Source organism: Grampus griseus, assembly GCF_964374135.1.
Source record: "Grampus griseus genome assembly, chromosome: 4".
Taxonomy (NCBI): Eukaryota; Metazoa; Chordata; class Mammalia; order Artiodactyla; family Delphinidae; genus Grampus; species Grampus griseus.
The window spans coordinates 111,768,936-111,913,114 of NC_138997.1; the positions used below are offsets into that span (position 1 = coordinate 111,768,936).

A 144,179-nucleotide genomic window follows, 5' to 3' on the forward strand; every position below is an offset into this window, starting at 1 on the left:
CCCCTAAAAAAGGTCAGCTTGCAAGATACTGTGGAGGCCACATTGCCCAACCAAACCTATCCTCAGTTAAGCACTGGTGATGCTTTGAACATGCTGGGTGCATAAGAAAGAAGCCACAATGGGGCTTACACCATGGTGAATTTCTAAACTTGACCAGTTTTACCTGAAGGCAGCAATGCCTCAAATACCACTCACTCTCTCTAAAAGTAGATGGAGAACATAACTGGATTCTCCCTGCCTCCCCGCCCTGCTTGATGGTAGAATATACTGCAGTAGCTAGTGTCTTGGTGGGACATTTTCCCAAGTAAGTTTTTAAGTATATTGGTCATGGGTTCCAGACAACTAATTTGGATTGGTTTAACATTTTCAGCAAAGCAAAAACAAAGATTTTCTCCATCCATCTTCCTTCACTCAGATTCCAAGCATCTTTGCTATGGTTTTGACAACACCATGTCCTAGATGTGTTAATAGCACATTGCCTCAGACACCTGCTCTGTGAAGTAGAGATAGGCTTATTTTCTAAATGTGGTGACAGTTTTTACTTAATCTTGTGCATCCTAAAGATTTATTGGATTTCGTTAGAAGTGAAAGTCTCTTATTCCAGTGAGACACTGTCCAGGCCATAGCTGTTGAAGGAGTCCCACTTCACCCAGGCATCAAGAACTTCTCTGGCACTCATAGACTTAGAGAATGAACATATGGTTACCAGCAGGGAAGTGTAGCGGGGAGGGATAGATTAGGAGTTTGGGATTGCCATGTATACACTGCTATATTTACAATAGATAACCAACAAGGACCTACTTAAAAAAAATTTTTTTTAATTAAAAAGTGAATTAATTTACAGTGGAAAAAAATAAAGAACTCATCTGGTTGAGACAGCAGAATATGGAATGAGGGAGAAATACTTTAGCTAGTAACTGGAGAATTTTGATTTGCTTTGACTCCTTATTCGAAACAGGAAGATAGCAAGTGTATAGTATCATGTCATCTGCAAACAGTGACAGTTTCACTTCTTCTTTTACAATTTGGATTCCTTTTATTTCTTTTTCTTTTCTGAATGCCATATGTAGGACGTCCAAAACTATGTTGAATAAAAGTGGTGACAATGAACATCCTTGCATTGTTCCTGATCTTAGAGGGAATGCTTTCAGCTTTTCACCATTGAGAATGATGTTAGCTATGGGTTTGTCATCTATGGCCTTTATTATATTGAGGTAAGGTCCGCAATGGCCACTTTCTGGAAAGTTTTTATATAAATGAGTGTTGAATTTTGTCAAAAGCTTTTTCTGAATCTATTGAGATGATCATATGGTTTTTTTTTTTTTAACATCTTTATTGGAGTATAATTGCTTTACAAGGATGTGTTAGTTTCTGCTTTATAACAAAGTGAATCAGCCATATGCATACATATATCTCCATATCCCCTCCCTCTTGTGTCTCCCTCCCACACTCCCTATCCCACCCTGCTAGGAGGTCACAAAGCACAGGGCTGATCTCCCTGTGCTATGCGGCTGCTTCCCACTAGCTATCTATTTTACATTTGGTAGTATATATATGTGAGTGTCACTCTCTCACTTCGTCCCAGCTTACCCTTCCACCTCCCTGTGTCCTCAAATCTGTTTTCTACGTCTGCATCTTTATTCCTGTCCTGCCCCTATGTTCTTCAGAACATTTTTTTTTTCAATTCCATATATATGTGTTAGCATATGGTATTTGTTTTTCTCTTTCTGACTTACTTCACTCTGTATGACAGTCTCTAGGTCCATCCACCTCACTACAAACAACTCAATTTCGTTTCTTTTTATGGCTGAGTAATATTCCATTGTATATATGTGCCACATCTTCTTTATCCATTCATCTGTCGATGGACACTTAGGTTGCTTCCATGGCCTGGCTATTGTAAATAGTGCTGCAGTGAACATTGTAGTATATGACTCTTTTTGAATTATGGTATTCTCAGGGTATATGCCCAGTAATGGGATTGCTGGGTCATATGGTAGTGCTATTTTTAGTTATTTAAGGAACCTCCATACTGTTCTTCATAGTGGCGGTATCGATGTACATTCCCAATAACAGTGCAAGAGGGTTTCCTTTTCTATACACCCTCTCCAGCATTTTTGGTTGTAGATTTTTTGATGATGGCCATTCTGACTAGTGTGAGGTGATACCTCATTGTAGTTTTGATTTGCATTTCTCTAATGATTAGCGCTGTTGAGCATGCTTTCATGTGTTTGTTGGCAATCTGTATATCTTCTTTGGAGAAATGTCTAATTAGGTCTTCTGCCCATATTTGGATTGGGTTGTTTGTTTTTTTATATTGAGCTGCATGAGTTGCTTGTATATTTAGGAGATTAATCCTTTGTCCGTTGCTTCATTTGCAAGTATTTTCTCCCATTCTGAGGGTTGTCTTTTTGTCTAGTTTATGGTTTCCTTTGCTGTGCAAAAGCTTTTAAGTTTCATTAGGTCCCATTTGTTTATTTTTGTTTTTATTTCCATTTCTCTAGGAGGTGGGTCAAAAAGGATCTTGCTGTGATTTGTGTCATAGAGTGTTCTGCCTATGTTTTCCTCTAAGAGTTTTATAGTGTCTGCCCTTGCATTTAGGACTTTAATCCATTTTAAATTAATTTTTGTGTATGGTGTTAGGAAGTGTTCTGATTTCATTCTTTTACATGTAGCTGTCCAGTTTTCCCAGCACCACTTATTGAAGAGGCTGTCTTTTCTCCATTGTGTATTCTTGCATCTTTTATCAATGATAAGAAGACCATATGTGCAGGGGTTTATCTCTGGGTTTTCTATCCTTTTCCATTGATCTATATTTCTCTTTTTGTGCCAGTACCATACTGCCTTGATTAATGTAGCTTTGTAATATAGTCTGAAGTCAGGGAGCCTGATTCCTCCAGCTCCGTTTTTCTTTCTCAACATTGCTTTGGCTATTCAGGGTCTTTTGTGTTTCCATACAAATTATGAAATTTGTTGCTCTAGTTATGTGAAAAATGCCAGTGGTAGTTTGATAGGGATTGCATTGAATCTGTAGATTGCTTTGGGTAGTATAGCCATTTTCACAATGTTGATTCTTCCAGTCCAACAACATGGTATATCTCTCCATCTGTTTGTATCATCTTTAATTTCTTTCATCAGTGTCTTACAGTTTTCTGCATACATGTCTTTTGTCTCCTTAGGTAGGTTTATTCCTAGGTATTTTATTCTTTTTGTTGCAGTAGTAAATGGGAGTGATTCCTTAATTTCTCTTTTTCATCATTAGTGTGTAGGAATGCAAGAGTTTCTGTGCATTAATTTTGTTTCTTGCTACTTTACCAAATTCATAGATTAGGTCTAGTAGTTTTCTGGTAGCATCTTTAGGATTCTCTATGTATAGTATCATGTCATCTGCAAACAGTGACAGCTTTACTTCTTCTTTTCCGATTTGGATTCCTTTTATTTCTTTTACTTCTCTGACTGCTGTGGCTAAAACTTGCAAAACTATATTGAATAATAGTGGCGAGAGTGGGCACCCTTGTCTTGTTCCTGATCTTAGTGGAAATGGTTTCAGTTTTTCACCATTGAGAAAGATTTTGGCTGTGGGTTTGTCATATATGGCCTTTATTATGTTGAGGAAAGTTCCCTCTATGCCTACTTTCTGCAGGGGTTTTATCATAAATGGGTATTGAATTTTGTCAAAAGCTTTTTTGCATCTACTGAGATTATGTATCGTTTATATCCTTCAGTTTCTTAATATGGTGTATCACCTTGATTGATTTGAATATATTGAAGAACCATTGCATTCCTTGGATAAACCCCACTTGATCATTGTGTATGATCCTTGTAATGTGCTTTTGGATTCTGTTTGCTAGTATTTTGTTGAGGGTTTTTGCATCTATGTTCATCAGTGATATTGGCCTGTAGTTTTCTTATTTTGTGACATCTTTGTCTGGTTTTGGTATCAGGGTGATGGTCACCTCATAGATGTGTTTGGGAGTGTTCCTCCCTCTGCTATATTTTGGAAGAGTTTGAGAAGGATATGTGTTAGCTCTTCTAAATGTTTATAGAATTTGCCTATGAGGCCATCTGGTCCTGGGCTTTTTTTGTTGGAAGATTTTTAATCACAGTTTCAATTTCAGTGCTTGTGAGTGGTCTGTTTATATTTTCTATTTTTTCCTGGTTCATTCTCGGAAGGTTGTGCTTTTCTAAGAATTTGTCCACTTCTTCCAGGTTGTTCATTTTACTGCCGATAGTTGCTTGTAGTAATCGCTCATGATCCTTTGTATTTCTGCAGTGTCAGTTATTACTTCTCCTTTTTCATTTCTAATTCTGTTGATTTGTGTCATCTCCCTTTTTTTCTTGATGAGTCTGGCTAATGTTTATCAATTTTGTTTATCTTCTCAAAGAACCAGCTTTTAGTTTTATCGATCTTTGCTCTCATTTCCTCCATGTCTTTTTCATTTATTTCTGATCTGACTTTAGGATTTCTTTCCTTCTACTAACTTTGGGGGGTTTTTTGTTCTTCCTCTAATTGCTTTAGGTTTAAGGTTAGGTTGTTTATTTGAGATGTTTCTTGATTTCCTTGAGGTAGAATTGTATTACTATAAACTTCCCTCTTAGAACTGCTTTTGCTACAACCCATAGGTTTTGGATCGTCATGTTTTCATTGTCATTTGTCTAGGTAATTTTTGATTTCCTCTTTGATTTCTTCTGTGATCTTTTGGTTACTAAGTAGTGTATTGTTTAGCCTCTATGTGTTTGTATTTTTTGCAGTTGTTTTCCTGTAATTGATGTCTAGTCTCATAGCATTGTGGTTGGAAAGGATACTTGATACAATTTCAATTTTCTTAAATTTACCAACGCTTGATCTGTGACCCAAGATATCATCTATCCTGGAGAATGTCCCATGAGCGCTTGAGCAGAAAGTGTATTCTGTTGTTTTTGGATGGAATGTCCTATAAATATCAATTAAGTCCATCTTGTTTAATGTGCCATTTAAAGCTTGTGTTTCCTTATTTATTTTCATTTTGGGTGATCTGTCCAGTGGTGAAAGTGGGGTGTTAAAGTCCCCTACTATGATTGTGTTACTGTCAATTTCCCCTGTTATGGCTGTTAGCATTTGCCTTATGTGTTGTGGTTCTCCTATGTTGGGTGCATAAATATTTACACTTGTTATATCTTCTTCTTGGATTGATCCCTTGATCATTATGTAGTGTCCTTCTTTGTCTCTTATAATAGTCTTTATTGTAAAGTCTATTTTTTCTGACATGAAAATTGCTACTCCAGCTTTCTTTTGATTTCCATTTGCATGGAATATCTTTTTCCATCCCCTCAAATTCAGTCTATATGTGTCCCTAGGTCTGAAGTGGGTCTCTTGTAGACAGCATATATATAGGTCTTGTCTTTGTATCCATTCAGCCAGTCTGTGTCTTTTGGTTGGAGCATTTAATCTATTTACATTTAAGTTAATTATCGATATGTATGTTCCTATTACCATTTTCGTAATTGTTTTGGGTTTGTTATTGTAGGTGTTTTCCTCCTCTTGTGTTTCCTGCCTAGAGAAGTTCCTTTAGCATTTGTTGTAAAGCTGGTTTGGTGGTGCTGAATTCTCTTAGCCTTTGCTTATCTGTAAAGGTTTTAATTTCTCCATCAAATCTGAATGGGATCCTTGCTGGGTAGAGTAATCTTGGTTGTAGGTTTTTCCCTTTCACTTTAAATATGTCCTGCCATTCCCTTCTGGCTTGCAGAGTTTCTGCTGAAAGATCAGCTGTTAACCTTTTGGGGATTCCCTTGTATGTTATTTGTTGCTTTTCCCTTGGTGCTTTTAATATTTTTTCTTTGTATTTAATTTTTGATAGTTTGATTAATATGTGTCTTGGTGTGTTTCTCCTTGGATTTATCCTGTATGGGACTCTCTGCACTTCCTGGATTTGATTGACTATTTCCTTCCCCATGTTAGAGAAGTTTTCAACTATAATCTCTTCAAATATTTTCTCAGTCCCTTTCTTTTTCTCTTCTTCTTCTGGGACCCCTATAATTTGAATATTGGTGCATTTAATATTGTCCCAGAGGTCTCTGAGAATGTCCTCAGTACTTTTCATTCTTTTTTCTTTATTCTGCTCTGTGGTAGTTATTTCCACTATTTTATCTTCCAGGTCACTTATCCGTCCTTCTGCCTCAGTTAATCTGCTATTGATTCCTTCTAGAGAATTTTAAATTTCATTTATTGTGTCATTCATCATTGTTTGTTTGCTCCTTAGTTCTTCTAGGTCCTTGTTAAACGTTTCTTGTACTTTTCCATTCTACTTCCAAGATTTTGGATCATCTTTACTATCGTTACTCTGAGTTCTTTTTCAGGTAGACTGCCTATTTCCTCTTCATTTGTTTGATCTGGTGGGTTTTTACTTTGCTCCTTCACCTGCTGTGTATTTCTCTGTCTTCTCATTTTACTTAACTTACTGTGTTTGGGGTCTCCTTTTCGCTGGTTGCAGGCTCATAGTACCCATTGTTTTTGGTGTCTGCCCCCAGTGGGTAAGGTTGGTTCAGTGGGTTGTGTAGGCTTTCTGGTGGAGTGTACTGGTGCCTGGGTTCTGGTGGATGAAGCTGGATCTTGTCTTTCTGGTGGGCAGGACCACATCCAGTGGTGTGTTGTGGGGTGTCTGTGAACTTAGTATGATTTTCGGCAGCCTCTCTGCTAATGGGTGGGGTTGTGTTCTTGTCTTGCTAGTTGTTTGGCATTGGGTGTCCAGCACTGGAGCTTGCTGGCTGTTGAGTGAAGGTGGGTCTTGGCGTTGAGACGGTGATCTCTGGGATAGCTCTCGCCTATTGGTATTACGTGGGACCAGGAGGTCTCAGGTGGTCTGATGCCTGAACTCGGCTCTCCCACCTCAGAGGCTCAGGACTGACACCTGGATGGAGCACTAAGATCCTGTCAGCCACATGGCTCAGAAAAAAAGGAGGAAAGAAAGAAAGAAAGAAAGAAAAATAAATAAGGTTATTAAAATGCAAACTAAAATTATTAAAATAAAAAAAGTAAAAAGTAAAGAAAAGAGAGGAGAACAAGCAAACAAATCCACCAATGATAACAAGCACTAAAACTATACTAGGATAAACATATAAATCAGAAACTAGTCAGTTGCATACAGCAAACCCCAAGTCTACAGTTGCTCCCGAAGTCCACCGCCTCAATTTTGGGATGATTCATTGTCTATTCAGGTATTCCACAGATACAGGGTACATCAAGTTGATTGTGGAGATTTAATCCGCTGCTCCTGAGGCTGCACAGAGAAATTTCCCTTTCTCTTCTTTGTTCACAGCTCCTGGGGTTCAGCTTTGGATTTGGCCCTGTCTCGGTGCGTAGGTCGCCTGAGGGCATCTGTTCCCCACTCCGACAGGATGGGGTTAAAGCACAGGCTAATTAGGGAGTTCTGGCTCACTCAGGCCGGGGTGAGGGAGGGGTACGGAATGTGGGTTGAGCCTGTGGTGGCTGAGGTCCGCGTGACATTGCAACAGCCTGAGGCATGCTATGTGTCCTCCCAGGGAAGTTGTTCCTCGATCACAGGACACTGGCAGCGGCGGGCTGCACAGGCTCCCTGAGGGGTGTGGATAGTGACCTGTGCTTGCACACAGGCTTCTTGGTGGCTGCAGCAGTCTTAGCGTTTCATGCCTGTCTCTGCTGTCCGTGCTGATAGCTGCAGCTCACGCCCATCTCTGAAGCTTGTTTAGGTGGTATTCTGAATCTCCTCTCCTTGCGCACTCTGAAACAATGGTCTCTTGACTCTTAGGTAGTTCCAGACGTTTTCCTGGGCTCCCTCCCGGTTAGTTGTGGCGCACTGTCCCCCTTCAGGCTGTGTTCACGCCGCCAACCCTAGTCCTCTCCCTGGGATCTGACCTCTGAAGCCCAAGCCTCAGCTCCCAGCTCCCACCTGCCCCAGCGGGCTAGCAGACAAGCCTTTCAGGCTCTTGAGTGCTGGTCGGCACCGATCCTCTGTGCGGGGATCTCTCCGCTTTGCCCTCTGCACCCCTGTTGCTGCGCTCTCCTCCATGGCTCCAAACTCCCCCACCCCCGCCCACCCCCGTCTCCACCAGTGAAGGGGCTTCATAGTGTGTGGAAACTTTTCCTCCTTCACAACTCCCTCCCAGAGGTGCAGGTCCTGTCCCTATTCTTTTGTCTCTGTTTTTTCTTTTGCCCTACCCAGGTACGTGGGGAGTTTCTTGCCTTTTGAGAAGTCTGAGGTCTTCTGCCAATGTTCAGTAGGTGTTCTGTAGGAGTTGTTCCACATGTAGATGTATTTCTGATATATTTGTGGGGAGGAAGGTGATCTCCATGTCTTACTCTTCTGCCATCTTGAAGGTCAATCATATGGTTTTTATTCAGTTTGTTAATGTGGTGTATCACACTGGCTGATTTGCGGATGTTGAAGAATCCTTGCATCCCTGGGATGAATCCCAAGTGATCATGGTGAATGATCCTTTCAATGTGTTCTTGGATTCACTTTGGTAGCATTTTGTTGAGTATTTTTATGTCTTTGTTCATCAGTGATATTGACCTGTAATTTTCTTTTTTTTGTGATATCTTTGTCTGGTTTTGGTATAAGGGTGATGGTGGCCTCATAGGATGAGCTTAAGAGTGTTCCTTCTTCTGCAGTATTTTGGAAGAGTTTCAGAATTATAGGTGTTAACTCTTCTCTAAATGTTTGATAGAATTCACCTGTAAAGCCGTTTGGTCCTGGACTTTTGTTGGAAGTTTTTAAATCACAGTTTCAATGTCAGTACTTGTGAATGGTCTGTTCATATTTTCTATTTCTTCCTCGTTCTGTCTTGGAGGGTTGTACCTTTCTATGAATTTGTCCATTTCTTCTATGTTGTCCATTGAAGATAGCAAATATAGAATAATTTCTCTGGACTTCAACTTATTTTGTTTTTAACATGCAAGAAGATTTAAATTTTGTACTTTCATTTCTTCCAGGGATTTTTTAATGGAAGAGGATTTATATTCAAAAGTGTGGCATGTCTGTTTTGTCAGAATTTTATGATGGAAGTGCTTTTATACATTTTAATATTAGATATGCATGTGTTATGTAATCTCACTACAGAACCTCTGATTACTGTACTGGATAATATGATGGACATAATTTTGATGGCAGAAAGAGGAGGTTGTTGGGGTTTTTTGTTTGTTTGTTTGTTTTCAGTCCTGAGTGTAGTGTGATCCTAGGGTTGATTGAATAAGTGAACTATTTTCATCCATTTTACAATTTTCTAGGGATAAAATCTCAATTGCTTGCCACTGGTCCTGAGAGGATCCATAAGTAAGGAGTGTTGGCATTGGGGAAATGACCTCATCACGTACTACCCTAGTAGATAGCTTCTCAGATTTTGGTTAAAACTCATATCTTCACCATAGACAAAGGGTTATGTACAATTGATTAAGAATATAAAGATCTGGGGAATAATATGGGAAGAGGGTCTTCTTTTCTAATCCTTCATGTTAGTTTAATGTGGAGTGTATAATAATCTTTGTCTCAGCTCCATCCCTCACTCACTCCTTTCATGTGGTATGAATTATCCAGTTTTAGAGAATTTCAAATGAGATTATTGGATGAGAAATGCATAGTTCTGTCCTTTCTCTACCCTTCTTCTTTGGCACTAACTTCGAGAAGAAAGTGTATCATTCTGTTGTGCCCATCCAGATTGTAAGTTTTGCAGGGGCAGTTCCAACAGGTAGAACTGATGTTGTCTAGTATTGCCTGAGTAGGGGCACAGAATCTGTCTCTTTCTGGTGTCCTCTTGCCCACAGATACATGCCACACTTTCCAATATTAACTTTATCAGCCATAGGGTAATCTGTCATCTGCCTTTCTTTCTTAACCTTTTTCTCAAATGGTCTGAATTTGGGGAAGGAGAAAGGTGTAATGGATTGTTTCCCCTCCTCAAATCCTGAGGCTATGATAGGGTATTTTGTTTCTTGGCTAAAAAAGGAAATCAGGACAATTCGTCACTTCTAGAGCATCTCACTGAGCTCAGTGGAAAAGAAAAATATCACCGATATGATTCTTATAATCTAAAAATACACTGTAGCTTGGAAATATAAATGTTCTTGATTTGAAGAAATGGATAACTATTTAATAATATACTAAGTGACTAATTAGAATAATGTGGGGAATTATTTCACCAGTGCTTGAGATGTCTTCAACCATGACCTCTAGCTATGGGACTGTTTTAGCATCATTAAGCTGCCATAGCTGTACTCAGTCCGTTCCACTATGTCACAGAATGTTTATTTTCCACATTTCCAGCCCATTAACATCTCTAATACAACATGGACTCTTGCAACCACTCCTGGTCTCATAATTGGTGAATAATGTTTGTGAAACACTCCTGACATCTTTGTATTCAGGAAGCAGAGGAAAGACCTTCCTAGGAAGTAGATTTTAGTTCATGCAGGGCCAGTCTATAGCTATATAGGGATAAAGATATTTTGTATTTTGTTTGTGCCATAGAGGAATGAACCAATACCTAAGCATGTTGGCATCTCTATTGTGGGAAATTTTAACCTGGAGAGAAGATTATAGGAAATATGGTAGGTGACTTCAAGTGTTTTAAAGAGGTTTGTGGAGTTTGTGTTCTAAAATGTTCCAGAAGGCAAAGTAAGAATAAATGGGTGGTAAGCACAAGCTGGAATACTTTAGTTTAATGAAAAAAAGAACTTTCAACAAACAATTACAGCTGTCCTGCCATGAAATAAGCACCTTCAGTAATAGTAAAACTGCCTTGCATCAGCTCATGGTGATGTCATTCAAAAGATTTCAACTAAGACTGCAACATCAGACCCAGTCCACTTAAACTCAGAGAATCTATGATTCCATAAAAGTTTTTCCCATAAGCAAAACACAAGGAAGTTTGAATTCCATTTTTGGAGGAGAAAAATTTAATATATTTTATCTTATTATACATTTCCCCTAAATTACAAAGTCAATAGCTGCAAATATATTCTGCTACAGAGCTTTCTGTAAGAAATATCTCTATAAGAAAATACATCTCATTAACATTTCCTGTAAATAAATTACTTCAAATAATAATTTTTGAAGGGATGTACATAAGGAAAAAAATGCAGAAACCAGATTGCTATATAAGAAATGTTTGACTAAAATGTTCCATTTTCATGTTGCCAAGCTTATAGAAACCTGCTTGTTTACAGACTTTGGTTCTTGGATAGATTAGCTAATAAGTTTTAACGGACATGTGGGGAAAATGTAAATCTTAATCATACTTGTAAATGTATGTGGGAAGCTGAAATTCTTAATAGACATGCAGGCTCAGGTTGAGTTTCTACTGGGAGAACTTGAATGTGAGACTGCAACTGGGATTTAAGTAAAAGAAAATTAAGGAGTGACTTAAGGTCTATAAAAGAAAAGGTCAAAAGTAACAACTATAAGATAACTTTTTTGCTTTATGCTCTAGACATAATATTTAGAACTGAGTAAAGTAAAAAAGTAATAAAATGGATTCAAAGAATTTAGAACCTGTGGTTTCTATAGATTAGCAAAATGTCGATTTTACAAGTTATTCCATTTATACTTTTTTAATCTCAATGACTGCAGAAAACAGAAACTGTATCTTTGGCAAAGAAACAGCTGTTGCAGAGAGAGGCTGGTGCAGAAAAAATCAGATGGTGCCAGCCAGTTAGAAAGAAGCTTACCAAGGGCAATGGAAGCTTACTATATCCTACCTGCCTTGGAGTCCATTTAATGAGACCTCCTCATGTTAAGATTATTTTAGGACCTCAAAAATAGAAAATAAATATTTTGAGGACAAGTAGTTGTTAACTCACGCTGAACTCATCTGTGTAGTAAATATTGTGATAGCAAATCCCATGGAAAACTTCCATTTAGGTTGTGCAGCCTTGGACTTCAAATATGAAAAGTGAGTTTGTGCTTCAGACATACGATCTATGTGTTGCCAATACTTGACAACGTTTTCCCTATTTATTTCCTTGCTGTGCTTCAGTGCAGGACACATGTAGCTCTTTTATCAGCTTTACCCTACTGTACTGCAGAGTATGTAAAGAATAAATGTCCAATTCTATCAAAAATAGGAAATGCCAAAGTTTTACAAAATGTGATCTAGTAACTTTTATTTTGGGCATCTTAAAACTTTTACAATCTGAAAATTCTGCTCAGTGCTATTCACAAATAACGTGTATAATATGGAGAATAAAATGGGTAGGAATCACATACAATCAAGAGAGATGCAATTTAGATCCTTTAGAATCTGAATGGATTATTTTTGTCTTATTATACTGGTTCTTATTAATTATAAGTGAAATTAAAGTTTTGAAAAATGTAAATAAGCAGTGTGAGGAAAAACGAGTTTGTTTTTTTCTGAAGGACTAGACAAAAGACCTGTGATTATTTTGATATTATTTGGAAAATATCGACTGCTTTTTTTCTTATCATCTACGAAGGTCTTTAATTGAGTGGTAAGAAGTAGTGTTCCAGATTAAAAGGTGATTCTGTGTTGCAAATTAACTCTGCTCCACGCTTTCGTTTCCTATTTAACTCTTCTTTTCATGTTTTAGAGTCTATTGTATGCCAGGATATATGGGGAGTATTTTGTTGTTAAAGTATAACTTTAAAGAGAAATATGGCTTTTAGGTTATTTTTATAGGCAATCAATCACCAATGTGAAGGAACCTGATCCTCTAGCACAACCTAAACTGCTGGAAAGTCACATGGTATTCGTTAGTAATTTCACTGTTTTTTTTTTTTTTTGAGTCATAGCATTTTCACAAATGTATACATTATTTACATAAACAAGGTGCATGGTGGAAACACACTGATTGTACCACACTCGTCACCCTTTCTAATCTGCTCCATTTTCTTTCTCTTTCTGTGATCTATATTCTTATGACATTCCTCATTTTAGCCCTTCTGAAATCCAAATCCTGTTTTCCCCCATGCTGTACTGTATTAAATACACAGATTCACAGTCTGCTAGTGATGCTTTTCTTCCCTCAGAGGTGGTCATATTTTCTGGCACACGTGGAGTCTGGCTTTGGAGGAGTAGGTGGCATCTTTCCATACTTTACAAGAAAGGCCTTTTGCGCAGTCACACCGCTGGAAGATTTCCAGCCCGTGAGAGCCCTTCTTGCCTTGCTTGGTACAGACTTCTCCCTGATGGAGCACTGGTTTGCAGATTTTGGTCCAGAAGTGACGAGCACAGCAAAACCCTTCAATGCAGTCTGATGATCGTAGACAGGGGTCTCCTTCATGCCCTACGGAGATGATGACCAAAATATTTCACCATGACACTTTAGAAAAAAATCTTCTCCTTACTTTGGCATGGTGTGCTTTTAGATATTTCTCTGTTCTTTTTTTGTTTACTAGGTGAGTGAAAATAAGTAAACAGAATTGCTTTCAAATTAATTAATTTGGTATCTTCTTGGAAAGAGTAAACAACTCTGATTCAAGGAGAAGGCTGTAATTGTCTGGGACTCCTAGAGACCATGTATCGGTTAAAATCTAGCCAGGAACACAGAATCTCTGAGTATTCAAAAGAGAAGATATTTAATGCAGAGAACTGGTCACATAGGTAGTGAGTGGCAGGGCTAAGAAGTACCAGAGGATGGTAAAGCAACACAACAGGAAGCCACTACCACATTTAGTCTGGAGGATCCAAAGGAGCCGGTGGTATCTGAACGGGGCAAGGGTGGGAACTGGAATCCCAACAGGCCCACCTGGCAGGAGCTGAGGCCCCAACGAGGTACAGCTCTGCCAGAAACACTACCTGAGGCAGAGAGAATCTGTTGGCTTTTCCCTTCCTCTACCTCTCAGTCTCACCACAGGCAAACCCATGTGGTCGGAAGCCATCTGACGGGGAGCCCAGTAAATGAAGTCTATAAAAAGCTGAGATACAGAGTGGAGCAGAGCAAGGGCAGATAGCCCCAGGGTCAACCAAGAACCCATCATAAAAATGACGTAGGAGCACAAATCTGGGTATTTAATTCAGAAAAACAATCAAGTTAGCAAAGAACACGCACACATCACAGCTGCGTTGATGTGTAATCTTTATAAAAAAGTACTAGTCAACAAGATTCTTTGTAACCTGCCAGATTGTAAATACTTTAAACTTTTTAGGCCATGTGATCTGTGTCACAGCTCCTCATCCTGCTGTTGTATCATAAAAACCACCATAGATAAATATGCCTACGTGAATGGGCAAGTCTGTGTTACAATAAAACATTATTTACAAAAATGGCGGCAGGGGCTTCCCTGGTGGCGCAGTGGTTGAGAGTCCGCCTGCCGATGCAGGGGACGCAGGTTCGTGCCCCGGTCCAGGAGGATCCCGCATGCCGCGGAGCGGCTGGGCCCGTGAGCCATGGCCGCTGAGCCTGCGCGTCTGGAGCCTGTGCTCCGCAGCGGGAGAGGCCACAACAGTGAGAGGCCCACGTACCGAAAAAAAAAAAAAAATGGCGTAAGGACAGACTTGTCTCACAGGCCATAATGTGCCAAGCCTGTTCTAAAAGGTTAGCTGTCAGCCCAGATGTCACCAGTTCCACTGTGTGATGTGGATGCAACTCACTAGCTGAGTTGTATAAGATATATTATTGGCTGTCATCAGAAAATTCCACATATAATTAGATAAAAGCAATAAATTTGAAACTGTACTGTGACATAGATATCTGTCAGAATAAAGAAGGATACTCAGGTACTAACAAATGCATGTGAATTTGGTGGACTAGAAATAGGAGATGTGGATAAAGCACTTAGGCCTTCAGGGCGTGTAGACAAGGGATAATTGAAGAGGAATTGTCAGTCTCTTTGGCCCTATTGATTTGACCATTAGTATTCCAGGTTGGACTAATAGGTCAGATATTCTCTAGGATACTAGCTCGGCAGAAGGTGAAAATGTGGGGAAATGGTTTTGTGGTCAAGTAAGCCAGGGAAACACAATGTTTAAAAAAGTTAACCAGTTTTCCTCGTTGCTGGACTTCAGTATATCAATGTTAATTATAAAGTTCCAGAAATGGGGAGATACCTTATTCCAAAACTCTTGAACACAGGGCTCTTTCATTCACAGAACGTCTTGAAAGAATAGTGCTCCACAGAATACACTTACAAAAACTTCCTTTAAAAATATAGATATTTCAAAACAAAAAAAAATAGGTATTTCTGTTTTTCAAAATTTTACTATTAGTAACTGGGTTCAATAATTTCATACTTTTAAATTTTACTATTAGTGATTAGGCTTCCCAAATATTTTGACACAAGGAAGGGCATTTTATGGGCATATGTAATCTCAATTATTTTTGGTAAATTGGTTTATGCGCAGTATATTATCTGGTTGTTAAGTGAAATACAACTTTTGAATCTGCAAAGATGAGAAAAAGACTCTAAATCTTAGTGATTTAATCATATGGCAGCAAACATTTTCCCATTTATTTTTTGGAATGCTTTATGCTTGAATATGGAAGAGAAATGCTTGTATAAAAGATTTATTCTAAACATCCTGTAAAAAGGCTGTTTAGAAAATGGCATGGTTAATTAGGGTACTGAAATTCTTGCAATATGTATTTTCTAACAATTTAAGATCTCTAAGAAACCTCTAGCATCCTCAAAATTAAGAATTAAGAAATTCAGTTAAAATCTTGCTATTAAAGTAACTTCCCAAAATTTTTTTTCAAGTTGCACACAAAACCAATGGAATTAATTATCGATATTTTTCTTTTACTTCATTATAAAACAAGAAAAAGTAAACATAGAGCTACAGATATCCCTACCTTTTATATGTGACATCTTAGTGTGTGTTCTTCCTAGATTCTGCCATCCCAAGTCGTGGTTTGAGTAGTGACCGTGGTTTCCATCTCTGTGCCGAGTGCCGTCCAGAGCTGGGATGTGAGCAGTTAAGATGCTCTCAGTGACGGGGATACAGATGCCTGGAGATGGTCAGGTAATTAGTTAGACTTATTCAATTCTCTAAAATGTGATTCTTATCCAAGTATTCTCCTGATGTGAGGTATGAAGCCATTTATCTATCATCTGTCTATTCATTCATCTATTCATTTATTTATATATTTGTCCAGACTGAGAATTGAATAGTATGGTCCTGAGCCAGGATTTCTTGATTTGAATCTTGCCACCCTCAAGACCAAGTGACCTTGGGCAAAAATAAGGATGAAAACAGAATTCATTTCACTAAATGACTGTGAATACATGTGAAGTGCTTAGAATAGTGACATAGTAAAGTATTAAATTATTATTAGCTCTTAATACCTTATAATTGTCTAATCAGACATCTGATCAGAAAAAGATCAAGGTTCCTTTTTCAATCAACAGTATAATCCTTGTCTACACTGTAAACACCTCTAATGGTATGAGGTCTTCCCTTCACCTCTTCTTGTCCAGGGTACTTCCAATAGGACTATGCCCAGAGGTCAGGAATAAGTATAGGATTATGAGCCTGATTATGTTGTTTTGTATGAATAAGTGTATGTTTCTGATCACCTTCTGCAATTATTTAATGGTTTTACCATGTGTTGTTGGTGGTTCTTCATTTTATCGTTAATGCTGAATTGTCTGCTTCTAAGCTCATTGAGATTGGGTGAAGGCCAGGGAATAGACTCCTGTGTCTCCTTTTGGAGGAACCAATCACTCCGTCAGCATTTGTGCATGCCACGGGGTAGGGCCTTCAAAAGAAGACACCTTGGGCGCTTCCCTGGTGGCGCAGTGGTTGGGAGTCCACCTGCCGATGCAGGGGACACGGGTTCGTGCCCTGGTCTGGGAGGATCCCACGTGCCGTGGAGCGGCTGGGCCCGTGAGCCATGGCCGCTGAGCCTGCGCGTCCGGAGCCTGTGCTCCGCAGCGGGAGAGGCCATAGCAGTGAGAGGCCCGCGTACCAAAAAAAAAAAAAAAAAAAAAAAGAGGACACCTTGAGTATAAGAGTAAAAGTATGAAACTAGTATGGAAATGGAAAACAGATTCACAAGTGTATTGCTAAATCATAGCATGTTCCTTTCTTTGGTTCCTTTGCACATATTTGCTTAAGTGTTTAGTGGAATAGAACATCTAGCTATTTATATGCAACATTTCAATACGGCAAATCCTAGATCAGCATAGATTATAAATTATAGGAGATGGTCAGAGCCCAGGAAGACTAAGATTTGAGAGGGAATCCAGGTAATCTTATACATATCTAAACCCTGATCCCATTCCTGCCAATTTTGAAAGGCTCCTTACATTTCAGGAGTCTGACTAAGGAGAAGGCAGCCTAACTTGGTAGCCAGGCCTCCTACATGAAAGGAAAGAGGCCCTTCAACACTGAGCGAGACCTTTACCATTATTGCAGCGGGTGCCAGGACAACACATGCCATCTCTATGGCAGCGCTTCTTTTTCCTTCGACACACCATGCAGGCCGAAGATCCTTGGTGGGGACTGTGGCAGTATCTTCCAACTTCACATTCCTTATCACTGCTACAAGGGTAGGCCTGTCATGAAGTGGAACAACACCACCAAAAGCAAAGATTAGATCTTGTAACAAAATGTTACTGCACCAAATCATGATGGAAAGTAAATCACAACGTATCCCTCCTCAAAGGAAATATACCATTGTAATAATGTGCTCAGCAGAGATATTACATAGTAAGTTACTTAATTGAGGACTTTATAAATATTTACTGTTGATGGTGATGAAGATGAAGTTGGCACTATTCATATATTTTCATTGACACAAATTAGGGGTTAGGATTTAGACTTTATGTTGATTAGTAGAGCCCTAAAGAGTGACTCTGGGAGCTCAAAACCAGTTCTAAATGTTATATTGCCACTGATTTAAGGTGTAAATGAAACAGCCTAGCCACTCCATTTTTTATCCACTAAACTAGGATGAGGAGAAGGTTAAATAAAGCAACAAAGGGCTGTGGTAGCAGCTAAAACACATCTCCTGCCCAATTATGGAACAGATAGAGGAGCAAAGAGGGGAGATGCTTCTAAGAGTTTGAAGCAATGAACCTTTTGGCACAAAGAAATCAAGGAACAGCATCTTCATTCCAAACTCAGTGGTGAGCAGCAGCAGAGCTCTGAGTGGTCAGAGAGACGCTGAACTCCAATGACTGATACAACCTCATGTTCTCAGGAAACAAAACAGCAGGCTCTTAACACACAAAAACAGCCCTATGGTTTACTGTACCTTCAACTTATACAGAAAGGACTTCTGTTCCTACATTTCTCTACCAGGTTATATGTTCAGAAGGCTACTTAAGCAGTGTCATATATTATCTCAAAAACAAAAGAATATATATATATATATATAAACACACAATCCAGTTATATACTCCTTGTCTCTTGCAAGTTACTGGAACACTTAAAATGTCCCTGTTTTCAGAGACTGAGAGTTGAGAAACTGAAATATCACATCAAACTTACAGTACTCAAATTTTGAGGCATGTTGACAGGGAAAATTATTTGTAAGTCCTTTTTTTTTTTTTTTGTAGTTCATTTTTTTCCCTGCTTTTCAGAGTAATGCATTTTTTTAAAATTGAAAAAATATAAAAATAAAAAGCTATGTAGTTGTTTTTAAGCAAGCATAAATGATATGACTATAAAACTATGGGATAAAATTTTTGTGACACTAAAATAAGTAGTGTGGTTTGAGCGCTTTACTTTTGAAATGAGGCTTGATGACCTCACCCCTGCATGCATTGCTTATTCCTTCCCTCCTCTCTCGTTCTCTCTCACTCTATTCCATCGCCTTTTCTCCCTGTGCCCTTCTCCTGCGTACGTGTGTATGCATTCTGCCCCCTGTGTTTTCCATTTAGATCTGTTCATCTTAGAAAGAGGAAATAAATACGAAGTTGATATGTGACTCTGAAAACTTTACACTGTTGTTCTATGAAAAAAATACACTTTTAGCATCATAACAATTTTCTGTTTACCCTCAGAAGAGAATAGAAAAACCTCTAACTTCAAACTGAAAGTGCTTTTGAAAAATTGCACAGTGGCAATGTTTGACGCCCGCATTATAACTGGAGCCAGATAAAGCTATAAAATTAATTTGAATACTATTGTCCCATTCTATAACTCCATTGTTAGACTTAAGAGGGACTCTGAATGAGGTTGAATTCAGAGTATTAGGCCATTTTCAAGAGTCCAAGACGGATGAAAACAAAACAAATGTCACTTCCCGACTTGCTACACTCTTTCCCCCTGAGTGCTTTACTGCCTTCATATTTAAACCCATTAATTTTAACTGAAATACAATTCACATGTTTCTGATTCATTTACATTTATTTCACCAAATTGTTTTGCAAGAAACATCTGATGTCTCACAAGTTTCTTTTCCTTCCTCAAAAATAGGACATGTTCTTTCAATGGAAGTAAACATATGCCACCTAAAACATCATGTGCAATTCAACTCAAACAATGACTCTTCAAGGGATTCTGAATATAGAATAATACTTGATTCCATTCCTAAAAAATAGCCTGTATGGTAGAAAGCAAGTTGTTTGCTAAAAGTAGCAGCTCATTTAAGCAGAAAATTGTGGAAGGCACATCATAGTCTTCCCATTCTCAGTTGTGGGAAATGGAAAATATTGAAATGGGAAATACTTGAGATGGGAAATATTTGATGCTATTACAAAAAGTAATATGCACAATAGTACTTTGTGAATAGGATCACAGTAAAATTCTCACCAATTTTTAGAGGGAAGAGACAAAAAATATCAGGTAGTTTTATTATGTTCCAATAGATCTTTTAATTGGCTTGAAATATAAATGATATAGGCAGGAAAAGTATGCAGGACTTTTTTTTTAAATTGAAGGTTATTGTTAATGTGAACTTGTCCTTGGAATGGAATCCCAGAACATAATATTAAGAGGAGTGCTATGACAAAAAAAAAAAAAAATTTAATAATTGAAATGAAAGGTTATATTACACAGCTTCTAGTATGCTTATGGAACTCCGGGCTCCAAACAACAGCCTTTATATATGAATAAAATCAAGAATGGATGAGAAAAATTGACTGAAACAAGTTTAGGGAAAGCAAGTGATATTTCAGAAACATCTGAAATCAGTGTTCCCCCAGGATGGATCTAGTCAGCCATAAAGTTTCCCTTGGTGTAACCATTAGCAAGAAAATACAGAACAGGAGGAAATATGACTCTGACCCATTAATACCAATTCTCATGTTTTTAGCCTAATGCATTATTTTTTAGTAAAGAGTTTTCAACTCAAGTATGAGGTTCTGCAGCTTGCTACTGGGTTTTTCCTACATTAACCCTTTTAACATGTCTGGAAATGGTATCATATTAGGCGAGGGAGGGAGGGAGGGAGATTGGGAGAGAGAGACAGAAAGAAAAGCACATAGTTAAAGTAGTTATGGAGAATCCTGAAGAAGTGACCTGTGGCAATTAACAGACCACTGAAGGGAATTATATTCATTAATAAAAGTGTCATTAAGAAGCTTTCCCACGGAAAAATCCTTTCCCTTTACTTTGGCCTCCAAAGGTCCCATTTAATGATGATTTTTACATTTGAGTACCTTAGTCTTAAGTTTCCATTTAACAAAAATAATAATATGCTTCCCTGGTACTTATTTTATAAATGAATAAGACTGATTTTCTTAACCTGCTATGGAAATTATTAATAGCCAATTTTTATGGTTCTTCATTTACTTGAGTTTAGGAACAATGACAGTCTGTGTGGAAGACTGCAAATCAAGTGAAAGAATTAGGGAGAGACGTTATACATGCCCCTCCTGTACTAAAAGTTCCAAAACTGAATCAGAAATTTGGTTGCCTGAGCATCCAGGAATACTCGCCTTCATGCAGAATCATTCATGACTTAGCTTTAGTCACACTTAGGGGATAAATTCATTTGTGATATCTAATAATAGCAGATGATGGGCCATAAATTAAGAAAACATGAGAGCTGTCCATGATCAGGCCAACAAAACAGAGAAGTTTTTCCCAACCCCCTTTCTAGGCTAAAAATACAGTTGTTCCCATAAATAGCAGTGCTAGTTATCATTACCACCATGACACGGACTAAAATAAGAGTGAACATATTGGACACAGCTTGAAAATAAGTCTGTCAAAAGGGAGCATTCCTTTTTTAGTATAAAGGATATTTTTGCTAATCTAGAACATTTATTTATTACAGTTTTAACAATGAAGTGAAGAGAGGTTAAGTAACTTCTGCAGATAAATCACATGTGCTCAGCAGCAGAACACTTGGGGATCAGAGCCCTGCCCTGGCTTTTAGGCCTCCTTGTAAGGTGTCGTGACTGAGAGCATTTAATAATGACTATTGATGCACACATAGAAAAGGTGTTTGAGTGGTGACCTATGTGCTGAATTTAGAGATTAGGAAAATAAACTTGGCCACTTCTCTTTCTAGAAGCCTCCAAATACCAACAGCATGTCCTACTGCAGCTGTTGGAAAAAACAGAATACTGGCGGAAAACACAAGACTGTAAACAACATCTTCCATTCCATTTTTGTGACAACAGTTTTCTGTCCACTTAAACTCAGTGTAATCAGAGTTATAAGCAAAATCCCATCATGCAAATAATGATAATTAAATAATATTCTAATGAAAAAATAAAATGTTACTGCATCTTATTTAAACTAATTGAGCCTTTTTTTTTTCAATTATTCTTAAACCTGCAGGGAGAAAAGGCCTGTTAAATCAAGACTTAGATTTAGGGCTGAATTTATTCTTATTTTCCAATTACTGCCCATCCCTTAGAACACCCCAGTGCAACAGTGAAGTGATTATGAAATGAGAAAAAGTGTTTCAGGTATCTCAGCAGCACTGACTGACTATTCAGTAGACCTTTGGCCACAGCTAAAACCTTAGTTTAACTCCCAAGCTTTCAAAACAATGACATGTTCCTGTTTAATGATGGGGGGAATGAAGAGGAGAGAAACAACATAAAGTGTTCATGTCGGCTACCCACCCATTCGGATTCTTGCAAGACTGTCCTAGTTTTGTTGTTGTTGTTTTTAATTGGGACAATCCTTTGTCCCCTGTAAGCACTGTTTGTTTATAACAATCTCGGAAGTTTTCTGGAGGCAGAAAAACGTCATCAGCTGGGCAGGCAGAAGAAAGCCTGTAGGGGGACAACCCAGCTGTGGGAATGAAAAACATTTGAGGCAAGTGGACAGAGGGAGGTAGCAGCAAAGGGCTGGGGATTGGAACATGTCTGGGGTCTTAAACAGAGCACGGCAAAGGGTTGGCAATTACGTTTGGGAAACCAGATCACACTGGTGTCCTCTAGGTTCTTAAAGATTAATTTCCCTTGTCATGACATTCCACATGATAGATCTGTATTTCAGTGAGCATGCAAAATACGCTATCCTTTAAGGTGGTCATTTCAAACTCAAACCCTAACATTTCAACTGCAGGAGGTGCAGGGAAATATAACTCAATCTGGCTCATGTGCAGTTGTACACTTCTTGCCAAAGGCTATGCAATTTGATCTTTTCCTTTGTCCACAGTTACCTCTAGGGGATAGGGGTTTACTAGATGCATCTTTGAGGATTCCTGAACCTAAGGCCAGGAGAATTGAGCTATTTTTAATTTGAGAGGAAATTTTCAGATATTTCATGGTGTTCTGGATCTGTGCCATAGGTTCTTAGGGTGGCAGCTTGGGTATTCATTCAGTATTCAATAATTATTTATTCAGCTTTTATTTATTGAACACCAGCTATGATCCAGACACTAACAGCTATGTTCTGTGATCTACAAATGTTTTGCCTGCATTACCCCTAAACTAATTTTGAAAAACATGTATCATTGCATTTGACATGTAAAATGTTTCAGCATAAGTTTAAGTTTGTTTTATTAATACGATATATAACATTAAACATTTTATAAGGTGAAGTTCACAGTAATTTTTCATGATTCAGTAAAATATTGATCAATGCAGCCTGATCCTAAAATAAATCACAACATATTTACCAATAGATGAGATTCTTCCTTGAACAAGTTAGTCTTAGAAGACATTCAGTTAAATTTTAAAACGCACAAGTCATAACAACTATTTTGAATGTTCTATATCCAGAACTTTCCAACTGGGGCCAAGATTCACTTTTTAAAAATTAGTAATAAGAGAAGGATATTTAAAGTGATGAAAAGGAAAAACCTACAACCAAGAATATTCTATCCAGTAAGGCTCTCCTTCAGATTCAATGAAGAAATCAAAAGCTTTACAGATAAGCAAAAGCAAAGAGAATTCAGCACCACCAAACCAGCTTTACAACAAATGCTAAAGAAACCTCCCTAGGTGGGGGAAAAAAAAAAAAGAGGCCACAACTAGAAACAAGAAAATCACAAATGGGAAAGCTCACCAGTAAAGGCAAACATACAGTAAAAGTAGGAAATCATCCACATACAAGTATGATATCAAAACCAGCAACCATGAGAAGAGGAGAGCACAAATGCAGGAAATGGGAAATGGATTTGAAATTAAGAGACCAGCAACTTAAAACAACCTTGTATATATAGAGAGACTGCTATATCAAAACCTCATGGGAACTTCAAACCAAAAAACTACAACAGATACACACACAAAAAAGAACAAGCACTCCAAACACAACACTAGAGATAGTCATCGAATCACAAGAGAACAAAAGAGGAAGGGAAGAAAAAAGACCTACAAAGACAAATCCAAAACAATTTAAAAAATGGCAATAAGTACATACATATCGATCATTACCTTAAATGTAAATGGATTAAATGCTCCAACCAAAAAACGTAGACTGGCTGAATGGATACAAAAACAAGACCTGTATATATGCTGTCTACAAGAGACCCATTTCAGATCTAGGGACACATACAGACTGAAAGTGAGGGGATGGAAAAAGGTATTCCATGCAAATGGGAATCAAAAGAAATCTGGAGTAGCAATACTCATATCAGAAAAAATAGACTAAAATAAAGACTGTTACAAGGGACAAGGAAGGATACTACATAATGATCAAGGGATCAATCCAAGAAGAAGATAAGAGAAGGAAAGAAAGTGCCTTTGTACATTTAGGATGCCCTGATCAACCATTAAGAATATCTTTGTTAAAACCAATATTCCAAATTCTATTTTAGTTTTACATCCAAAAGTGGATTTTATACCTCTGGCTAATGCAATATATCAAGATTTGGAATGCGTGATGGTTTTTCTTTTTTTCCCACATAAAATAGCAAAAGACTTATTGTAAACACAGGCATATTCCAGACAATTATAAGAAAAAGAACCACGGAAGTTAAGGATCTGGAAATTGATTCCCTAAAACAATTCATGCTGTGCACACCGTGGAAAACCTTTGAATACCTTTTATACATATTCATTTCAAGGCTAAGTTTGTTAGACATTTGATTTTTGATATAAAAGTTCAAAATTGAGAGAATTTCTACTAATACTGCCTGGATTATAAATTAGGAATGATAGATTTCTGCCAGGGGTTCATTAACCTCCCCAATGTATTCAGAAAGCCTCATTTAAATCCTAAGAAACAATAATTCTGTGAAATAAAGGCAGGGTCCTCTCCAACTTTAGTTGCTTCACCCTGTTCTCTGTATGTCATTAAGCAGAAAAGAGATTCCAGGGAATTCTCTACTTTGAACATAGACCATATTCTCAACTGTAACATGTCCATTACTGCTGTTGATCAAGGGGTGAATGGGAAGAGGAACCCTTCCCATATGGTCTCAGCACCTAGAGAAATCTAAACAGTACATGGCTTTTTATTTTTGCTTGTTTTTGACCATTCTGCCCTCATTTGGAATATATAGGACAGAACACTTCTATCCCATATTCAAAAAGCATTTCTAGAATGCTTTGGCAGCAGTGGTTGGAGCCCTTTATACTCCGCATATAATTATGAAGCCCTTTATAATTCTGCAATTGGTTCAGTATAACTGTCCTAACCAAAACAGAGGAAGAAACTACACAATTTTACATTTTCTTTTAAATCCAGAATTGAATGTCTATAATACAGAATTTTCATTGTAGCCTTAAAATTTGTTTGACCTCATGACCTGCAGCAAGGTAACATGGTCGGTAGAAATTTGGAGTTATATTGCAATTTGAATTACACCTTCACAGTTAATTTGTTATACAGTTACTTAGCTGAGTCTCTGTTTCCTCCTTGATAAAATGGGTATAATACTACCTTCAGCAGCGTTTCCTTTACCTAATCTTAAAAATCTCATGAGGTGTCTTTAAAAACTACTTATTCACAGACTCCTCATAGAGACTAATTCTGTACGACTGGATGTGGTCCAGAAATCTATATTTTTTAATGAATACTGTCCTGGTGATTATATGATAAGGTAAGATAGGGAAACACTGCTTTATAGAATTGTTGCAAAGATTAAAGATGCTCTTATACATTTGTTATACAGACAGTGTCTGGTCTACATGAGATATGAACTCCGTCCGTAGTACCTCCCAGATAGATATGGGTCTAAGGGGGGAATTGGTTCCCTAACATCAATATGAGTCTAAGAGACTCACTGACAACAACTGTTTTCCAGGCAGGTTCATCTTCACTCCTAGTACTTAGCCACTGTGTTTAGGGGTGGGCTTGAGGATTTCTAAAACAAATAAAAAAGTAAAGTAACACATACCAAACACACTAGTGCACTTTGGGAGAAACACAGTGTAGACTCATAGCTGTCAACACACCCATTAGTGCTGGCTTGTTTCATATCCTCATGTGGTGTACACCTGTGTCGTGCTGGCAATGCACAGCTTTGCAGTTTTCTTTGCATCGTGTATCCTGTTGGTCTTTACAAAACAAGTACTCTTCCTCCCTGTGTGAACTATGATAAACAGATGATGTATGATTTTATTATTTTCTATCCTTTGTATAGCATGAAATTTTCCCTTCCAATGAAAAGCACATTGAAAATTCAAATACTGATGCACAGGTAGATATGAAAACTTAACATACTTTCTTATTGCTGTTTAGAAGACCTTCTTCATGATTATAGAGTAGGTCGATGTTGGTAAAGATTTCTGTGCCCAAACGTAAACACTTGTGAATTTGAAATGTTTCATGAGTTGGAGTAAGTTTTCACTTATAATATCTTGGGTTTAGAAATGAGAACATGAGAACTCCATGAAGATGTGTGTGTCGTGTGTGTGTGCGCGGGTGGAACACACCAACATGGAACCCACCGACACAGAGGCTCAACTGTACTAGGCCATTTCACCTAAGGGACTTGAGCATCCTTGAATTTTGGCAACAGTGGGGGTTCCTGGAACCAATTCCCTGTGGACACCGAGGGACAACTTTAATATTATGAAATTGAAAGTGAAATTTCTTATTACTTGCTAATTTTATGCCTCATGGTTTTCATATTAGGAAGGCTTGGAAGAACTTGGGTTTCCTGGAGAGAGGGCTTCTTGCAAGTGTATCAAGAATACAGATTGAAGTTTCATGATTAAAAATTCTCTTTTGTTTTATAAATGTCATCTTATTAGCAGAATAAGACCATCAAGGCAACATTCAAACGATACACACACACACACACACACACACACAAACAATCCATTGTTCCAACAGTTATTTAATTGAGCTAATGTTTATTGTTTTGGCTGATTTCATTTAGTATAAAATGTACAAACTTCATGCTTCTCTAATCTCATTCAATTCTCTTTTACTTCTTCTAAGAATTAGGCTAGACTAATAGACAAATGGCCTCTCACCATATTCTAATCTGATTTTTGAGGAAACAATTGATGGAAGCTGATAAAATTGAAAATATTGCTCTTTTATAGTTGGGAAGATGGAAAAAAGCACAGCAAAATATAGCCCTCAATATTCATTTGCAGTGAAAAAAACTCAATTTCTGTTTAAGAAAGAACTACTTTAAGTCCTGTGTAAATATTGCTTGAGAATATAAAATGTACCATTTAAATTTACAATCATAAATAAGAAAGCAGGCAGCACTTTATCCTCTAGGTGTGCTGGGAGGAGAAGCAAACATTTGAGATGAAGCGCGGTCCCAAAAGATCACCCAGAAGGTTGGAGCAAGAGGTTTACGCAATAGCAACAGCCACAGAGATTGAATCGAAACCTAAGAAACCTTTTGATTAAAAAAAGTAGGGCGAAGAGGTGGTTCACAGCTCTAACACAGAACTCTGCCTAAGTAACTCAATCTGTTTCTGCCTTTGCCATTTGGAGGAAAATAAACAGTAAGGCCATGAAGAGTCATGGACTAGAATCATTATATTACACACTCCTGAGATATAGAGGGACAAGAGGCAAGTTATATGTGCAACAGGATGAAGCACTTCAACTCCTGAACTTTGACTCCTTTTTGTTGTTGTTGTTCGGTACGTGGGCCTCTCACTGCTGTGGCCTCTCCCATTGTGGAGCACAGGCTCCGGATGCGCAGGCTCAGTGGCCATGGCTCACGGGCCCAGCCGCTCCACGGCATGTGGGATCTTCCCGGACCGGGGCACAAACCCGTGTCCCCTGCATCGGCAGGCGGACTCTCAACCACTGCACCACCAGGGAAGCCCCCAACTCCTGAACTTTGGATGAGTTACTAAGAGATAAGTTTGTGTAAGTTACTAAGCTTGTCTGTTAGTTACCAAGAGAAAGGAATAGATAGGAGTTATCTCATATAATCAGTTATTTTACCATCCTTACTCTTTCCCATTTTCCAGTTTGATTCCTTCCCTAGGTATTTTAAGCTGATATTTATATAACCTGTAAAATAGGTAGGGACCTATGCTACATGCCTTTGTTTCATTTTTATTTATTTGGAATGTTCAGTTGATAAGGCAGATCTCACATAGGAGTTCTTCATGCAAAGAGCACTCTGAGTACACCTATGTTGTCATTTCTGGGTTCCAAAGATCCGGACAATGTTTGAGAGAGTTTGAATCAGTCTCAGAGTCTCTAACATAATCATAGGTTTAAAGCATCCAGGGGAATTATTGCCTGACTTCCTGACAGATGAAATTACAATATCCAAGGCTACTCATTTATTTCAGGTATTCACAAGACGATTGGGTTGAAAAGTCCCAACTTGGAGAGTATTTTTATTTTTAGTGTCAGATAATAGCAATTATATGACCATATGTTGTTTATTAAAATAAAACATTCTTCCAAAAAATAGTCAATATCTTGATACACATGTGGTCTTACTTCTCAGCCTCCTGCCCCCATGAACAAATTTAAATTCTTATTGTGTAGAAGGAGGAAGGGACGGTCAGCACATAAGGACAAAGAAAATTTACTTCTAGTGAACAATATGGCATAGAGAAAGACATCACTCATTGGCTTATAATCTACTTCTATCAAAAAATTCTATTTAAGTGCTTTGCTAGAGGATTGGAAAGGAAGGAAATTAAGAGCCAGATGACAGATACGTTGGTTTGTGTGACCTTGGTATTCAAATCTCAGCCTCAGAAATGTGGTTCATTTAGGATGATATATTCAATGTGTTAATAATCTCAAAGAAAACACATAGAAGACATCGGTCCCCCACACGACCCACATCTCTGTATACCTGCTTGCTGTGGTGACCAGGACACTCTCAAAAGTGTAAGAGAGGTCAGATGATTTGTTACTAGATGAAAAAAATGAAATCATGTCTCAGGGCTTAAGTCACTTCATCCCATTGGTCCCTCCAGACCCTGTAAAGAGTATGCTCCTCTGTATTTCTGCTACTCCTTTTCTTGGCCCTTGTTCATTACTAAGGATCCCCAGATGTACTGGCATTGGACTCTTTTTAACACCTCTGTGTCTGGCCTCACATTCCAGCAGAATTTTCAGCAAATATGGGGCTTTAAAATGTGAGATGTGGGAGGGAGAGTAGGAAAGAGAAGTGGAGTGCAGCTAAGAAAGCAGGGATCACCCCAGGGATTGGGGTAGATATGTCCTGCCTCAACACAACTCAAGTGCTATTTTGGTCAAAAGGAAGTCTAGGCAAACAAATCAAACAAAATTCATCAGCCAAGTTGTTAATAAAGTTTTTAATACAACTTTACTAGAGTCAATCTGAAATCCTATACTTTTTTCAGTTTTTTTTTCCCTCACATCCAGCAGTAAAGTGTTTCTGGAACTATGTTTGGGATGCTATCTGAAATCTATCCCATTTGTTTTTGTTTGTTCTAACCAAAGAAGACAATTTTTTAGCAATAAAGATGAGCAGAAAATATTTTTGTTCTTAGCATGGCATATGACCCCTATCTACCCTCCCAGCCAGCACTGCATTATATATTCCAGTGATAGGTGCTGCTTGCACATCCCTTAGTTAGCCACACACCCTCACGTCTATGGATCTGCAAATATTTTTCCTCTGCCACAAATACCTTTCCTCCATTCACTTCATCATCAGAATAATTCCAACTCATTCAGAGATTATATCAAATAACTTCACTTTTTGGAAACCTTCTGGGCTAGCTCCTCACTCCTAGCTGATTTGGATGTCCAATTTAACCTGCATTCTGCTAACACCTCATGCTGTTTGTCCCATGATACAGATCATGTTCTGTTAAATTCTTCCTCTGCCTTCTTTATACTCTCTGATTATGGAAACCATCTTTCACGTCTATATTCTCCAATGGTCATGTGGAATAAGTTAGCATTCCACATTTTGTCCAGTAATGAATTAATGAATGAGATATTGTTGCAACAGTGGTTTGAAATTTGTACCATTGGTTTGATAAAAATGCTCATATAAGTACCCATCAGCAGATGGTAAAAAGAAAGAACTTGAAAATCAAGAGATGATTTTGTATATATTTTGAAATAGATTTTTAAAAATCATCTAAGTCCTACATAAATCATTTGTAACCTGTAACTGTTTAACTTAGGACGCCATATGTGTTTAAAAAAAGAAAGAAAATTGATTGATGAGTAATTTTCCAACCAGCAACTTGGCTGCAAATATTTCATGTTGAGCCTCAGATTCACATTTTCAAGTGCTATCATCAGCTCCTTTACATTACAGTCCTATAACTGATGATACTTTTCACATATAAATTATCTAAAGTGAAAAGCAGGCTCTTTATATCTAAGTGGTATTGATGGTCTCTGCCACAGCAATAATGCTGTCCTAGCAGCCATTCATAGTAATGACTCTGTATTTCGTCTCTTTCCTAATTGTCCTCAGGAAATTGTTTAAACCTCTTGGTGGGTGGGATCTATGTCACTGGGTGCTTCTGAGGAGCAGATGAACCTGTTGACATTCCACCCTAAATACTTCTTTCTAAATTTTCTTTGTCTTTGTCTCTCAATATTTTTCTTATTGGAGGTCATATCTGATAGTGTTCCTAGTTAACCTCCACCACTATGAGATATTTTTGTAGAGAAGCAAAAAGGTGAACAACTAATGATGGTTTCCTTTAAACATCCTAAAGGTATGTAGGTGGAATACTAAAGGGATTCAATTTCTTGATACACCTTAGTCACTGCAGTATAACAACCAGCACAAAACAACTAATGCTTTCCAAATGCTCACCCCATGGAATGCCACCACCAAAACATTTATTTAATGTCTAACTTGTTTATGATCTTAAACAAATTGAGTTAAACAAGGTTCTCACCATGTTAAATTAGTTAAATCTCATTGGCATGTCAATTTTTACCCCAAAATGTGGAAAGCATGTCTATGTTATGAACCAAATTCATTTCAAATCATGTCTACAATTCTTACACACACCTAACAACTCCCCTCATTATGCCCACACATCAGAATTTTGGGGACACCCATACGTTTTTCAGGCCCTGCTCCCAAGTTTAAGAACTTAGAGCTAATTTGCAAAGAACTTATTCAGCTTAAACTAGGTTCATATTTGGTATTTGTAGAAAGATTCTATGAGCCTATTGCATGCGCAAAAAGGAAAAAAATAAGAACTCTACCCTCTAGGTCAAATTTCCTAAGTGAAATGTTTGTTATATGTTTTGAGTCCAAGCAGAGATGTCACTGTGTGTTTGAAAAGGTTAAGTCTCTATAAGACTCCTGTACAGTTTAGCTGCACAGTCTAGAGACTAGAGTGATTGGATTCCCTTGTTCTGTAGGAAAAGGAAAGACACAGCCACACCTGGGCACAGCAAGTATCAGATAGGATGGATTACAGTCTGACTATAACATTTCCCGGGTTTAAATGAGATCACCAGAACTTTATTCACACAAACAAATCAAGTTGTTTCCACATTAACATTGGATGAAGTGATTTTTATTACAAAACCCAGCACTCGCCAGGCTCTTTTCTGAGGGTGGATCAAAAGCATAAGGATCTGGTCATGTACTGCTTTTCATCTCCTCTGCTTGAGCACAGCACTGACTAATACACACTGATCAAATTCTGCCTACGATTTTAAACAGGACGTTTTGGAAAAGCCAAGAACGAGCTCTTGAAATAATACTGTTTATCCCATAGTAACGAGAATTGGAGCTGTACTTTTATAAATGGTACACTGAAAGCTGTTTACAACTTGCAAATGATGATTCCAAGAAACATCAGGATGCCTTTCTTATACTTAGACATTAATAAATAACAGCAAATTTGCTAAAAAGTCCAGTCCTGCTTTTTGGGAACCTTCCAAAAAGAAATCACAGTTCTTTAAAACACAGTTTCATAGAATGAATCAGTTAAAAGAGTAATCAGCCAGTTACTGACTATATAATAATAATTATTATTAATATTTAACAGTAACTATGCATAGAGCTATTTGTCTTCAAAGAGGTGAATTTCTTAAGTATTAACAAATTAACTCTCTCTGTCACAACTGCCAACATGTGTTTGGAGAGCTCTACAGAGAAGTTCATTTAACATCTATACATCTTGTCCTCGTAATGTCTGCAGGAGGTCTTTCCATTGTTAGATAAACATGTTTGGATGTACAGAGATGGGGTAATAATACACACCCATGTCCTGCTGTCTGGCTGGTTCAATGCCAAGTTCTCAACAATACCCAATCACAGGCAAAAAATGTATTTCCAGTGATAGAGCAGGATGGTTTTCACTGAGGACAGACTTTGTCGAAAATAACACAAAAATTGGGAATTTGGGTGCATAACCTGGGCGTGGTGAGGATGAGTTCAGTACTCTCCACATAACCTCAGCCCAGCCGTAGATCCTTAAATTCACCATCTCACCAGCCAAAAAGACTCCTCCTGCTAACAGATGCCACAGTTGCTAGAGCTTCTCTACAAACTGCACGTATTTTCATGAGACCCTGAAAATAACAGGCTCCTGGAAACTACCGATATTTTGCAGATGTGCTTTTTACAAAATGATTTCACAATTTGCCTAAGCACTTTATCGATGTGTCACTTTACAGACAAATAAAGACCAAGCACTGGTCTTCATTACAGATTACAAATTTCAATTGTAATCACTTTTCCTTGATAATTTCCAAAATTGTAAACATTTAAGAATTCTACTTATTGGATATTTAATGATATTAAGGAATTATTGTTAACTCTAAGTTTTGATAATATTAATAGTATTGCAGTTATTTTTCTAAAGTTCTTTTCTCTTAAAGAAACAACTCCTCAACAAAATACTAGCAAACAAAATCCAACAATACATTGAAAGGATCGTACACCATGATCAAGTGGGGTTTATCCCAGGGATGCAAGGACTCTTTAATATCTGTAAACCAATCAGTGTGATACACCACATTAACAAACTGAAGAATAAAAACCATATGATCATCTCAATAGATGCAGAAAAAGCTTTTGACAAAATTCAACACCCATTTATGGTAAAAGCTCTCCAGAAAGTGGGCATAAGAGGGAACCTACCTCAACATAATAAAGGCCATATATGACAAATCCACAGATGACATCATTCTCAATGGTGAAAAGCTGAAAGCATTTCCTCTAAGATCAGGAATAAAACAAGGATATCCGCTCTTGCCACTTTTATCCAACATAGTTTTGGAAGTCCTAGCCATGGCAATCAGAGAAGAAAGAGAAATAAAAGGAATACAAATTGGAAAAGAAGAAGTAAAACTGTCACTGTTTGCAGATGGCTTGATACTATACATAGAAAATCCTAAAGATGCCACAGAAAACTACTAGAGCTAATCAATTAATTCAGTAAAGTTGCAGAATACAAATTAATACACAGAAATCTGTTGCATTTGTATACACTAACAATGAGAGATAAGAAAGAGAAATTAAGGAAACAGTCCCATTTACCATTGTATGAAAAAGAATAAAATACCTGGGCATAAACCTACTAAGGAGGCAAAAGACCTGTATTCTGAAAACTGTGAGATGATGAAAGAAATCGAAGATGCCACAAACAGATGCAAAGATATACCATGGTCTTGGATTGGAAGAATCAATATTGTCAAAATGACTAAACTACCCAAGGCAATCTACAGATTCAGTGCAATCCCTATCAAATTACCAATGGCATTTTTGACAGAACTAGAACAAAACATTTTAAAATTTGTATGGAAACATAAAAGACCCTGAGTAGCCAAAGCAATCCTGAGAAAGAAAAACAGAATGGAGGAATCAGACTCCCTGACTTCAGGCTATACTACAAAGCTACAGTCATCAAAGAAGTATGGCACTGGCACAGAAACAGAAATAAAGATCAATGGAACAGGATAGAAAGCCCAGAAATAAACCCACACACCTATGGTCAATTAATCTATGACAAAAGAGGCAAAAATATACAATGGAGAAAAGACAGTCTCTTCAATAAGTGGTGCTGGGAAAACTGGACAGTTACATGTAAAAGAATGAAATTAGAACATTCTCTAACACCATACACAAAAATAAACTCAAAATGGATTAAAGACCTAAATATGAGGCTGGACACTATAAAACTCTTAGCAGAAAACATAGGCAGAACACACTTTGACACAAATTGCAGCAATATCATTTTGGATCCACCTCCTAGAGTAGTGAAGAGGAAAACAAAAATTTTAAAAATGAGACCTAATTAAACTTAAAAGGTTTTACATGGCAAAGGAAACCATAAACAAAACAAAAAGACAACCCACAAAATGGAAGAAAATATTTGCAAACAAAGTGATAGACAAGGGATTAATCTCCAAAATATACTAACAGCTCATGCAGCTCTATATCAAAAAAGCAAACAACCCAAGCAAAAAATGGGGAGAAAACCTAAATAGACATTTCTCCAAAGAAGACATACAGATGGCCAAAAGGCACATGAAAAGATGCTCAACATCACTAATTATTAGAGAAATGCAAATCAAAACTACAGTGAGATATCACCTCATACCAGTCAGAATGGTCATCATCAAAAAGGCTACAAACAATAAATGCTGGAGAGAGTGTGGAGAAATGGGACCCCCCTACACTGTTGGTGGGAATGTAAATTGGTACAACCACTATGGAGAACAGTGTGGAGGTTCCTTAAAAAGCTAAAAATAGAACTACCATATGATCCAGCAATCCCACTCCTGGGTGTATATCCAAAGAAAACCATAATTCGAAAAGATACATGCACCCCAATGTTCATTGCAGCGGTATTTACAATAGCTAAGACATGGAAGCAAACTAAATGTCCATCGACAGAGGAATGGATAAAGAAGGTGGTACATATGTACAATGGAATATTACTCAGTCATAAAAAAGAATGAAATAATGCCATTTGCAGCAACATGGATGGACCTAGAGATTATCATACTGAGTGAAATAAGTCAGACAAAGACAAATATCATATGATATCACTTATATGTGGAATCTAAAAGAAAAATGATACAAATGAACTTATTTACAAAACAGAAATAGACTTAAAGACTTTGAAAACAAACTTATGGTTACCAAAGGGGAAACATGGGAGGAGGGTAAATTAGGAGGTTGGGATTAACATATACATCCTACTGTATATAAAATAGATAATCAACAAGGACCTACTATATAGCACAGGGAACTCTACTCAATATTCTATAATAACCTATATGGGAAAAGAATCTAAAATAGAATAGAGGGACTTCCCTGGTGGTCCAGTGGTTAAGACTTCACACTCCCAGTGCAGGGGGCTTGGGTTCGATCCCTGGTTAGGGAACTAGATCCCGCGTGTCGCAACTAAAAAGATTCCACATGCTGCAACAAAGACCCGGCAAAGCCAAATAAACACTTAAAAAAAAGAAAGAAAGAAAGAAATATGTGTATGTATAACTGAATCAGTTGTACACTTGAAACACAATATTGTAAATCAACTATACTCCAATATACAATAAAAATTAAAGTTTAAAAAAGAAACAACTGAAATACTTGTGGATGAAATAACATGCTATGTAAGATTTATTTTAAAATGCTCTGCAGAAAGTGAGGATGAGTTGTAGTATGTGGATGAAGCAAGGTTAGCCATGAGTTAAAAATTGTTTAATCTATGGGATGGGCACATGGGGGTTCACTCATACTATTCTCTCTACTTTCACGTATATATAAAAATTTCCGTGAAAAGAACACTAAAGAATTCCTGCAACGTAGGCAGAACTCTAAAACTAATCTTTAAGGAGCAGCCAACTACAAACGTAATCTGAAATCACTCGGTTCCACACAAAAAGCACAGGCAGCATCTTGACAACATGGAATCAATTTTTTTTCCTTCTCCTGATTCCATCCTCGCCTTGGAGAAGCTGAAAACGCCACCTCGGATAAGACTGCATCAGGCTGACAAGACCTCTGATAATGTGAGTAAATTTATGAGCTTCTGTAAACTGGATTATTCACAATCTACCATATGGTGGTAGCCATGACATCACTGGATTTATAAATTAGTGCTTCAGCCTCTGGTCCTCAAATTTCTGTAGTGAAATTGTCCCAGGAGCCCTACAGGAAAACATCCATTTCAAGCCACTGTCATACATTGACATTTACTAAAGTGCTACTAATGTAGGCATTTTAGGGGTGGTAAAGATGCATAAGACATGGTCACTGCCCTCAAGAGACTCATATAGGATAGAAACAAGCCATTGCTTTTGTGAGTAGTCAAAACTCAGGTAGTGGCAGTACACATACTCTCATCTTTTCAGGGAGCACACAGGAACTCCATTATCTTGGACTGAGCAAACAAAGGAGAAGAGAATTGATATCAGACTGAGTGAAAAGTTTCTAAGTACATTCGTGTACTTTCAGTTTTGGGATAACTTGGGTGCATGTATGACCTGGAGGTGTAGGACTGTATCTCTTGATACTAACCACATCAGCTGTGGCTGGTGTTCCCCTCTGCCTACCTCAAACTCACCCCTTGACAGTTGTTTGAAAGGTACTGTAAAAATAAAATGTTTTCTTTAAAATGCCACATTGTTTGGAAACACTTGCTAAATGTCTATCTGAATGACAGGGCTCTCTGTTTCTCAGGAAAAATAAAAGTACCTGAGGAAAGTTACTTTCTGAATAGCCTTCCTATAAGCCCACATCTGTATAGCACCTTCTGATTGGCAAAGAGCCTTCACGCACATTCTTGCATTCAGTTGGGAAGTGAGTTGAATAGGATTTTTTTTTAAATTTATTGATGTGAAATTCACATAACAAAATTAAACATTTTTTTTAAAGTAAGTCAGTGGCATTCAGTACATTCACAGTCTTGGGCCACCACTACCTCTATCTAATTCCAAAACATTTTCCTCACTCCAGAATACCCCTCCTCTGCCCACCGTACGGATTAAGCAGTGTGGGTGGGCATTATCAACTTCAGTTTCGTAGGTAAGGAAGCCTAATCAGAGACTGTTAAGTGGCCTGCAGTTAGTAAGTGCTAGAGCCTGAAACAGAACCCATGTTTTCTAACTCTAAATTCTTTACCAGACCAGTTCTCAAACTTTAGGCTGCATGGAATCACCTAGAGGTGACTGCATGGCTCCAGCCTCAAAGATTCTGGTTAAGTCTAGAGCGGAGCCTGAGAGATTGCATTTCTGATAAGCTCCCAAGTGATACTGATGTTGCAGGAGACCACACTTTGAGAACCATCATGCTAGACTGAGTTGCCTATTCGCCTATTTTCTAATTATAGGTTTTGCTAATTCAACCAAGGACCGTTGTATATTTAAACAAAGTAGGCTTATAGGAGGTGTCCACTTTCTCTACATCACAGGTTTATTGGCTGGATCAACATCAAAATGAAAATGTGTAGGTAAAAGCACTGTATCAGCTTTAAAATCATTATGTAAATTAGTCTTATTCCTGGCTGAAGATGAGTCCTTTTACGTAACTAGTTAAGCTCTTCCAGCATGTCTGAGGAAACTACTAAACTGTTTCAATTTGTACTTCCAAAATGCCAGAACTAGAGGTGTCTCCTATCTTGGGTCTGAAACACAGTGCCTGGCATGGTATAGTCATTAATGTTGAATGAATTAGTTTGCTTAAAATCAAAGGTAAGAGGGCTTCTTTTAGTATTACTTGAGGCACTTACTAGATATATAGCTTCAAGCAACCTATCTGATTGACATGATGGACACAGGTCAATCCTTACCCATAAAGTTTCCTGCCAGTGTCCTAGTCTGTGTACACCAAAAGGTCTTAGAAGCACTGATAAGGGCATCCACTCCTCTCCTGCATCTCTGCAGGAGTCGATGCCAGTGTTTTAGCATCAACCCCCAACCACTTTCTTTGCCTTACCCCATGTGTGTACATGTGTATAGATGACAACCGGCAATATAGCCAACATATATTCCAACATCTGCCTACCAGATCTGTGCACGCTCTCCCGGTCATTCTGCTTGGGGTTGAGTATGGACAAGCATTGTTGGGGAGTAAACGGTAGAGCTGACAATGTCTTGTTTCTAAAGTGCTGGGATCCTTTAATCTTCTTTCTTCCTTTGATGTCTGAGATTTCCTTCTTTATGCACTGACACTGGGACTAAATGAAACACCAGGAAACCATTTACCAGTAAAGGGTGTGTGTTACAAACACCTGCAGAGCCCATCATACCAAGTGACTTGAATTACACATTTCTAGAGCTTTGCTCTGTGTGTGGGGTGGCTATATGGACCCTTATTTTGGGTAAAACGATGACAGCTCTGGTCACATTTTTATGACTTCTATTTATTTTCTATCCATACATAAAATAAAGGCACAAACAATGGAGGAGGGGACCTTTTTGTCTGTGATGAATATAAAAGCAGTTGCTTGAAAACACATAGAATCTTTGTACAAAATGGCTTTTGGATTCAAACAAAAGAGATAATATTTTTGTGGTCCAAATAGCTAAGCACTGGGAGGTGGAATTCTGGGTTCAAGTCCTGACTCTTGCATATCAGCATGTAGACTTTGAACATATCACTTAACATCTGTGGGCTTCTGGTTTCCATCTACATAATGAAGGAAATCACCTTCAAAAAGCTTTGTTTTGGTTTTTGTTTTGAAAAAGCTATTTGTTGCAACTAATTAAAAAATTGCCTATTTTCCAGGGGCTACTTGTCATTAACCTGTTTCTTTAGCATTATGGAAATATGGTATTAACTCCTTTTGTTGTTTGTTTCCATCTAGTAGAACAAACTGGAGATCTAGACAAAACCTTTGATAAATATGAAATAGCATCAACCTCTCAACAGCCTGACACTACAAAAAATTCTAATAATAGCTAATATTTATTGAGTGTTTACTATGGACCATGGTCTGTGTTAAGTGCTTTACAAGCAATAACTTGGCCGTGAGCCTTCTGCACAGTGTAAAGCATGTCTTGAATTGCAAAACTTCATTTCCAAATTGGAATGTCAAAAAGGTCCCTGTAGGTAATATGTTTTGTGAAAATCAATATAGGTAGGGATGATCCTTTGGAGATCTTCAAAAAAATATTACAAATGCTATTCTATTTCTTTTTCACAGAAGTCCTCCCCATCTCAGTAAATGGCAAGTCTATAATGGCAGTTGTCAGGCCAAAACCTTGTTGCCATGCTGTATTCCTCTCTTTCACTCTTAACTTCATATCTATCACCAAATCCATTGAGCTCTATCCTTAAAGTGTTTTTGGAATCCAATCTCTTCTCACCATCTGCACTGCTCCACTCCACGCCACGCCTTCCATCTTTGCGCTGCCATCCCAGAATTCTCCTACACCATTTTATTCTCAACACAGCGGCCTTAGTGGGCCTGTTGAAATGGAAGATCAATCCTGTCAGTTGCTAACTAAAAACTGTCCACTGGCTTTGCGTCTCCACACAAAAGCCTGAACCCCTTCTGTTTGAGATGAACTGACCCTGTGCTTCTTTGTCACTACTCACCCCACTCCAGCCATGCTGATCTCCTTATATGATTCCTACACACCAGGCATCTTCAGACTTAGGACCCAGCACCAGCTCTTCTCTTTGCTGGAAGGCTCTTCCCTAGAGAGCCACCTGGCCCACTGTCTCCTCTCCTTCAAGTCTTCGCTTACTTTATTATTGAGGCCCCAGTGACATCTCGCTCTACTGCTCCCTCAGCTCTTTTACCACTTTATTTTTCTCTATTGCATTTCTCACCCTCTGACATGCTGCTTATTTTAATCATTTGCTTGTTTATTGTATCTCCCCTCACTGAAGTTTAAGCACCATGAGGGCAGGGATTTTTTATTTTGCTTTGTTTATGACTGTATCTCCAACATCAAGAACTGTGCCTGGCATATAATATGTGCTTAAAAATGAATGAATGAATGAATGGATATATTTTATAAACATAGTTTTGCACATCTAGCATTAATGGGGTCCTTTTCCCTCCTGCTGCTCTCTCTTTTAGGCTCTGTAGACTCTTATTTCTCTAATCTTTTTTCGTTTCTCTTGTAAAAAGTTTGGCCCACTACCTGAATATATTGTTTTCCTGAGTTTGACTAGTGAGAGTTTAGTTAGAAAGAGTAGTGTATCTTTCGTTCTCCCCATCTACTAGCAAATTGTCTTTTCCTAGCAAAATTCTCTTATTAAAAACAAAATCTCTAACTATGCTCATTCTCTCTTTCATTGGGAAGTTTCTTGAAAGAGTAGCTTACACATATAGTCTTCTCTTTCTGGCTGCTAATCTATTCCTTAATTCATCATTTAACCTGAGAGCTGACATTACCAATGTGCAGAAACTCATCATTCACCCCTGGTCATACTTCACCTTCTAAGAGCTCGATTCAAAGGGTTATCCTTGATCATGTCATTCTCTCTCTTTCCGAAGGAAATGATTGTCCTTTATGGACAATGATTTCCTCCTTAGCTTCTAGCACTCATCATCCTGGTTCTTCACCTTATCTTAAGTGGGTCCTCTTCATTCCCTCACCTTTCTAACACAGTAATTCTAAACAGCTCTGGTCTCAGATTTTTAAATATTTTTGTAGAATCTTTCACTCCAGAATTCTATCCACTTCTATGGCTGACTGTCTTCTATAGATAGCATTCTCAACAATGACATTTCCCATTCACTGCCTAACATCTTCTGGGTCTCCTCTGGCATCCTAAATGTTGCATATTTACATCTGCACTCACTAGGGTTCAATCAAAACCATTTCTTCCTCATGACTTTCCTATTTCTCTTTAAACGTCCTCTAAAAATGTGAAAATTTGGAGTGGTTCAAAAATTCGAAAGGAGACCAACAGAACCTTGTAACTAAGGGAGTAGAGGATGAGATTATAGAGGGAGGGAACGGAAGCAGTCTTCAGAGCATTCTTAATGATAAAGTTAAACCTGTTAAACTCTAACGTTTAATGTTTAATCACATGTGGAAAAACTTTAAAGGCTCTTGATTCTGAGTGGTGGAAGTCAGAGAATTATTCTTCTAAATTATTGGTGTTTTAAAATTTTCTCCAAAAATATGGCTCTTAAGAAAAAAATATGTCTATCATTTGGGAAAATATTTTTATTAAATAGAAAATAATGCAGTCAATAATTTGCTTATTTTTTTTTAAATGCCATTAAACAAAAATGCAGGTTTGGAAATAACTACATGTTTGGTGTGGTGTTGACTAAACAAGAAAACTAAATCTTAGATTTGGATGTGAGTGTTGCCTTTATTTAACTCAACATGAATCTTTTATTCAGCATTTCATCCAGCTTTGGCTCCATTGAGGGAATGATGACCTCAAGGGGCTGTCTATTCCATTTTGGAAACGAATTCCTAAACTGTTCTTCTCTACATCAATTAAAAGTCTAATTCCCTTTCCAATCCTATCCAGTTGTTCTGGTTCTGCCTATTAAATCTACTCAGAATAAGTTTTACACTCTTACTAGCCCAGTTTTATTTAACTGTGATTATCTTAAACCACAAGAAAGTCTCTGCTTAGCTTTGGCCAGTTTCCTTATAGGAAAGGAAGGGCCTATCTGTTTTTCAAATATTCTCATATCACCCAGTATGAGAGTAGGTATAGCAGAAATTTTTTTCACTATAGTAATTGAGAATTTAATTAACTTTCCAACTTAAGAGATGAAGGTGGAGAGCTATCACTATGACTCTGTTAACAACTTTTTGTAAATAATCAGACCCTGTGCCCTTCAAAATGAAGAGTAATATTGATGCCAAAATTCTTTATTTGTATTAACATTATGATTTATCAATGGGCCACATAAGTACTACTTCAGTGTCAATATGTATTCAGAGTTCATAAAAAACTACCTTCTCAAAAATAAGAATAGCCTCAAATCCTTTGAATAATAAATGATACTGTGTAATTCTGTGAATAGAAATGAGAAGTTAAAAACTATTGATCAACCACTTCTAGGAGAAATCCTGAGTATTTTCTCTCTCATCTTCAAACACTTTTCCAAGAATTCTCAAACGGTTTAACTGCACTAAGATTTCCACTTCTGTTAGGATTTATAGAGAGTTCAAAAAAACAGCCTGTTAGGCCATATTCTCCACAATTTAATCTTGACCTTTCATGTTTCCAACATGTCAATTTGCTTATAAGAATAACGCAGAACTTAAAACAAAATCTTCAGTTTATTTTTTCAGGATAACATCTTTTATCCATTTTTTAATCCCTGATATTTCTGTGTTTTGCAAGTTGCATCTAATTTCCTCCTTTAGCTTAGTTATTTCTTGGTATTCCTCCTAGGTAACTACTTTTATTTTAGGGTATTCCCACTTGTGTTTCAACTCCTTGTTCAAATTTTTCTGTAGACAACCAGCTGTTAAACTTAAGAACACCAGATGTTAGTGTAAGATTTGAGATGCTGTTACCAGGACAACCAGCACTGAGTGCTGGCCATCCCATCACTATGTTCACTGCTCCAAAGGGGGGATTGAGCTTCACCTTTCTCTATGGAAATAAAACAGACAAAAACACATTTGTAACACAAATTTAAAGAGGTGGCTAGATACCCTTCTGGTATAAACTCTGTTCATACCTTTCCAGTGGTTTTGCTCTATATAAAAAGAACAAAGTAACAAATGTTTAATAAAGAAAAAATGTGAGACAGAGAAGGCTTTAACCCATTACCACTTAGAGGATCAATTACATTTTGATGATTTTTCAAGGTTATAGATGAGTTGCCTCATTCAGTAGATAAAAGGGAAAACTTTGAGATTCCCCATCTTTCCTTCCTTTCCGTCAGAAGCTCAGAGGGTACTGAGATTTTTTTTGCCCTGTGTTCATGTGAGGCAGTCCCTCACATAAAAACAGAAATCCTACATTTAAGTCACTACATAGCCCAGTGAAGAGTGGAGCGAGAGATTCAGAGTGTTCCCTGCAGAAAGGGGAATACTTTAGCCTCCTCTGACATTCCAGAATCACAGAATAATGGGACATAGAACTTATGATAATGTAGCACAACCCTATCAGTTTCAGGTAATAAAATCAAATATTTTAGACTTCAAATCCGTACTCACTTTATGATTCTAGTTTATTTATCTTAAGCTCTTGACATCTAGTTTTCTTAGGCTGTGAAAGTCCTGCTATGCATTATGGTGAGGAAAATCCAAGTTATGGATGAGTGTGAGCACTGTCTTTTGCAAATTATCAGCCAAGCCTCAGTTTCCACAAATACACAATGAGTATAATAATAACTACTATTCTATTTGCTACACCATTGAGTGGTCAAATGAGATAACCTGTTACTTAAAGTACATTGTAACTGTTGTAAAGTGTTATTATTTTCATTGATTTACATAAAATCCCTAAAATAGAAAATAACCTGCATGATGAAAAGTTGTCTCCTCCTCTGTATATAGCCAAAGTCACCACTGTGCCAGCTAAAATTTCACAGACGCAAGATTTAGACGGTTAGCTATTAGCTATTATCTAAAAGTCCTAGGACTGTGCATATGAATTTTGAAGTTTTGAGTTATTTTGTTTGTTGATTCATTTTGCCTAATATTATCAACACTTCCTTATATTTTCTATTTGGACTACCTAAAACTTTATTTTTATCATAGCAAAATAAGAGAGGAAAGAGAGATGGCTTCTGTAATTGCATCTTAAGGAACAATACATTCTTTAATATACCACTCCATTATTTCAATGACAGTCTAAATCAGATTTGAGAAACGTTCATTTTTATGAGACAGAGAAAAGCAGGTATCTGGCAGTTCATGGTGTACAGAAACCACCATCAGCGTTAGATGGCCGTGTCTGTAGAGACTGGAATGGAAACACTTCCAGACAATGTGGAGAGATTTTCCCATTATGGAATATGACCCCACAAGTTCATAATTAATAACACTACTTTGTTTCAATTGGAGAGACTTGGGAAATTGCACAGTGAGGCAACTTTGCTTCTCAGTGGAACTTCTTAGTGGAAATTTTTTTACTCATAAATAATAATGAACAAGGCGCTACATTAGTGTACTAAATTCTAATGTTAATTATCTCTTAAAATAGCAACTTACTGGAAATGTAATGGGTTTTATTTTCTCTTTTAATGTTATACTCATGCCTTTCTCCAAAATGAAGGCTGAGTGGCTTATTTTGCTTCTCTTTCTTACCCATATTTCCTACCCATCCTTCTAAAGTCAGAAAGGTAAACTTTCTCTATAGCTAAAACTCTCTGAAAGCAAATGTAAGGTGAACACATTTTTAAAATAGGCTCATTGCTGGCTCCACTTACTAGGCTTGAGCATGACACCTGGGGAGGTTTTATAGGGCTGGCAAGGGAACCACCACACCAGAGTGTGTCTGTGGGATAAGTGTTTTCTCTCCTATGAAATCACGCCTAGTAGGTATCAACACACCACCCATGAATTCACCACCACTCATCTTTTGACGCTTAACAATACAAAAGGAGAAGCAAATTATTACTTTTTTCCAATAAAGGTCAACAAATATCTGATGTACCATGGAAACATTTGGTGAATTGCAGCTAACCCTAGATATGCAAAGTGGTTTTATTTGCCATGATCAGAAATACAAAGGGAGCAAATGAAGAACATTGCTTGGTAGTAAGCCATTGTTATTAACTACAGAATACCGATGAAAAGGGAAATCCTACATTTAAGTTACGACATGGCCCAGTGAAGAGTTAAGTGAATATTACCCCTCTGGTGGAGCCCTTTCCTTGATGCCCTCCTCCTGCACCCCAACCCCAGAAACAGAACGCCCACCCCTGCTCTAAGCAGAGCTCATTTCCCTTTTCTGCAGCATTTATCACAACCTACTAATTGTTTAGACATTTCCCTAAGAGCAAGTAAGGTATTTAGCTCATCTCTGTATGCAAGTTCACGTAGTTTCTGGTACATAGAGGAGGATCAGTGAATAATTATTGAATACAGGAATTCTGAACTCCAGAGACAATTTAAGGAGTAAGAGAATGTAGTCCATATTTGTTAAGATGGTGATCTACTATCATTTAAAAAAAGGAACAAGAACTCTTCAAAAAATTTAGCTGCCCACTTCTACTGAAGTAAAAGAACTGAGAATTGATTCAGAATTGTCTGTATGGCAAAACTATATTTTTGCAATTTCTGTGACCTGGGATAGAAATGATTGATAACATGACAATGTATATTAAAAAGGTATATTAGATATATAAATCATATACAGGGTTCTTGGAATGGACTGTTGTACTATCTTTTATCTTTGTTGAGAGTTTTATTAACAAAATACTAATTATCCCAAGCTCAAGTATCAATACTAATCTCAATCCTTTTTAAAAGGATCAATCAAAAATAGATGCAGGGCTTCCCTGGTGGCGCAGTGGTTGAGAATCTGCCTGCTAATGCAGGGGACACGGGTTTGAGCCCTGGTCTGAGAGGATCCCACATGCCGTGGAGCAACTAGGCTCGTGAGCCACAACTACTGAGCCTGCGTGTCTGGAGCCTGTGCTCCGCAACAAGAGAGGCCACGATAGTGAGAGGCCCGCGCACCGTGATGAAGAGTGGACCCCGCTTGCCACAACTAGAGAAAGCCCTCGCACAGAAATGAAGACCCAACACAGCAAAAATAAATTAATAAACTCCTACCCCCAACATCTTCTAAAAACAAAATAGATGCAAACCTGAGATCTATGAGAATATGCTTGGATTGAACATTACTAATACTTTAAAGATTTGCACCTGTAGTCAAGAAACAAGGGTGATATTTTCACTCTTAATCTCCCATTTATGTTATACCTCCCCCAAAACCAGACATATAAACTAAAAAAAAAGAAAGTCCTACTGTACTGAATATATGGTAGGCACTGTGAAGAAAGTCTACATTCGTGGACACATGGCTAGCATCATTTTTAAAGGATATAATTTGGTAAAATTTTAATTAAGAAGGGCAAAAATTATGTGCTTGAGCACAGCTGCTTTTAATTTTGGGTATCCAGTTCAACCAGTTGCCCTCCTGCCTAATAGATTCAATTTTCCTTATGTTCTCCCCATTCCTTAAATAAAACAAAATGAATCAGAAAGGTTATTATTAAAAAATTAAGAAATGAAAAAAATCACATTAAATACAGACACGTTTATATTTCTTTTCTTTATAGCTGATCATATCAAGCAGACAACATTTTGGAAAACCAAAAAACATGCCCAATCACTGTATTTGACTTTCACAAGATGTCTAAAAAAAGATTTTATTTGTCTGTGTGGAAAAATATTCCAAATATATAAAAGGATTTTCCTGGTGGATAGAAATTAAATTTCGCAAGTATCCACATCACACAATTTCATTACATTAAGCTGTTTTTATGAGTGCCTCATTGCCTCCCATAAGTTTATGTTCTTGATTCGTCTCACTCTTCTTTCTCAGGGACTCTGGAAAATTGGTCTTTGGTGCCATTAAGCAATGGTTGGCTTGCAGTACTCAATGCAAGGAAATTACCCCTTTCCCTGTCATATAAATCTCTTCAGTTTTCTGGGAAGTCTACTTGATTCTTTATGCCTCTTTTTTCAAAGGTTTCTTAAGAGGATACAGAGATTAAGTGGGACCTAGACCTACAATTGGTAAAATTCCCATAAGTAACTTCCTTCCTAGAACATAATAGATTTTAATGGGAATTTCAATTTTGTTTTTAACTACGGAATATGCTTAATAAAGAATAAGCACAGGACTTCCCTGGTGGCGCAGTGGTTGGGAGTCCGCCTGCCAATGCAGGAGACGCGGGTTCGTGCCCTGGTCCGGGAGGATCCCACATGCCGCGGAGCGGCTGGGCCTGTGCGCCATGGCCGCTGAACCTGCGCGTCCAGAGCCTGTGCTCCGCGGCGGGAGAGGCCGCAACAGTGAGAGCCCCGCGTACCGCAAAAAAAAAAAGAAAAAAACAGAATAAGCACAAAATATGCACAAATCTATGCCAACAGTAAGGATATTGTCAAAAGTAAAGGATATTGAAAAGGTTATCATTGACAGAAGTTCACTTTTAGTCACTCATTCATTCATTCATTCAACAAATATTTTTTGCCCCTTGTGAAACCAATTTGCCCTTCCTACCATAGAGTGTATAGATATTCAATTAAGCTCAAACACAGTGAAGCTCAAGTAATTTTTAAAATGCTTAAAATCTGAGTTTGCTCAAGATGTCATCAATTTATAAAACAGTTTGCTCACTGGCATGAAAACTGAACTGAGGGGGTATAAACTTAGAAAAAAAAAGGATAAAACTAATCGTGCATAGAAAGAACTTAGATGTCTAGATATCCATTATAAATTTATTTTGTAAACAGTGATTTATGTCTCACTAAATATATGGTCAACTAGCCTTAAGACACACCACCTGAAGTTTCAGTATGTTTCATATTAACATTCATATTATTTTAAAATGTGCAGACTTTCCTTCACATTAGTTATAATTTATAATTAGAAAAAATGCTTACAACTAATTAATTAAATTCTCTTTTTCTATTGAGTCTTAGCAATAATTATTAAACTGTAAAGGAACAATGAAGTGGACAGGTTTATATTTTTCCTATTTTCTTCTTTCCTACTGGTTTCTCCATTCTATTGTCATACACCTGCTCTACTTGAGGAAAATAGTTTAATAATATGGTCAATGATATTTATTATTCATTATAATTATGCATATTTGGGGGATCCAAGCATATGATTTTTTCTCTTTTTATCCAAAGTTTTCTCTTTTGCCAAGTTAATATATGAAGAGGTTAATTCCATTTAAATAATTCATCTACTTATTAGAAGCTTAACTAATATTTTGATAAAAGAGAAGGTTTATATTAATATTAAATACTAAGTTTGGCTTGACACTGCATATTAATCCTCATGCCATCTCATCTCCCCTTTCTCTGGAAAATCAAGAGTTGGCTCAGTTTCTGTGTGTTCTAAAATAGTAATCCTAAATTCATTAAATCTTTCAGAAAAAAAAAAGTGTTTTGACCCTGTTGAAAAGTTGGTACATATTGTGGGTTTTCTCTTTTGCAAAATTTAGAGTTGAAAAATATTTAATACTTAATTATAATAGCCATGTTTTAACACCATGTTAATTTTCCTAAATTTTTAATCTTATTAAAACTTCTAAGACCTTGACATTTTCAAAACAGAGTGGTTCCAGAATTCCAAGAGTCAAACAACCATACAACAATAAATTTTAAAATGTTTTAACCTTATAAAGAAATTTCAAACTCTAATGTTTGTAACCACCAACAGCTTGTACTAAAAAAAAAAGAAAAAGAAAAAAAAATCTGGTAACAGTTAACAGTCACAGACTTTCTTTGTAAGCATGAGTTTTCCCTTTCTTGTGCTTCTGACATTAACAATTTAGTTTCACCAATTTAAATTAGACAGTAATAAACCACCTATGCAAATTTATAGATATTTAAAATACGTTTCATAACTTTTTCTACTGGAAAAAAAAGTCTCACATAATCCTGCCCTTCCATCATTTGCCACAAAACTCAGGCAAATACAAAGAAACCAGTTGTTATATAGCACAATAGTTAAAAGACCATGATGGACCTGGCTCTATCACTTACAAAATTGTGTGACTTTAGACAAGTTACTTCACATCTCTGTGCCTCTGTAAAATCTTACCTCATAAAGTTTTTCTAACAATGAGGTGATGTGACATATTTAAAGCACTTAAAACAATGTCTGGCACTTACTAATTGCTGTAAGTGTTTAGCTATTGCTATTATTCTTTTCATCAGGACAAAGCTTGAGAAATTAAATCCATAGATAATCTCCAAGTCTCAGTTGATTAAACCATGTTTTTTTTTTCCTCATCAAACAGTGGACTGGTTCTTAACCAGAGGTCTCTGAGCTTGGTTGGGAAAGCATGACATCTTTATTTTCACTAATTTCCAGCTCCATGTCCTTGAATTGTAAATGTACACATGGATCACGGTGGCATTAGCAGTATCTGTGATTTTGTCAACAATAGAAATCACAGATATCTTCATATCACATTACAGTCATTTCTGGATCTCAAAATACTGTTTCATCACCATTTTAAAGTTATGGGACAGGGACTTCCCTGGTGGCACAGTGCTTAAGAATCTGCCTTCCAGTGCAGGGGACATGGGTTCTATCCCTGATCCGGGAGGATCCCGCATGTCACAGAGCAATGAAACCCATGCACCACAACTACTGAGCCTGCACTCTAGAACCCGCGAGCCACAACTACTGAGCTCGTGTGCCACAACTACTGAAGCCTGCTCACCTAGAGCCTGTGCTTCACAACGAGAAGCCACCTCAGTGAGAAGCCCACGCACTGCAATGAAGAGTAGCCCCCACTATCCACAACTAGAGAAACCCTGCGCGCAGCAACGAAGACCCAACACAGCCAAAACAATTAATTAATTAATTAAAATTGTGGTACCTATTAAACCTACAGCTAGATCTTATTATTTAATATATAAACACATATATTGTTATATCACAAAGTTGGTTAATCATATTTAAATATAAATGGTATTCCTTTTAGTTCTATTATTTTATTTATTTTTTTTAACATCTTTATTGGAGTATAATTGCTTTACACTGGTGTGTTAGTTTCTGCTGTGTAACAAAGTGAATCAGTTAGACATATACATACATCCCCATATCTCCTCCCTTTTGCTTCTCCCTCCCACCCTCCCTATCCCACCCCTCAAGGTGGACACAAAGCACCAAGCTGATCTCCCTGTGCTACGTGGCTGCTTCCCACTAGCTATCTGTTTTACATTTGGTAGTGTATATATGTCCATGCCACTCTCTCACTTCGTCCCAGCTTATTCTTCCCCCTCTCTGTGTCCTCAAGTCCATTCTCTATGTCTGCATCTTTACTGCTGTCCAGCCCCTAGGTTCTTCAGAAACATTTTTTTTTTTGGTTCCATATATATGTATTAGCATATGGTATTTGTTTTTCTCTTTCTGACTTACTTCACTCTGTATGAGAGTCTCTAGGTCCATCCACCTCACCACAAATAACACAATTTCGTTTCTTTTTATGGCTGAGTAATAATCCACTATATATATGTGCCACATCTTCTTTATCCATTCATCTGTCGATGGAAACTTAGGTTGCTTCCATGTCCTGGCTATTGTAAACAGAGCTGCAATGAATATTTTGGTACGTGACTCTTTTTGAATTATGGTATTCTCAGGGTATATGCCCAGTAGTGGGACGACTGGATCGTATGGTAGTTCTATTTTTAGTTTTTTGTGGAACCTCCATACTGTTCTCCATAGTGGCTGTATCAGTTTACATTCCCACCAGCAGTGCAAGAGGGTTCCCTTTTCTCCACACCCTTTCCAGCATTTATTGTTTGTAGACTTTTTGATAATGGCCATTCTGACTAGTGTGAGATGATACCTCATTGTGTTTTGATTTGCATTTCTTTAATGATTAGTGATGTTGAGCAACCTTTCATGTGTTTGTTGGCAATCTGTATATCTTCTTTGGAGAAATGTCTGATTAGGTCTTCGGCCCATTTTTGGATTAGTTTGTTTGTTTTTTTGATATTGAGCTGTATGAGCTGCTTGTATATTTTGGAGATTAATCCTTTGTCAGTTGCTTCCTTTGCAAATATTTGCCCCCATTCTGAGGGTTGTCTTTCTGTCTAGTTTATGGTTTCCTTTGCTGTGCGAAAGCTTTTATGTTTCATTAGGTCCCATTTGTTTATTTTTGTTTTTATTTCCATTGCGCTAGGAGGTGGGTCAAAAAGGATCTTGCTGTGATTGATGTCATAGAGTGTTTCTGCCTATGTTTTCCTCTAAGAGTTTTATAGTGTCTGGCCTTACATTTAGGTCTTTAATCCATTTTGAGTTTATTTTTCTGTATGGTGTTAGGGAGTGTACTAATTTCATTCTTTTACATGTAGCTGTCCAGTTTTCCCAGCACCACTTATTGAAGAGGCTGTCTTTTCTCCATTGTATATTCTTGCTTCCTTTATCAGAAATAAGGTAACCCTATGTGCATGGGTTTGTCTCTGGGCTTTCTATCCTGTTCCATTGATCTATATTTCTGTTTTTGTGCCAGTACCATACTGTCTTGATTACTGTAGCTTTGTAATATAGTCTGAAGTCAGGAAGCCTGATTCCTCCAGCTCCGATTTTCCTTCTCAAGATTGCTTTGGCTATTCAGGGTCTTTTGTGTTTCCCTACAAATTGTGAAATTTTTGTTCTAGTTCTGTGAAAAATGCCATTGGTAGTTTGATAGAGATTGCATTGAATCTGTAGATTGCTTTTGGTAGTATAGTCATTTTCACAATGTTGATTCTTCTAATCCAAGAACATGGTATACCTCTCCATGTGTTTGTATCATCTTTAATTTCTTTCATCAGTGTCTTACAGTTTTCTGCATACAGGTCTTTTGTCTCCTTAGGTAGGTTTATTCCTAGGTATTTTATTCTTTTTGTTGCAGTAGTAAATGGGAGTCTTTCCTTAATTTCTCTTTCAGATTTTTCATCATTAGTGTATAGGAATGCAAGAGATTTCTGTGCATTAATTTTGTATCCTGCTACTTTACCAAATTCATTGATTAGCTCTAGTAGTTTTCTGGTAGCATCTTTAGGATTCTCTATGTACAGTATCATGTCACCTGCAAACAGTGACACTTTTACTTCTTTTCTGATTTGGATTCCTTTTATTTCTTTTTCTTCTTTGATTGCTGGGGATAAAACTTCTAAAACTATTTTGAATAATAGTGGTGAGAGTGGGCAACCTTCTCTTGTTCCTGATCTTAGTGGAAATGGTTTCAGTTTTTCACCATTGAGAATGATGTTGGCTGTGGGTTTGTCATATATGGCCTTTATTATGTTGAGTAAGTTCCCTCTATGCCTACTTTCTGGATGTTTTTTTATCATAAACCAGTATTGAATTTTTTTGAAAGCTTTTTTTCATCTATTAAGATGATCATATGGCTTTTCTGCTTCCATTTGTTAATATGGTTCATCACATTGATTGATTTTCGTATATTGGAGAATCCTTGCATTCCTGAGATAAACCGCACTTGATCATGGTGTATGATCCTTTTAATGTGCTGTTGGATTCTGTTTGCTAGTATTTTGTTGAGGATTTTTGCATGTATGTTCATCAGTGATATTGGCCTGTAGTTTTCTTTCTTTGTGACATCTTTGTTTGATTTTGGTATCAGGGGAATGGTGGCCTCATAGAATGAGTTTGGGAGAGTTCCTCCCTCTGCTATATTTTGGAAAGGTTAGAAGGACAGGTGCTAGTTATTCTCTAAATGTTTGATAGACTTCACCTGTGAAGCCATCTGGTGCTGGGCTTTTGTTTGTTGGAAGATTTTTAATCACAGTTTCAATTTCAGTGCTTGTGATTGGTCTGTTTATATTTTCTGTTTCTTCCTCATTCTGTCTCAGAAAGTAGTGCTTTTCTAAGAATTTGTCCATTTCTTCCTGGTTGTTGTCCATTTTATTGGCATATATTTGCTTTTTGTAATCTCTCCTTTGTATTTCTGCAGTGTCACTTTTTACTTCTCCTTTTTCATTTCTAATTGTATTGATCTGAGTCTTCTCCCTTTTTTTCTTGATCAGTCTGGCTAATGGTTTATTAATTTTCTTTATCTTCTCAAAGAAACAGCTTTTGTTTTATTTCATTGCTTTTTCATTTATTTCTGACCTGATCTTTAGGATTTCTTTCCTTCTACCAACTTTGGGGTTTTTTGTTCTTCTTTCTCTAATTGCTTTAGGTGCAAGGTTATGTTGTTTATTTGAGATGTTTCTTGTTTCTTGAGGTATGCTTGTATTGCTATAAACTTCCTTCTTAGAACTGCTTTTGCTGCATCCCATAGGTTTTGGGTCATCGTGTTTTCACTGTCATTTGTTTCTAGGTATTTTTTGATTTCCTCTGTGATTTCTTCAGTGATCTCTTGGTTATTTAGTAGTGTATTGTTTAGCCTCCATGTGTTTGTATTTTTTACAGTTATTTTTTCCTGTAATTGATATCTAGTCTCATAGCGTTGTGGTCAGAAAAGATATTTGATACGACTTCACTTTTCTTAAATTTACCAAGGCTTGATTTGTGACCCAAGATACGATCTATCCTGGAGAATGTTAGATAGAGCCAGATATATATATATATATATAGATATATAGATATAGATAGATATATAGATATAGATATAGATAGATATATGTATCTATATCTATAAATATATATATTACATATCTATAGAGATATTACATATCTCTCCTATTGGTTCTGTTTCTTTGGAAAACCCTGTTCATTTTCACTCAACCTAACTTGATTTCAAATAGAATAAAAGTTAAAGAAGAAATCTTACTCCTTCCACATTTTTCTTATATTCATGTACTTTATGTCTTATAAACTTCATTTCTTGACATTTAAATACCACTTAAGAAGCAGTTTTGAAGACATAAAATAGAAATATACCTTTATATTGTTTAGCTAATATCCAGATAATTAGTATTTGTTTCTTGGCATAGGTAATATCAGCCATTGTGTTAAAGCTACAGCAGCATATCTTTTTGTGAGCCTAATGAGTTATTTCTAAAAGTCTGGCAGGAATACGTTTCCCAAGAATGTCAAAGCCAAGAGTTATACAGGTATTCCCAATTAGAAAGGAATAAAAACTGTTTGGAGCATCCCACCAAAAATATGATTTAATATATGTAACCTACTTGACTTGCTTTTAATTGTTTATATAATTCTTTCAATTTTCTTCCAAAATATATTAATACCACTGAGAAGTTCTTGGTTATATTTGAAGTCCAGTGAAAAATCCAGTGATACCCATAGTAATTTAAGATATAAAAATAATTTAGGAAAATGTAAAGGATTTTACATACATAATTTCAAATGAAGTTGGTTTAGATGTTTGTAGTAAGTCATGGATAATTTATATTCTAAGATGATTAAAATTATGACTTAACGACCAAGTAGTAATTTAACACAATAATTCACCAAAAAACCGTAGCCAACATAATGTCTCCAGTAAAAGTTGGCTTTTATGACATAATAACAGACTGAGTTTAAAGAAAATCATGCAATTCATTCATTTTTTTCATATGCCTTTCACACAATGGAACTTATATGCATTATAGGCCAAAATTTATGTAGCATTACTCTCAACTCCAGTCACAAAAGCTGCAACTGAGTACCAACCTAATCAATTTCCTGGGGGTTTTCTCACTAGTAGCCAACTCTCCATCTCTTCTACATTCTCAACCATTTTAATTTTCCCAAGAACGTGTGTGTGTTTTTTATTTAAACCTCATCTGTTAGGAAGTAAACTAAATGTCTTGACCATTGTTCGCAAATAGTCGTGTTTGAAAGAGCATATTTTAAGCCTCTGCGGTTCTTTCTTTCTTTAAACAATATGCATCTTAATGAAGAGCCTGGAAGTCATAATTCTCTGGAGGCTGTCTCAGAAGTACCCAGCTTTTCAGCTGCAGGTTTCTGGTTAATAATAGATTACAAGTAGAAGAAAGGTCACAATAAGGCACTGTCTTCAAAGAATTATCTTCATGATTATAGTCCATTTGTATAATAGAGAAGTGCACAATTTTTTTTTTAATTTAAAGGAGGGACTGCTTTATATAAAGCTTTACAATAACTGATAGGGACAAGAAATGAGGACAGTGAAGTTCCTTAGTGGATTCACTCACTCATTCATTCATTCACATAATAAATATTGAGCACTTATCATAGGTCAGGGATTGTGGGAGGTTCTGGCTTCCCAATGGTGGAAGTAAACAAACACAGTGTTTGCCCTTATGGAGCCTGCAGCTTGGTAGAGTAGACAGTAATAAATATGATAAGCTTAGATAAGTAAATGTGGCCCAGTGCTACAGAACCACACAGCAAAGGAACCTCATCCAGATGAAGGGTCAGAGAAAGTTCTTCTGAGGAGCTGAAGGGCTGAAGGGTGCCTGTGAGTTAACAAATTGAAGGGAGAGCCATGCTGAGAAAAAGTTTTGGAAAATGGAAAGGGTCTGTGTAAAACCCCTGTGGCAGGAGACTGCATGGTGAAAAAGAAGGCCGAAGTGGTCCAGAGGGATGAGAACAAGATGGCAGTGGAGTGAGATGAGGCTTGCTAAGCCATGACGCAGATACTGGTCTCTATTGTAAAAGTACTAGGAAGTTACATAAGGATTTTAAAGAGAAGGACGCATCCATCTTAGGGTACAGATCTTTCTTCTCTGCTGGGGATTTTGTTAATTACCTCGAACACAACAGATAGCACTTAATAGAGCTGATAAATGCATGTTAAGAAAGGAAGAAGAGAGGAAGAAAGGGATGGAGGGAGGAAAGAAGGGAAGGAAGGAAACCTCAGAGAGTGAGACGTAGTAGAGGTCCAAGATTTGGAGATAACTAAGTCAAATAGAGCCCCCATCCACTGTGGGGCTCCTCAACTTTTTACAGAGCTTGTCTCATTTCGGTTGTTATTGTCATTTTTATAGATGGGGATAATAAAGCTAGGATAGTTTAGCAACTTGCTTAAAGTGATTCAACCATAGCAGCCCTCTCTCTAGCATATTAGTGTGTGTGTGTGTGTGTGTGTGTGTGTGTGTGTGTGTGTGCACACGCACATACACATAAATCTTTTTTTTTCTCTCCACTAAGGAGGTTTTGATTGTGATTAAGATTTAAAGTAAGAGTCTAAATAGTGGGACCTTGCTTCATATTCTTAAATTTATTGCAAATATTATATTTACTTTTTTTTTTTTTTTGTGGTATGTGGGCCTCTCACTGTTGTGGCCTCTCCCATTGCGGAGCACAGGCTCCGGACACCCAGTCTCAGCGGCCATGGCTCACGGGCCCAGCCGCTCCGCGGCATGTGGGATCTTCCCGGACTGGGGCATGAACCCGTGTCCCCTGCATCGGCAGGCGGCTCCCCAACTACTGCGCCACCAGGGAAGCCCCTATATTGACCTTTAATTAAAGTTGTTGTGAAACACAGTGTGCCCACCAGATAGCAGAACTACGTAATGCATAAAATGCTCTGCATAAGGAGGTCACTGAGTCTTCATTTTCCATATGGCTTTCTGGGCAGTTTGGCTTTGAATGTGTTGGCAAGATTCCCGAACCCTTGTCACACATGGGATTTACAGAAAATTGAAGAGCTGGCTCTGGTTGTAGTTCCTTCAGGTTAAGAGAAAGGGAGTTAATATTATTGACTCCCCCACTGAAGAGAAGATAAAAAGACACTCCCTCAAGATATATGGTCATATTCTTTCCCTCCCTTTCCCATGTTGCCAATTTGGATTTCACAGAAGCATGACTGGTCAACTTAGAGACACTCCCAGAGTAAAACAAAAGTACTCAAGAAGAAATCTCAGCATTTGACCTAAAACAAATCCCAACTCCTTTCTGGAATTAAGTTGAGTGCTAGGTTCCTGGAGGATGAGGCTGATTTATGCTTTTTTTTTTTTTTATTATTCTTTTTTTCTTCAGGAGTCAATTACTGCAAAGAAGCAGTTTCATGATCTTTGCTGAGAACCGATGCCTGGCTTTCCTTCCTCTGCCTTTGCTCAAACTTTTAGGCTCCAGTTTGGGACCCCTCTTCCCTCTCGTCTCACACAGCCTGGAGCCATCCCACGTACTCCCACTTCTCCTTCTCCAGGACTATTTACCTGAGCTCCATCTCTCCTGGGACCTATTCTCTCAGTAGTGCTAAGGCCCCCCTTTCCTTATGTATCTGTTCCCACGTGTCCCAGCCCTCCCCTCAGAAATTCAGTGCCATGCCGACTCCAGAATTACACACCAAAAAAGCTTTACTCTGAAAATCAATTACATAACTTGGACCAATTGTAGTGTTTAAATGATGGGGTGGGGAGGGGAAAGGATAGTTTAAAAAAAGAAAGGAGGGTATGTTTTCCGTTCTGACACACTTTCAACCTGTTTCTTTCAGCCCCCTGGCAATAGAAACTTTACAAGTTTTTGATATGGGCTTCCCTGGTGGCGCAGTGGTTAAGAATCCGCCTGCCAGTGCAGGGGACACGGGTTCGAGCCCTGGTCCAGGGAGATCACACATGCTGTGGAACAACTAAGCCCGTGCGCCACAACTACTGAGCCTGCGCTCTAGAGCCCGCGACTCACAACTACTGAGCCCACATGCCACAACTACTGAGCCTGCACTCTACAGCCCACGACTCACAACTACTGAGCCCATGCACCAGAACTACTGAAGCCTGTGCGCCTAGAGCCCATACTCCACAACAAGAGAAGCCACCGCAATGAGAAGCCTGCGCACCGCAAGGAGGAGTAGCCCCACTCGCCGCAACTAGAGAAAGCCTACGGGCAGCAACGAAGACCCAAGGCAGCCAAAAAAAAAGAAAAAGTTTTTGATACACTTTGTTTGCTTTAGGTGTGAGAAATATTCTACTGCCTTCTGAAGTAAGGGGAAATGAAGCAACCTGGAATTTACTGGTGGTAGCAAAGGAAAGGAGCTGACAAGAGGAAGACAGGGAGTCCTCCTCGAGAGCACTGAAGTATCCCCAGGAGTGTAAACTGGTCAGAAATCTCCTTCACTCCGTAATTCCAACCTTCCTTTCAAATCTACTATGTGGGACCACCCCCCCTGCAGGGGCATAAGACCTGGAGAACTTCCTATTTCTACTACGGAGCTGGATGTGAAATAACGGAGGGAGACGCATACCATACAGTTTCAGGGATACTGAGTTGGATAGGACTTTATGAAAATCCCACCACTATCATTATTTTCCTTAGAACATGTGTTTTTGAGTTTGGGTCAAACTTTAGTGTGCTTGAGCCAGGTGGCTTGGGTTTGAATCCCAGTTTTACCACTTTTGAGCTGCATGACCTTCAAAGTTTATGTAACCTCAGTTTTCACATTTATGAAATAGGGATAATGTTGCTATCTACTTCACAGAAAACACTTTCTGGCACTATATGAGACTGTTAAATTAAGACTATAAATACATATTTTGGAAGCTTTCTGAATATGTGTATAACTGCAAGCAAGCAATTGTAGTCCACTCAGAAAAGAGGGACGGTTATCTATGCTAGGACTGTGGCAAAACAGGCAATGCTGATCATCGGAAAAGTCTTTAAACCATACAGTGCAGTTCCAGGATTGCAGGCCAACTCTGAATACCCATGTGGCTACCTCGTGCCTAAAGAGGGAGAAGCTGGTGGCCAAGATTTACATTTGACAATGTCTCTTAGGAAATCTTGCTATAAAATGCAATTGACCACTTCTTTGAGAAGAATCAGAAAGGTAAATGTTCCAAAATGTTAACACAACTATTTGGAAACGGAAAAAAGGAATCAAGTAAGTGTTGTTGTTACGTTTCAAACTTTTAAAATACCCAATTAGGTTTTGTTTTGCTTTGCTTTGCTTTACAGAAGTAAACATTTGTTTGGGTGGCCATCTTAGAATCTGTTCTAGCACTGACTTTTGTCACAGCGTGCAAACATTTTCTTGCTTTGTATTTTCTCTGGGTAAACATACAGAGAATGTGATTTTCCATATGTACTCTGTCGTTTGCATTGCTTTGGGGGCTTTGATTAGTCTGAGATATACAAGATCCCTAAGTCAGGATAAACCCAGCCACTAACTTTCTAAGTGATATTGAGCTATTCCCTCTAGACATGCAATTTCTTTGTATTACAGATTTACCTCTCCTTAAAAAAAAAAAAATTAAAAAAAAATACGATGATATGTTCCTCCTTATGTTTTTTATATTATTAAAGCAATAGTGGTTGCAAATTCAATTTAACATATTTCAGAAATAATTCTTAAACAACCTATACCTATACTCTGCTTAGTGCTGGAAGAAGAAAGAACCAGAAGATGAATGGCGCACTCATGAGACAGGGCAGAGGAAACTCCTGCCCTCCAGATCATCAAAACCAAAGACATGTACACAACTACCTATAATGTAGGCCAGACCACATAAATGTTAAGCAGTGCTTTAAAGTCTTCTGAAAAATAATGCCCTAACTAAACGAAATCACCCTGAACTCAGAGTACGAATGATGCTGTTATTACTTATTTCTACTGTCTTCCATCTATTTTATGGTGTTCTTTGATCCATTCTTTGCATTCTTCTTGTCTGAAAGTAATATTCTTGATATGTTTAATAAGGAGACCCCCTCCTTTGTTCCTAGATGCTTTGGCTGCTGACCAACAAAAGCCATCGAAAGACTTAATCCTCTGAGCCTGGCACCACATCAGTCTGGAAATAGTTTACATGCAGAGTCCTTTGGAGTAAATACTCATTAGAGGTTCCGTTGGCTTATTTGGTCACCCACATTTTGCAGTGGGTGGCCCAGTTGGTATCCTCATTATTTTATTTTCCACCCCTGAAAATAATCCAGATGTAGCAACCTGACACTACTCCCTTTGGTATTCTAAGTCCATTGTAATGGAGCGTCCATTCCTTTGTGATGCTAGTTAATAGGTTCAGAGAAGTAAGGGTCTCAGACTGGTCATGCCGTAATAAATTTTTTGCTAATACACCTTTTTTCAGCGCAACTCCTGAAATGCAATCTGAGTACTTCAAGAGTAATCCGCTAGTAATCGCGAACACGTGAGGATTTAGAGAACTGTCATCTCCCTTCCTCCCTCCCTCCTTCCCTTCCTCCCTCTCTCTCACTCTTTCTCTGCCCACCCCCTACCCCACCTCTCCACCCCATCTTTACATAAATGAACAAACCAGTTCCCAAGGTTTGAACTTTATCATCAAGGTTATTCACAAATTACAAAGTAGATCTCTTGCTTTTTCGCTTACTAGGTACATCTTTACTGCTTAGAGCTTCTTGGTTAGTACTTGGATCAGGGAAATGGAGTCTCTATACTGTCATCGTTCTGGGTTTAGCAGTGAAAGTTCTCAAGAAAGAACAATCAACTAATGTTTCTTGACTACGTATTAAGTGCAGAGCAAAGTAACATTAAAATACAAGGTCGTTGTTAAACATGCCTTCCTCTTGCCGAGCTTGTACTCTTGTAATAAGGCCAATATAAGTAAGTTGGTACTTTCTTCCTCATGATTGTTATGATAAGCATATGCAAAATGCTTAGAATAATATCTACCAGATGGGGTATTTATTACTGTATGGATTAAAATAATAACATATATAAAGTTCTTAGAACAGTTGCCGGCTTTTTCTTATAGGTACCAATATCTCAGAAGCTACTGCATTCTTTTTATATGAATCAGCATCAATTTTCAACAGGAAAGCATTCAAAGTTTTTACTTTGAAAATTTATAAAACTCTTAAGATTTTTTTGTTAGTTTCTCCTTGGACGATAGGAAATGGAAAGGAGGTGTGATGTTGAAGGATGAGGGAGTGTGAGCATCTAATAGATGTCGGGCATTATACTGAAGGTTTGCATCCATTATCTCATTTAATACTCAAAATGACAATACAAGGTGCATATTGTTCTGTCTGTTGTACAAAAAGACTAAAACTTGGGCCAAAAAAAGCTAAATAAAGAGCCAGGATTTGAAGGCAAGTTCATCTGGCTCAAAAACTCACATTTTTCCCATTCCTTGAGTTCTGATTAGACTACTTAATATCATTTTTTCAAAGACAGGAAGAGTGTAGGAAGCATCCTGTCATCTTGTGTAAAGTCATACAGTATCCTGGATGTTAACTGCTGCTAAGATTTAATAACTCTGGAAAAAAACAACCAGCAACGTATCCTCCTGTGTACCATAAAGAGGCCACTCCATGGTAAATTACACACTTGTGACTTATCCTAGAAGGAGCCCCATATCACTGTTGGACACTGCTGCTGACCAAAACCGTGAGGACTTGCACGTGTTCAGGGTCTGCTCTGCTAAGTGTGTAACACACACAGCAGATGCCACGTTGTTCAAAGACTTACTACCGACTTAAACTTGCTGCACTCGTGCACAGATGCAGTTTCTGTCTTTTCTCATACATCACAGTATCCAGGTGTTTGTTTCTTTGTTAAACCTAGACATTTAACCACATAAGACTTTTATAAATGGTCAAATAGATTCATAAGGGGACAATACATGAAACTAGTCACTTTACTACCACAAGTCTTAAATTACTCATCCACAAACCTACACATAAAATTTCATTTTGGTAGTTGTATTACAGTTTCTGCTACACCAATCTATATTACAGAAAGCTTCTCCCATATAGAATGCAGTAAGAGTTCTGGAATAAAATTTTAATTTTAACAACATAATTGCTATATAGCTATACATGTTTATTTTGTTTCACTATCAATGTGATTTGAAACTCAGCACATTCTGAGGCACCAGCAGTATTAATTTCAATTTAGACCATATGGTTGTATATCTGTAATATCTATACATCTACATATTTGCATATATAGGTATATACTTACAGATATATTTATGTTTATATGTATACACACATATATAATCATGTTATCAAAAATTAAGTTTAAATATTTAGTTTAAACTTCTTAACTTTTCAGCATGTTATATACTGACTATATTATATCTGCTTAAACATAAAGTGAAGCCAGTAGAACACATGCAATTTGACTTTTATTCAGCATTACACTAGATTTATCATCCCAGAAGTATAACGAGTAATAATTCTGTGAGTGGTGTTTTCTTTGACACAAGTAATATGACTTTTCTATTCTGAATGGTTCACTATGATTAAACAGAATAACTACATAATAAGTTCTTTATAAACAAGTTCATAGAACATTCATTTATTCATCAACAAACATAAAAACAGACTCTATGTGTACAGGCAAATAAATGTACTGTGGTATTGTTGCTATTTTCAATAATGCTACTGATAGTAAATAGGTGCTGTGTGCCAGGTACCACAGTAGGCACTCGGAGAATGCAAAGATATATGAAGGGCAGTCTAAGCCATCATGAAGTTTATTATCTAATAATGTTAAATTTGCACTATACCAATTTTTTAAAAAATTCACATACCTGGTCTCCTTTTATCCTTAACAAAAACAACATGACATAAACATTATTAAGTGACACGAGCAAGGATTCAATACAGGTCAGGACTCCAACTCTTGAACATGCTGCCCATTGAAAAAAGCAACAGGTGAAAATGATCTGCTCATAATTTTGCCGATGCAAAATATATTGGAATGTATATTGTAATAATGGATGGAATCAGAGTAAAGCAAAATTGTGCCCTGTAGATTCATAAAGGTATGGTCTGAATTCATTTTTTTAAGTAAATTGAAATAACAGTCAAATTATTGTGATTTCATGTTGACACATTAGTTAAGTATTTCTAGCCTTTCATTGGAAAAATAAAATTTTTTAAATAAAACATTACACTTTATTCATTATTCAGTCTAAAATCTTAAAAGCTATTACACAAATGGAAACAGTCTTCCATCCTCTTTAAAGCCTGAATCTTTGTTTGAATTCTTTTAGAAGCTGTTGTGAGTACAGGGTCAGGGTACAAATAGACATCTCTCCACTAGCATTCAAAATGCATTGCCATGCATTTTGTTCCCTTTGTATTTGAATCACCTACTTTTTAAACTATGTCAAACGGGTCTTTGTATCATTTCTGGAACAGAGGAGTCGTGTTTTCTCCCCACGCTGAGCCTTTCTTAGGGCCATCATTCCATTACCCTTTGCCTCCTCCATGGTCTTTGACTACTTGAAATCCTGTCTTCCTTTAAGGTTGGCTGCAAAGCCCAGCTTTACAATGTTGCCTACCCATGCTTTTCCATGATTATTCCCAAGGGAAGGGACTGTGCCTCTTCACTGAACTCTTGTCATTTTTTACTTTCATGTATCATTCATTCTCTTTATATGACACTTGTTTATGTATATTCTTATCTCCTCAGCTAAATTAGAAATTCTTGGAAATCAAAACTTACGAAGTTTTTTTCTTCGGGATTATAGCAGCAACTAGCACAATGTTGGTATATGCAATAAATATTGGGCAAATCAATAAAATAGTGTCAATGAATCAAAACATATCACTCTAATGACACATTTTGTAATTCTGTCATCACAGTCAACACAACTAATATTTGAAGGTTTGAAGTATTTCAGTGTATGACAATGATAAAACCTTATAAAATGGCATTCATTCTAATCCGTGATTATTTAATCTATTTACTTGTCTTCTTCCTCCGTCACTAGGATAAAACCTCTATGAAAGCAAAGACCTGTCTGTTTTGTGTAACATATTATTCCCAGTTATTTATTAACTATTCATAGGAGGAAGGAGAGAGGGAAGGAGGGAGGAAAGAAGGAATGTATAGGATCTATTTGCATAAATTACTGCTCTCAGCACCACTTTTGCTAACTACAAAGTCACCTGTGCCTCATTCCCAAGTTCCTGGTGCTCCTAATACATCAGAACAGAAATAAATCCAGATGAACTGAGGCTGCTGAGTACATTGTACAACAAAGAGAGGACTGGAATGTTTTACCCATCTCCATCTCTCTTTTGCTCATTAATTAACATGATGATTATGAAAGTACAAAAATGGGCTAGCAAAATGCTGATTTAGGTGTTTTATAAATATATAGAATATAAAGTTGTGCCTTCCATATACACAGTCATCAAACTTCATAGCATGAAGGTGCCCAAACTTCTGTTTACAGAAAGAAAAACAGCTACAGTGAAGATACTGTTGATAACGTAAAGCAGTGGCCAAAAAGAGTAAGAGGACGGGAGGGAGGGGGGAGGAAGGAAGAAAAAGGCATTATTTCAGGGTTACTTAAAAAATTTGATGGAGAAAGGATACTCTTTTCAACAAATGGTGCGAAAGCAATTGGTTATCCATAAGGGAAATAATAATAATCTTGACCTAAATTGTATACCTTATACAAAAATTCACTCAAAATAAATCATGGGTTTAAATGTAAATGTAAAACTATAAAATTTTTAGAAAAAAAAAAGGAGGAGAAAACTGGGGGATCTAGGACTAAGCAAAGAGTTCTTAGACCCGACACAAAAAAAATATTATCCACAAAAAGAAAAAATGATAAATCAGACTTCATCAAAATTTAAAACTTTTGCTCTATGAAAGACGCTGTTAGAAGGATTAAAAGACAGTGACAGAGTAGTAGAAAATGTTTGCAAACTACATCTCTGACAAAGGTCTAGTATGTAGAATATGCAAAGAGCTCTCAAAAGTCAACAGTAAAAAAGCAAACAATACATCTAGAAAGTAGGCAAAAGACACGAAGGGATATTTCACCTAAGAAGGTATATAAATTGGCAAAATGCATCTGAAAAGATGTTCAACGTCATTGGTTATTAGGGAAATGCAGATTAAACCCACAATGAGATAGCAATACACACCTATCACAATGATTAACATTTTTTAAAATATTAGTGACAACACCAGATTTTGGTGAGGATGCAGAGAAACTGGATCACTCACACACTGGTGATGGGAATTAAAATGCATAGTAATCTGGAGAACAGTTTGGCATTTTCTTGAAAAACAAAAATGTAACTATCATACAAACCAACAATTGCACTCCTGGACTTTCATCCCAGAGAAATTAAGACTTCTGTTCATACAAAATCCTATGCACAGATGCTTCTATATTCTTTTCTTAAAATTGCAGTAAAATATACATAACATAAAATTTACCATTCTTAAGTGTACAATTCACTAGCATTAAGAACATTCACAATATTGTGCAACCATCGCCGCTATCCATTTCCAGAACTTCTTCATTATCCCAAACAGAAACTTCATGCTCATTAAACAGCTCCCCGTTTCTCTCTCTCCTTCAGCCTCTCATAACCTCTATGCTACTTTCTGTCTCTGTGAATTTGCCTATTCTTGGTAATTCATATAAGTGAAATCATACAATGTGTCCTTTTGTGTCTGACTTATTTCACTTAGCATAATGCTTTCAAGGCACATCCATGTGGTAGCATATACAGAATTTCATTCCTTTTTAAGACCGAATAATATTCCATGCTTATATATATATACACCACATTTTGTTTATCCATTTATCTGTTGATGTGCATTTGAGCTGTTTCTGCCTTTTGGTTATTGTGAATAATGCTGCTATGAACGTTGGTATGCAAGCTTCTGTAGCAGCTTTATTCTTAATAGACAAAAATTGAAAACAAACCCAAATGTCTTTCAACAGGTGAATAGTTGAACAAACTGGCGTATCCATACAATGGAATACTACTCAGCAATAAAATGGATGAACTGTTGATACACGTAACAGCTTGAATGAAGTTGCAGAAAATTATACTGAGTGAGAAAAGCCAATCTCCAAAGATTATATACTGTATGACTCCATTTATGGAACATTCTTGAAATGACAGAATTAGGGCAAGAGAGAAGTAGATGTGACTATAAAAGGGAACATGGTAGGTCCCTGTGGAATGGAAATGTTCTATACCTTGACCTATATCAATGTCATTATCCTGGTTGTGATATTGTACTATAGTTTTGCAAGTTGTTACCACTGGGAGAAACTGGGCAAAGAGTACAGCAAATCTATGTTATTTATTACGACTGTTTGTGAATCTATAATTATCACAAAACATTTAAGTAAAGAAAGAAAGGAAGAAAGGGAGGGAGGGGGAGAGGAAGGAAAGAAGGGAGTGAGGAAGGTGGGAGGGAATGAGGAAGGAAAGGAATCTCACTCAGATATTCAAATATACAATACAAAATCCACCTGAGTCTTTGATCAGGACTCAGTTTAGATCCCAGCTGATGCTGGATCAGAAAGCAGCCAAGATGGTAGAGCAGAAAGACCCTGTGCTCACCTCCTCTCACGAGTGCGTCAAAATCGCAACTATCTGCAGAATAACCATTGATGATAAAGACTGGAACCTACCAGAAAAGATCTTCTACAACTAGAGACATAAAGAAGGGACCAGAACGAGGCGGGTTCTGGCTCCAGAAGATCTGGCACCAGGGGGTCTGGCACCAGGAAGATGAGCCCCCAGAGCATTTGGCATTGAAGGCCAACAGGTCTTAACTGCAGGAGCCCCACAGGACTGGGGGAAATAGAGACTTCACTCTTAAAGGGTACACACAAAATCTCATGCACACCAGGACACAGGGAGAAATCGGTAATTTGATAGGAGCCTGCACCAGACTTACCTGCTGGTCTTAGAGAGTCTCCTGGAGAGGTGTGTGTGGCAGGGCTGCAGCTCACCTGTGGGACATAGACACTGGTGGGAGACATATTGGGGAACATTCAAATGCGAGAACACTCCTGGCAGCTGACATATTGGCTCGTTAGTGCCAAGACCTGACCCCACTGAACAGCCTGTAGAGTCCAGTGCCGGGACACCTCAGCCAAACAACTAACTGGGTGGGGACATGGTCCCTCCCATCAGCAGACTGGCTGCCTAAAGACTGAAGAGCCCACAGCTGCCTCCAGACATGCCCCTAGACATGGCCCAGCCCACCAGAGGGCTAAGACCCAGCTCCACCCATCAGTGGGCAGGCACCCTCCCGACAGGAAGCCTGCGTAAGCCTCTAGACCAGCCTCACCCACCAGGGGCAGACACCAGAAGCAAGAAAACTATGATCCTGCAACACAGGCCAGACCATACCCTGGGACTAGCTGGGCCCTGGCCCACCTCACAACCTTCAGGACACCCCAGACCTCATACCCAACTGTGTCAGGAACACCCCACCCCAACCAGCTGAAGCAAGCTCTGGGATCCCTGGGTCCTATAGCCAGACTCCAGGAACCAGCTCTGCCTGCCAGTAGACTGGCACTAGAATCCCACGTTCTGGCTTCCCCCACCAGTGGGTGGGCAACACCCCTGCCAGTGGGCCTTCGGGCACCCTGACTCTGCCCACTGGTGAGCGAGCACTAGCCCTAGGGCCCCCTAGGGTTCTGCAATCAGCCACCTTGTAACCAGACTCTGCGAAACAGCAGCCAACAGCATCCATACAGGACAGGCCTGGCAACCGACCAGACTAGGAGCCAACCAGGCCTGTCAGCCTGCCCACAAAGTCAGCCTGCCGCCACCACAGGACCCACACATCTTAGGGGAAACCCCTAGAACCTGGGTGACCAGAGGGGAGTGCACCTCCTACAGAGGGCCACTTCGCCAAGGTTGAGAAATGTAACCGACCTGCCACATACATAAAACTACCAATAGCAACTTAGACAAAATGAGGTGGCAGAGGAATATGTTCCAGATGAAGGAACAAAATAAAACCCCAGAACAGCTAAGTGAAGTGGAGGTAGGCAGTCTACCCAAGAAAGAGTTCAGAATAAGCATTGTAAAGATGATCAAAGAACTTGGGAAGAGAACGCACGTACAGAGCCAGAAGTTAGAATTTTTTAACAAAGAAAATATAAAGAACAATCAGAGAGGACAAATACAATCATTGAAATGAAAAATACACTGAAAGGAATCAAAAGATCCCAGTTAGCCAAGCTTCCTCCACATTGCCCCCTAATGGTAGCTCAGAGTCACTGTGTGAATGTTAAGATATTTCCAGAATAGAAAGGGTGATTTCAATATCAAGAGTGTACTGCACACAGTACAATTATAAAATGGCGCAATTTAAAATTGCCTTCAACCCATATTTATTTGCAGAAGTCCCTGAAAACTTTTTACAGGCATTATATCTTGACACTATGTAGTAGTGCAGCAGGAGTTTCTCTTACTAGAGATGTGTTATAGAAGCAGAGGGCATTCTCTGGTTCCGCTTGATATTGAATGAATGTTTTGATTTTTACTAAAAATTTCCAATGAGGGAAACAACTTCGAGTCTTATGTTAATTGTTTGAGGCCTTGCTTTAAGGGTGCTAATCATTTAGTTTTAATGGAAGACATTATTGTGAAGTGAAAGCAGAAGTTTGAAAAAAAATAATACAGTTGGTTCCTTTTAAGTTCCTGGCACTTTCGTTCAGTTCACAAGCAATTTCAGGCCAAGTGTAAATAGAATCTCTCCTAATGTTCTTTAAAAAGTTACAAATTTCAATGTAGATTTGCAGTCTTAGTGTGGGATAGCAGTTTACCACAGAATATTTTCCTCTGTAGACCGATAGTTCAGGGAAGTGTTCTAGACTTTCTGTTTGCACATAGCTGGAAAGACTTATTCTCTCTCTCTCACACACACGCACACCCCATCAATGAACCCACGTCAGAAGAGTCTACAGTCTCTCTAATTTGAAGCAGCTGGTGCATTCTAAATATGGAGAGCCCAAGCTTCTAGAATCATCAGTACCATCATTAAGAATCAGAATCCTTGATTTAAATGTTCTTTATTATTCTCTTTATAGGGGGATTTTCATCACATGGCTGTTAGCTCTTCCCCTATTGTTCCGAGACTGTCATGCATAAATGTCAACAAGAGTGTATTTCATTCATACTCTAAAAGTAAATCCTTTATCCCACAATTAGCCATAATCACGACCACATATGACTATGATTTACCATAACTAAAATAGATGGCGTGGGATTTATTGTTGGCTTATGTTTGAAAAAGTGAAGGCAGATTTTTAAATTAAATAATTGCATGCTATCTATTTGGGACATAATTACTACTTATTTTGTTTTCCATATATATCTATCTAGTTAGCAAATTGTTACAATACCCCCGTCAGTAAAATCTAAGGGACTGCTCTGTTTGTGTGCGTGTGTGTTTAAAATATGCTCTGAGAGCATAATGAGAAGAATAAACTAAATTATGAATTTTTTCTTATTGATAATTTTTAAAAATTATCTTTATTGACAATTTATATGTACTGTTACTGTGTGTACCTATGTCAGTGATCTCATTTGAACAGCATAATGACTCTATAAGCCAAGAGAATATAAAATACTTCATTTCTTTTGCTTGTCCAGCACCCATATCCCTTTCCTTGGTAACACCACCCTGATGTTTTATTTAAGAAATCAGCCTCCCTCATTTACTACAGTTTGTCAGTGGGGGCACCCTTCCTTCTCCTGCCCTCCCTTCATCAAGGAAAGGAAGGCAGGACCTCAACTAGGCCACTCAGACTCTTTCTGGGAATTTGCATCTTGAGTAAAAAAGCCAAAGGATGAAATTTTGTAAGAGGTCTTTTATTTTGGCTGAGGTGCCCTAATAAGGCCCCAAAGGTCTTGTTTTCTAGAACCCTGGAGTGCCATGGGTTCATGCTCTTCTGAGGCTCAGTTCATTCCTTCATTTGATTATTTCAGCTTTCTCATATCCTTACAATAAATTCCTTTTTAAAAAAGTATTTTGTATACGTTGCTTAAGAGTTGGTTTCTGTTGCTTATACCTGAAGAACTCTAACTGCTATGCTATTACCCTCTTCTTGCAGACAAGGAAATTGAGGTGTAGAGAGGTATAGGAACTAGGCCACAGTCATACAGCATCTAGATAACACAGCTGAACTCTGGTCTGCCTGCTTCCAAGCTCTCTTTTAATCCCCAGGTAACACTGCCTCTGTTTTCAGTTTCAAAAGAGTCTAGATGAGAGCATGTCTAGATGGTCACACAGTCATATTAGATCAGACCAAAACTATAAAATGGATAAAGGAAGGAGCATCCCTTTCTTTGTTACATTTAATAGATAGTCACTATTTATTATGCACCCAAAGAATTCCTTGCACTAAATAAGGAGTACAAAACCATGACCAATTTTGCAGTGATTCTGGCGGTTCCTGTAATTCCCTTTTTAGTGTTTAATGTCACTCAGCTGTGCACAATTCCAGAATTAACATGGGTTCAAGTACAGTCCCTACCTGCATTTAAAAACATTTTTATTTCACACCCATTTAGCTAGGGAGGATACAGTGAAGTCCAAAGCAACAACTGCTAACATGTGTGTAAACATCACTTTAAAACTCCCATGAAGAATTACAGAGTAGGTCAGAGTCAAATGCAGGAGGATCAAATTATGCATAGATTGAAAATAAGAATGGGAGGCAGCACTATGATGTTTTCAACCCCAAGCTCAAGGACCTTCGTCCCTTTTGTGATTTGGGTACAGTTTACATCTCTGAGCCTCTCCTTACATCCTCATCCTTTCCCAGTGTCATTAAAGGGAAGCAAGACTGCCTAATGGTCCACGTAGCACTCTGATTAAGGATGGGGTGAGACTGCGCTGGGGTTGGCGGTGGGCTCAGCAGAACGCAGCCTGCCCAGACCAGCTTGATTTATCCCACCAAACCTCTGTCTCTGCCTTCCTGCAAGTGACCTGACACGCCTCCGCTAGAAGCTCCTTTTCGTGGAAGTTTTGTGAGCTATGGTCTTTTCTAGGTCTGTTTGAAAGTGTTACCCGTGGGGCTGCGGAAGAAACGGAATGTGGTCTGGGAGATTGGATAATCTATCAAAAAATTTTCTGGCATCTGATAGCTACTTAACAATATTAATACTTCCTTCCATTCCGGAAACATTTTTGAGGATTACTCTTCTAGAGCACACTGTAAAAATTGTTCAGGAAACATCAAAAGCCAAGTGTCACCAAGCTAATAGTGCCCACTGAATATATGTATCCCCCCAAAGAAGCCTATTTTTTTTCTCTTTAAAAACAGTGGTGATTTAACTCACAGAAATAAAATTAGTCACAGTTTTTTGGTTTTGGGTTTTATTTTGGTTTTAGTGGAATCAGTTAAGGTTCCACCAGTCAAAACTGATGGCATATTTAAGCTGTGTATTTGAAGAGTATAAAGGGGCTATTTACAGTAGTGTGGGCAAGATTTACAGCAGGAATGTCCATTAGTGAGAGCCACATACTAATTTAGAATTTTCTGTTAACCGCGTTAAAAAAGTGAAAAGAAACAGGCAAAATTAATCTTAATGATATACTTAGTTTAACCCAACCTATCCAAAATATTATTTTTAATATGCAATAAATATAAAAAAAGTTTAGTAAGTTTTTTTTTTTCATAGTAAGTCATTGAAGGACTTCCCTGGTGGCGCAGTGGTTAAGAATCCGTCTGCAGATGCAGGGGACACAGGTTCGAGCGCTCTGTATCTTTCCAAATCCAGCCCATTAATGAGGTTCCTCATTGGGGCTCACACTTTTGAAGGCTTCATAACCATTCATTCTACATCCTCAGCTTCAAACCCTGAACTCCAGTGATAGTTCATTCCCTTACTCATTTTGCCACTTGGATCCTCTAACTCCAGTTGTTTCCACGGCCAACCTTGCACGCCTCCTTTTGGTCTCTGTCCTGATGCTAAACTCTAAATTGATCCCATGGAGCCAGAAAGGTGACGGGATTTTGAATCTAAATCACTTGCTAAACCTTTCCCCAGAGTCCTGAGTTAAGCAGCAGGCTGTGAAATACCAACAATTTTCACAAGCAAATGTAACAAGATTACCTCTGCTTGAACAGACCTACCCTGTTATCATCAGTTACCTTTATGGTGCTAGTCTGCCCTAAGCCACGGAATCACCAGATCATTAGATGAAAGATTTGCATTAGAAAATAGCAGAAATGCTCAAAGGTTTGGGTCGAGTGCCAACCTGTAGTTAAGCGCCAGACTTTCCCTCTATGTATTTCTGCATTGGCAAACAATTTTCTGATTGGCACGTGGAATGCAGCTTTGCTCACCTGAGCCCAGTGTCCCTGGTGTGGTCTACAGAATCACTGGAGTAACACTCCTCTCCACGGGCTGCCCCCCTCCCCACCTCCTAGCCATTAAAGATTTGCCCATGGCTTTGCTTCTGAATTCAGGCTATTACTGAAGATCTGGAACAGCAATCCTCAATCTGTACTCTGTGGCATGTTAATAGGTGTTAGTGGCGATAGTATATATTAAAATAAATTTTGAATATTCTGGCTAGAACAAAGATAAGTTTCTTTACTGCAGAAATTCTCAGAGCCTTTACTAGGCTAATGTGAACTATGAATCATTAAAAAGAGAATACAGTAGGTAGCATTTACACACATATTTGAGTAGAAAAATCTCCTCCCGACCCCCACTTAACTCTGGCCCCAGAACATGAGAATTTACCTCATAGGGTTGCTGTGAAGGTGGAATTGAGATACTGCATGGAAAGCACTTAAAACAGTGCCTGGGCTTCCCTGGTGGCGCAGTGGTTGAGAGTCCGCCTGCCGATGCAGGGGACACGGGTTCGTGCCCCGGTCCGGGAAGATCCCACATGCCGCGGAGCGGCTGGGCCCGTGAGCCATGGCCGCTGAGCCTGCGCGTCCGGAGCCTGTGCTCCGCAACGGGAGAGGCCACAGCAGTGAGAGGCCCGCGTACCGGAAGAAGAAGAAAAAAAAAAAAAAAACCGGCGCCTGACAGATGAAAGCTCTTTGGGCTTATTGCTATCATTGTTATCACATAGCTGTTTCAATGAGACCTCACCAGGTGTTCCTGTGCCCTCTGAGAAAGAAAGAGTTGCATATGGATTGAATGGGGATCCTTCCAGGAGCTATGGGTATCTCATATGGACACTGCACAGAACCAGTATGGATCTCTCTTTGGGTTCCTTTCAATCAGAAAATGGTTCAAGTGCAAAGAAGTTTATTCTTTTCCGTTCTTCCCAAACTGGCTAAGCAGGGTTCAATTCAATAGCATGGAGTAGCAAGGGTTCAGAGCATGGCCTTCAGAATCTTGCTTAAATCTTGACTCTTCCATTGGTGACCGTGTACCCTTGGGCAAACTGATTAAAGGAGCAATGCCCAAAAATCTGTAAAATTTCTAAGATAATGTTTCTCTCTCTGGTTGTTGTCAGTAATTCAAGAGATTGTGTCTATGAAGTGCTTAGCCCATGCCTGACACACGGTAAAATGCGCTCAGTAAATGGAGGTTCCTAATCATTCTACTAACAGACTAATTTCTCTCGTTTATTTACACTGTGAAATTCTAGTTAACTTTGCCCACGTAATCATGGCCGCAGTGTCTATGAGGACCAACTTGCTTCACACCTGATCGATATTTAGTAAATATATTGGCCACTTGGATTGGTGACTGATTAGATTGCTGGATTAGGCCCATGAAGCCTCTTGGGTAACTCCGTGATGTTAGGAATTGAAGGGGAATGCCATGTAAGCTCTCAGGGATCACTGCTCCGGGCAGGATTTCTTTGAAATCTCTGAAGCAATTCTGGTACCCCTTTATTTTTTAAAACCTATAAATAATTTCTAATATCATAAAGATTTTTAGTTCCTAGGTAAAATAAAAAGTATTCCCAAGTTCATTGCTTTGATTAGGAAGGTTGTGAATAATATCAAAGTTATTCACAATCCAGTGGTCGGAAGCTCTGGGAAAAATAATTTTAATTTTAGATGTTTCATGCAACACTGCGAATGTTCTCTCTCCTGTTTGGGCAGGGAGAAAACTGGCAAGCATTGTGAGATGGGGAATTTATGGGAATTAATGGAAATGTTGCGGCTGACCAACAAAGGAACTTCCCCAGCCAAAATCAAAACAAAGATATTAACTTGGAAGGGGGAAAAACGGCGGCAGCATAATAGTATCATGCATTGAAACCTTATCTAGTGGTTGAAGTAATTTGGTTTGAAGAACTTAAAGAGCATTTTGTGGTTTATGGAAACGGCCAGCAGACACTATATTTAGCAGCCTCTCCACTATTAAGTTCTCATACCTTCCTCTCCTCTCACCAAGTGGGGCCATTTAGCTTCCTTTATCCCCGGATTGTTACCAACCTAAGACCTCATGAGGATAAAAGCCAAGCTATGAGTTTGCCATGCAATGCCCTTGCATTGCAGACTACTTCCAAAGACCAATGTGGCCACAACAGATCTGAAGGTTTGCTTACATTCACTTAAGACAAATTTTCTGAGTTCATTTACACAATTTCAGTCCAAGTTTTAGACAGATCCATCCCTCTTCCCAAACCATCTCCCTCTCTCTCTGTCTCTCTCTCTCTTTCTCACACACACACACACACAGACTCACTCACAGATGATCCTCATAACAAGTTCACAATTAAAGTTTATAATAATTCTGAATTAGATAAGAGTGGGTTATACTGAGTGAACCAGATATTGCAGAAGAAAAATAATTTGAAGGTTAGAGACCAATTCTTTTTCTCTTATAATTCAGCACCATGACTTTTTTGTGTAAATAACAGGAAAGCTGCCAGGGAAGAAGACACTTTGCTAAGGAAATTACCAAATTAACCCTTTCGTGGCTACCACTCGCCCCATCTGGCCCCCAGCTGCTCTCCTTTGAAGTCCCAGTGATCCTCTGAGGACCGTCTTGCTGACTGACACAAGAGCTGACACAAGAGCAAGTACTACAAGGGCTCTTGTTTGGCCAACACATGGACACATGCAGTTAACTGCTCAAACAGCTTAAGACAGTAGGAGTTATTTCCTCATTTATTTTTCTAGTAAAATATGTTGTTATTCTACCATGGAAAATTTCTCAGGATTGGTATATTATTTTATAAAAAAACCTGGCTTCATCTGTTATAGATAATATTATTAATACTATAATATTATAATACTATTATACTTAGTACATTAACAGTACTAATTATATGTAAACTAAAATTATTACCTAAAATATTAATTTCCTATAATCCAATTTGTTCCCATTTTTGTTTCCAGAATTTCATAACATTAAATATCATATTGAGATTCATTATAGTCCTAATGTCATTTTCTAAGACAACGTTTTTGAGAATTAACAAATCAGCAATTAAAATGTATAGTATTTTTGTTAATCCTTTTATTTCACTTTTCTTTAGCTATAGACATTATTGTAAATATACTGACCAGAGTTCTGAAATTCTTTTTCCTACTTCAAGTACTTTATATAAAAATTTATAATTTAAAATTAAACTTTACTCAGAAATTTCACCAGTGTTCCACTCATTGACCTTTTTTTCACTTTCAGATTAGATAAAAGCCTCAATGGATGTTCTGTTATTTTTCATGAAATAAGAATGAATGAATTCATTTTCCTCTTGCTTATTCACGTTTTGCTGAAGAAACTTTTTAAAAATAAATTCACCAATACGAATTTTCACGAGCCTACATAATGTAGGAGAGAAAACAAATCATTCTCACGTGCAGAATAAGGTCACTATGGAACGGGATTCTGTGTACCTTTAAGTACCCTTCAGCCATGAGAAATGCAAAAGAAATTTTACTTCCATATTTTTACTTAATTAGCCATCTGTCCCAAACTCTTAATTCTGTGATATTCCTTAAAGTGGGGGGAAAGTGCTGAAGAATAAAAAACCAAAAGAGTCTACTTTGGAAAGCTTTCATTTGTAATGAAAATCAAATAGAATGTATAGAGACAAAGTTTATTTGTCATTCCAGATCTTCAGAGTCACAGAATCTCTTAAATGATAAGTGTTCAGATACAAAGCTGGCCCCAACTGCAACGATTTGTAGATCAGATCTGAAAAATAGTCTATGATTCAATTTATGGAAGACATAGAATATGCAACGATAAGGAAAAAAGTATAAACTTAGAGCTCTCTTGTTTCCAGTGCTCTGATCAGGATTCCATTCTATTTCCAGGAAAGGTAACTGAACACCTCTCATTTTAAGTTTGTAAGATTGTAAATTTAATATGCTATCAAGAAAAGTTTTTGAATGAAGTTCTTTCGAGCCCAGAATTCTATGGTAAACTATGAAATCAGGTGGATGTTGAAGTTGACAGATCTTGGAGACCACAACTACCCTCACCCTCCAAGACGTCAAAGAAAGGGCAGGATATAGTGATTAACCTCACACACAAAATTACTGGGCCATGGGATGGAGACAGGTTTTCATAGGTCCTTCGGTGGCCTGTTTTTTGTAGTCTAAAATCCAGTGAGATGAGGAAAAACAGCTGCACAAGATTGGCCCTCTCCTTTCTAAGGCAGTTGTGACAAGAATACAACTAGTAGGTTTCCCTGCTTCTCTGAAAAGTGTCTGACACCTAGTTTAGCCTTTTTTCTGTAGGCCAAGGTTAACTCTGAGTTAAGTTTGACTAATAATAAATTACATATGATTTTGAAAAGATATCATTGAGTTGAGAGGAAACACAGGAAGTTTCGCCATATTTATATACTAATATATATTAAATATTTCCTACAAATTGGCACACAATTACCTTTAGAACATTCCTGGAGTTCTATAACACAAAACAGCCCATTTACTTTCATAAAATCTCTGACTTTTAGAAAATTTTACCTTAAACAAAATTAAAGTTTAATCTCTGTAATGCCTACCTAACCATTAGTCCCAGTTATTTCTTTCAGTTACAAAGAATAACTGTTTCCATCATACTAGCTATATAATACAAGAACTCTTTCTGTATCCTCAGCATCTAGCGCAGGGTCCTAACATGGAGCACCTCCATATCAGCACTTAAAATATTGCTAGACATTCTTTCCAGGTTAAAAGTTTCAATTATTTTATTTGCTCATCCTCTGAAATGGTTTTCAGATTTTTTATCAGCCAAATGCCACATGTTTTGGTGGGAATATATAGATCATATTTATGCATATAATGTCAATATGCAAATAGATTCAATTCCTCCTGAAATATAGGAAATTCCCAAGAGTATCAACAAGTTTATCTGGGGCCAATCAGCTATCCAGACACTCAAGAGATATATTTTTTAATTTCCTTAGTGTTCAATTCTTCCTTTACCATGCCAATGAAAAATCTTACTTGTAATTTCATACAGAAAAAAATTATTGGACGACAGGAACACAGGAAGTCCACAAACCGAAACATCCATTATAAAGGTCCTGGTAGCTAAATACTGATATTTCTTTTCAAAACTTTCCAAGACTCAGGTGTATTGAAATAAATATTCATGTCTGCAATTATGTATGTATGTGTAATCAGTTACTCAGACACTTTTTAATGGGCATTATATCAATACTTGCCCTTCTCATTTTAAATAGTTTCTTCTTTTTCTCTTTTGTGGTCTACCAAACTGCATCTGACTAAATGTACATATTTAGTGAAAATGGATTCCATTAGAGTGTAATGTTACCCAGCTATTGTTTTCTTTGGGAGGAAATAATGGAGAGCATGTCCAGATGCTTAATATCAGGCTCCTGTTTCTAGAATTACAGTCTTAAAGCTGTCAGGACTGTTCAAGAACAAGGATGATCCAGAGATTGTTCAGCATATGAAACACCCTTTTTGTGAACATTTAAGCAGGTGAGGGAGGAGAATGCTAAACCACTGGCAGAGAGAACTTGAAATAGTTAAGCAAAGGACACTTTTCCCTTCTCACCTATCAAGACATCCTGTTTTTCCATGAAATAAATGAATCATATTTTCTGATCTATTCTGAATGTACTGAGTTTTTCTGGTCCATTCTGTTTCAGTCTCACAATGTTGTAGCCCTCCATCTGGCCACAAACAAGTTATTTTGTTTGCATCTTTTCTGGAAGAAGAGTACATTAAGTGTACCCACATTTTTCTGACAAAGTACTAAAGGTATGTTTACCTCCTTTCCTTTACTCCAGTAAAGGGCAGCTCTCTGAGATGGATGCCACCAAGCAGTTTACAATAAATCTCGTTTAACACAGTAGCTCTAGTCAAAAGAGAATAGTGATGTAATTTCAAAAGAAAATCTTCAACTTATTCTCATGTAAAGGGAACAGTTCTACAAAATATTAATAATACTTTTCACAGGTGTATATTCAATAAATTTGTTGTCAAATTTTCTGAAGATGAGCCATATAGAAATAGCTATAGCTAATCAGAAAAACTGCCCTAATGTCTTATTTAGAGAGAGAAATCTGTTTATTTGTACTAATTTCAGAAAGCATTAAATAGTACTTCAAATTGATGACCATATTAGAAAGCCTACATCTGAGGCAATAAATCCCAAGTATAATCACATAAATTGATTATAAGTACGTGATTTTGCAGCTGATAAAAATAGCTTCCTGGATACTATCGGAGAAACTTTCAGAGGAACAACTGAAACATTAAAAGTGAGGGTCACTGAGTTCACCAAGATGCATAAAGTAACTCCTCAGAGCCATCCACTTTAAGTTTCTTCAGGGTAAAAAAAGCAGGAGTTGGCTTCAGGGAAAGCATACAAACTTTGGAATCAGAAAGACCTGGATGAATAACCTGACCTCAGAGTTTAGCTTTTGTGTCCTTTGGAAAGTTACTTTACTTCCCTGATGATAATCCTAGCCCTACCTTCTAGAGTTGCTCTGAGAATCAGAACTGAAATACGTAAATCACCCAGCACAAGGCCTGGGTCACTGCGTGTTTTAGGGTTTTAAGAATGCATTAGATGTGACCCTACTTTATAAAGAAAATCTTTAAATATATATATGTGTGTATGTGTATGTGTATACATACATATATATGTATATATCTTTTTTTTAGGGGACTTCTTTTTCTAATTCAATCTTTTATTTCTTTAGTTCGAAAGTATATGGCTACATAAGAAACAAATAACTTGTTAAAAAAATCTAAGTCAAATTTTCGTATTTTTTCTTCTTACTTTAATAGTGTATAGACATATGTACAATGTAAACTTTAAGTATAAACTGGAGTATTTTCAACTGGTAAGAGTTCAGCTCTTCAAATAATTCTGGTAGAAAGAAGTGTGCCTGTGAAAGGAAGGAGAATGTTTTGAAACTTTATCACTATGAAAATGAATAAACGTGATAATGAAATATGTAATATGAAAAGAAATACGTAAAGAGATAAGAGCAGACATATTTTCAGAAAAGTAAAGTGTGTAAAGGGTGATAAAATGAAAATATAAACATCAACAGGCCAAAATATTTTAAAACAATGCATAGTTTTATAAATAATCAAAGATAAAAACCCACTAAAACTTATTATTGGACTTAAGATTTGCTATATGTCTAATAAATTCTTACTTTTAAGAAGAATGGTCCTTGATTAATGGCAAACTTGCTTTTACTATGGATTTTTCTTTGCTAGCGTTAACAGACTGGAAAACCACAGTTTAACAGTTTGAAGTGATGTTAATGGCTAGAGATTAAGTTACAGTGTTTCTGTTTTTTTTGTTTGTTTTTTTTTTTTGCGGTATGTGGGCCTCTCACTGTTGTGGCCTCTCCCGTTGCAGAGCACAGGCTCCGGACACGCAGGCTCAGCGGCCATGGCTCACGGGCCTAGCCGCTCCGCGGCATGTGGGATCTTCCCGTACCGGGGCACGAACCCATGTCCCCTGCATCAGCAGGCAGACTCTCAACCACTGCACCACCAGGGAAGCCCCAGTGTTTCTGTTTAATTCATCAGAAATATAGCACTCATTTCAATTAGAATAAAGAATGCTGTTTATAAGATTTAGACAAAATGATTATGGATTTTTAAATCTAAGCAAAACTTGTACCATCCATTTTGCAACACTGGACACTAAACTGCTTTTAGCACCTGAGACTTGACTCAGGATGGAGGCTTCTATTCAAGGAGAAAAAGGGCAAGTTTATACCTGCGTACCTCAGTTTATTTGGTAACTATTCGGTGTCTTTCTGTGTGCTAGTCTTTTTTCATCTATTTTTCCTATTTCATATGCTAACAGAGGTGGCCTTGTACCAGATTCCCTAAATTGTGACCCCTTTGAGATAGAGCGCACCCACATAAGTCAAAGGACAAAGAGAACGAACGGTCCATTATCTGCCAGACTCTTCAAATGTACTGTCTCATAAAATCCTCCTGCACTGAATATTATCTCAGTTTTACAGATGAGGAAACTGAAATTTGCATTCAGTCTCTTGTGCATGGCCATACAGCTAGGAAGTTTAGATCTCACTACCTTCAAAACCTGTGAGAGTTGAGGTAACTAGTTATTCTCCGTTTCACAACGACCTGACATGTACTAACTGCGGCTGGTTCTAAGATCGTAGATTTGAAGATTCCTGAGAGAGAAAACCCAGGTATGACTGGTCTGAGGACTGACCTCTTTTGATTTTTCCCCATGTCATATGGACAGGGCTCTTCTCTCTGCTAAAAACAAAACAAAACAAAAAACCTACCCTCTGTTTAGAAATATAAAGCCCCAGTGCAACCAGGCTTTACAACTCTCCAGCACTGTAAATCTGTACAACATACAAAGCCAAGGAATGCCAAGGACTGCCAATAGCCATCAGAAGAGGTGAGAAAGAACGCTTCCCTACAGAGCCCTCAGAGGCGGAATGGTTCTGCCAGCGGCTCTGTTTCAGACACCTCCCATCCAGACCTGTGAGAGAATAGATTTCTGCTGTTTTAAGCCACTCACTTTGTTAAAGCCGCCCTAGGAAATTAATAGAGATCTTGGTAATCCTAAAGGCTTTCCTCTTCTAAGAATTTTCTAAATAAGCATCTTAACTCTTATATGATGACATTCGTGCTTTCAAGACTAGATTAAGGAAATAGGTTTTTTAAGGCAACAGAACTGGGGTTTTAATTAACTGGTACTGACTGCTGTGAAGATTAAATAATGTCGTTAAAGCTCTTAGCCCCAAACCTGGGAGGTATCTCTTGCTCAGCAGGAACCATACCTTCTCTTTCTTTTTCTTCCTTCTTGTCTCAGATTATCTGCAGGTTTTAAGATCACACGGGGCAGAGAATCATGGCTTGCCACCTTTCACACCATTTGGTGCGTGTCTTGATCATAAAGTACAATATGTTGTGTTTACAAAAGAATGGACTGTTATTTTTTTAACCTAAAGGAATGAAAAGTGATTTGTTTTCCATAAGGAAAGGCATATAACAATGCATTAAAGAAATTTTCGGGAACAGTTAGGAAAAAATAAACATTTTAATTCACAACAGAGAAAAGTCATTGTCCTTTGGAATGTGAAAGCCTTATCATTACATCATTACCTTCAGTGGAGTACTGCGGACCTCAGCCCTGGAAAACCCTCTGGTCTTTGCTGGCAAGAAATATACTCACCCAATCAAAGATAAGCAGGAAGTGAAATGTTACCTACCATGAAAATCTTACTGTGCACTTAATTTTTTGCACTTGGTACATAATGACTTTTCCATCTTGCTTCAAAGAAAAAAAAAATCTTTGATTTCAAAACCATGTGTTGGAGAAAAAAAAATCTGTCCTGAATTATATCATTCTGAACTAGCTACAAGACACTGTTTCTTCACAATGCCTGATTTCACAGTGCATAGATATGCAAACAAATTGTTCAGATCTTTTAAGTCTACATTTTTGTATCCTGGAACTCAGAGTATCACCGTGTGGCTGTATAGTTAGCAGACCTACTGCTCTTCTCCCTGCCTTTTACTTGCTTTTTCCATAAGCAGAAGCTGGATCTAATTTCCAAATGAAAGACCTCTCCACCAAAAATTTATTTTTATGAAGGAATGGCTTTACAGTGTTTGCCATTTGGGTTCTTTATTTGGCTTTTTTATTCTCTTCAAAATGTGAATGGAAAATGTTTATCTGCTGGAGGGCTTCACATGCTTCTGCTTTGCTGGCTCAATGACTTCTACTGCCAAAAAGAAAAAGAAGAGAAAAAAGAAAGAGAGAAAAAGGAAGAGAAAAACCACTAGTCATCACGTAAATGTTGAGTCAAAAGCAAATTTGGCATGCCCTAAAAATGGTATGAAAAATTAAAAATCAGTCTCATTCTAATAGTCTAACTTCTGGACCTGGGGTTCTGGGTCTACTCCTTGTTGAAACAGTTACCATAGCACAGTGATTAAAATTCCAGGATCTAGAATAACGTAGATGTGTTTGACTTCAACTGTGCCGCTTACAGACTATGTAATCCTGAACAAATCATTTGACTTTCCTCAGCTTTCACTTCCTTTTATGTAAAATGGGGATAATACCCATCTCTTGTCACCACTGTGAGGGTTCAATTAGATACATAAATAAAATACGTAGCATAGCGTCAGATAAGTTATCACATTCCATAAATGATTAATAGTACCTAACTCATAGCACCTCCTACAGGATTAGGGATAGATCGATAGTGAGCTCTTCCATAGCTCAGGTCCACTAACACCTTGTTACTTAACAGGCAGGGGCTGTTCGGAGAGCACCTTCTGCGGGTGCCGAGGGAGAATTTGTTCCCTGTCTTTTCTGGTGGTTGTTGACAATCTTTAGCTCATAGATTGCTGCCTTCCTCTTCACACGGCACACGCCATGTGTGCCTGCTACCCTGACAGAAACTTCAGAGGGAACCAGCTCCTGGACGGCATAGTCCTTCTCTCCTGCAGGCAAGTCAGAAGAAGGTTCTGCACAGGACAGCTACGGATCTCCACCAGAGCTTCCTCAGGCCTCATTCTGCCCAGGCGTAGTTTACCATCATTCTAGTCCTAACAAATGTGCTCATGTTCCCAGTGTTCCCTTAGCTGACTAGAGAGCCCTCGGGATCCTAGCCCAGCAGCCTTCACTGTCATTGAGCCAAAGGTATAGGAGGCTCGAGGCTCGGTGGCACTGCCATAAAGCTCGGCCTTGGCAGGATTCTGACTTAGAGGCATTCAGTCATAGTTCCACAGATAGTAGCTTGGCCCCCTTGGCTTCTCGGCCAAGCATATATGCCAGATGCCTGAACCAGCAGCTTCCTTTCCTGCTGGTGGGGTTACCATGACAACAACAAATCATCAGCAGGGTACACCTAAGCTGTCTCAGACTAGGTCCATCATCATCCCATCACCTGGGACCTTGTTAAAATGCAAAATGTTAGGCTCCACCCCAGATTTGCTAAAGCAGAAACTGCATTCTAATAAAATGCCCAGGTAATTTGTATGCACATTGTAACTTGAGACGCCCGCTCTAAGAAGTTGTGTGTGTAAGTCTTGCATTCCAAACTGAACTACAAGATGGGGGAAAAAAATGCATAGGGATGGAATTCATATTCCCTATTTGTTTTATTTATTTATTTTCTTATGAGGGATGGTCAAAATTCGAAGTGATGAAGCAACATGGTTCAGCATAACTTATATTCATAATACTACGCGGATTGGGAGAAAGCGCAAGAATCTATAAAATAGAGTGCAAGACAGAGAACAATTTTAATTAAGCCCACCATTCCAAATTGTATGACAGAGTGAGTGAGGGATTGGGCATATGAATATGCTACTGAATTACTCAGTTTCAGAGTGCTTCTTACATTGTGATAGCGTGGGATTTCACTTCACTGTGATTCAAGGGTTTAGAGAAATACATTTTTCATCTATTAACTACTGTATCTGATGCTCATACACATCACAATTCTAGTAATCCCTTCCAGTAATGAAGAAAATGTGGATTGTATTGGTTTTTATTGATAGACCTATGCTAGGGTTCACAATGATGTCTGCCTAAGAAATTTTCAAGGCTGATTTAGACCAAAGCCCCAATTAAGAATCTATTAACATCTATTCTACCATTAACCACAAGTCATCTGCAGTTGCCAACAAATTCTTTTTTTTTTTTTTTTTTTTTGCGGTACGCGGGCCTCTCACTGTTGTGGCCTCTCCCGTTGCGGAGCACAGGCTACGGACGCACAGGCTCAGCGGCCATGGCTCACAGGCCTAGCCGCTCCGCGGCATGTGGGATCTTCCCGGACTGGGGCACAATCCTGTGTCCCCTGCATCGGCAGGCGGACTCTCAACCACTGCACCACCAGGGAAGCCCGCCAACAAACTCTTTTACTAAAGTTTTAAAATTGACCTCACTCACTATATAATACTATAATTTAATAAACTTATAGAAGATGGGGTGTACAAAAGAACTGCCTAAAGGGTCACACATGTTATAGAAGGAATAATGTCCCCCCAATGATGTCCATATCCTATAACCCCTGGGACTTGTGAGCATGTTATCTCACATGACACAAGAGACTTTGCAGATACTAAAGACCTTGGGATGGGGAGATTAGTCTGGAATATCTGGGCCGGCCCAATCCAGTTACATAGATCTTTAAAACTGGAAAAGGTTTCAGAGTGATGCAATGTGAAAGAATTCAACTGTCTGTTTCTGGCTTTGAAGATGGAAGAAAGGGGTCCAATGAGCCAAGGAATGTGAGAAACCTCTAGAAACTGGAAAAGTCCAGGAAATGGATTTTCCCCTAGAGCTCTAGACAGGAACTCAGGCCTGCTGACACCTTAATTTTAGCCCAATGAGACCAGTGCTGACCTGCTAACATATAGATCTATAAAATAATTAATTTGATTGATTTAAACCACTAAGTTTGTGGTAATTTGTTACGGCAGCAAGAGAAAACAAAAATTAGAAAATTTAAAAATGTGCAATGGCAGAAAGACCTAGAAGATCTGTTTCTTCCTTCTTGATGCCTTCAACACAATTCTCCCCAAAATTTATGGAGATATTTTGATGATGCTCTAACATCACTGCATTCTTTGTTTTTTCTGTGGTAACTGATGTGCACCATTCTCTTAATTCACCTCTACACCTTTTGTAGCCTATTTGCATTATTATTCTGAACTTGCAATTAAGAGGTAGAAGCTGTTTTCAAGTATTTTTTAAGTGGGAGGATAAAATGCAGAGATTTTTATTTTATTTTGGTTTTAGTTTCTAATGGGCTCAGACACTCTGTTAGACAAATTATATTATGATCTTACAATTATCAGTAGAGTTTCACTGATTATGCTACACTAGTTAACAAGAAGTTTTTCAATCTCACTTAATAAATACTTTTGTTTCTAGAACAGTGAGTTCCCACATCTGGCAGCTTACCAGAATCACTGGGGAGACTCCTCAGAGAAGACGATGGTCTCCTGTTTTAAAACAGCATAACTATACAGAAACTAGAATTGTAATGCCAATGGGAATTTAAAATAAATAATACCCTTCTGTGTAAAACTCAGTCGTGGCTTCAAAGACAATTCCACCATTTAAGAAAACGTTGGAAATAAAAACTAAAGAGCTAAGAAAGTAATCAAAGAGCTAGAATGTAGCTAATGAGCTGGAAGGTAAATGTCAGAAATAAAGGGCTGGAGGGTAATGGTTTGAGGGCTCGCATTAAAATGACTTAAAAAAAACAAGCAGCTTTTTCTGTGTTATTAATGATCATCATGGCTGAAGATATAATTTTGGTAATGTGGGTAGGGTGTTACAGCATGATTCAGAAGGAAGAATTCCAACACAACAACGTTTCAAAGCAGTCCACTTTTCTATACACCTAACTAAACCCCAGGGACGGAGTCCTCCCCGGTCTCAGCTCCTCTTTCCATGCTTAGCAGCACCTGGTTGTAGGAAAAAGAATACCTTCGGCAAACAATCTTTTGGTAACCCAGAAGGTTTGTTTGTCTGAATCAAATTTCTAGAGTCTGGTTGAAATCTTTAGTGACTCCAAGATCATGTTAAGTGCACAGTATTTGTCAAGTGTTAAATTCTGTGTGATTCATTTGATGGCCGAATTGAGGGCAGGTGGTTTCCCCTTTTCTGTTTACTCTCCGCTCATCCCCTGCACTTACCCTCTCTACCTCCCGATCTGACTTCGTGAAAGAAGTGAAAAGGCAGGTGACAATCTCTGGCTCATGTCCTGTTTCTGTACAAAGCAAATCAAGTGAAAATTAAGGGAACATACAACTGTTACATAAGAACCTTTCGGCAAAAATATTGTTCTCAAATTTTGAATGGGAAGTATAGTATTTTGAGAGCAAACCGAAACAAAATTTTAACCTTCCTTGGTTATAAGTAAAATACAGCTATTTTGGAGGAGAAAGTGAAGGGAAATAAGGAGTGTTAATAAGACAAATATATCAAACATTGATAAACAGTGAAAACTTTTCAAAAGGATAGTGTTTTAGATGTTAGAAAGAGAAGACATTCTTTAAAATAGAACTTCACTTCAAATTTTCAGAGCTAATGGATAAAATAAATGGGTGCATACATCTTGCAAGAGCAACTATCACAGTAACTTTGCTTTTTTAGGTTAATGAATGATAGAATGATCCTGAATTCATTTTAAAAAAAAAGAAGATTTGTGTTTTTTCTTAAGTTTGTGCTTAAATTTAAGCTCCTGCATGGAACTTCAATATGCCCTCTGTGTCAATGGACTCAAAAGTAATAGAGGCTCTGTTTTCTCTTTATATGATCATGAAAAATTTAAGTTCTTTTTTTCAGCAGAGGCTTAAGGTAAGAAAACAGGTTATTTTTTCATATGTACTAATGCTCTTTTCTTGCCAAAGTAGCCATTTATTTCAGCACTCCTGAAAATAATCAGAGTGACCCCATTAGTATTTTTAAATAAATAGAGTTTTAAATTATACCACTACAAAATAAGAAATGTTTTGAGAAGAAATCAAATATTTGAAGTATGGTGGTGCTGTGGCTCACAACTTGACGTGATTTTCTAACCCAAAGTGCCCTTCCATGAGCACGCTCATGGAGTTTACTATAATTGCAAATCAATAGTTCTGTTGTCATCTTCAAGTACAGTGGATCTCAAGTTGGCTGCACATTGTAATCACCTGAAGAGCTTTAAAAACTAACCATGCCTGGATTTTACACCAGGGGATTTAATTGTTCTGAGGTGCAAATGGGGCATCTGGTGATTCTAGTATGTAGCTAAGTTTAGGAGCTGGTATACTAGTTGATGAAGTCATGCTGTATGGCAACGATAGACACATAATGACATACTTGATATTGCTAAGACTCAGGTAAACAGTGGGAGGTGATTGCATGTCATTATACAGGTTTGCTGATTCCTTGGGAAACATCAACTCTCAGAATGAGAAACTTCCCCAACTAGACCCCCATCTCATCTCCTGACCCTCACTCCTTTCCTGGCTGCACCTTGTTTGATTCAACTCCAATATTCTCTACTAGTAATCGCCCTCCTTATGTTTCAGCCTCTGATAAAACAGGATAAAAGAAAATAGGTATTCTCTAATTACCACTAATTAAAAACTAAGTAGACTACGTAAAAAGCAACATGGAATCACGTTTCGTGTTTGAGAGACACTTTAAAAGATTTATAATTCAACACTTATTCATTCATTAAAGTAATATTTACTACACGTCTACTCTGTGTCTGTACTAGACACTAGATACACAATGGTGAAAAATATGATTTTCAGATTGAGTAGAAATGGGGACTGAGGGGTACTACTGACCAAAAATATTCACAGTAGCAACAATTATAATGAGAGTAAATACAGGGTGCTATTGGAACACATAGGAATCTTATTTTGTCTTGAGAAGTTCAGGAAAGTCTGCAGGATGAGCAAGAGTTACCCAAGTAAAATGTGTAACGGGAAAAAGAAGAAGCACCAAGTGTTAGGCAAAGATAAGCACTCTTGTAAGTCATGGACTTGTAAGTCATGTTAAAGCAGATAGACTTTATCTTAAAAGGGAGAGACACCATCAGATTTGCAATTTTGAAAGCTCACTCCAGCCAGAACGTGGAGGAACAAAGGGAGAGGCCAAAGCTCCTGTAATGTCTCATACACACAACAACATCTTACACACACACACACACGTGCAAACCGAACACTCTCTACACTTCAAGTTATTTATTTAGTGTCAAGTAAGACTTATACTTGTTTCTAAGTTTGAGGGTTTAGTAGCCTAAGAAAATTATAAGTCATATAAAATTGTTACTAGTAGTAATAACATAGAAGGGTATCCTAGACTTGATATTTTACTAAACAGACATTTTCAAGAGTGTTTAGAAAGATGATGAACAGATATAATCAAAACTGGATTGCATAACAGATATATCAATTCATTACTCTGTGATCAGGAATATTTGATTATTTGTAACGTATTTTCATAGAATGCCAAATAACAGAATTTTCTGTTCACAATCTGATAAATGAAAACGAACATGAACATCAAGGATTATCAAAGTAGAACCAAATATATCTTCTCAACAACTGAAATGCTTTTATATATGTAACTTTTTTTTTTTTTTTTTTTTTTTTTGCAGTACGCGGGCCTCTCACTGTTGTGGCCTCTCCCGTTGCGGAGCACAGGCTCCGGATGCGCAGGGTCAGCGGCCATGGCTCACAGGCCCAGCCGCTCCGCGGCATGTGGGATCTTCCCGGACCGGGGCACGAACCCGTGTCCCCTGCATCGGCAGGTGAACTCTCAACCACTGCGCCACCAGGGAAGCCCTGTAACATTTTTAACATGAAGGAATTCTAGATTACCTACTAAAGGATCAGTTCAAAAGGTAGGATGTCTATCATCTTCAAGCATAGAAAAAAAAATTCTCCTTAGTTTCAATACTAGAAAGTTATAACATGCCCTTCCTTGGCTAATGCTCATTTAGTAATGTTTTCAGGACTGGAGAACTCAAAAATAAAATTAAAAAAGTGGAATTAAAAAGTAATGTTGCAACTGAGGAAGGGCCTGGGCTAATCTCCACTGGCAACAATCAGAACCACTGAGTCAGGACAACAGTGTGGGTTTGGAAAGACGTACCAGAGAATCTGAACCTGTTCTGTATTTATGAGATACTACTACAAACAAAAAGCTGAAAAAACCATGAAAGGGCTAGAAATCTGCAGCTGGAAGGATAGAGGGGAGAAGATGAGTTCTTATTTTCAACATATGTGTTAATTATTGCACAAAGCAGGGTAGGAGTTTGCAGCTGGAAGGGGTAGAGCAAAGGAAAAAAGAAATTTTATTTCAGATTAATTTTATGAACTCATGGTTCAACAGGGGATCTTGCAGCTGGGGGAGGGCAAAGGGACAGCCACATTTTTCAAGTAAGTCACTTTAATAAAATATGCAAGCCCTCACTTTGACAGCATTGGAAGGGACGTTCTTGAATCAGTATCAAAGTGGACTAAGACATTTTGTTATGCAAAGAAACAATTTTAGGCTCCTTGGATAACAGAGATTTTTCTTTAAATGAGTACTTGCTAACCAGTTTCTATATCTCTGTAATTCTGTGGGAATTCTTCTCGAATTACAGAGAATAAGATTTTGGCCCCAGGTGACTGTTCCTCAATTCTTCAAGTTTGTACTTCAAAAGGATTTATTTTCCTCTAAGGATCCCAAAGCATTTTGCCATCTGTGAAGTGCACCATCACTTTCTCTCTTTAAATGAGATGTTTTTTACACACACACACACACACACACACACACACACACACACACACAAAGCAAAGAAAAAACCCTGTAGATTTTTTTTCCTTCCATTTAAATGGCTTGATTTACCTGCAAGTAGGCTACCTTCTTACAAGGTGGGAAACGAATAACGATACAACATCTATACTCACTTGTGTGCTTTTAGTTGGTTAAAGCCTCATCAACTAAGAACTATAAACTATCCAATGATTCCCTTTCCAAGTACAGGTTAACCCTGTATTAAGACACCTAAATATGAGAGTCATTAGGCAATAAAAATACATAATACTTCTATTCCTATTTTTAAAATTGAAATGTCTACTAAATTGTGAAGGAATGAATAAAATGGAGCCTGTAATGCCAAGAGAGCACTAAAATGGAGCCAGGACGCCATTGGGAAGCGGACCTATGCATGTCTCCACCTGGATGGAACGTGAACTTTGAACTGGGCCACAGTATCCTGAAAGAACACTTACACAGCAGACTCTCAAATAATAACAACCCTAGCAACCAATCAAATATAGACAAAAATGGTTCCAGTCGACCAGCACCAATCATAATTCTTGCAATATGACTTATGTCAGATTTCTGCTTTTTCCATTAAAAACCCTTTGGCTTTCAACCCTCCTGAGAGTACATTTGGGTTTCTACTGGATTCTGTGTCTCCAGAATTGCAATTCTTAAGACCCCAAATAAATGCTTTTGTTGCCTTACAGCAATGGTCTTATTTTTCGGTTGACAAAATACACATCATTACTTTCACACAATCTTTCACTGTTATCAATTTAAGCTAAATCCAGTATCTAATTTAAATAACATTTCTAAGAGAGCACAGGGGCATTTGTCTTTCCTCTATATTCCTAGTTCTAGGATAATACTTGTCATATAAAATGCTCTCAAAAAACATTGGTTAAGAGAATAAATGTTGGGTTCAATTTTAGTAAGATGTGATAAGTCTCAGAACTTAAAGAGAGTGGATCAAGTTGCCTTTCTAGTTCTGTTAAGTTCTAAAACTCCTGAAAGTTTTCTATTTACTTTGCTCCTAACCACTGGAAGAGAAAGACCAAGAATTTGCAAAAGAGAATTGTCCTCAAACTTTTGAGTCTAAGGACCCTATAAGAATTTTAAAAACTATTGAGGGACCCCCAAAAGCTTTTCTTTATGTTTGTGATATCTATCCATAATGACCATATTAGAAGTTAAAACTTTTTAAAATATAATATTTATTAGTTCATTACAAAATAATAACATAACCCCATTATATGTTTCTGAAAAATAACTATATTTTCTAAAACAGAAGAAAAATGTAGTGAGAAGCATGGAATTGTTTTATATTTTTGAAAATCTCTTTAATGTCTGACTTAGTAGAAGACAGCTAGATTCTCTTATCTGCTTCTGCATTTAATCTCTTGTGATATGTTGTTTTGGTTGAACTAGATAAAGAAAATCTGGCTTCACACAGGTATGTAGTTTGAAAGGGGAGGAGTATTTTAATAGCTTTTTCATATAATTGTGAATATTCTTCTTTGATTACTACACCAAAACTCAACAGATGGTAGTTTCTTAAAGGTTAGTTGCAGTATAGAATCCAAAGCCATATTAATGAAACTTTCATACTCTATTGCATTAACATCCTTTGGTCTACTTTGCACTATCATTCTGCAACATCATCCATTGATCATTTAGGAAATGTTGGTTTGTAGAGTTATATAGACCTTGAAAGCTCATATCTTATCGTGGCAACAAATATCATGAACTGTTTTCCTTGAACTAACAGGTTCACTTTGTTCTTTCTGAGAAAACACTTGCTAAATAACTTGGTAAGTCTGAACAACTACAGCTTGTTTTTCAGTCATTCTTTCGGGTAAAAAAAAAACAAAACAAAAAACTGCTGTTCCTGAAAAAAAAAGCAGCAAATTCAACTTGCAACTCAAGTATTTCAGTTGTATAATGAGATTCAACAACAGTGCCTTATGCATACTTTCTATTTCATTTTACAGAATGTTTAAAAGATATGTACTCAAGATGTAATCAAATTAATTTACTTTTACTGCTTCATCAAGGACTCTCTTAAGGGAAAGTGGCATACATATGTATGTATGTATAATTTTATTATGAGTATGTTGGTGAAGAATACAATGGCTGCTAGCACAGTTTGGTGCCACTACATTGATTCATGTTAAGGCACCAGCAGTTTTACTCACCATTGTTTTTTGCACCATTGATGACATAGTAAAAGGAAGGCAAATAACATCCTAGTGTTATTATGAAAAGAGTTTTGATTTTTTAGACTTCTTGAAAGGGTCCTGGACATACCCCAGAGTTCATGGACCAAACTTTAATAACCACTGGCATAAGGCAATTTTTCATGTCAATACATTAGAAAAAGTAATTCTCTCTTTTGCTCTTAAAGAGAAGAGTTACAGCACCCACCCCTATTCTCTTTAGAACAGGAGGTTGCTAACCAGATGCAACTTACCATTCACATAATAAAAATCATTTTAATCACACTCTCCAAATGCAACAGGCAAAATGCATCCAAAGCTGAATGGCTGAAATATCTCATATCCCATATAAATAATATTGCTGAAGGGAAAGTTTAAACACAGATTTTAAAGATATTTCAACCTGTTTTAGTACAGCTTAAGAATTATCACCTATTTTACAAGCAAGGAACCCACAAAGCAAATAGATTTAATAAAATTCCCAGCAGAACAGTTCAGCAAAAATTTTTTGTAAATGTGATTAAATTCATCCAGTATTTATGTCAGCTTCAGTGTTGAGACCTTAAAATTATTATTCACTTCATTTATAATAAGTAATTTCATCTCTATCAAATCTCCTAGGAAGTTACAGTGACAAGATAGAGACATGTTTTGCAGAAGGGGTTGCTTATTGAAACCATGAAAGCTTTTCTAAAAGAAAAAAAAAATGTTTCTAGATTAGGGTTAGGTAGAAAGTACCCCCAAATCATGACATTTTCAGAGATGGTGAGTAAGCAGAGGGATATCCGGAAGGTGGGGATGTGTGAGAGTGGGAAAGAGGTTCATCACTGGTTAGGGAGGAAACTCATAAAAGCTTTAACTACATTCTCTAAGGTCTGAGTCCCACTTTTTCTCAACTTTCCTTAATACTATTTATCATAGTGTCAACATACGACCTGTAAACATCATTTTTAAAATGATAATCTCAGACGATATGCCGAGAGATATTTACCTCTCTCTCAACACTCATCTGCAGATATCTCACCTGAATGGATGATCCCTAAGCTATACAAGGATTCTCAGAGCTCTCTACTGTATTACCTTTTAATTTTTATTTTTTAAATGTAATAAAATATATTTGATACATGCAAAATATATTTAAATATTTTAAAGTTGTCAAGCACAACTATGAACCCACCATCCAACCCAAGAGCTAGAACAATATCCATAACTTGCCTCAATTTAGTATACCTCCTATATCCCAACCCTCTTGACTCCCTCTAAAATTAACAGTATCCTCCATAATATTTATATATTATAAATATAATAATATTAACATATATTAAATAAAATAATATATAAATAATATAACTGTTACACTTCAAAGCTTTATTTGTGCTCACTTCTAGCTATAGTTCTAGCTAGTCTAGCTAGCTAAACTATAGCTCACTTCTAGCTACAGTTTATTTTTCACTGCTCCACAGCACTCCACAGTATTACTCTACTATAATTTATATATACGTCCTTTTGTTGATGAACTAGGTTGTTTCCTGGTTTTTTATACTACAAGGCATCTGCTATAGCCCTTTTTATACATATCTTGTAGTACACGTAAATAAACACTTCTCTGGGTTATATCCTTAGGAGTAGGATTGCTAGGTCAGAGAATATAGGAATGTTCAGAATTACAAGATATTGTCAAGTGGTTGTAGCAATTACACTCCCATGAACAATATATTAAAATTCCACATATTCTCTTACACACTTGGTAGTATCAAGTTCTTAATTTTTCATCATCCAATATGTGTAAAATGGAAAGTCAATATCTTAATTTGCATTCTCTTTATTACTAATTAATACTGAAGCTCTATTCAAATTTTTATTGGCCACTTTATTACCCTTCTGTCAAGCACCTGTTCATGTGTTTTTCCCATTTTTATGGATTGTGTACCTCGGTTTTAATTTCTTATTGATCTGTAGGAATTTGTTGAATATTCTGGACACTAATCCTTAGTCATACAAGATTTGGGTTGGCTACATGTGCTGCGTACATCTCCCAGTTAGTGACTTGTTTTCTACTTTCTTTATGGTATCATTGGGTAGGCCAGTATTACTTTAAATGTAGTCAAATGTATCATCTATTTTCTGGTTGGTGCCTTACTTAAAAAAATCTTTTCTTTCTCAAGATTTGAAAGATATTTATTATATTTTCTTCTAAGCGTTTTTCAAATTTTTTTCTTTTTGCATAAAAACATTAATTCATTTAATATCAGTCTTTGTATATAGAAAGGTAGTGTTACAATATCAGTTTTTTCCTTGTGGATACTCAGTTTTTCCAACATCAGGTTTTAAACAGTTCCTTCTTCTCTTAATGATCAATGTCTCAATCTTTTTTTATCTCTCTAGTCTGTTTCATTGGTTAATTGGTCAATACCACAGCATCAATTAATATAGCTTTATATTTTCCATCTCTCTTGAGACATAAATATTAAGTCCTGTAAGTGGGATTACAGAATAACCTGAAACTTTGGCAAAATAAAATACTTTCAGTAGCTAAAATAAAATACAATTTTTCTCAAATGTCTATATACCAGTATGACAGATAAATCATATTGGTAATATGAGTAAACACCAAAAGAGAGTAATGTAATACTCATGATAAAAACTGAGACCATGATAAATGGCATAATAACAATATCATAATACCTCTTGTGTGATATCATTTCCCCTTCCTTTTTTTAAATTAATTTTACTTTGTTTTATTTATTATTTTGGCTGCATTGGGTCTTTGTTGCTGCACGCGGGCTTTCTCTAGTTGCGGCGAGCGGGGGTTACTATTCGTTTCAGTGCGCAGGCTTCTCATTGCAGTGGCTTCTCTTGTTGCGGAGCACAGGCACTAGGCGCATGGGTTCCAGTAGTTGCAGCATGTTGGCTCAGTAGTGTGGCTCGTGGGCTCTAGAGCACAGGCTCAGTGGTTGTGGCGCACGAGGTTAGTTGCTCTGTGGCATGTGGGATCTTCCCGGATCAGGGCTTGAACCCATGTCCCCTGCATTGGCAGGCATATTCTTAACCACTGTGCCACCAGGGAAGTCCCATTTCCCCTTCCTTTAAACAATAAATAAAGCTTGCCCTTCCAAAGAGTCAAGTTAGAGCAAAGTTATTTGAAAATTTGAGTTTGGGAAACTAAGTCACATCTCGATATAAGACTATTAAAGAACATAATGGCCAATCTAAGAAATCATTCTCCTTATCTGCTAGCTATGTATGTACTATAACATAAAGAAAAATTAAAAGAAGACCCCCCCCAAAAGAAAAACACCAAAACCAAAAAACATTTGGAAAGTATCAAGAAAGCACAGCTAATACATGGGTTTGGTGTTGTCTGGTCACTAAAAATATGATTGAGGAATCCAGTCTAACAAATAATAGCATTTTCAAAGTGCTTTTGTTTTTATAGGGTATGGTCAATAAATGCTTCTTGATTAATTTTTCCTGCTCTGTCAATGGCAGACTTGATGATTGAATTGGTTTTTAGGATACCAAAATTTTTAATACTCTAAATGTATACAGATAAAACACTTCCTAGACTATAAAATGAATGTCTCTCACGTTTGTATGAAGGTATTTTCTTAGGAAGGTCTGTTCTGCCCTGTACGTATCTTGTCCTGCCTCAGTTAAATTCCTAAGTCATTATTCTGTGAGCTACTGATAACTCATACTTTTGTAGAAATGCCTGTTCTGATCTATGGATATGTTTTTAAGACAGAGCTAAGGGGCTTTCCTGAGGGGCTGGACATGAGTGTAAGGGAAAGAGAGAAGTTACAGATGAATCCAAGCCTTTTTGGTTGAGCAATTAGAAAAAGAGACTTAACCATCAAATGAGATGAAGAAATCCATGGGTGCAATAGGTTTGGAAAAGGGAAAAGATGATTTTGATATGGTCAGTATGAAATATCTATCAGTGGAAATGTTAGGTTAACACATTATTCTTATTATTCTGAAGTTCAAGAGAGAGGTATTGCTGAGAGATATAAATATGGGAGTCACTGGCATATAGTGGTATTTAAAGCCAAAAGGTCATTAACTCACAAAGAAAATGGCTATAAATGGCAAGGACTAAACTTCATACTGGTATTAGACCAGTTCCTGTGCTGAAGAAATAATAATATTAGTTTGTTGTGATTTATTCTAAGTAAACCTGTGTTTTTTCCTTGGGTAAATCTATTTCCCTAAGTAGCTAATTTTATAATCTGCTTTGTAATGTAGTCCACATTCATCATTCTATAGAATAAACCTTCACTTTTTTGAAAATCAGAATATCTCTTCCATATCATATTATTCCTTTTAGATCCATGGTGATAACTGAATTATCTTAAGACAGTGGGATAAAATCACTTCTGGGTAATAAACTTTTCCTTCTTGAACTGAGCCAAGTAATCTTATCTGCTTATCTAAATGCAGACCCAACCAAGTTTGTAGAACCTACTAGAGTGAAAATGAGTAGCTTTTAATAAATAAGATATCAGTTTCAAAACTATGTTTTGTGAGAGAGAATCAGAGTCAGGGCAAGAACACAATCTATAGCTCTAAATTATGATACCACCTACTTCCCTCGTTATTTCCCCTTATGTTTTTCCAACTTAGACATATTCATTATAAGCAGGTGTTAGAGGCAGCTGTTACTAAGATGTAAAGGAATGGGAAAGTTCTTAAATATTGCTTTCTTTATTAAAAAAAAAAAAGTCAGAACATCTGTGTTCTGGACTTCCCTGGTGGCGCAGTGGTTGAGAATCCACCTGCCAATGCAGGGGACACAGGTTCGAGCCCTGGTCCAGGAAGATCCCACATGCCACGGAGCAACTAAGCCTGTGCGCCACAACTACTGAGCCTGCTCTGTAGAGCCCATGAGCCACAACTACTGAGCCCACGTGCCACAACTACTGAAGCCTGTGTGCCTAGAGCCTGTGCTCTGCAACAAGAGAAGCCACCACAATGAGAACACGTGCACCGCAACGAAGAATAGCCCCCGCTCGCCGCAACTAGAGAAAGCCTGCGTGCAGCAATGAAGACCCAACGCAGCCAAAAATAAATAAACAAAATTAAAAACAAAAATCTGGGTTCTGCCCAGAACTAAGAAATATTTTTGGTGTGACTGAAATGATTATGCAAAAGATTACGCAGAAGGAACAGCAACTAAATTTCTTCCTTGTTGCCTGCATTTTAAAAATCTCCTTTTACTTTCACGGTAGTTTTTGTAAAATGCTATGAAAAGTTTAATGCATTTGTCTAGTTTTGCTTATTTTTAAACGCTTGAAGACTACTTAACATTGGAATGTGGTTGCTCAATATTTATTAATTATTAGAAAACTACCTTATAATGTACAATTTTTAGCTTTATTACAGCAGTCTTTTCCTTCTCTAAGGAACTTTCTCACCCTTCTGAGATGTACCCCAAATCCTAAGAGGTGAAAGGAGGAGATATGGGTGACACAACACAATATACAAAAGGAAATCAAAACCAAAAAGTTGGCCTAGACTCCTAGAACAAACCCTGTACCCTGAGTCCCAGCTAAGTATGTTAGAGGGTTATGTTATCACCTTAGTCGGAGCTGTTATTGTTAGGCCAGTATATCTGTTGTCACTGGAAAACAGCATAGTCAAGTCATACTCCCCAGTAGAGGAAAGTGGGGTGTCATAATTTCAAGGTCCGAATCAGGACACCTGTGTGCCAGATAGGCCCAGCTACACATGCGGGCTGGCCAGAGCTGCGTGACGCCGTCTGCTCAGCACATGAAATGCCAGTTTCTTTGCCGAAGATGGATTTGAAGGATGGGATTCTTTAAAGAGAAAGCTCCCCACTCAGCTGTGACATCCTTAGCCTTTCTCACATTTTAAAATAAACAATTTTAGGAAGAGGGGATTAAAGGCTTATGTCTGAGAGATGACAAGTATGGTATATTGCTAGCTCCAGAAGAATTGCCTCAGAAGTCCTCCTTCAGATCGGCATTTGGCTTTTCATTCCGGTGACTGATGAAGAATGACCGTAACTCTCAGAATATTCCAGGTGTTAAGCATGTGCAAATTTCAAAAATGCTCTATGTTCTTGTCACCGGGTTTGCAACAGTCAGACCAACAAGGGAATATCTCTCTTCCCTATTCCCTTTAAGACATAATGAGACATTTGGCCCATACCTTGACTTCCTGATCTTTAATGAAAATCTGGTCAGAGAAAACATGGTGAACAACCCAGAGTCTATTGAACAATTAGTATTAATTGTCTTTCCCCTCCCACTAAAACTGACATCTAGAATAGTATAAAGTAAGACTCACTTCTTTGCAATTTGCGGGGCTGAATTTCCCACAATTTATCTTTAGGTCCTTATTTAGCAATCTATTGTTACCTTTAAGTCCCATGAGTAATTATTAGATATTTAAAATGTTTAGTTTTCTTTTAATTGATATATATACTCTACTCCCCTTGAAGCTTGTGGCAATTTTGGTTTCTTCTTCAGAGGTAAGAAAACAAGGACTTCAATAGTGTTTCCAGAGTTTATATGCACAGTTCTATAAAGTTGTTAAACTCCAAAAAAAAAAAGCCAGTATGGAAAAACAATCTCACTCACTTTTACAGAAAAAAAAAATGAAACTTAAGTGTTCTCCCCACTTCACTCATCAAGGTAAAACTCTTCCGTATTAAAACTGTAGTCAAATAACTACAGTTATTGAAGCTGATCTATCATGGGACCACAGGTACCAAATACTGAGCTTGCTCATAATGTATATAGTCACTTTTCTAGCATCTTCCTTCCTGCCTAACTGCCTCCCTCAAATATTTACTGAGTGCTCTGTACATGACAGACGCTATAGGGTATTGAGAAAATTAATTAAATGTTATTAATATAGTGAAATTAATGTAAATTTCTTGGCATAAAGTAGGTTTTCAACAAATGTTAGTTGCACTGTCTTCTAGAAGCAAGGGCCCATGTATTGCCTAGATATCCAATCACAGTACCAACCACACTCATGCTGGCTGTAGGATATTGGTAGGAGTGTGCACACTACAGTCAAAACACATAATACCAGATTGCATTATCCACGGGTAGGCAATGACTACAATTTGGAGGTTGGCCTGTTTATCCTGTTTGGTTTTGTGATTAAGTCACAAGTAGCTCTCAGTTATGTTCTTTCTTTCCTTTCCATGCATCTTAGCTGCAGATTCTCACTCCTTCAAATCCTTATATTAAATCTTATTATGGTGATGCTATTGGCTCTTCATTGAGTGTGCAATTCTTAAATCTGGTAGCAGGGATTTGAAATCAATCATTTGTCCAGTGCTCTGGCCCCTCTGCCTTGATTCCCTAAGCTATTTTAAATAGCCCTTGAAGATTAAGAACATCTTGGTCCCACCATCAGAGAATTTTCTCCAGCTAGTCTCTGACTCTCCCAGAAGTAGACTTTTTAAAAAAAAATTACTGGTGAGGTTGGGCTACATTTTTTTTTATTGATGTCTACTGAGAATCACAATTATATTTTTTGGTCTTAATTTTTAAGTGACAGGCCATGAAATATAGTTGTTATTTTGTGTCAAAAGCTTATATTTTCTAACAACACACACACTCCAGTCCAATTTGTAATCCATCACTGGGGTGGCTATGGCACAAGACCTGACTGTTGGTCACTTGTGTTTTTAACAATGAGAACCAAAAGAGACTAAAATTTAGTCACAATGTGTTGCAGCTGGTGTGGCCAGGACCCCACTGGAAACGTAATTTCAGGAAGATTTTTCTTGTTAAGAAGCCATTTCCTTCTGAAGAGTGTTGGGAAGATAGCAGTAGGGCAAATAGGCAAGTAAGGAAATTTACAAGGATTTCCAAAGAGCATTTTGGAAGCATTGTATTAATTTTGAACAATTGCTAAAACATTTTTACTGAGTTAAGCCATTTAGCCTTTTCTCTGAAACTTTAATAGGATATGTTTGCATTAAAAAATAACTCATGACAGACTTTTTTTTTTTTGGCCTCAGTGCATGCATTTTTACTAAGTGGCACATGAAGTAACGTGTGTCACCAGACTGGACTCTATGGCATTGCACTGTGTATGATTTGTTCCTGCCTTTTCTTTCAGGAAAAGAGTGGGTTTTGGGTGGGGAATGTACTACTGGTTTGCACTCATTAACTGCTTCCTGAAAATGATGGTTTCCTGAGGAACGGTAACCATGCTACATACATTTCGACCAGGTTCTTCTAATAGAGAGGACCCGGTTACAAGATAATATTACAGATTTTTTTTTTAAGACTATCAACCAAACTGAGGGTATACCACCTTAAAGCAATCAACATTGAAACGTTTATAATTATAACCGCAATACTGACTCAGAATGCCTTTTGGAACTTTTTGGAATTGTTTTCAGAAAGTACACTACATTTCTTTGACTGACATCCTCACCTTCTGTGGGATATTTCGTTTATGGAAATAACACAAAGCCACTCAGAGCCAAGGATTTTGAATGTGATGTGTTGGTCAATATATATTATCTGGTTTATGGTCATAAAATTATGGCCTAAAATAAATAAACATGTAAACTACTTCTGAAGTTAGTTTCAAAAGAAAGGTCTAAATGACAGTATCAGAGGAATGAGTTTTCTGCAGTGACTAATTTGGAAAAATAATGTTTGAGCGTGCTTGTTAAAAAAATCTATGACATCATTTTAAACTTGCACATTTATCACATTCTTGCTTTGATTTATTTCAGCACCCATTCTATTCTGTTCCTCCACCTTACCTGTAGGAAGATCTTGTCCACTTTACCTAACACAACCCCTCTACCGTCTGTTCTGAAGTCACCAGACTCCTACCCTCCTACTAGTGCAACCTTGTTATGTCCTACCATGCTTCTTATTCCTTGTAAACCTGCCTCTTTCCACTTATGTCTCCTTAGTGCTTTGTAAATGAAACTAGGATCGGACTTCCTCAGGGAGCAGTGACGCATTTACAAAGGAAAAAAAAAAATCAAAATTTAATTCCTTCCAAAATATTTGGAAAAGAAAAGGCAGGCACCACCTCTTTACTATGGTGACATTATTATCACCATAATGTCTAGCATGTCAGACCATTTCTTGACTTCTGATGAATACAGTCTTACTCTTCCAGGGCATCCTGACAGCTCATCAAGGGAACCAGAGTATATACTCCATGAAAAATGATTCAAATAGCTTGATTACATTTTCTGTTAATGAGGAAGTGTTTTTACCTAGAGACTGATAGCCAGCTTTGTTTTGTCCATGCTTCACTGACAGCAGAGAGCAGAATGTTCCCATTCTTAACAAAATTAAGGTTAACTAGAGAACTAAGAGATACAAGTATTCATCCTTAAAAATCTTTAAAAAAAGGAAAACTCACCAAATTGCTCAGCTCTCATACTGTATTGAAAATAGAGGCCTGAATTGGACAATATCTGGGATCCTCTTTCAACCTGAAAATTCCAACTGGATTCCTCAAATACACTACACTTGTTTTTACGGCTACTTATACCAAGGGCCCAGCATAACATATGTGTCTAATAAATGTTTGTTGACTGTGATCATAGCATCTAATACATCTAAGAAGTAAGTAAGCAATTAACAAGTTGACTGGCTGACCAGAAGCACTTAATCACATCTGAATTCTAAAACATACCAATAAAAAGTCTCTAGCTGGATTCTCTGGCCTCCAATGTATAGGCGGATGCAACATAGCATGATTAAGTAGACAGACTCAAGTAAGACTGCTTGGCTTTAAATCCCAGCTCTGCCACTCATCAGCTGTGTGGCCCCAGGGACAAAGTAAGAGAAATGAGATAATTGATGACACTGTGTGCCAAGTTGAGAAGTTTAGACTTCATGCTCTAGAAGTGAACATTTCCAGAGGACCCTTATCAGATTTTTACTTTAGAAAGCTCACTTTAGAAGCAGTGTGGAGGATGGTTTGGAGAAGCACAAAAATACCACAAAATTGTAATGTTACACTGGGAAATGATAATGGTCTGAATCAAGGCAATGGCAGTTGGGATGACAGTAAAACAACAAAAGAGATCAATATTAAAAAAGAAGTAGAATCCTATCAATTAGAGCATAATTGCCTAGGAGCAGGGATGGCAAGCCGGAAGCCTAGACTGTTTCTAGCTTGGACAAATGTTTGGGTGAGATTCCTGCAGGTGGAACGTGAAAGATCAGAACTACTACACTGTTCATTAGGAAATGCCTACTTAGGAAAACAATAATATGTTTTCACCAGCTTTGAAAAATACCCACTCTCCTGTTGGAAGAGTTTGTGGCAAAATATATTTTGTCTGTCACAGTTCACGTGATCTCACACCCCTACAGCTTGACTTTATAATTGGCTATTTCTCTGAACTTTATCCATTGTGAACCCTGTAATCTATAATGTGCCCAAAATATGACACTCAAGTTTAGTTTTAGAGCTTTAAAAATACATTTACTTCTATTATTGAGGCCCTTATAATGCCTTTCCAAGATGTTTTAAAAATATATAAACACTAACACATCCCATACATGATAGAATAAAAACACACAGGGCTCTTCTTGAATGTCATAGGCAGGATATTCTAATAGCAGGCTGTTTGTAGCCTGCAAGAATAAAAATAATAATAATACCACTAAGTTCTAATAAGAAATGTGGAAGAATTACTACTGGTACTGAAATTTTTGATGAAATACAAGAAAATCAAGACAAATAGGCAAAGAAAGGAAACAAAACCAAAAAACCTTCCACTTTCAGTCTTTCTTCCCTAAAAAAATAAAGGCAATCTGTCAAAACAGAAACTGAATTTAAAACAGAAACAGAATCATAAAATCCAACTCGAATAACTCGAGGGGTTGTGTTAGGTAAAGTGGACAAGATCTTCCTACAGGTAAGGTGGAGGAACAGAATAGAATGGGTGCTGAAATAAATCAAAACAGAAACAGAATCATAAAATCCAACTCGAATAACTCATTCTTGGGTTGATTCTGTCTAATTGAGATTTGTCTTTCATAAATTCAGAGTGGAAAGGCCTTAATTTTGTTTTACATAACACAACCTCTAATGATGCAATGTAAATAAACAATATTTTAGTTTTTGCAAAGAGGTAGGAAAAGACACCATTGTCACAGTTCCCACTTTACTGATAAGAAAACTAAGGCTTAAAGGTGTTAGATGATTTCTTCAATGTCCAGTATATTAAAAAATAGGCTAACCAGGTCTTCTGAATCTTTATCCCAGGCTCTGTCAAGCTCATCTGCTGTCCTATGTAGAAACTGTAGCCATCTTCAACTGCATATTCTTAGAAATAAAGTATGATGTTACACATGGCATACACCCAGAAAGAACAATACTAATGTGGGATAACAGATTAACATGGAAATTAATTAACAGGACACATCCAAGGACCAAACACAGCATTGTTATAAGTCAGTTACTCCTGGAAGTAGAGAGAGAGCCAGAGGTTAGGCACAACCCAAGATGAAGAGTTCCACCACATCTAGGCCAGAGGCTGCCATGCAGTTGCAGAAGGGAAAGTGGGAGAGGTCTGAGATGGCGGATGCTTCTCTCCATGAAAACCCGCCTGCCTCTGCTTTCTATCTCCCCGCACTGGGGCTGATTCCTCAAGTACTACCAATCTCTGAGCATAATGCCCTGAGTTCCCTCAGGGTAAGGGCAGTAGCAAATGAGTCAGTGGTTTTTCAAACCACAGGTTTTGATCAGTCATTTCTATAAGCAATGACCAGTATTTAAAAGAGAGAGAGCAAAGAGAACAGAACAAGAGAATAGTGCAGAGCAGAATAGAAGGAAAGGACTTAAAGGCTCACTGCATCTCAAAAGTATTTATTGTTGAAACTTTTTTTTCAACGGGGTGTGTGTGTGTGTGTGTATGTGTATACGTATGTGTACTTGATCCAATGTAAAATATATTTCTTTGGTACAGATTCTCTTTAGCCAGGCTTATTAAGGTATTATGAATGAAAAAGCAAGCAAGGATAATGTAGTCAAAGCCACATCCTTTCATTAATTTTGCTTAAATCCTACTGACACCGTTGGAATCATGACATTGTATTCTTTCCTAATACATTTTGACATACACAAATTTAGAGCTGAAAAAATATCTCCCATCAGTTTTTTAATCAACTGAATTTAATTCTTCTACAGAGCTTTGTTATCATTTGAAAGGCTTGTGTCAGAAGTCAGAAGATCCAAGTTCCAGCAGAAGTTCCTTTGTCACAGGCATTATTTGTAGTACATTGGGCAGATCATGACCATCTCCTAAATTGGTTCCCTCGTATGTAAAATGAGCGAGTTAAACTAGGTGATTTCTAATGTATCTCCCGGCTATAACTATGCCCACTTTAGTCTCTTGTACAAGTTCTTGAAACTTGTAGATAAAAGGTTCTCTTGTTTCTTTCTATAAAGCTCTCCATCTTGATTAATAATTATTAGGCACACGAAGAATCCTCTTATTCAATTATTAAAGAGGCAAGCAATTTTAAGAGTCTATCAGGTGGAAAATAAATATTAAGGAAGCGTTTTACACTAGAAATTAGTAATTATTTATAAAATAGCAAGTAGCCAACAATTACTCTTTAGTGCGTAGTTCAAGCTATAAAAACAAACATTACATACTGCTTAAAATATGTATTGCATATTATAATATGTAACATTTCATGAGCATAAATAATAGATACTTGCATATTCTCATCAGACACTAGTTGATGTAACAAGTCCATCACAGAGAAAAAAAACTGGAGGCCCTTTACATCCAAAGCATTCAAATAAATAGAGTTCAAGAAACAAAAGCACCTGTCTTGATAGGAACCTACACAGGTTTATTTCATGTTCAGTAAGTGATGAAAGGGAAAAGAGCAAGAGAAGTTGGGGCAATCAGACTTGATTCTTGTGGCCTGCACTAGTCTAACCCGGGGCACTTTTTAGCAGACTTTTTTGATAGCAATGAGAAATCATAAAGACTTGGTTGCCTGACTCCTGACAATTTGTAGTTAACCGTAAATGGTTTAATTTTTGATATGGAGAATTTTTGTTTCTGAAAGGACTTCAAAACAGTTGAGCAGGCAAGGGGGCTCAGGAGTTTTTACCACGAACATCTGCATATGTGACAAATGATTTCAAAGAAGGAAATAATGTCAGCAAAGAAAAAAACACGGAACAGAAAGAAAAGAGGACTGGGGAGAGAATGTGAAGGAATGCCCACGTTTATGGGCAGAAGGTTGTAGAGGAATCAGTGAAAGAAATAAAGAGGAACAAACCAGAGAGGAAAAGAAAAATACGTAATATTACAGGAGGAAGGGGCTATATTAGGTATAAAAGACAGACAACAGAGTACAGAGGATGGTTACTGGAAAAAAGACTGGCTTTCAAGTGACAGATTAACACAGCGCTTGTTCACAGTGCCAAATTCCAAATGGTTAAGATGAAGTTACAATGAGCAAGTGAAGACTGTTCTTTGAATGTGAGCTGTCATTTCAGTTGGTTTTAAATGACAATTTTGCCCGTCCTCCCACTTGAATCAAGTTTTTTAGTTCATTACCAGATAGAAACTCTTATTGGCAAATAGTTTGTACCCAGTATGTTAAAAGAACTTTATCACATACTTCAGTGAGATGACTTTCACTCTCAATTTAACATTATTAAAATATTTCCAAATTATCTGAATCATGAAAAAAGAACTCAAAACAAACAAACAAACAAGTAAAGGGAATGGAACGAGAATAATGAGCTCCAAATTTCTGAGTCCTCTTAGCAGGACAGTCTGACACTCAAAGAGAGTTCTAAGTCTTCCAAATTCTCAGCAAGCCCTTTGGGCTCCAGGCACTGTGCAGAAAGTGTCAAGAAGCTTGCCTTGGCATAGGCTGTCTTACTTTGGAGAATATCAAATGAATGGTGTTGGCAGCAGACTATAACATGTGGTTCAATTATTTTGGTCCCCATGTTTAAATAACTAATATTGCCATCGTTTTTAGGACCTCTCCTTACTGTGGTTGTATTTTTAATGTCTGCTATACCCTTGCTTCTGTGTAATTTCATCAATTTTCAATTTTGTGCTATTTTGCTTAAGTTTTACAAGACAGCACTGACTTACCATCCCTTTTAATTCTGACAATCAGTGCAAGAAACATGATAGCATATGTGTGCATGTGTGCGTGTGTGTGTGTGTGTTTATTTTGTCTTGTTTTGTTCTGCTTTACAATTCTTGGCCTGGGTATAACTGAGTTCATTTGTTTCCTTCATGTACATCACATGCATTCATTTAGTTACGCCTTCCCATCTTGGTGGGGAAAATTAAGCAGCCACTTTCTAGTTCGTGCAGGAGCACGTGACCTTACTTATTTCTGTAATGGTAATAGTAATAATGACATCAGTTCAATGACTAAGTGCCCTTTCCTCTTCCTCCCTGTTGCCCAGTAAGATGAGTATTGTTACTATTATGGCTGCTACTGTTATCCTATTTTACAGATTTTTTAAAAAAGACCAGAGGTTAAGTGGCTTTTCCAAAGACATTAAGCTAGCCAGCTGAAATTTGGAAAAATTCCCCTAGGAATTCTGTTAAGAAGCCGTAGTGCTGCAGTGCTGCTACAGATCGACTGATTCTCTGAAAGGCAGCTCGGAGGGGTCAAAAGTCAAGAAAAAACAAAAGCCATAGCAGGTTCTAAACCTAGACAGCTTCCCCCAATCTGATCAGAATGTGAGGGATGCCAGCCAGACCCACTTCAAGCCACTGGAGAGAAACCATTGAGAAGACCTCCACTTTGCTGATGTCAGTGGGCACGTGGCGTCACTTAGATGCAAGGTGATGGGTACTGGGGACTGTATGGTGGTTACCATGAGAAAAAAAGAGAAAAATAGGATCTATGCAATAGCATTCCCTTCTATTTGGGGCAACGCAATAATTTAATGGGAAAGAGTAAGAGAAAGGAAGAGGGGTGTGTGTGTGTGTGTGTGTGTGTGTGTGTGTGTGTGTGTGTGTGTGTGTGTGTGTGTGTGTGTGTGTGTGTGTGTTTTCCTTGTTGACAGTGAATTCTCCCTGGCAGGGAGGCAAGTAAAGTCAGAGATGAAACTAGTGTACTACTATGTGCGTGCCTTTGTACCCATGAACTATCATACTTTGGTTACTCAGAGTAGCAATTGGCATCAACAGAGGGTTTGGGTTTTGCTATGGTTTTAATGAACGTAGAGTTATATCCATGTCATTAGAATATAGAATAGGGAAGAATAAAATAAAGGTCCATGTTTCCTCTTAAGTCCACACTGTACGGATATTGTGTCCATATTGTATATTGCAGCATATTGTAGCGCATGGTCTGGTAGTTAAATATGCAGGCTCTGACACTAGATCGCTTAGGTTCGTATTCTGGCTTTCTCCACTTACTGCTGTGTGACTTGTACAAATTGCATAACCTTTCTGTGTCTCAGGAGAATTATTGTTTTATCATTTATAAAAATAAGGATGATGTTAGGACTTGCTCCAAAGGCTGCCGAGAGAATTAAAAAATTAATTCAAATGAAGCATTTGGAGCAGTGCCTGGCATAGAGTAAATAATCAATAAATGGAACCTCTTACTATAATCTGATGTGTGCTATAACTATTTGCAAGCCAGTTTAAGGAAATAATATCTGAAAATCACTCTTTTCTCCTAGTCCTGGGAAGAAAGAACATTCTTATTCCACATGGTAAAGCATAATATGGAGAGCTAACATTTTTTAGGAGATATTTGGAGGGATTCACCACTTTAAGAAGTCTCTCCCCCTAACTGTGATGCTTTGTTTTGCCACTTAATGCACTTATTCATTCATTGATTTTAATTTGTTTGCTTTAGACAGGTTGGGACAGTTAAAATGTTGCATGATAATGAAATATTTAAATTTGAGCTATTGTGTGTGCCGAATTATAATACATAAGTAGAATCAACCAATTAAATTAGATGCTGTGATATATTTTAAAGGATATCTGATGCGTATTTGTCCCTTTTATCTAACTATGGAAGAGAGATATGTAACTTTTAAAAATATTTACTACTTTTGTGTTTTGCTGGTTTTATTTCTACATTTATTTGAAGCACATAGATAAATCTAAGCTAGTATTAAGATCCCACAAATATAGTCTCTTATTCAGGTTCATTGGTTGTGGATAAAAGTTAGAATATAATAATTCTGTTTTTAGTGCTGCATAAACTGAGTTAAAATACAGCAATTTATATCTGATATTGAAATCCCTTCCACCTTAAAGGTTTCTGATTTAACTTACCATTACTAAGACAAGGATTCATGGGATGAACTCTCCCTGAGGACCCTGATTAGATGTTGGTGTTATTCATGGCCTTCCTTCCTTGTTTCGAACCCAAAGAAGTGGGCAATAACCCAAAATTGTTAGCGTGAGAGACTCATTGGGAAGCCACAATTTAAAATATTTGGATGGTGACTTTCCTCCTGTGGACAGATGTTCCTATCAAAAAAAATCTCCCATATTTTATATCAGTTGACCTCTGTGTTTGGGAGAATGGTTTATATTTATCCTAAAAAAAAAAAACACCCAACAATTAGAGATAAATATGTTGTTCTCTCATTCCCAGAAAGTGGGGACAGAGAAAGAAAAAAAGTAACTTCTGCTTTCCTTAAATAGTAATACTAAACTTTTCTTATACGTTCCATATTTAATCTTTCTATGTAATCTTAAAGCAATCCTACACAACACAAAAATCTATCTATTAATTTTTATTAATTTTGTTTTGAGGGCTGCTTCAGATTTTTTTTAAAAATGACTGAATAAGAGGAATATAAATATCGTATAAATCTTTTCAATGATTGAATAATTAACTAGGAGCAGCTTTATCTCCTTTTCATGGATGAGTACAAGTGACTAGAGGTATAACGAAATAAAACGACTTAAAAGGGCATTCAGGGAGTCACAGACAGAAATAAGATTGTAATCCATTTCAATGTTACATCAATACCAAAGAATGAACAGCCAGAAGAGACTGAGTCTAAAATAGTAAATATATTGAGTATGATAAAGGCCTCTATAATTTAACAGATCATTTTAATGTACACAAAACGATTGTGCAGGGAAAAGAAGAGGAAGCGGCAATATTCTCCTAGAACAGAATACATGTTACCTTTCTATTACGTTGCTTTCTCTACTTTAAAAATTGTAAGAGTTGAAACATCCCAGGAAGGAATATGTATCAGAGGGGAGCGCTAAGGAGGACTGTGGTAGGGTCAAAGTCACAGATGGAGTGAGTTTAAGTAACCTTGTCCTTTACTCTCTCTCCTCTAGCACAGAAATAAAATGATGGATACCCCTACTTAGATTATCATTAAAATACTTTGCTTGCTATTCACGAGGTAACCTTCACTTGTATCAACCGTCAATTCTCTACTATCCACAGTGAAAGAAAAGAAGTAGTGTAGTGTAGATTAGTTCAAATATTTTTTTATTTTGAAACATTTAATTTAAAAACTGATTTTCTTTCCTGATTATGTTTAGTGTCAGTTGATGTCCAGAGGAGGTAGCAAATATTTATCCTCTAGCAGGGGAAAGTTGGACTGGGGTTTTAAGAAAAAAAAAAAAGTCATGGATAATTTTAGAAAGTGAAGAAATCACCTACAGAAAATAGGGTATATAGTTTTTTCAATGAGCATATTTATGAGTGTTTTTGCATGCCAACAGATACAGCATTTTTATTAAAGAAAATGCAATATACAAATATGAGTGTTCTCTAAGCAACGTCCTCAAGCTTCTGTTTCAACGTATGTCAGGCGTTCTTTTCTCACAACATAACTTCATCCAAACCACCGTCCTTCAAGCATCAAAGTTATATCAGAAAATAATGGAATCTGAATTTACATTACCAGTTTCACCTTCATTTTGGAGACACATGCCAGGAAGCTTATCTACCTTTAAAATATAATCATTTTCCACAGTTCTCATCATAACTTTTAAAAATATTTCAAAATCATACAGCATTGCGTTCAAATTAATCTGCCAGTCTAAGACGAAGTAAGGGGTAAAGACTAAAAGAAGCTATTACAAACACATTCAAAAGGTTTTTCATTCTCAAAAAAGAAAAATCACTGTTCATTTCAAGGGTAAATTAATTTTATAAATTGCTTTATTTTTTAAAAATCTGTCTTTAAGGTGGCCTGTAAAAATTGATACCTCACGCTCCAGAGGTGATGTTGAACAACAATGTACTTGATCAGAATATATTTAAGTGCATGATATTGAATATTTTGTTTAATAATACTTTTGATTTAGAAAATTTGCAAGTCTCTTTAGAAATTGAGATATATAAATATTGATATATATGTTAGTAACAGTCCTACAATCTAATGTATCCCATATACATATAAATACACACACTACCTTTTAAAACACATTAATAATAGATGCAAAAGGAAAGTCAAATTAAAACATTAATGTGAATAATTCAGCCAAATAATTTTTGCTACTTCTGTATCGATTCACCTGCATGAATTCAATTTTCGATGTCAGTTTCCAATCATAACTCATAACTGCGTCTTTGCAAGCAAACCTAAGAATGAGAATTTTAACACCCCTGGAGAACAGTTCATTTTCTCTGAGCGTCCTCTAAATCTTTCCTGAAACTCAAAGGCTACTCCTCCAGAAGTGATTTACAAATGATTCACCTTGCTGACAGGACAAGTAGAATTCCTACTAATTAGAATGTTTTCTTCATATGAAATCAGCTACGGTGAATCAAGAAAACCCTGGCGCCAATTTAGTCTCATTTTCACTTTTGTAGGTTAATGAATTATTAAATTTCTTCAGTAATTTCTTCTGCAATCGCAATAAAGTTTTTATTTTAATTCTCTATTCTGAAAGTAAATCAGGAAAAACAGACCATTATTCAGTTTTCACTTAAGGAAAAGGAGACCAAAGACTAAGTTTCTGATATGCCTACTTGAAGTTATATCTTACAGTCTCTGGTTCCTGTACCTCTGAAATGCATACAGTTCAGTATCATCAATCAAAGACTGGGGACGGGGAGACAACCAGACTTAATAGGCCTAAGGATGACACTACATAATTAGCTAGTTTTATCAGTTGGCATCTTATTTACAAATTTTCTCAATCAATCATGTTATGATGGATAAGAATGCAGTTCAGCTACATTTTACTTCTAAAGTTTTTCTCCATAAAAGGATGTGGCATCTTCCGTTTTGAATAGTCTTTCTAATTTCCATTCCATTATTGAAAATAAGAGTACTAAGAATTTTGGTAACCACATAACTAGTGGAAGAAAGAAGATAAAGAGAGCCATAAATATTCAAACAATTCCTCTTTCTACTTCAAAGAAGAAAGATTTTTTCTGTTTCTTCCTTCATAACAGTACACATTTTAGATCACCCAATAAACAAGTGAGAAGCTAGAATATACAAAAGATAATCCTTTTATTTCCCAGCTATCTTACTGAGTCAACTTAATGTTTCAATTCTATGTTACCATTGTCTCTAATAAGTTGTAATTTTCTCACAAACCCAATGTCAAATTTTAAGGATCCTGTATTATAGTTAAGTGAATATAATGAAATATATTCCATAGGACCACTAAGTTATGGAAAGCGTACAAGACATTCAACTCAAAAAAGAAAAAAAAAAATTCAACTCATTTATAAAATAAATCAATCTTCAACTTGAAGACATGCAAAACAGAGTCACAACCTCTTTCAGGAGCAGATATTTGGAGAGAGAGAAAAACAAGCACACCTATTTTATACATATTTATATACAGATATGCTACCAAAACATAAAGGGTAAGCCAGGTGCTGGGATGCATCTCACAGTCTAACCCATGTAACCCTATGGCTAGCGGCAGTGCTGACATAACTGATAATTTGACTGAGGAACATCAGGTGTTACCCAATGGTGACGGAAACAGAAAGCCCTTTGCAGAAACTCACAGAATGTACATGGATTAGAGTCAAAAGGAACCTCAAAGATTATTGGGTCCATCCCTCTGTTCTTGGCTAAACTAAACCCAGCTCTTTTCAGCAACTGATAAGGCTGAATTTGAAGTCAGTAGCATTAGAAAAAAATCTAATGACTTGGACTGAGAGCATCCTTTCTTTCTAATCTTTGACCCATAACATTATGGACTTCTAAGACAAGTCCATTCCTATTGAAAATGGCAGGGTGTTTCCCAAGGAAGAGAAAAACGGAATGAGAGTGGTCTTGTAAGTGTGGATGGAGATATGTACACATGTGTGAGAATATGCACAGGACATGTATGCATGTAGTGTGTATGCAGATGTATAGTTTATTTCTCTTGAGACTTAAAAAAAAAATTACTGTGGTTGCAGGCTTTGTATTCCTTTGAGAGGATAGCTGAAATGTTTGACATTTCAAAGCCCAGGAAGCATTCTGGAACTGCAAAACGAGCAAAACTCTCCCCGTGAGAGGGCACTAGGGGGCCAAGCGGAGCAGAATCTTCCCTCGCTGTCCATTCAGGACAGCCTTGGTTGTCAACCTTCGCTCTCTGCCGCCTGCGCTGGGGGCAGGGGCAGTGGAGGACGCTGGGGGCAGGGGCAGCGGAGGACGCCGAGAGCGTGCACAGCAGCTGCAGCAGGATCCTCTCATAAAACAAGGAAACCCAGGATCTGTGGGGCAATGAGCCGCCTTTACGGGTTGACAGTTGTGCTGTGGCTGTGCCCGTGCTGCTTGGCAAACTGGCTTTCGGTTTTGGCTTCGCAAAAAAGGAGCGGAAGGGGGAGCTGTAGTGGTTCCCAGTGCCCGCAGGGCCCCCTCTCCTGGCCGCTGTGTGCTGGCCACTATGGGTGCAGAGTGTGCGCACTCGTGTCTCTCTGTGTCTGTTTGTGTAACTGTTTGCATGACTGTCAATCTATCTGTCTGTGTGACAGAGAAACAAAGATGCTCGCGGAAAGTTCCCTCTGGAAAATAAACCTCGGGAGTTTTCCTTGCTATTTCCCAGGCACCCTGGTCCTCCGTAACTATGATACTGCTATTGTCGCTTCGTTATTTTGTTTCCTCCAGGATGATTTATATCCAGGAGTGAGAAATGCACATTTATTGAAGTTTTCTGTATGTGACCTTACTTCATGGAAATGAGAAAGTGGCTGGGAAGGAAGGAGAACCTGAAAAACGGTAAATTCCCTCTTCGGATTGTGAAATGAGACAGTTAAGAGCCCAGAAACTGGACTCAGACTGTCCGGATTCAAATCCCGCTCTGCCACTTTCACTAACTGTGTGCCGTGGGCAAAGAGCTTCTACTCGGTGCCTAAGTTTGTTCATTTGCAGGATAGGGATAGTAACAGCGCCCAGCTCATAGGGTTGTGAAGATTAAATATACGTAAAACGCTTAGAACAGTACCTAACACATAATAGTTGCTGTGTGTTAGCTATTAAGATCATCCTCGACATCCACTGTGTTAAATGTGGAGAAGGACCATTCCGGCCCTTTCCCCCATCTGTACGCACTAGATCTCCATACATGCCCATCATATCCCCAAGCAAAGATGAAAAAGTACCCTCCCCCGCCCGCTCCACACCCTCCAGCACTCGCAGTCACCCAGCCACCCCCACCAGTGCAGACGTGCATCTGCGAACCCCTCCCCAGCCGTCCTGCGCGCCACACCTGGGGGCGCACTCGGGGGCAAAGGCAAACGAAGTGTCGGAGAGCGCCGGTCCCTACCTCTCCTAATGAGGAGTGCATTGGGGGTATTTTCCTACCTGCCCCAGGTTTTTGCCCTTCTTACTGCCGCCGAAAGCCAGTCCTTGGTATGTGCCCGCAGATCGATTGGCGGCCTGGGCTGGCGTCTCCCCGCCCAGAGAGGACTTGATGGAGTTGAGTTTGGCCCGCGAGCTGCCGAACTGGGAGCTCTCCACCATCAGCACCGCGGCCAGTAGGAGCAGGCAGCGGGAGGAGTCCTTGCCCCGCATCAACGCGGCCATCGCCTGGCGAGGGGTCCCCAGGAAGGGGGCAAAGCCCGCAAGGGTGCGGGTACAGAGGGAGGGAGGACCCCAACACGGGGTCCTACGCGCGGGGCGCCGGGACTCGCAGACTCTGTTTCCCCCAACCCCACTTGGCTTTGGGGGCCCAGCACCGTGTGAACTCAGTCTCACGCCTCAGACCGGGAGGGAGCGCGACCCAAGCAAGACCTGCTTCTCCGCCAGGACAGGAAGTTCTGCAGTAACTGGAAGCAATCAAAGGCGAGGCGCCTTCTTGCCAAGGAGGCGTGACCCGAGGTGCAAGAAGCCCCAGCGCCACGGCCCGCACCGCTTCCGTTGCTCCTTGCCCCGCACCTCCGAGGTCCCGCCCGGTTCTCCGCGGTCCAGTCCTCCTCCCAGCTGCTCAGGAGGTCCACATTAGTTCCTTCTCCTTCGGCCTCTGTTGCGTTTTCTCTCCTCTTTTCCTTCCCTACCCCTTATGTCTCAACCTTTGCAGGACATAAGTCCTCCTTTTCAAAGTTAGCGGGCACTATATGGGGGATCAGGAACCGCCCCCGGACAAGACCCTTGAGGTCTGAGGCCAACCAAGGTCCCGCACGCGCGCACGCACAGGCGCCCCGAAGCGTTGTTCTCCGGCTCACAGCCCTGCAACAGCCAAGCGCTGCCAGGGACGCCGCGATGCCCTGGGAACTGTCTTGCGCTCCACGCGGTCTCCCTCTCTGCGTCTGCTCTCTCATCGCCGCCCCCTTTGCTTTTTATAGCTTCCCACAATGGTTTTTTTTTTTTTCCCTCCGCCCCCAATTCAATAGTGACAAAGAGTGAAAACGTATCTATCACCCCCCACCTTCCCGCCCCCCTCTTCGCTTTTCCCTGCGGCTTCCCCGCCTGATTCTCCCTCGCCCCCTCCCACTGCCCTTCCACCGGACAGCAGTTGAGGAAATGGGATTCACCCCCAGAGGAACAGGCGGGGTTCTGATTATTCCTGACAACCAGCCACTCCCGAGGATGGAAGAACCTTTGCAAACAAACGGATGGCAAATGTGGAAGTGGAGAGGGTCGAGCTGCCACCTCGCTTCGGGACCGCCAGCACCCCTCCCCAACCCACCTCCAGTCCCTGACTCCTGGAGGAGCACTGGGAAAGCCCTACAGAAGACTGAAAGAAGTGAGCATCTGGGCATTAATGGTCTGTGTATGCTCAAGTTGGGTTTTAGCCTGTGCCTCCCAGTGGATGTGTGAGGCTGGTACTGTATTGGTGCGCCAGGGAGTGCCCAACCGATCCAAATGGGACTTTGGGAAGAAAAGTACCGGAGAAGGGGGAAAGATGCTCCTATTCTCCCTCTGAGAGGCGTTTAGGACTTTCTGGTCTCCTCCTCTTCACCCTCCAGTCCCCCTCCCCACCACAGAAGCAACGTTTGTCTACGTCTCTGAGGAGCTGGGAGCAATGGGGGTCCCCTGAGTACCTTCCGAGCTTTGAACCTCACAGCTCTACCGGGCATCTTTACTGTCCCAGGCAACTCCCCCCTTTGCAAAGAGGAAATCCCAGACAGGAATGAACGGGGCGGCAAGGGAGTCTTGGAGGTTCTGCTTTCTGCCCCTTAGCCTCTGGGAATTACATGCGAAGCCTTTCCTGCGAGACCCGAGGCTCCCAGGGTCCGGTTCGCTTCTGTGGGAAAGAGGCTCAGAGAAGGGCTGGAGCGCGCGGGTGTGCGGCGCTTGGGGGCGCCAGTGGCAACCGCTGGGCAAGGCGACGAAGCCTTGCCGGAGACAAGAGATGAGGGCTGTCCCAGGCAATCTCTGGGACTGGAGATGTTCAGCGGCAGTAGAAAGCCAAGGCTTCCAAAGCAACCCAAGCGCTTAGGAATTTGTTGCATTTCTCCTTCTCTGGTGCGCTAACATCTGTGCACAGAGAAATCGAGGCTGTGCAGTACAACTTGACGGCTAACAGCTAGGGGAGGAGGCTGTTCTTTCTAAACACGCTCTAGAATCTTCAGACATGAGTTCCTCAGCTTTCACACCTGATCCTGGCACACACCAGCACGGACAGTGCGGTATACCGTCAACAGTTGCTAGGGAGTGACTCCTTTCTTTTCCACCAAAAGGGCTGAGGTAGGTCTAAAGTGTGAATTTGTAGCTGGGTTCCCGCAGGCTGCACCAGCTTTGCATATTTCTCTGCCCTGTTCTGTCTGTCTGCCAGGAATTCTTCATTTTCTGAACGACTTTTTTCTATTTGAATGCACAAGCAAGAGGTGATTAAAACTTGAGGAACCCTCAGGCATGTTTTCTTATCTTTGGATTCCCTTGTGCTTCCACAGGGTAGAGATTTTCAGGTTAAAAAAAATTTTTTTTTTCACTTTTTAAAAATGTGCCCAGGAATGGATTTGTAAGGATTTGTAAGCATTCCAGGCACTAGTGGAGGGCAAGGAAACTGACTAACTTACACTCTACAGATAAGTACTTGGGATTCAATGCTTAGACTTTACACAAAGGTGTATCTTTTGCCCTCATTGTGATTTGCCAAACAGAAAACATGAGAGAAATGGAGAAAATTAAGTTAGGAGCCTACTGGTTTGGATATTTTTCAAGAGTATTTTAGAGCAAAAGGAAAAGAGAGCTAAATATGTAAGCAAGAAATCACTCTACCTCCACTTGAAGAGTGTGGGAATCCACCAGCTGCTGAAGAAACAACTCCAATGAATCAACAGAAAATCTGAAGATACTTTGCCTGTTTCTGTTGGTTCCCTCTTTCTTTACCACCAACCAAAATAAGATACCATACAGTCAGAACCCAACTCCTGTCATATGCTAAAAAGAAATAGTGTACAATTCAGCATACGTACTCTCAAGAAACCCTTCAGCTCTAGATGTCAGGATAAAGAGATTATCTCGGAGGTTCACAAAGGACCCTACAAGTTCCAAAAGCAAACTTTACAAATACAGTTAAAAATCGAAGTTCACATGAAAGTTACTTTCACAAACATTGTCCCTTTTCTATAAAACAAAATCACGCTATGGAATCAAATGCTAAAACATATACAACTACACCTTAGGCTAAAAAGGAAATAAAAACTAATTTCATTCATGGTCCAAATGCTCTCTGTAACATTGTATAGAAGACAGAAACAGACACACGTAACCCATATGCGGACAAGTAGGTATGCGTGCACAAAATCAACTAACTGCAAATAAACATAATCCTTTGGATTACTGTTTTAATCCCACATGTGTTTTCTCATGTGTGTTTTCATAAGTATGAAGAGACAAGCTTCATATTCTACTTGGAAAAATAGATTTTTTATGCCTTTTGTATAACATCATTAGGGAGTAAATCAATAAAAGCAACACTGTACAGAAGTAAAGATAGGGTCCTCTTGTCCAGAAGGAAGTGCCTCTGTGGACACTTTCTCCTTTGGCCATCATTTCCCACTTCTCTTTGCTCCTCAGCTGTGGGGTGATTTCAGTTCCATAGAAAAACCACAACTGACTCAGCAGTTTCTTCTGGGTCCTGGTTTCCTTCTGAATACTTAGGGCCAAGGTAAGCTAAGTGTACACCTCATTGCCTTATTCTTGTTTTTCATCCTATTTTCCCTCTCCCTGCATTAGTAACCACTTCCCACAATAGTGTATTTATCAGTTGTTCATTTATTCACTGTATATTTATTAGATTTAGGGCCTTGAGGATACAAAAGTGAGTAAGTCAGGGCCTTGGCCATGGAGAGTCTTATGGTCCACTGTGAAGGCCCTGACTTACTGAAATCTGCCTCTACCCGTCTCAGGAGCTGCTGCCATTAGCCTTCCTCTGTTCTCATCCACCACTGAATTCTGCCAATCTCAGTCTCTCACAGGGTATCTGGAGCTTCCAAGCTGGATTGAATTCATATGACTATGGGAATAAAAATATTAGGAATGTCCCCCAGAGTCCTTCCTTTTCTCATAAGTTACATGTACGTTTTAGCAGCACACAGGGAGACAATATTCCCACATCTGTGGTTAAATGCAGAGAAATGACACTAGATGTGGTCATTTGGGTCATTTTAGGTAAGTAAGAAGTACGGTACTCTGGCAAACTTGGGAAGGGACGTTAATTTTTAGTAGGTCCCATAGGCCCACGAATCTTCTTGTTCACACAAGATGGACATGAAACATCTCCATTATTTTTCGGTTTTAAAGGATTTGGAATATATGGTTTTGTGTGTTTCCTCTCTCCATGGTAAACCAGCCTACCTGGTCTTCTATTCTAGTAGGACTCACACTTTGGATCTTATCACATGAGAATTTTATGTTTCTCACTGTCTAAGGGAAAACAGTACCATGTGTTAGCATCAATTACATTTTAAATAATTTGTGATAAATGAATATTAGCAATGGTATTGTGAACATTTTTAGTGTCTCTTGATAGGACTAATTTACATACAAGATATGAAAAATTGCATCTCCTATTCTATCCCTGCCATAGTTTCACCTGTTAACTCTCTTCCAACTTGATCTCCTGGACAACAGGTCCAGTGAATAAGAAAAGACCTCGTCACTCACATTTGAGGCACTAGCTGTGTTTGACCCAAACGTGCACAAGTGAAATGGTTCAAGGTTATTTCAGAGTAAATCAATCAGAAACATAATTTCTTAGCCAGTGGCTTGATTTTTGATCCTTGACATATCAGTCATCTTCTCAATACTTTACCTGCCGCCCAAATGATAGAAACTTACTGAACAAATCCCTCCCTTACAGACTGAACCCAACTAATAAAAAGCATGCAAATGATAGAGTCAGAAACTCAGGGAGACAAACTTCTGTTGATTCTTGTGCATATGGGTGACCTTAGGTAGAACTGAAATTAGAAATTATCTCCAAACGTTTAACACCAAACCTTTCCCTTTATGATGCACAGTTTCTGCTTCTTCTATACACTGCATATCCTTCTTGGTGGTCCATATACCCCTACTGCTGAGCTCTGGCAGGCTGTTCCAAGATTCATTTTTGGAAAGAGTACTATACTTGGTGGTTTGGAAAATATGTTTAATTCTTGAGAGAGGCTCATTGCAAGAAATCTCATCTTGAACAACAAAACACACAACTTTTAGATAATCTAGACCAGTAGTTTCCAAATTCTTTTCCTTAGATCTCCAGGGTTCTGTAGGAGTCTGACAAGGAAGTTAGAACTGCTGTTATCTTTGACAGGACCTCATGGGAGAGGGCTCCTGCAACATGAATTTTTAAGTGTCTATCTTGTTACTGTTTTTATTTGGGGGAGGGTTGTGTTGGTTGGTTTTTTGGCTTTAATCAACCACACAGATTTGGATGCAAAAATGAGTTGGGCAAAATACTCTATGAGTACTCAACCTGCCAACAAGATGGATTGATTTCTATCCTGCTATTATTGCAGATTATTGCCAAAATAAACATTACTCAGATGGGGAAACTATTGAAAATCTGACAATTTTTCTAGTCAGATATGGTCATTTGAAGTAAGGCATATTAAAAAATGGTAGGGCAGGGTATTTAATCCAGTCATGGTAAAATATGTTTGTTCCTGGTCAGTTATCTGAAACTATGAGTAGTAAACATAGAAAAACTTCAACTATAAAACAAATTATGGCACAGATTGAAAAATAATGGGAAAACTATTGGCACCAACTAAGGAAATATGTTCCTAAGTGGCAATTTTAAATCTGTGTTTGAAGCATAACCATGCTTGCTAACAGGGAATGTAAATTGTGTTTAGTTTATTTTCCAATGATCATTCTGCAATAGAGCGTACCTTTTGATACTGTGGGAATAGGCTCCAATGCTCAAAAACATCTTGAGGTATGAAAAACTCAAAGTATTAAAGTTCAATCAGTTTAAGGAATTTTAAAGGTAACTGGCTTGGAAGATATAGTAATAATAAAAAAATAATAATAACCAAAACATACTGAATGCTAACTCTGTGCTAAGCTTGTTAGGTACTTTACATGTATTGCATGTATTATCTCTTATTTGTATGCCTTAGTTCATGCCTTTAAAACAATGTCCAGTATTAAAATAATACTGAGCAAAGAGTAACTTGCAGCACGGCAGGCCCTCATTTGTACTTACAGATGCCCAGTTATGGCAACAATGTGGAGTGCACCTAAGAAAAGGAGAATTCATCCAAAGAAAATGGAGGTGGCTTTGCATCACTGCAGCAGGACTTAACACTGATTCCTCTAAAAGAGCCAAGATAAATCACTTGATAAAGGGCTACAAATAACACCAAGAATACAAGTAGATGAGTACATATATTGCAGCTTCGACCAATATAGTAAAGCCTCTTGGAAGGTGAATGATCATAGAGTAGAAAACCAAAATAAGACTCTCTGCTGTAAGGATGGTGTACTCACCTGCCCAGGCTGATATAACAAAATACTAGAGACTGGGGGGTTTAAACAACAGAAACGTATTTTCTTACAGTTCTGGAAGCTGGAAGTCCAAGATCAAGGTGTCAGCAGGTTTGGTTTCCTCTGAGGCCTTTTTCCTTGGCTTGCAGATGGCCTTCTTCTCACTGGGCTATCCCTCTGTCTTTGTCCAAATATTCTCTTAGTAAAAGAATACATGTCATATTGGATTAGGGCCTACCCTAAAGACTGCATTTTAACTAAATTACCTTTTGAAAAACCTCATCTCCAAATGCAGTTCCATACAGAGGTACTGGGGGTTAGGGTTTCAACATAGGAATTTGGGGAGGGGGCACACAACTCAGCCCATAATAGATGAATTTATAGACAGTGCATACAAAACATTTGAGGAAAGAGTAACATTTCTGGAACTCTGCCAGAGTTCCTGAACACAATGTGGGAGATGTGTCATATGTCCACTTAAAAGTGTTATTTAAAAAATTTTCCTATTACCATTTTACCTCTAACCTGTGTTAATGATATTAACTTCCTCACCTTCTTCTGGGTGAATTGAATATGAATGCAGCTGACTGCATCTGAGAGTGACTGTCAAGTTTCCACTGAGGCCCTGAAAAAGAACACAAAAAAATTCAAGCTATTTGCCAAGAAGATAAGATCATTTCTACATTTAAAAACAGCACTTTGTTAATGAAAGATGGAAACAATAAAATACAGGAGTATGTATGATACAAAAATGAAATTGTTGTAGATCAAAGAAAAAGGAAGTGGCCATCAAAAATAGAGATCTAGGGCTTCCCTGGTGGCGCAGTGGTTGAGAGTCCACCTGCCGATGCAGGGGACACGGGTTCGTGCCCCGGTCCGGGAAGATCCCACATGCCGCGGAGCAGCTGGGCCTGTGAGCCATGGCCGCTGAGCCTGCGCATCCGGAGCCTGTGCTCCGCAGCGGGAGAGGCCACAACAGTGAGAGGCCCGCGTACCGCAAAAAAAAAAGCAAAGGGAAAAATAGAGCGATCTAGCAATCAGAAAGTTGTTCTGTTACTAACTTAATTTGTCCATTTATTTAATTTGATTTGTTCAATTTACTCAGTAAATTAATAGTTACTTAGAATCACAGTACTTTTAATTCATTCAAGGCAGTGCTAAATATGTGGAAGCAGAGGGAATATCTGATTTCATTGAAACTGCTCATGGAATCATTTTTTAATATATGTGCACTTTGACCACTTAGTTTTAAATTATTAAGAAATCTGAGTTAGAATAAGTTCAAATTTCATTTAGTTTTTTTTTTAGTTGGTCCTTCTGAAATCCATAAAATGTGTCTACAGCCATACCACCCTGAATGTGCTCGATCTCACCTGAAATCCATAAAACGCTATGGATTTAAAATGCTAAAGAATATATGTGCAGATTTGTATATACCTAAGATCAAATAATATCTCCTAGAATGTAACAACTGTTTCCATGTTCTAAAATTGGGTTAGCCTTGTTCTCCAATACCAATGTGTATTTTAATTAACAAGAAAATGACATTCTTAAATATTTGATCAAGTTTGCCTTTTAGGTATCAAAATGTATTATATAAATATAATCTTATCATGTTATAGAATTGTTCAAATTTTTAAGCTATCCTATTGCTCTATAATATTGAACATATTTTCCCCCTTCCAATTTACACTGGAGCTAGCACGGGAGTCAGGGGTATGCCAACCGGGATGCTTTCTAACATGAAAAGTCAAGATACGTTTATAATCTTTTAAGCACCATTTTCAAGTTCACAGAATTACATGATTTTTCTTCTATATGTTTGCATAATTCTAGGAGTTCACTCATTAAAAATGCTCACAATTACAAGTTCTGATCAAAAGTTATTTTTGTTACAGTCCAACACTCTTAATTCTCTTTAGCCAAGTGTAGATACACCTAAGACTGTTAATTTTAAGTTAATTTGTACACTGTCACTCATTTGTAACACGCTTTCTGAATATAGCAGACATGATCAACTGATTTCTTTTCCAGTGGCCATTTGATGTTAAAATGTCCCTAAGGAAACCACTCTAAGTAGTGCCTCTAACTGAGACCATATATATGGGGGATGGAAATTGCAACCCATCATGATATTTTTCTCTGATAAGAGCTCCTGTTAACTGTTAGAAATGGGCTTTAAAAAAATAAGTGATCTTACATAGTTATTATTAGTCTACAAGACTAAGAGAGGTCTAAGTTCATGTAGCAGAGGGCAGTAACACACATATATCCATGGTTAGAAAGATGAAGAGCTAGAGATTGTTACAAAGTAACTTTTCTGGAGAAAAGTTTTTAAAGGCCATTCTTGTACCACTATTATTAAATGGAAGAGAACTGACAAACAAATTCATCTACCCCTCTAATGAAGAGGTTGTGATACCTTTCAAATCTCAGATTGCCAAGATTGAAAAAAAATAAAAATCTTCCCCTTACCCAACTATACACAAGGAGCCATCTTCCTTTGTCAAGGTCTATTCAGAGATGCCCATGTGGCATTGAAGTCTGCTGTAAAAACTCTTCCACACCACTCAGAAACAAAGGCAAATAAAGGGTTGCTAGCAGTCCCATGAATGTGCAGAATGCACTGGAAATAAACAATACCTGCTTAATCTCACTTACCACCACTTTATCCTCAAACTTTCCCTGGCTACCTAAAAAAAAAAAAAAAAAGGCAACAAAATCTGAAGACCTCAGTACTTAACCCTCCTTTAGTTCCTCTGACTGCTCACCGCTGTAAAAATATTTGCATCTTTTTGTTTTGAGTTTTTAAAAGGTTATTTCAACAAACTGCTTCCCCCCTTACTCACTCTGTCCTAACTTTACCCTTTGTTTTACTTCCTGCAATAAACCACCAAATAAAGCAGCCCCTGACACAAGGGGATAGACAGTGTTATTCGAAAAGTCTGTAGGTAAAACTATGAAGGTAGAGTCTGGGAATACACGATGGAATAGTTTTTAAACTCCTGCTTTACAAAACCAGAAAAAGATACTAGGATAACAAAACCAAAACAACACAGACAACATCTACAGTATAATTAGGCAACATGGTGAGTGAACAAAATCATCAGTAGTTATAAGGCCCACACAATATCAGTTTCCGTGAAAAAGATGACAGTAAGTCCCCTACATATGAACGAGTTCTGTTCCAAGAGCACATTCATAAGTCCAATTTGTTCATAAGTCCAACAAAGTTAGCCTAGGTACCCAACTAACACAATGGGCTATATAGTACTATAATAGGTTTATCATACTTTTCACACAAACAATACATAAAAAACAAACACAAAAAATAAAACATTTTTAACCTTACAGTACAGGACCTTGAAACATACAGTAGTACAGTACAACAGCTGGCATACAGGGGCTGGCATCCAGTGAACAGGCAAGAAGAATTACTGACTGGAGGAGGGAGAGGAAATGGGAGCTGGTGGAGCTGAAGGATCCTCAGCAATAGGAGACGGAGGGCAAGCTGCAATCTCACTCCCACCTGACGCTGATGGTACAGGGTCTGGTTCCTTGCTGGATTCAATTCTATCTACCCTCTTGAAAAAACCGTCCAGTGATGTCTGGGTAGCAGCTCTTTTTTTCTTGTCGTAGATGACACAGTAGCACTGGATTGCATTCTGAACGCACATTCGCATCTTTGAAAGTTCGCAACTTGAAGGTTTATATTTAGGGGACTTACTGTATTGAGGGAAAGCAATGGAGCTCTGAGAACAAGCACAACCTCAAATCTTTATCTGGTCCTCATTGGAAAAAACCCAACCAATCTGAAAATAGTATACCAAACCAGGAGGGAATGGGTTCTGCAGGCTCTAAATCAAGGAACAAAGCCCCTCAATGAAGGGCAACTTCCGGAAATAGAATCCAAATTGAGCAGGCCAAGAACAATCAGGACAAAAGAAAAAGTCTAGATAAAAATGAGCAAAGGGTGGAAGTGGATCTCAAAAATATGAGGCCATTTTTAAAATCACTCTGTAAAAACAACAGAAGAGGGGCTTCCCTAGTGGCACAGTGGTTGAGAGTCTGCCTGCCGATGCAGGGGACGCGGGTTCGTGCCCCAGTCCGGGAAGATCCCACATGCCGCGGAGAGGCTGGGCCCGTGACCCATGGCCACTGAGCCTGCGCGTCCGGAGCCTGTGCTCCACAACGGGAGAGGCTACAACAGTGAGAGGCCTGCGTACCACAAAAAAAAAAAACAAAAAAAACAAAACAGAAGAGGGAGTACTAGAGCAATGTAGCTAGAAAAGTTATTTTGGCCCAACCCTGTCTCTAAGAGCAAATTAAAACTTATTTGAATTAAAAATGAGCAACAAAAGAGGATTGTGGCCCAATCCTATATAAATTCAATATGTAAAAAAAGAGAATAAGGATTAGAAGAGCATCACTGCCTGCAAGCAGAAAAAATACCAAAAACCAAAAACCAAACAAGCAAACAAAAACAATACCCAGTAAACACATAAAAAGAGTAACCTAATATTCCAGAACACACTAAAGGAAATTAAGAAAAAAATTGAAGCTATCAAAGAACATCATATGTCAGAATTTGAAAAACTCTAATAATATGTTTCAAGAAAAGAAAGATTTGAAAAGATATGTAGCAAGAAAAATCATTTCAGAAATGAAGCCTGAATGAACCTCCTAAAGGGAATCTTTAGGAGAAATATCAGATGAAAAGGAGGGACGTGGATAAATCAAGAAATAAGGAAAGAGATCAAAAGAGTTCAAGAAGGGGAATTCCCTGGTGCTCCAGTGGTTAGGACTCTGAGCTTCCACTGCAGGGGGCTCAGATCTGATCAGAGAGCTCAGATCTGATCCCTGGTCTGGGAACTAAGATCCTGCATGCCATACAGTGCGACCAAAAAAGAAAAAGAAAGAAAGAAAAAAAAAGAGTTCAAGGAAACTAATAATAAATATAGAAATAGGAAAAGCTGATTCAACATACTTATAATAGTTTTCCCAAATAAGAAACCTAGGCAATGGAACAAAACAAACACTAAATAATTTAAGAAAATGTTCTAAAATAACATGAACCGAAAGATTTGAAATTACATATGATAATGTTACATAGGAGAAAGTCAACCCAGAATGGACAACCCCGTAACATATTCTAGTTAAACTACTGAACTTGAAAAATAATATCCTTTGGCCAGTAGGCAAAAAGATCATGTCACTTTCATCAACCATCTTTTATACTAGGAGATAATTAAGTAACATATTTAAGACATTCAGAGAAAGAAAATGTGAACCGAGGGTTTTGAAACCAGGTAAACTGATCTTTATGTACAAAAGTTCCAGACAAAATGGTTTGTGAATCTGAGGGGTCAGGGAATATTATCACATAAGCCCTTCCTTAGAAATTTACCAGAAAATAAGATTTAGAAAACCACAGTGACTGGGGAGATATTGAAATAAAGAGTGGCATTAAAAATGCAATTACCTGTAGAGCTTAGACTACAGGATGGTTGGTCTTCAGTGAGAGACACAGTATTATATAATGGCTATATGCAGTAACAAGTAACAGAAGAGAGAGAGAGAGATAACAACACTTGTGAATATGGATGTGAAGAAATCTTCAATAGTCGTAGTAAACAAAACAACAGTCCTTTTAAACAACATACCATGACTAAATGCGGGTTTATTCAGAAATGTAATGTACTTAGGAAATCCATTAATATGCTCCATCAGTGTAATAGGGCTAAGAGAATAATATGATCACCTCCATAGATGCAGAAAAAGCATCTGGCAATAATCAGTACTATTCATGTTAAAAATTACCCAACAGAATGGGAATTTATGAAGATATATTCAGTTGACCCTTAAACAACACAGGTTTGAATTGCCCAGGTCCACTTATACATGGATTATTTTTCCAATAGTAAATACCATAGTACTACAGGATCTTGGTTGGTTAAATCCTCAAATATAAAGGAACTGTGAATACAGAGGGCTGACTATACATTATACTCAGAGTTTTTACTTCACAGGGGGTCAGTGCCCCTAATCCTTATACTTTGTTCAAGGGTCAACTGTCTAGGTCTAAGTCTAGGCCTAGGTCTAGGTCTAGGTATATATATAGGTTTAGGTCTCGATAAAGGGATAGAGATAGAGATATCATTACAAAAGTTGGAATCTTTACTTAATAGAATCACTTGATGCTTAAATGAGAAAGTCAGAAGTAAGACGAGGATGATCACAATCTCCACTACTATTGAGCACTGTGCTATTGGTAATAGTCATCAGCTGAGCAACAGAAATCAATCAGGCATAATCCATAAGAATTGGAAAGGTTAAAGTAAAACTACCTCTATTTGCAGATAATGTTAAGTATATATCTGGAAAACTAAAAAGAAAAAAGGAATTTACTAAAGAATCAGTTTTTAAATTTAATGTTCAATCATCTGTAGTCCTTATATACAAGAAAAAATTGTTTAGACATTATAAAGGAAGTTTAGACCCCATGTCAATTGCCAAAATCTAATCATACAATTCTTAGGTATAAACATAACCTGATATGTACAAAAAATATATTTTTGAAACCTAATACTCCTGAAAGATTTAAAAAAAAAAGTGGACTTAAGCAAATGGAAAGTAATACAATATTCTTGGAGCAGAACACTCAACATTATAAAGATGTCAGTTATGCCTGAATTAATAAACTTAGTATAATCTCAGTAAAAATACATCATGTTTCTTTGAAAGTTGTTTTTAAAATTCTTTGGATTAAAAATCTTTCAGGAGAGTAAACAAGAAAGTTCAGGAAAACTCTGAGAAAGAACAGTAGCGATTAGAGAGATGGAGATAAATCTACCAGAAATTAAAACCTCTAAAAGAGGCATTGGTTTGTTACTGGCACATAAACAGACATACAGGCCAACATGATACCACAGAAAACTCAGGAGTATACCCAACTGCATATGGACATTTAGTATATGATAGAAGCAGCAACCCAAATCAGTGGGCTAAAAGATGATTAGTTTAACTAGATAATATTTTTTTAAAAAGGTAAAACTGAATCTATTCTTTACAGCCTCACAGATAAATTCCAAATGGATCAAAATTTTAAATGTAAAAAAAATAATAAAATAATGCAAGAGGTAAAAAGAAAACATGGATGAATTCCTCCATAAACTGAATTCCTCCATAACCAGGGAAATGCTCTTCTGACTTAAAATCCAGAAGTAATAAAGGAAAAGATTAGAAAATTTGATTTCATAAAGATCATTTTTTCATAGCAAAAATCACTATAAACAAAGATAAAATATTAATGACAAACAGGAAAAAGTAATTGGATCTTATATCAGAGATAAATGGTGACTATCCCTAATGTGTAAAGAGCTTCTAAAAGATGGAAAAGTAAAAGTCAAACAACTCTACAAAAAAAAATAGCCTAGAGATACAAACAGAGAGTTTAGAGAAAAAAAGTCAATCGGCTTTTGAAAATATGAAAAAGTGCTTGCACATAATAAGAGAAATACAAGTTAAAACTACACAAATATATGATTTCTTATCTATAAGACCGCAAAAATCCAAATGTTTGATAATATCTCTACAGCAAGCCTGTGAGAAAACAAGCACCCACGTTGATGGGAATACAAAATGACAGTACCCCATATGGAAGGGAATTTGGCAACCTAGTAAAACTACACATGCATTTTACCTTTGACTTAGTGAGTAATCCCACTTTTAGGAATCTTTTCGAAAGATACACTAGCAAAAATACACTAACACAGGGTGTTTACTGTAGCACTGCCTGTAATATCAAGGGTTTGAAAAGAATCTAAATGTCTATAAGTAGAGCACTGGTTGAATAAACTCAGAACATATCCACAATGGTGTTCTATGTATCTGTAAAAAGGAATAAGTAATATATTTAATATATTAAATGGAGTGATCTCCAAGATGTATCATTAAGTGAAAAAAGGCAAGATGGAAAATTGTGTACTATCATTTAATTAAGAAGCGGTAGTTACAAATATATATCTGTAACTGTATCTCGATCTTCCTTTGCTTATGATTTAAAAAATAATAAAGACAAATCAAGATACATATAAAATGGAGGACAGGAATAGGGTGGAGGGGACCATGTGTAGTAACTAGCTTATTATTTTTTGAAAATGATAAAAAAAGAAAAAATAAGCATTTATTCTGCTTTTCCTGGTCTCACCATACCTCAGGGTAACCAAATAAACTATCAAAACATTTTCTTCCTATAGGGGTTAATAGATGACAGAATTAGAAGATCATCACCACTGCAATCCTTAATGAGTTATGGAATCTAGGCAGTCATCATCAGTGTTTGACATTACAGAAACTGAGACAGCCAAATATGATACGCTGCTCGATGGCAGTACACATTACAGTGGACCCTAGAACAACATGGGTTTGAACGGCACAGATCCATTTACAGACCAAGTTTTTCAATAAATACATACTACGGTGCTACGCCATCTGAGTTTGGTTGAATTGGCAGATGTAGAACCAAGGATAAGGAGGGCTGACTGTAAAGTTACATGTGGACCTTCAGCTCTGCAGAGGGTTGGTGTCTCTACCCCGGGAGTTGCTCAAGGGGTCAGCTGTACCACCTATCAAGCTGTCTTGCCAAAAAATTGAATCTGAATTCGATCAAGCCTCTAGATTGAAGTATGAATTTTCAGATATATAGGGAATGGAGGAACATATTAAATAGCACGACGGGGATGAAATCGGTAGAATCCTGATCATGTGCAAAACTCTATTTAACAAATGGTTCCATTTTTATGAAGCACAGCAACAACCAACAAAATGCAAGGAAAGAAGGATGACAAAGGAAAGATAATTAAGACACATTAAAAAATCATAATGCATGGATATTTGGATCTGATTTAGGCAAACAAATTGAAAAAATTATATGATGGATACTTGATAAATTTAGGAGCTATTGTTAATCTTTAAGGTATGATAATGGTTTCTGTAAATGAGTTTTCTTAGACAGTCCTTATCTTTTAAAGATACACACTAGAATATTTACAAGATGAGATAGCTTTATGTCTGGGATTTGCTTCAAAATAATATCAGGGATGGGTTTTGAAATTGTTGAAGCTGAGTGATGTATGTATATGAATTCATTATACTCTTCTGTTTTTTTAGTTTTGAAAATTTCCATAAATAAAAGTGACAACAGCAACAGCAATAAAAATTTTAAGGCAAAATCTCCAATTATAAAAGCAGGTGGCCTTTGGGGCAAAGTATCTTCATGAATATTGATTATATCGTTTTATATTCTTCTAAACTCTTCAAGAGAACAGAAAACACTGAAACATTAGAGATGTAACTTAAAGTCCTCATGAGGAATTAACCTCTTCTAAATGCTTCTGCCATGGCAAGTTGGCTTCAGTGCCACTATCCATTTATATTTCTTACCAGGAGATATATCTAAAACAAGCACGTTTTGACTTTTTTTAGGTGGCATCCAATTTCAACAATACTTTTTGTTTCAATAATAACACTTCAGACAACGTTTCCTGATTTAGTTTGGAAAAAAAACAGTGTATTCAGATCTCAAAGTGTATTTTACAGTATGGAATAGATAACTGTAATGCAGGTTTAGAAGCTAGAGAAGAATAAAAGAGACTGTCCCATCAATAGTTGTATAAGAAGATAATTCCTATACAAAATAATGCTACTGATAATAGAGTTTACCTTTGAGAGTTAAGTTTTACAACTGAATTAAACTTTTTAAGAGGAAGTTAAGTGTCCACTGAGTGGACACTTACTGAATTGGATGCCTAGACCCCCACCTCTTTCTCAGAGAACCATTTTCTCTGAAAACAGACTCCCAACTACAGTTCTTTTTTTTTTTTTGTATTGTATGGTATGTGAATTTTTTTTTATTTAAGTATAGCTGATTTACAATATTGTGTTAATTTCAGGTGTACGGTAAAATGATTCAGTTAAATATTTTTTTCAGATTCTTTTCCATTATACGTTATTACAAGGTAATGAATATAATTCCCTGTTCTACAGAGTAAATCCTTATTACTTATATATTTTATGTACAGTAGTTTATATCTGTTAATCCCATACTCCTAATTTCTCCCTCCCCCTCTCCCTCTCCCCTTTGGTAACCGTAAGTTTGTTTTCCATGTCTGTAAGTCTGTTTCTGTTTTGTATATAGATTCATTTGTATTATTTTTTGGATTACACATATAAGTGATATTATGTAATATTTGTCTTTCTTTCAGCTGCAGAACAAGGTTTCTGGCAGTCATATTGCTACAACACCATCTGCCTCTCTGGCCACACAGTACTTAGATTTGGTGTCACATCTGATCTAATAGGGCCAGTGACCCCCTTCCTTCCCTGTGAAACTTGGAATTAGCACTAAAAATAATAGTCTAATTTTATGCGTGTTCTTGATAAAGAAGATGCAAACTCAGAGCCTGTGGGTAATATTTTCTGTCTTGTGAACAAGAAGGAAAGAAAGTTAGTCTTTGGTGAGAGATTGATGCAGATGAGCAGAACGAGGTGGAGAATGATGGAGAGAGGGGTGATGTTAAAAATGCGAGATTAGGTTTCCTTTGCTGTGCAAAAGCTTTTAAGTTTCATTAGGTCCCATTTGTTTATTTTTTATTTTATTTCCATTGCTCTAGAAAGTGGGTCAAAAAAGATCTTGCTATGATTTAAGTCAAAGAGTGTTCTGCCTATGTTTTCCTCCAAGAGTTTTACCATATGACCCAGTCATCCTACTACTGGGCATACACCCTGAGAAAACCATAATTCAAAAAGACACATGCACCCCAATGTTCATTGCAGCACTATTTACAATAGCCAGGAGATGGAAGCAACCAAAGTGTCCATCAACAGATGAATGGATAAAGAAGATGTGGCACATATATACAATGGAATATTACTCAGCCATAAAAAGGAACAAAATTGAGTTATATGTAATGAGGTGGATGGACCTAGAGTCAGTCATACAGAGGGAAGTAAGTCAGAAAGAGAAAAACAAATACCGTATGCTAACGCACATATATGGAATCTAAAAAACATGGTACTGATGAACCTAGTGGCAGGGCAGAAATAAAGACGCAGACATAGAGAATGGACTTGAGGACACGGTGGGTGTGGGTGGGAAGAGGAGGCTGGGACGAAGTGAGAAAGTGGCATGGACATATATATACTACCAAATGTAAAATAGATAGCTAGTGGGAAGCAGCCGCATAGCACAGGGAGATCAGCTCGGTGCTTTGTGACCACCTAGAGGGGTGGGATAGGGATGGTGGCTCAAGAGGGAAGGGATATGGGGATATATGTATACTTGTAGCTGATTCACTTTGTTGTACAACAGAAACTAACACAACATTGTAAAGCAATTATACTCCAATAAAGATATAAAAAGAAATAAAATTTAAAAAACAAAAATAATGAGAGATTAGTTAAATGGATGGATGGATAGATGGATAAGTAGGAAAACAGATAGATAGAGATAAAACCATAGAGATAAATGAGTAGTTATCACATACAAAAATATCTCCAAGTTATATAGTTAAATGAGAAAAGCAAAATGCAGAAAAACATACTCTGTGTTCGTGTGTGTGCACACAAGCTGAACATTTAAATGAAACATACTCCTAATATGTTGGGTTCACCATGGAAAGGGAAGTAGGATTGAGGGAAATAGGTTGGTGAAGGTACTTTTTATTATATACATTCCAATATTATTTAAATTTTTATAGCTCATTTGTGTTTTTTTTTGTTTACGTAAGAGTTAAGATATACTTATATTCACATATTACTTAAATGGGTAGAAAAACAAAATTTATAACTGTTAATATCCAGGAAACGCTGAGCAAGAACTCAAGGCCTAAAGGGGAACATTTTTTACTTCAAAACAATTAGTAAAAGATCTAAAATTCTATCAAATAAAAAAAACGATCATTTCTTAACTTTACCACTAAAAGAAACAAATAAAAGCATAAGACCCATTTTTGGAATGTAATATTTTATTTCCTTTCATAGACCTGCTCTCTTGTGTTTACTTAGGCTTACACTAAATAAATTGCTCTTCTCTAAGCATTCACAGTCCCTGGAAGAAAGAAGCCATAAATTGCATCATTTAGTAGCAAAGGCAGGGCTGGGAATAAACGCTCAGGACAGAAAATCCAAAATGTATTACAGTTATCAAGAGTAGGGACTCCTCTGGTTTTGTAATTTTTTTCCAAAATACTTTAGCTCCATCCACTGGGTTTCATATTAACAAATGCTTATGAAATGATTATATATACAATTGCTAAATGCCAAACACACATAGCAAAAAGTAATCTCAAATAAATTTCATCAGCTACTAAGTTACTTCACAATGATGCCATCAGACCTTTTCATTTATTTAAGATTTTGGTCAATAACTGGTCCACAGTTGCCCAGCACATCAGTGGCCAGGTCCAAACTGAACTTTAACTCGACTTCACTTAAGCTCTGTTTCCAACAAATTCCACTGAGCTAAGGTCTGCATGTTTTCCTTCTTGGACACTAGAGGGAGAGGGAGATTGTCTGCAGTTATCCACTTTGAGGCATATTTTGCAGCAAGGCCTTTTTATCATCATCCAGTCTGTGGCTACATACAGTCACATGGCAGCTTCCCACCCTCATGCCCGGTCAAAAAAACACATTTTTGAGAATGCTGTACTAACATACATGGGAGAAACACCAATCTAGGAAATAGTTCACATTTATTTAAAAAATGAGATTATAAATTGAAGAAATTTAAAATAGGTAAAACTGACATCAAACCAAAGGAGACCATAGCTCAGAATTTGTTAATCTAATCATAGTTACAGAGAAAAATACATTAAAAAATGTAATAGCGAAACTTTTAGAACCTCAGAGGATACAACCCATTTGTAGTCAAGCATTTTGGTAGAAAATATATAATATCCTCTGTGTTCTCATCTCCCCCAACTCTCCTCCTCATTCATTCACTCCCAGTACACCAGCCTCATTGCTGGTGCTGAACCTTCCAGACACATTCCCACCAGGAGCTTCTCGCTGGCTGCTCCCTCTGCCCATAGCTTCCTCCTGCCAACATCGTATGGCTCACTCCCTCAGCGGTTCAAGTTTTTGCCCAAATGTCATCTTCTCAGTCAAGTCTACCCTACTTAAAACTGGACCATTACCGCCACATAGCCTTCCTTATTTCTGTTAACTTATTCTATATTTTATTTTTGCCATAGCATTTGTAAGTTTCTATTATCCTACATATTTTACTTATTTATTATGTTGATTACTGTCTATGTTCTCCACTAACATGTAAGCTCAATGAAGGTGAGGATTTCAGTCTATTTTACATCAGTGTAGCCCAAACACCTAGATTAATGCCTGGCATGTGGAAGGTACTAAATGTTAAAAGACTTAATTAAATCTTCTTCAGTTCAATTCAATAAAACATGATTGCTTTGTACTTGAATTTAGTAATATTTTTCATGATCTCAACGTCTGTTATTGAATGAGTTTTTTTTTTAACCAGAAGAACTTGCAAAGATAATAACATAATCCCTTTGACACAGAATCTGACTCCACAGGCACTGATGGATAGCTATCATGTCTTGTCCTCCTTGTGGTTTGGCACTTGAAATCTCTTCATTTTTTAAAAACATCTATGAATAATAAACCCTTTTGTAACTTTTTTCTCTTCTCTTATATCTGATACAATTTATCTGTATTTTTCCATTGGAGTTGAAGAAGTATAAATGATGACTTAGAGCTGGAATAACCATAAGAAAATTGTGAGGTTAGACCAAGTAAATCTTTGATGCTGTGCCAACAAAAATCATCTAATATTCCATGTCCCTTAGACACTGTCCGTCAGAAAACTTTTATCGCTAGCCATCGGCTAATCCTTGCTAGAGCACCAACTCTGAGTGGCTTAAGCTACTACTGCTCTAAGGGGATATTTGTGTTTAAACAAAACTGGAAAACTCCAAGACCCCTAGGATCCAAAAAAGTACATCTCTGTGTCAGATAGTAGGAGGAAATATTTGGGAAAAAAAGGAAATATCCAGGCACTCTTTGAATCATATCACATAAAAGGTCTCAGCTCCGAAGACTGTCACTGGATGAATGATTCTTGAATTGGTGGATCCAATGTGGAAGATAATGCACTATCAGTGCATAAGAATGTGTAGGTCAACAGACCATAACTGACAAGAACAAAGCTATAATAACTGGGGTGGGAATGCAAAGTCAGAATAAATACAGAAATGGGAAATATTGGGTAGATATAGGGGATATCTTTGCTTATGTTTCCCAGCACCACCTGTCCTTCTCATAGTAAGAGCATCTTGGTTTTCCTTGGTGAAATTACCCGTTCCCCCATTCTTACTTCATGTGACTTCAGAGTAGACACAGGACCCAGACCTTGCAACTCAGAGCATTCTGTCCTTGGCCATAGAAGCAGATTCTTAGCAGTGGGGTCAGATATTTTCTGGTAACATTTAGAATGAGACATTCTCCTTTTGTCAAGATTTCTTCACTGGCAGGAGGGAAGATAGGAGAGCACCTACTCAAGAAAGTAGGCTCTATAGGGGAAAGCAGAGTTAAGAGACAAAGAAAGAAAGATTACTAGTTATGGTTTGAGTCAAACCTGAAATCTAATGTTAGAGGATCCCATTATGAGAACCAGTAAGTTTCTCTTTTTGTCTAAGCTATTTCAAGGTAAGGGGTCTTGTCACTCAGAGTCAAAAGAGTCCTACATAAAAATATACTTAATTTGGAATAAATAAGAACACAAGTTGAAAAAATTCCAGTCTAGAAACAGAGGACATTTGTTACTTGAGCAAATAAGTATACTGTCCATTAAGTTCAAGCTTAACACATGCTAGAGTTCAGGTTTGACCGGGGCCAAGAAAATGTTTGAGAATTTACTAGAGAACATCTGACATGATCGTCTTGTGTGATAGATACCATGTGAAAAAAATTGCTTATGATTTGCTAATATGGAAATATACCTTAAGATTAAAAAGTTATTTTTCAAATTGAAATGTATTTTATTATTCACATACTTTGGATCTGGTAAGTTGATATGAAATGGAACTGTAAGGAGAATCTCTTCCACTCTTTTGATTTATAATACCTCTCAGGTATTATTAATTTTACAAATACCTTTTATTTTTAAATACCTCTCAGGATTATTAGGTTGCAATTAGAAAATCTGAAGCACGTGGTAGAAGAAATTTGATAACACCTGAGGGTAAGACACAAAAGCACAACTCAGCTTGGTCACACTAGCCCAGACCTGAGAGCTGAGAACCAGACCACTCCCTCTGCTTCTCATGGGACTGCCCGTTTCCCGTTCTTGCCTAGCTTTGTGCATCTGTTTCATTGCACTGCTTCTTTCTGAAAACCACCCTTCTTTGCTGACTTGTGGCAGTCCTCTCTCTGTAACTGGATTTGGCTTTTTTCAGAGTCAACTTCCAGTCATACCTCTTTGTTATCTTGGGACTCCGTTTTTCTTAGCTGGATGATTCACTCAGTTTGATCTTTCTAAATTCCAGATTCCTGGCTAAAAGAATCTGCTTGGTTCTCTTCAGGGGCAGGGTCACCTGGTACAAAGGAGCTACCTAAGTTCACCATTCCCCATAATGGAAGCTTCCAATGGGCACAGGTACTTTTCAGAAAGGATATGAACAGGGAGGCAAGGGTTAATTTTTCTATCGCTGAAAGTAATACAAAAAGGATCCTGATTACCACGGAAACACATATTCCTTCTCATTGGGGAAACAGGGTAAAATTATGAGACATAGCATTACGAAATAATAATGATTTGAATCATTAATTCATACTTTAAGGGTACTACTGCATGATTTGGGTTCCATACAGACGACTTTAGTATCTATTAAGAGTAAACTAAAATATAGGTATCTTAGAAGTTTGATTAGACATGTTTGCAATTATTCTGTCCATTATGTCTTATAAAGTTTATAATCAACATTATCACCTCTATAACATTCATAGGTGTGTGGTATAAATATATTTCAGAACAAAATAAAGATTTTAGAAACAAACCAGACATTACATTCACTCTGATAATTGTTTAGAGATGTTGGTTTCACTGGAAAGTTCAGGAGGAAAAAAAGAAATGGAAAAACATCAACGACTAACCTGTAAGATCAATTGAAAAAGTCAAAATTGTTTCTGATGTTACAATGGACATAATTTCTCAAGACATCATAAAATAATTCAAAACATATTCATATAGCTATTGATAATATTTATCTAAAACAAAGAAATTGTAACCATACAAAATCAAATGGGTCTGATTTAGTTTTAGGAAATCTTTATGACCTAATATACAAAGCAATTTTGGAGGAAACTAAAGAAAAGAATCTAAGCTCTCACAGGTCTGATATTTTTTCTGAAGTGTGACATATTGAAATAATCTCTACTAAAAGGAGCACTGATGAGGCAATTGAGTAAATGATATTAGTTCAGGAGATGAAAGAGGCGGATGACGTATTAACAGTCAATAATATAAACAATGTAAAATAGAGAGTGTACAATACTTGCTGTGACTGTTTAGGGTTCCTATACTCTGTGGTATTTCAAGCTTATAAAGGTGATTATAACAATATTTTATTAATAAAGCAATCTGAACATGAAATTATGCTTACGTTTAAACACAGAAAAAAATTTTGAGAAAAAGATTGATTAAAGGAGCTTCAAAATTTTTATTCCATGAGGCACATATTCTGTTCTCTACCTGCAGTCTTTTGTACGCTTAATCTCCTCAGTGACACAAAGATCAAGGCTCCCAGAGCCCACACTGAGAGATAGGAATTGACTCACCCCTGTAATGACAAGTCAGAAAATTGAGAAAGCTCTGAAGTAAACTCTTACCAACCCATCTCTCCATACTATGAGGTGAGTATTTAAATAATCACTGTAGGAAACAACCCAGAATCGGTTTAAATTATTACAATCCAATTTCTGAGGAAGAGAACACATTTTTCCTAAAGAGAGACACGTCATTTGTAGGATTAGAAAAACGTTAGGATTCATTCTTATTGAAATTAATTAATAAAGTGCAAAATTGCAAGAAAACAAAGTAGATATATCAGAATTTTATAACAGTGGTCACTTCAACTAGATATAGCATTTCAAATGACTGAGTAATAAATTTAGCTTTTGGGGGACCAAGAAACGCTTCCAAGCAGAGATGATATTTGACTTGAGATTTAAGGAATGAATAGGAAATCGTGAACTGGAGGAAGGTGACAGAGGCCACAGGAACAACGAAGGCACTGAGCTGCAAATGTGCATGGCAGGATTCCTGAGTGTGGAGAACACAGAATCTACTAGGGACAAATGAGAGGAGGTTGTAGAGCAGCAAGTCCAGGAAAACAGTATCTCAGGACTGATTTATTTCACAGTTGCAGGTATGTCCAGTTACGTTGCTCTGCAAGTTTCATCTCCTTAAACCTGGACAACTCCAAGAATGTCACTTGTCCTTGCTCCAATGCACTCTTCATCAAATATTAAAAAGGATTTTTAATACTCAGAATATGTGCTCACAGGGCTGGCTCTTCTACCGTAACCATGCCTTCTCAGGGCATGTGTGTTTTCAGCCACTTGGTATCCTCAGTGCCTAACATCATGCAGCACACTGATGGTGCTTAATAAATGTTTAATGAAAAAACAAAGCAGTAACTTTCTGCATATTTCTAGTAGGCCTTGCACTGAAAATTAACAAAAATTGGGCACCAAAACATAGCATGTTATGTAGTTGTCATGGTTAATAATGAGATAACTGAAATGCACTGACAGCTCATGGTCTAATGTATCTTTCTGATTTATTTGCCTAAAAATAACAAGACCTTGGTCTGCAAGTCAGGCGAACTCTGCTACTAACTAGTGTGTGACCCTGGACAAGTAACTTAACCTCATCTTTAAAACAGCTAACATGACTGTCCCTTTAAACTCTGTAATATAACATGATGCAGAGATCATTTTACTTTAAATATAATTTTAAATATATTAAAATATTTGTTTATCTCACTTGTTTGCTATTATTCAGAAAATAATTCAGTTCTTTACAGTAAAATCATTTTTTCCCTTTTGCCCAAAGTGTATGTAGAAAATTATTTTACTGTTGTTATTAATATGCAGTCATACCATTAATCATATATATATGTGTGGGGATCTTGCTTTTTTCTCTCTGAGTATAGGGAAAACTTAGTATTAACATTCTAATGCAGTTACTTTTGGGAATTTATAAAGTAAAATATTAAAGAGTAAACGTTGGAAATAAGGAAGAGAGATAAACAGAATTCAGTTATTAATTTATATATTCTCAGCTTTATCTTTTCAAAAAAAATTAATGTAGTTAAACAAAAACATACTATATAATATTCCAAAGAACAGCCTTTCTGTATTTGCTGAATTTATTTATCAGAGGAACAACGGAGAGAAAATAAATCTTTTAAATTCAGGCTAGTTCCTTAGGGGCAATTAAATCTAGGGTATTTATATAACAACTTAGGTAGAGAGGCACCATATAGTTGGACAGAATTTGTCATTACAGGAAAAGTAAATAACTTAAACACACCCAACAGGAAAACATTCATCAGAAAAGGCAGAACAGGCAGGAAACTTTTCACCAAGAGTTTAAAGCTGCATGTGAAGCAGCAGAACTAATTCATTGCGAAGAGTTTAGAGATTAAGAAACATAATAACAACACTAACTTGTAAAAGTAGAAAATATGAACGTATTACAAAGAAAACTTTTTCAAAATCATGGCTTAGCCAAATAGTTATCATTGACCGTTTGTTGTGAAAATGGACATGTAGACATGTTTTCTTTATGTGTTAACTAAAAGTAATAGCAATGACTCAAGAACTCAACAATTCACTTCAGTGAATACTCGCCGCATATATAGTCAAGCAGCAGGTCAGGGTACAGAGGTGTTTACAGCACAGTCTTTACACTCAAACAGCCCACAGTCTCGGAAGGGAGGCAGATATGAAAAATAAGTTACAGTACAGTATGGTAAAGTGAAAGATTAACAATATGTGCAGAGTGCAGAGGTAGCACAGAAAATTAATAACTATGAATAATTACTTCTATAGAGATTTGAGGGAAGGAAAGTGTAGAAAAAAGTCTCCCAGAGGAGGGGAATTCTGAGCCGAATAGTTCAACCAGAAGTTCACTTTCCTGTACTTCACTCTCTATATTCCTGAAAAGACAATGCTTGTTTGGAAAAATGAAGAAGGATCATCACAGCAGGGTTTGATTTTCTCTTTTGACAAGAAATAAAGGATGTGTACAAGCGGCCAGAAATCATAGTAATTAGAGGAGGAGGGCCAGAACTTAAACAATCATAATAACCAAAGAGAAAGACTTTTAAATCAATTTTAAATTGAATTTACAATAATTATGAAGCATTATTTTCCTCCATATCTTCCCAAAGGATCTAAATCTGCTAAATACCATCCATAAATTTATCCTGCGCGTTTGTTTCCAGCAGAGTGAGAACTGTTTATGTAAGCTGTCCCACGTTCGACAGATGGTGGGGGCATGACATATAGGCCTTTAAATATTCAAAATTCATTTTCAGAATCAAAGACCTATCACATGCTCTCCTACTGCATGCCTAAGATGGCCTCTGAGGATAAAATAAAGGAAAAATAATTTGGGGACAATATTGTTATGATACTAGTTCCAAGAATAGAGTTGCAAGTCCTAGTATTTTTTATTTAAAGCTATCATTTATGGAGTGCCTACTGTGCGACAGGCACATTAAGGACTGCTTACATATTTTTCCATTTAGTCTTTATCACATCCTTGGAAGTAAATAATATCCAGTTGACAGATGGTGATGAGTCTTGAGCCCCAGAATTACCAGTCTTCAGAAGCTTCACAAAAGAATAGGGTTAAATTTGAGAATGGGAGAAAGAAAATATGGAGGATTTTTCAGGTAGATTAAACAGTCTGAAGCAAGGTAACCAAAGAATTTGAAGTGTAAATTCTGCCTCTTTTATACACGGGAAGACAGCAGGCACTCACATACACCGATCGTTGGGTCACCCAGGGCTCTGCTCTCCTCCCTACTGTGCTCGACTTTCCTAAATTTCAGAATCCATGTGTGACTGAAGTCATGTCAAGCCCATTGACTGAGGAAGCCCAAAGACCCTGGATACAGGGGATGTAAGCTGTTGCCGTGGATCACCCCCAAAGAGTTCAACCTCCAGCATGGCATGGAGCGTTCCTGTTTCACCTGTACAAGTACAAATGTTTTGGCCTGTTCAACCTGCAAAACGAAAGCATGCCACGAATAATGGAAACATGTCTCTCCCTGCTATTTTTAAGGATTCCAAGGAAATCCATAAGACATCTTGCTTCCTCTCAAGAAAAGAGGAAAGACACAGTTTGACAGACTATCTCTTCTCCAAATACCTATCATAAATTAGTCACTGTTTCCCTAACGCAACTCCAAATTCCCCAACCCAGAGCAGACAGTTTTATTTGCTATCCCTCATGTACTTTCATTGTCAGCATCAAGTCCCCAAAGTGGTGGTGTTCAAGCATGCCTTCCGTGACCAAACTGTATTTCAATGAACCTCTTTAAACTACTGCTCAAACTCTAGAATTTCATGGAAAAGAATTTGAAATTTGTTGGTCTGGAGTTAATTACGTTCTTATTTTTTATAGGGAGATGGATATTTTTGCACAAGAGTAACAACCTCACAATAGACAGTAAATTCATTACTAAGAGGTTAAGTATTTTTAATTTTATATATTTGCATTCTCTTTAACAAGGATTCTTTGGTTAAACATTTTATGAAGTGATAAATTATATTATAAAACATGCCTCTTCCCTCTTCCCACCAATTTCCATGTTTTGCTATTTAACTTTGACTTAGATTGTCTGAAGTCAACATAAAATTCTAAGTTTGGAAGGTTGGCAGGTCTGACTCCAAATCCTACAGTTTTTGTGACAATTAACACTTCCTGTCTTGTAAGCTCTTGTTGATGACTGTGCTATGCAGCTATAGCACTTAGAACTCCATTGTAGAACTTATTTCAGAGTAAGACACTTGACAAGTATCATTTGCACCACCTCTAACTCTCCACCTCAGTGTGCACTTAGATGTCTACAGTATTCTTTAGGTTAATATGTTTCCAGTCTAACATTTTCAGTAATTCAACTAAGGTAGTTTCAGAAAGGGTCCCAAGAAAGTTACATGATTTGAAAGACAGTTACCCTCAAAATGATCTTGTTAGTTTGAATGAATTGAGCTATCAATCTTAGGAACTTAGTGTTTTAGTCAGTTTGGGCTGCTATAAAAAAATTACCACAGACTGGGTGGCTAAAACAACAAACATTTATTTCTCATGATTCTGAAGCCTAGATGTCAGAGATCAGGGTGCCAGTGTGGTCAAGTTCTTGCTGAAAGTCGCCTTCTTGGTTATGTGCTCATACAGCCTTTCCTTGGTGTGTGCATGCAGACATAGAGAGATTTCATGTCGCTTCCCCTTTTTATAAGAGCACTAATCCTACACTAATCCTACATCTCTTTATAAGAGCACTAAGGCTACACCTTCATGACCTAATTACCTCCCAAAGGCCCCACCTTCAAATACCATCACATTGGGGATTATGCTTTCAATATATGAATTTGGAGGATACAAACATTAAGCTCATAGCACTTAAAAAAACAGACCTTTTAAATTTATATTTTCTGGAGACGGAGGGGGCATGCAGTGAATACAAAGGGAAGTGGCACCAGTAATACCTATTTCCAGTGTTCCCTTTCTGTCTCAAGGTTCTATCCCAGGAACAGTTCTGGCTATTCCTCCTAAGACTATTGTGCCTTTTGACTTGTGTGATGTTAATGCCTCTACTTAGCTATGTTTGGGTATATGAATCCTCTTTGCTCCTGCACAAAGATAAATGCAAAAGTAGGGTTGTCTCTTGGGTTGGCAGCTTCACTGTAAAGATCTAGAATGTCAATTGTGGCTTCCCTAGTTTGTGACCAGAGCTAAGATACTCCACAGAGCTTCTTCCCAACATGACCATCCAACTAATTTGTCAGAAGATGTGTTCTTAGTAGTCCACGCCATGCCTTGGCTACAGTAGAAACATGGGCTTACCTTTCATCTGCTTATTACTTCTAAGATCAATTCAGGGAAGCAGAGGCTGTATTATTATAGGTTCAATGACTTTATGAAGGAAGACAATATTTATCAGTACTTGGGCAAATCTTCCCTGAGAGAAGTCGGGAGTAGAGTTGCCTCTCCGTGGGATAGACAGAGAACGCCAGCTAACTCATGTAAATCTTACATATTTATTTTATGTGTATTACTATTTCTGGGACATTTGCCATAGCCAGATACCTATATTATTTTCCCAACCTCCAATATAAGACAATTAGAGAGACATTTAAAAAGTATCTTATACAAGGTCCATTGTCAGAAATAGTAGCATAGGACTTACAACCTTTTGAGAAGGATTCAACCACAACTAGGAAGTATTATAGAGTTTTTAAAAAATTAATTCAATATTAAAAGAGTTTATAATTGCTTTATATCAAGATTTCTTTATCAATTTAATTTAAATGTTTAATTACACAGAAATTACACTTAAGATCCAAAGTAATATATAAAAAAGTAAATTTATTAACCAACATGGAGATATAAGATTTTCAAATATCCTAATTTTGCTAAGTTAACCCTTTAGTTTTGAAGCTACTTCCATTTTTCCTGTATATCCAAGAAATGGAAGATCTGTAATATTATAATTACTACTCTATTATTAATTCATTCTTTCAACAAACATGTATTTCATACCTGCTGTATACCAAATTCTGTTCTTGGCCCCTTCATATGGTGTTGTTTGCTCTTTGGTTAGTTACAGTGAGCATCCTGGCAAGTAATACTCTTATTTACAGAATTTTCAAATATGTATTTGAAAAATATGTATTTGCACCACTCAGGTATAGCTGCTATATCTGGCTTATATATTAACAAAAAGAATCATAAAGAACTTCTATCATTTATTGAGTACCTACTATAGTCCAAGAATGCCTTTAAAGACTTTAGATAGATGATCAAGCATATACTCAAATTTCAAAATGAGAAAATCAAGTCAAAGAGAGATTAACCAACCTGCCCAAGTTTCAGCTATTGAGCACAAAATTATAAGATGGCCATAAATAATTCACCCAAAGTCACTGATGGTACATTTCAATTATAAAATCACATAATCACATTATTTTATCCATAAGAGAATTTTGGAGGAGTAAGGAGATTGAGTCATCATTTTTTTATTTGAAATAGCTAAAGTTCTTAGTCTCTCTGCTGATTACAGAGTTTAAAGCTGAGGCTAATGTCAAAACTTACGCAGTAAATTGTGAAATTTGATAGCCTGAAGAGGAGGGTAAAGGAAGTTTTCTAACATTGAAATTCCTAGTGAAGGCAGCAGCATTCATTCATTCTATTATTCAGGCCAGTTGAACAAGAAGACACAGTCTTAGACTTTGCTAAAGTTTCAAAGAACTGAACAAGCAAACATTAAATCTGCAATTTAGATGACTATCATGGGAAATGTCAGGATACCTTAAGGTGGGAAGAGAAATTTTAGGACACTTTAAAAGAAAGTAAGTGTCAAGAAGTTTGGAATGTTAGAGAAGTTCTCCTTGATAACAAAGTAATATTGAAGTTAGGATAAGATGGAGAGCATCAAATCAGGTAAAAAAAAAAAAAAGTGCTGGAGTGGTACATTCCAAGCCAAGGGGACCACATGAGCAGATTAGGAAGGAGCTTTTTCTGCTAGTGTGACATAGAGAAGAGCAGGGTAGCTGGAGGCACAAAGTAAAAGAGGTGGAGCATGTTGGGAAGTGTGGAAGAAGATCGTAGGCAGAAGCTAGATCATGCAGGCTATATTATGGAATTAGCACTTTATTATAGGAACAAAGAGATACCATTGAAAGGATTTACCTAGAGGAGCAACGTCAACAAAAATAACTGGAAAATCTAGTCTCACCATATTGTGCAGAATGGTTTGGAAGAGAGCAAGGAAACTAGTTTGGAAATTAGAATAGTCCAAGGGAACCGTAAAGGACTGAAGTAGAGCAAATGGAGTACAATGGACCAAAAACGGACAAAAGATAGGATGGACTTAAGGATAAGAATGAGCTGGTCCACAGTAGGAGGGATACCATGTCCCTAGAAGACTGGAAGTAACAAAGTTTGTTTTTATAGATAAACTGATTAATAAGAGGTGGAAAGTAGAGGGAGAGGACCCTCAAGGAATTCAACAATCTTAGTAAACTGGACCTTGAGGTTGTCAGTTGAAGATGAGATGGGGCAGGGTTAATAAGAGACCTCAGGCAAATGGTAATACTTGAAATAAATACTAATGGAAACAAAAATAATAATAGCTAATGATTTGGGGCACTAGAGACTGTTTCAAGTGCCTAATTTTTAAAAAAAATCAGAGTAGAGCAGCTCTATGAATTAGAGAATTTTACCAGCCTTACTTTGGGGATGAGGGAATTTAGGGAGCAGAAAGTGAATTCACTTTCCCCAAGTTCCTGTGATCATAAGCAGTAGAACCAAGATCAAAATCCAGGCAGTCTGGTTTCAGAGTCTGCATGCCAAATTACTGTATTGTGGGCAGCACAACTCATCTGCCATAACGACAGCATGCAGGGTCCACATCCTAAACGTGTGGTGGGGCCCATCTGCCATGACAGTGCCAGTGCAGTCTGGGGTGACTCACGGTTCTTTCCTGAAAGTTTTCTTTTCACACTGAATTTGATGTGTTGAAATAGATGACATTTTCTGAAGATGTATTCTCCCTTCACTCAGTGTTTGTTCTCCTCTATTTTTCTATCTAGAACTTTTCTTTTATTTTCTATCTTATGCAAAATTCTCAAAAGTAATACAATGTACTTTATTTTATTTACCATTTAAATTTGTGATTTAAAATTATATATATATATGAAATTGTCTCTTAGTTTTTCTCTCTATCTCTCTGTCTCTCAGTTTCTCTCTCCCTCTGTCTGTCTCTCTCTCTCTCTCAGAATATCCAGGGATTGGTAGAGTCCATGAGCAGCTGAATATGTAGTTAATGACA

The 144,179-nt window shown here is 37.7% G+C and overlaps 1 protein-coding gene across 1 annotated transcript; it reads right to left on the reverse strand.

The window, feature by feature from the left end:
• Positions 1 to 10,718: 10,718 nt before the first annotated feature.
• DKK2 (dickkopf WNT signaling pathway inhibitor 2) lies at positions 10,719 to 113,383 on the reverse strand. Its single transcript, XM_082652652.1, has 4 exons — positions 112,453 to 113,383; positions 17,312 to 17,462; positions 15,758 to 15,913; positions 10,719 to 13,252 (listed from the first exon to the last, which is right to left on the reverse strand). Exons 1-4 carry the CDS (start codon positions 112,672 to 112,674, stop codon positions 13,002 to 13,004), a joined length of 780 nt encoding a protein of 259 aa, XP_082508778.1. The 5' UTR covers positions 112,675 to 113,383; the 3' UTR covers positions 10,719 to 13,001.
• Positions 113,384 to 144,179: the final 30,796 nt, after the last annotated feature.

Bases quoted from the DNA above. Each gene is read 5' to 3' on its own strand.
- DKK2 (XM_082652652.1), bottom strand. From the start codon at position 112,674: ATGGCCGCGTTGATGCGGGGCAAGGACTCCTCCCGCTGCCTGCTCCTA. The intron at 17,463-112,452 runs GTAGGAAAATAC...ACTTCATGACAG, and splicing joins AGGGCAAAAACCTGGGGCAG to GCCTACCCTTGTAGCAGTGA. The intron at 15,914-17,311 runs GTAAAGGTCTCG...GACCATCTCCAG, and splicing joins TGGCACCCGCTGCAATAATG to GCATCTGTATCCCCGTCACT.